The 142,894-nt window shown below is 46.4% G+C and overlaps 4 protein-coding genes across 5 annotated transcripts; 2 read left to right on the top strand and 2 right to left on the bottom strand.

The window, feature by feature from the left end:
- Positions 1-40,730: 40,730 nt before the first annotated feature.
- Chchd4 (coiled-coil-helix-coiled-coil-helix domain containing 4) lies at positions 40,731-48,806 on the bottom strand. Its single transcript, XM_038319947.1, has 3 exons — positions 48,601-48,806; positions 44,390-44,488; positions 40,731-41,756 (listed from the first exon to the last, which is right to left on the bottom strand). The coding sequence occupies exons 1-3, from the start codon at positions 48,620-48,622 to the stop codon at positions 41,461-41,463; spliced, it is 417 nt and encodes a 138-aa protein (XP_038175875.1). The 5' UTR covers positions 48,623-48,806; the 3' UTR covers positions 40,731-41,460.
- A 190-nt stretch (positions 48,807-48,996) lies between these two features.
- On the top strand, positions 48,997-66,236 carry Tmem43 (transmembrane protein 43). Its single transcript, XM_038320735.2, has 12 exons — positions 48,997-49,183; positions 52,703-52,852; positions 53,718-53,852; positions 54,250-54,344; positions 55,113-55,162; positions 55,437-55,506; positions 56,647-56,717; positions 57,895-58,016; positions 58,232-58,306; positions 59,886-59,987; positions 62,462-62,579; positions 64,372-66,236. The coding sequence occupies exons 1-12, from the start codon at positions 49,172-49,174 to the stop codon at positions 64,572-64,574; spliced, it is 1,203 nt and encodes a 400-aa protein (XP_038176663.1). The 5' UTR covers positions 48,997-49,171; the 3' UTR covers positions 64,575-66,236.
- Positions 66,237-67,118: 882 nt separating this feature from the next.
- Xpc (XPC complex subunit, DNA damage recognition and repair factor) lies at positions 67,119-92,097 on the bottom strand. The gene is made up of 16 exons (XM_038317797.1): positions 91,929-92,097; positions 86,901-87,111; positions 84,886-84,992; positions 83,147-83,267; positions 81,627-81,711; positions 80,881-81,038; positions 80,376-80,496; positions 78,934-79,023; positions 77,265-78,122; positions 75,566-75,726; positions 74,058-74,139; positions 70,699-70,833; positions 70,451-70,620; positions 69,886-69,979; positions 69,027-69,116; positions 67,119-68,119 (listed from the first exon to the last, which is right to left on the bottom strand). The coding sequence occupies exons 1-16, from the start codon at positions 92,020-92,022 to the stop codon at positions 67,904-67,906; spliced, it is 2,793 nt and encodes a 930-aa protein (XP_038173725.1). The 5' UTR covers positions 92,023-92,097; the 3' UTR covers positions 67,119-67,903.
- Positions 92,098-92,155: 58 nt separating this feature from the next.
- Lsm3 (LSM3 homolog, U6 small nuclear RNA and mRNA degradation associated) lies at positions 92,156-101,327 on the top strand. 2 transcript variants are annotated; one of them, XM_038317796.2, is made up of 4 exons: positions 92,156-92,306; positions 94,726-94,833; positions 97,415-97,510; positions 100,955-101,327. In XM_038317796.2, the coding sequence occupies exons 1-4, from the start codon at positions 92,286-92,288 to the stop codon at positions 101,033-101,035; spliced, it is 306 nt and encodes a 101-aa protein (XP_038173724.1). In that variant the 5' UTR covers positions 92,156-92,285; the 3' UTR covers positions 101,036-101,327. The 2 variants fall into 2 exon arrangements, with proteins under 2 accessions (XP_038173724.1, XP_038173723.1); XM_038317795.2 differs by having other exon boundaries at positions 92,179-92,306; positions 94,723-94,833.
- The last annotated feature ends 41,567 nt before the right edge of the window (positions 101,328-142,894 follow it).

Genomic DNA, 142,894 nt, shown 5'->3' with positions numbered 1-142,894 from the left:
TCTACAGTCCCTTCTCTGATGTTCTATTCTACCACAATGAAAACATTTGGTATTTTGATATCTCCTCATACCTTTAGAAATTGCTTTTCCTACCCAAGCCTCAGTATTATAATCAAATGTTTCAACATTCATTGTATGCAGGATCTATTCATCCACTGGTGCTTATATAACCTTTAAAGATCCATGTATCCTTTTGCATTCTAACCTGACATTTTCAAAAGCCAGTGATTCAATAAGTACTAGTCTAGCTTCTAGGTCTGTTACTTCTATTTGTACAGGCTTAGTTAATCTTTGTAAAAAGTCACTAAAGTGATCTCTTTGGCCTTGTTTAACCATAGTATATGATTCAATTATTTTTCCTAGTTCTTAAATCCAGTCACAAGCATTTAAGGCTGTTGTGTGGCATAGGGACAAGATGTGTTCATCATAAAAAGTTTGATCCTGTGGATCAGCATAAATGCCCTCGCCAAGAATTTTGTCTTGGAACACCTCAAATCCTTTTGTTCTTCTCTGTTGTTTAAATTTTTTCCTCTTCTCACAAATAGCATTTTCACAGTAGTTGTGGCCCAGCTTCCAGGACCACTGAAACTAATTTAAGTCAGTCATGTGAGGCATAGCCTTATTGCTTGAAGCCCCCATTTTTACCATCTCCCTAACAAATAGTGAGTGCAAGCCATAAGATACCACCACTTGCTTAATTTCCTTTAGATAATTCATACCTATGGATTTCCATTTACATTCTTTGAATTCTTTTAGGTATTTAGTAATGGATGGTTTGTCAGAGGAGATTACAAGATAGGTAGCCAGAACCCTTGGTAAGTCATCTCTGACTCTGACATGTACTGATGAGGCTAAATCCTGTCCTCATACCTCCACCCTCTGCTCATCAGTTCTGATAATTTCCTCAATCATTTCAAATCTTTTTACCACACTCTTTCATAAAGCCTGAATCTCTCAACCTATGAATTTTTCTAATGGTTATATTGACTCAAATAACCTCTGGTCCTCATTCTACACGTATGATTCCAAGGTATGAAAGTTTTCTATTAATGAAAACTTCTTTTCCTTGGATATTATTTGGATGAGATGCAGAGTGCCTTCCTGGAGAAATATTCTATGTCCTAACTTATCATACCTTTTTAATAGATTTTGATTGTCAAATTCAACAGTATGAATTGTTTCAGATAATTTTTCAGCACCCTTTGACATGGATTGATTTTTTTCTGTTAATTTAATATTATCCTTTTTGAATCTATTATAAGCTAAGGGACAACTATTGATCTCAAATATTTTATATTTGTAAGGATTGATACAATTTTAAGATAATTTTTTTTACAAAATACTGCATATATGTTTCTATTTTTGTTTAATGGATTTTTGTATACTGATAAAAATTTAAAGTTATTTCTGTTACACTATATATATATATATATATATATATATATATATATATATGTTTCTACTCTTATCTAAAGGATTTTTGTAGATTGATACAAATTTCAAGTTGTATTTGTTACTACACATTATATATGTATTTCTCCTCTTGTTAAAGTTATTGTATATATGCAGTTCATTTAAAAATGTACAATAAAGTTCTAGTTTTGAAATCTATTATTATAAACTTTATAGAACAATCAATAAACATAGGTCAGTAGTTAGTCATTTATAATCATCAAATTTGTAGATATGTTAGGTATGTTTTCTAGGTTAAATAGATATATTTTAGATAGGTGATCTTCAAATACTTCAAAGACCTATAGAATATAGCATTTGAAATATTTTGTTAATTTCAAATTGAAAAAGACTTTCAAGGCAATGAGACACATCTCTTCCTGAAAGCACTGATTTACTTCAGAGAAGATAATGGGCATTGAAGAAGCTGTTTATGAAGTTTACTTTCATCGTGGCAAGGTTAGCCACTTGGCAAAGAAACGGTTCTTGCCTTTGACTGATTACAATGTCCTATGCAGATTGGATATGTAGGCAACACCAAAAAAACTGTAGAATTTTGCCAAAACAAAGCAGGACAGATTTTCAAAATTCCTACTTCACAGAAAAGTCTGTCAGATATTCTGCAGGATACATAGAAAAACAACCGATGAATTTGCCAAAACAAAGAAGGACAGTTTCTTCAAAATTCCTGCTTCAAAGAAGAGTCTGCCACACATTCTTCAGGACACACAGGAAAAAGACTGTTGAACTTTGCCAAAACAAGGTAGGACAGTCCTTAAAAATTACTGCTTTACAGAAGAAACTGATAGACATTCTGCAGGACAAAGAGGAAAGTAACTGAAAAGTTGCCAAAATAAGTGTGACAGTCTTTCAAATTTCCTGCTTCATTGAAAAATTTGTCAGATACTATGGGCCTCTGGGCTGAAGATGGCTGTGCCAACATTGCAAAAAAACTTTGGGTGCCTGGCCAGACAGTCAGATGTCTCTGTTATTTCTAGAGGTTTTGGAAGTTGCTTGCAATGCACTTTTTGTTCACTCAAATAATATTATATTAAGTAAATATTAATATTAAGTTAAAGACCAGATAGTTATAGTGGCAGTTTTCTTTAGTTACACTAGAGAGCAGATTAGGTATAAAAGTTTAGATTCAATAAGATAGGATAGATAATGGGGCATTTTCTTTTAATTTACCAGATTCAAATGAACTGAAATTCATTATATTGTGAATGTAATTTTTACTTGTTAATTGTTCTTATTGTGTACAGTCTTATCATCTTAGAGTTAAAACCTTTCATTTTTTGTTTAGACAAAAAGGGGGAAATGTTGTGGAATATTCTTTTAAGATGTGTTACTTTTATTTTTAAAAAGCTCTGAAACAGTTGGTTAAAGATGCAAAGATGTGTTTGATTAAATAAAACTCACCTGTGGTCTGTAGGCTGAGTAGAGAGGAGTCAGGTGGAGAAGGGTTTATAAGGAAAAAAGAGAAAAAGCACAAGGACTTCTTGAGAGATGTGAGGAGGTGAACTAAGTTAGCTGCTTGCTATTCAGGCTCTCTGGGAAACAGGATTCTACTTCAACCTTTGAATCTTGAGTTCTTCAGTGGGACTGAGATTTAGATATGCTCTCTTAATAGCTTTGAAAGAGTCGAAGCCTGAAGCAAAAGAATTTCCTCAGGCTGCAGCTCTTGAAGCCTTGCTGCTGCTGGTAGCAGTGGAATTGCAGTTGCTGACTAGGGTAGAGTAGCTTAAAAGGTAGAATCTATTAAAAAGAGGACAACAGACCTCTGTAGTGATGAGCTGCAGGCTGTGTTCCTGCCACCCAGCCCCCGGCTGCCTGGCTAGCTTATGCCCCAAAATAACAACACACAAATTGTATTCTTTTAAACACTGCTTGGCCCATTAGTTTCAGCCTCTTACTCACATCTTGACTAACCCTTATCTAATAATCTGTGTAACACCACGAGTGGTGTCTTACTGGGAACGATTCAGCATGTCTGACCTAGTGGCTGGCTTCATGGCGACTGACCCAGAGAGGAGAGGCATGACGATTGCCCGAGGCATCTGCCTTAATCCCAGCATCCTGTTCTGTCTACTCCACCTACCTAAATCCTGCCCTATCAAAAAGCCAAGGCAGTTTCTTTATTAACCAATGAGAGTCCTCCATCAGACCTCCATGTGCATGTCATGGCATGTGCACTTCTGTTGTGTGACAGACTTTTACTGAGAAAATGTGACACATGCTCAAATGGGGAACCTACAAAATACCAAAGTATGGATGTCACTAAAGTCCAACTTGGTGAACCAATGAGTTTTATTGGGGTTACTTACAGGAATATGGGTGAGAGGTTACTTACAGGAGCAGAAATGACTCAAAGACAGCTGTATCACCAAAGGCCACCCCATCTCAGGTGACAAAGCACAAAATCTGAGAACCTGGAGCACACAACACACCCCTCAGGCAGCTCAACATGTTGGAGAGTGTCCCTTCCAGGTGCCTCAGTTGGTTTGAACCTCTTTTAGGCAGTTCAGTTTGTCTAAGTCTTCTTTGCAGCTTAACTTGTCTGAGAGTAACTCTTAGAAGCCTTGACTGTTTACTTAGAGAAGAAGGGGTCTAGTTAAATCCAGTCAGCTTCAGAGACTTCCTGAATCAGTTTTTGAGTTGTTTGTTCTCTCTCTCTCTCTCTCTCTCTCTCTCTCTCTCTCTCTCTCTCTCTCTCTCTCTCTCTCTCTCTCCTCTCTCTCTCTCTCCTCTCCTCTCCACTCTCTCCTCTCTCTCTCTCCTCTCTCGTCTCTCTCTCTCTTCTCGCTCTCTCTCCTCTCTCGTCTCTTCTCTCCTGAATCTCGCTCTCTAGCTCGCTCTCTCTCTTTCTCTCTGTCTGTCTTTAGGATCTTCCCCCTAGGATGGAATGTTTTAATCTCCTAAGAAACTGCTACACCACAACTTGCACAAACCATATACATAATTGTCCTGGCTAGTTTTTTGTTAACTTGACACATGCTATCTGAAAGGAGGAACCCTCAATTGAGAAAAAGCCTCCATGAGATCTAGTTGTAACACATTTTTTTCTTTTCTGTGGTTTATTCGAGACAGGGTTTCTCTGTAGCTTTGGAGTCTGTTCTGGAAATTAGGTCTTGTAGACCAGGCTGGCCTTGAACTCACAGAGATCCACCTGCCACTACCTCCCGAGTGCTGGAATTAAAGGCATGCACCACCAACACACAGCAGGGCATTTTCTTAATTACCGGCTGAGAGTAGAAGGCCAAACCCATGGTGAATGGTTCCATTCAGGACTAGTGGTTCTGTGTTTATAAGGAAGTAGACTGAGTAAAACCATTGAAGTAAGACAGTAAGCAGCATTCCTCCATGCCTTCTGCAGCTCCTACTTCCAGGTTTGTAGGCCCATATTTCTACATTGAATGGTGGCCAGACTTCAGGTCATAGTTTGCACCTGCCACACAGGAGGTGGTTACCTCCCCAACAAAGGGTCAGGATATGCTAATGTTCTTCTGCTCCTTCTGTGTAATTTGGAGGATGCCTGAAAAGAGCTGGCATACAGAATAGGAAGATAGAAAGATGTGACAGAGCAGGCATAGGTAGATGAGTGGATGTGACCACAGCCATCCACCTGGTTACCTAGGAAACAAAATGCTATTGAATTTCCCCCTCAGTTTATGTTTTGGTATATAAGGCTGTTTGGATAATAAACACAGAGGAATTTTCAGGATGTGAACTCGGGATTTCATGAGGGATCACTGAAAATCTCCTTCTTGATAAAGCCATGTGAGTTGCCTCAATTATTCCCACCCCACGCCTTCCCTCTGGTCCAGAGAAATAATTTATGGTACGGGCTGGTACCAGACCATAACACAGGTTCCTGCCCTGTTTAGATTCCTGTCCTAAATTCCTTAATTCATTGATGAACAGTTTTGTGAAAGAATACAGTAAACCCTTTCCTCTCAAAGTATCTTTGGTTACAATGTTATATCACAACAATAGTAGATCTAAGACAATAATAATTATTATTATTATCATCATCATCACTATGCTTTTAAACAGGCAAAAGCAATGACAACAACTAAAGATCACACATCTTGCAAAATGCAGAGGTTTTAATCTGGGGAAACTGGATGTCCTCGTGTAGAAAATCAAAACTACATTATTATCTCTTATCCTGTATAAAAAACAACTCCAAGCCAGCCAAAGAAATTATTGGTAGCTGATGGAGGAGGGTCTTCTATCAATCTGTTGATTTCATTGGTTAATTAATAAAGAAAACTTCTTGGCCTGATAGGTTAGAACATAGGTGGGTGGAGTAGACAGAACAGAATGCTGGGAAGAAGGGAAGTGAGTCAGATGCAATGAAGCTCCGACCCAAGATGGTCGTAGGCTCGAATCTTTCTGGTAAGCCTCCCCTCGTGGTGCTACACACATTACTAAATATGGGCTAATCAAAATGTGAGAGTTAGTCAGTAAGAGGCTGAAGCTAATGGGCCAAGCAGTGTTTAAAGAAATACAGTTTGTGTGTTGTTATTTCGGGGCATAAGCTAGCCAGGCGGCCGGGAGCCGGACGGGATGAAAAACAGACCTGTCCGCAGCTCCTTACTACAGGTAGCCAGTGAAAGTTTGGGCCTGATAGAGGAGAGCACTCGGGAAACCCATTGAGATTTAGGCACAAGCATGGACTTTCCAAATTGATGTCTAATAGCTCAGGAAATAGTGGCAAGAATTGATGCATGATGGTGTGTTAAATTGAAAAGCTTCTGCATAGCAAAAGAACACCAAAAGCCAGAAGGTGACAGTGCAGAGGCAGGCAGATCTCTGAGTTTGAGGGCAACCTGGAATGGGTACCAGGACAACCAAGGGCTACACATAAAACCCCTGTCTGGAAAAAGACAAAAGCAGAACAAACAAAAGTCACACCAAAAGAAGCAAACATAGAACATTAAAGCACAGTGAGAAGAGGCCTTTCAGAATGGGAGAAATCTTCCAGCTATTCAAGGGCTAATATCCAGTTGTTACCCAAAGAGAGGAGTGGAACTGAGGACAACGTTCCTCTTCTGACAGGTTCTTTCTTCTTTCTTGGAGAGACAGAACACAGTAACAACTCTAGTGATGGTGAGTGGGTGTCTGCTTACGTCAATGTAAGGACTCTGAAAAGGGAATGTAGACTGCGATTCTCAATTCTGCTGCTCTCTAGTTTTGATTTGACAGTGTCTATCTTCTGTTGCTATAAGAAAATGCCAGAGGCTAGCACTTTTTAAAATATTTATTTATTTATTATGTATACAATATTCTGTCAGTGTGTGTGCCTGCAGGCCAGAAGAGGGCACTAGACCTCATTACAGATGGTTGTGAGCCACCATGTGGTTGCTGGGAATTGAACTCAGGACCTTTGGAAGAGCAGGCAGTGGTCTTAACCACTGAGCCATCTCTCCAGCCCCCAGAGGCAAGCACTTTATAAAGAAAAGATTTATTTAGCTCACAGTATAGAAGCCCAAGAATCTGATTCTGACTCCTATTTTACTTTGGTGATGCCCACTTGGATGTGTCTCATCATAGAGAATGATGTCATGGGATACACGTAAATAGGACAGAGTTCAGGGGAGCCAGAGTGATTCAGGGGCCAGACTTGTTCTTTTACATTAACCCTCTTTTAAGAATAACATTGATTCCTTCCGAGAACAAGGACCCTGTTACCCTAATCACCTTACACTAAGCTGCCACCTCAGGAAGTGCCCATAGTCTCTTAATACTGCCCCACTGAGGACAAAGCTTCCAGTCCGTGGACTTAGGGATCACACTCAAAACAACACAAACCATGGTGGGCACATGTAAGCAAACATCTCACCTTGATTTACTCAGATACCCCTTCCCTCCCTTTATCCTCTCTTCTTTTACTTTTTCTAGTGTATTTCCTGGGGGTTGGACTCAGGCCCTGGGCATGCTAAATGAACACTTTTTCACTGAGCCTCACCATCCTCTATCACTGTAGAATAGAAATGCTCATGGTTCCTGCCTGTAGGATGACTAAGACAGGGGACTTCACTGACATATCATATACTAGGAAGTTACCCTGTACACTATCTCTGATTTTGTGGGTTCTTGTCTCACTGAAGGACTTGGAAGTCACACAGGGTCAGAACACAGAGGGCAGTCAGACAAGACAGTTCTTGTAATTACTAAAATAGCCTAAAACCCAAGGAAAACTGAAGTTGGAGTTTTCTTTGTTATAAACAGAGGCTTTTCATCCCACCCGGTCCCACAGTCACTTTCAAAATAACCACTAGAGGCTTCTATTGATTATGAATATTAGAGTGATGCCTCATGTTTATTACTAACTAGCTCTTACAATTAAATTAACCCATATTTCTTATCTATACTTTACCATGTGGTACATGGCTTATTGTATTATTTTTATGTGTCTTGTTTCATTGGTGGCTGGCTGGTGTCTCCCAGACTCGGCCCTTCTTCACCTATATCTCTGCTTGGATATCCTGCCTGGCTCTATCTTGCCTTGCAATAGACCAAAGCAGCTTTATTTAACAACCAATGAGAACAACACATATTCCCAGAAGACAGGATTCTACAGCACTTTAGACCACGAATGAGCTTCCAAATAAAGACACAGAAGTATATTATTAATGCTCAGCCATAGATTAGGCTTGTGCCACTAGCTCTTTTAACTTAATTTAATCTGTTCTATTCATTTATGTTTTGCCTCAGGGATTTTTACCTTTTATTCATTCTGGAGATCCTACTTTCCTGCCTCCTCCATGTCTGGTTGCGTGCACCTAGTGTCTCTTTTTCTTTCTTTTTTTTTTTCATGGTTTATTTTTTTTTATATATTTAAAAATTTCCATCTCCTTCCCTCCTCCTCCCACCACCCTCCCCTCCTTCTCCCCCTTCCCTCCCCTCCCCTCCACCCATACCTCCCCTCCTTCCTTCTCAAGGCCAAGGAGCCATCAGGGTTCCCCACTCTATGCTAAGACCAATGTCCTCCCAACTCCCCCCAGGTCCAGGAAGGTGATCGATCAAGCTGAGAAGGCTCCCACAGAGCCCGTCCATGCAGAAGAATCAGAGCCCAGAGCCATTGTCCTTTGCTTCTCAGTCAGCCCCTGCTGTTGGCCACATTCAGAGAGACGGGTTTGGTCGCATGATCCATCAGTCCCATTCCAACTGGAGTTGGTGATCTCCCATTAGTTCTGTCCCACCGTCTCCATGAGTGAACGCACCCCTCTCGTTCCTGACTTTCTCCCTCAAGTTCTCGCTCCTTCTGCTCCTCATCAGGACCTTGGGATCTCAGTCCAGTGCTCCAATGTGGGGCTCAGTCACCTTCCCCATCTGTCGCCAGCTGGAGGTTCCCTCACGGTCCTGACTTTCTTTCTCATGTTCTCTCTCCTTCTGCTCCTCATCAGGACCTTGGGAGCTCAGTCCGGTGCTCCAATGTGGGGCTCTGTCATTTTCTTCATCTATCGTCAGGTGGAGGTTCTATGGTGATATGCAAGAAATTCATCAGTATGGCTATAGGAACTGGCCTTTTCAGGCTCCCTCTCCCCAGCTGCCCAAGGAACTAACTGGGGGCATCTCCCTGGAAACCTGGGAACCCCTCTAGGGTCAAGTCTCTTGACAACCCTCAGGTAGCTCCTTAAATTAAGATATATGCTTCCCTGCTCCCATATCCACCCTTCCTATATCCCAAGCACCCCATTCCTCCGAGCTCCCCCCGTTCTCCCCTTCACACTATTCTCTCCCCATCTTCCCTTGGCCCAGTCTTGCCCAACCCTCAAGTTCCCAATTTTGCCTGGCGATCGTGTCTACTTCCAATATCCAGGAGGATTACTATATCTTTTTTTGGGAGTTCACCTTCTTATTATCTTCTCAAGGATCCCAAATTTATAGGCTCGATGTCCTTTAAATATGGCTAGAAACCGAATATGAGTGAGTACATCCCATGTTCATCTTTTTGGGTCTGGGTTACCTCACTCAGAATAGTGTTTTCTATTTCCATCCATTTGCCTGCAAAATTCAAGATGTCATTGTTTTTTACCGCTGAGTAGTATTCTAGCATGTATATATTCCACAGTTTCTTCATCCATTCTTCCACTGAAGGGCATCTAGGTTGTTTCCAGGATCTGGCTATTACAAATAATGCTGCTATGAACATAGATGAGCATATGCTTTTGTTGTATGATTGGGCATCTCTTGGGTAGATTCCCAATAGTGGAATTGCTGGGTCCTGGGGTAGGCTGATCCCGAATTTCCTGAGAAACCGCCACACTGCTTTCCAAAGTGGTTGCACAAGTTTGCATTCCCACCAGCAATGGATGAGTGTACCCCTTACCCCACAACCTCTCCAGCAAAGGTTATTATTGGTGTTTTGGATTTTAGCCAATCTGACAGGTGTAAGATGATATCTCAAAGTTGTTTTGATTTGCATTTCCCTGATAGCTAGGGAGGTTGAGCATGACCTTAAGTGTCTTTTGGCCATTCGAACTTCTTCTGTTGAGAATTCTCTGTTCAGTTCAGCGCCCCATTTTTTAATTGGGTTAATTGGCATTTTACCGTCTAGTCTCTTGAGTTCCTTATATATTTTAGAGATCAGACCTTTGTCAGTTGCAGGGTTGGTGAAGATCTTTTCCCAGTCAGTAGGCTGCCTTTTTGTCTTAGTGACAATGTCCTTTGCTTTACAGAAGCTGCTCAACTTCAGGAGGTCCCATTTATTCAATGTTGCCCTTAAAGTCTGTGCAGCTGGGGTTATGCGTAGGAAACGGTTCCCTGTGCCCATTTGTTGTAGAGTACTTCCCACTTTCTCCTCTATCAAGCTCAATGTGTTCAAATTAATATTGAGGTCTTTAATCCATTTGGACTTGAGTTTTGTGCATGGTGATAGATATGGATCTACTTTCATTCTTCTACAGGTTGACATCCAGTTATGCCAGCACCATTTGTTGAAGATGCCCTCTTTCTTCCATTGTGTACTTTTGACTCCTTTATCAAAAATCAGGTGTTCATAGGTTTGTGGTTTAAGATCCGGGTCTTCTATACGATTCCATTGGTCAACCTCTCTGTTTTTATGCCAATACCAAGCCGTTTTCAATACTGTAGCTTTGTAATAGAGTTTGAAGTCAGGGATGGTAATGCCTCCAGAAGAACCTTTATTGTATAAGATTGTTTTGGCTATCCTGGGTTTCTTGTTTTTCCATATAAAGTTGATTATTGTCCTCTCAATCTCTGTGAAGAATTTTAATGGGACCTTGATTGGGATTGCATTGAATCTATAGATTGCTTTTGGTAGAATTGCCATTTTTACTATGTTGATCCTCCCAATCCACGAGCAGGGGAGATCCTTCCATTTTCTGGTATCCTCTTCAATTTCTTTCTTCAAAGACTTAAAGTTCTTGTCAAATAAATCCTTCACTTCCTTGGTTAGAGATACTCCCAGATATCTTATGCTATTTGTGGCTATTGTGAAAGGTGATACTTCTCTGATTTCCCTCTCTGCTTCCTTATCCTTTGTGTATAGGAGGGCGACTGATTTTTTGGAGTTGATCTTGTAACCTGCCACGTTACCGAAGGAGTTTATCAGCTGTAGGAGTTCTTTGGTGGAGTTTTTGGGGTCGCTTATGTATACTATCATATCATCTGCAAATAATGAAAGTTTAACTTCTTCCTTTCCAAATTGAATCCCCTTGATTCCCTTATGTTGTCTTATTGCTATTGCTAGAACTTCAAGCACTATATTGAAGAGATAAGGAGAGAGTGGACAGCCTTGTCGTGTTCCTGAATTTAGTGGGATAGCCTTGAGTTTCTCTCCGTTTAATTTGATGTTAGCTGTCGGCTTGCTGTAAATAGCTTTTATTATATTTAGGAATGACCCTTGTATCCCTAATCTCTCCAAGACCTTTATCATAAAAGGGTGCTGAATTATGTCAAATGCTTTTTCAGCATCTAATGAGATGACCATATGGTTTTTTTCCTTCAGTTTGTTTATATGATGGATTACATTGATAGATTTTCGTATGTTGAACCAGCCCTGCATCTCTGGGATGAAGCCTACTTGATCGTAATGGATAATTTTTCTAATGTGTTCTTGGATTCGGTTTGCCAGTATTTTATTGAGAATTTTTGCGTCAATGTTCATGAGTGAGATTGGCCTGTAATTCTCTTTCTTGGTTGAGTCTTTGTGTGGTTTAGGTATCAGGGTAACTGTAGCTTCATAGAAGGAATTTGGCAGTGACTCTTGTGTTTCTATATTATGAAATACCTTAAGGAGTATAGGTATTAGGTCTTCTTGGAAGTTCTGGTAGAATTCCGCATTGAAACCATCTGGTCCTGGACTCTTTTTGGTAGGGAGGTTTCTGATAACAGTTTCTAATTCTTCGCGACTAACAGGACGATTTAGAGCATATACCTGGCCCTGGTTTAACTTTGGTATATGGTATTTATCTAAAAAACTGTCCATTTCTTTTACATTTTCCAATTTTGTGGCATACAGGCTTTTGTAGGAAGATCTAATGATTTTCTGAATTTCCTCTGTGTCTGTGGTTATGTCCCCCTTTTCATTTCTGATCTTATTAATTTGCGTGTTCTCCCTCTGCCGTTTGATTAGTTTGGCTAAGGGTTTGTCAATCTTGTTGATTTTCTCCAAGAACCAGCTTCTTGTTTCATTGATTCTTTGGATTGTTTTCTGTGTTTCTATTTTGTTGATTTCTGCCCTCAATTTGATTATTTCCAGTCTTCTACTTCTCCTAGGTGAGTCTGCTTCTTTTTTTTCCAGAGCTTTCAGGTGTGCTGTTAAGTCACCAATGAGTGCTTTCTCCGTTTTCTTTAAGTGGGCACTTAGTGCTATGAACTTTCCTCTTAGCACTGCTTTCATTGTGTCCCATAGGTTTGAGTATGTTGTGTCTTTGTTTTCATTAAATTCAAGAAAGACTTTAATTTCTTTCTTTATTTCTTCCTTGACCCAGGTGTGGGTCAGTAGTTGACTGTTCAGTTTCCATGAGTTTGTGGGCTTTCTGGGGGTAGCATTGTTGTTGAATTCTAATTTTAATCCATGGTGATCCGATAAGACACAGGTGGTTACTAATATTTTTTTGTAACTGTGGAAGTTTGCTTTGTTACCAAGTATATGGTCAATTTTCGAAAAGGTTCCATGAGCCGCAGAGAAGGTATATTCTTTCCTATTTGGGTGGAATGTTCTATAGATGTCTGTTAAGTCCATCTGGTTCATTACCTCCATTAAGTCTTTCAATTCTCTGTTAGGTTTCTGTCTGATTGACCTGTCCATTGGTGAGAGAGGAGTGTTGAAGTCTCCAACTATTAGTGTGTGTGGTTTGATGGCTGCCTTGAGTTCTAGAAGTGTTTCTTTTACATAAGTGGGAGCTTTTATATTAGGGGCATAGATATTCAGGATTGAGACTTCATTCTGATGGATTTTTCCTGTTATGAGTATAAAGTGTCCCTTTCCATCTCTTCTGATTGATTTTAGTTTGAAGTCAACTTTGTTGGAAATTAGAATGGCCACACCCGCTTGTTTCTTAGGGCCATTTGCTTGATAAACCTTTTCCCAACCCTTTACTCTGAGTAGATGTCTGTCTTTGTGGTTGAGGTGTGTTTCTTGTAAACAGCAAAATGTTGGATTCTGTTTTCGTATCCAGTCTCTTAGCCTGTGCCTTTTTATAGGTGAATTGAGTCCATTGATATTAAGTGATATTAATGACCAGTGGTTGTTAACTTCAGTCATTTTTAGTAGTAGAATTTGTGTGTTTCCCTTCTTCTAGTTGTGCTGGTGAAGGGTCGCTAGATGCCTGAGTTATTGTGGGCGTTGTTGGACTCCTTGGTTTGTGATTTTCCTTCTATTACTTTCTGCAAGGCTGGATTTGAGGCTGTGTATTGTTTAAATCTGTTTTTGTCCTGGAATATCTTGTTTTCTCCATCAATGGTGAATGCAAGGTTTGCTGGGTATAATAGTCTAGGCTTGCATCCATGTTCCCTTAGTGTCTGTAGCACATCTATCCAAGCTCTTCTGGCTTTCATGGTTTCCATTGAGAAATCAGGTGTAATTCTGATAGGTTTCCCTTTATATGTTACTTGACCTTTTTCCTTTGCAGCTCTTAATATCTGTTCTTTATTCTGTATGTTTTGTGTTTTGATTATTATATGGCGTGGGGATGCTTTCTTTTGATCCAGTCTATTTGGTGTTCTGTAGACTTCTTGTACCTTCATAGGAACATCCTTCTTTAGGTTGGGGAAGTTTTCTTCTATAATTTTGTTGAATATGTTTTCTGGGCCTTTGAGTTGTAATTCTTCTCCTTCTTCTACCCCAATTATTCTTAGGTTTGGTCTTTTCATGGTGTCCCAGATTTCCTGAATGTTTTGTGTTAAGAATTTGTTAGATTTGTTTAGTTCTTTAATCTGTGAGTTTATTTCCTCTATAGTATCTTCAGAGTCCGAGATTCTTTCTTCCATCTCTTGTATTTGGTTGGAAATACTTGTCTCTGAAGTTTCTGTTCGTTTACTCAGAGTTTCCATTTCCAGTCGTCCCTCAGATTGTGTTTTCTTCAATACCTCCATTTCATTTATCAGGTCTTGTACTGTTTCCCTTACCTGTTTGATTGCTTTTTCTTGTTTTTCTTGTTTTTCTTGGGTATCTTTGAGAGATTTATTTATTTCGTCTACCTTTTTGTTTGTCATCTCCATTTCTTTATGGCAGTTTTTTACCTCCTGTTTAAGGTCCTCTATTATTTTCATAAAGTACTGTTTAAGGTCGGTTTCTTCTATATCTTCTGGGGTAGGGTGTTCAATTCTTGTTGTTTCGGGATGTCTAGCTTGTGGTGATGTCATGTTGCCTTTCATGTTGTTGGAGGAGCTCCTGCTTTGGCGCCTGCCCATCTCTTCCTTCAAAGGGAGCCCGGAGGCGTTTGGTGTCCTAGACCAATCTTTGCTGTGACTGAAACTGGTTGGATCTCCCCAGTGCCAGGGGAGGACCTATTCCTTGCGACGCAATCTGAAGAAGCCCGTACTCCCTTGCAGGAATCCTCAGACCTGCCTGGAGGCCCGAGTCTGACCCCTTTGGGTGGATGGCCTTAGAACAGGAGCAGGACACCTGAGAACACTAGGGAAAGCTTGGGAAACACAGGGACGGGAGAAACAGACACAAGCCTGCAGAGGGAAGTGGGGGTAGGGGGTCTGTGCTCTCTTCCAGGGCAGGTTGCCCCAGGGTCCGCATTCACTCACCAGTTCAGATGGAATGTCAGTGCACAGGATCAGGGATTCCAGGCAGCCCAGGGTCGCAGCCCAGACAAAAGGGCCAAGGTGGGGGCAGGGCGGGATGGAATACCACACAGCGAACCTGGCAGCACAATCTGAAGGAGCCCGCACCCCTCCGCAGGAATCCTCAGACCTGCCTGGAGGCCAGAGTCTGACCCCTTTGGGTGGATGGCCTTAAAACTGGAGCAGGACACCCCAAAGAATGATGGATCCTCTGGCAGACTGTCAGGTCCCCTTGCAGGCCAAGCAGCTCTCAGACAAAGACCTACCTTGCCCCGGGCCGTCAAAAGAAGGAGGGGACCTCCCACCGGTCTGGGTGCACTCAATTCCAGGTCCCCAGAGCCCAAACAGGCTGAGCTGTGGGATTTTGTGGCCCCAAAGATGGGAGGATGAGGCAGGGGGGAGGGGGGGAGGATTCTGGGTGCAAGCTGGGAAGGGACAGGAAGAGAGAGGCGGTATCCGGGGAGAATAACCCCTGCAGGAAGAGCAGGAAGTGTGCTGGTGGCAGGGGGAGTTGTGGAGTGTAGGTGGTCCCTCTCCGGGCAGCTGCCGTGGTTCGGGCACTCACTCCTCACTCACCCCAAAGATTGATGGATCCTCTGGCAGACTGTCAGGTCCCCTTGCAGGCCAAGCAGCTCTCAGACAAAGGCCTACCTTGCCCCGGGCAGTCAAATGAAGGAGGGAACCTCCCACCGGCCTGGGTGCACTCAATTCCAGGTCCCCAGGGCCCAAACAGGCTGAGCTGTGGGATTTAGTGGCCCCAAAGACGGGAGGATGAGGCAGGGGGAGGGGGGGATTCTGGGTGCAAGCTGGGAAGGGACAGGGAGAGAGAGGCGGTATCCAGGGAGAACAACCCCTGCAGGAAGAGCAGGAAGTGTGCTGGAGGCAGGGGGAGTTGTGGAGTATAGATGGTCCCTCTCCGGGCAGCTGCCGTGGTTCGGGCACTCACTCCTCACTCACCCCAAAGAATGATGGATCCTCTGGCAGACTGTCAGGTCCCCTTGCAGGCCAAGCAGCTCTCAGACAAAGGCCTACCTTGCCCCGGGGCCGTCAAATGAAGGAGGGGACCTCCCACCGGTCTGGGTGCACTCAATTCCAGGTCCCCAGAGCCCAAACAGGCTGAGCTGTGGGATTTAGTGGCCCCAAAGACGGGAGGATGAGGCAGGGGGAGGGGGGAGGATTCTGGGTGCAAGCTGGGAAGGGACAGGAAGAGAGAGGCGGTATCCGGGGAGAATAACCCGTGCAGGAAGAGCAGGAAGTGTGCTGGAGGCAGGGGGAGTTGTGGAGTATAGATGGTCCCTCTCCGGGCAGCTGCCGTGGTTCGGGCACTCACTCCTCACTCACCCCAAAGAATGATGGATCCTCTGGCAGACTGTCAGGTCCCCTTGCAGGCCAAGCAGCTCTCAGACAAAGGCCTACCTTGCCCCGGGCAGTCAAATGAAGGAGGGGACCTCCCACCGGTCTGGGTGCACTCAATTCCAGGTCCCCAGAGCCCAAACAGGCTGAGCTGTGGGATTTTGTGGCCCCAAAGACGGGAGGATGAGGCAGGGGGAGGGGGGGAGGATTCTGGGTGCAAGCTGGGAAGGGACAGGAAGAGAGAGGCGGTATCCGGGGAGAATAACCCCTGCAGGAAGAGCTCTTTTTCTTTCTTTCGTGAGCCAAAATTCCTTTTCCTACTTACTCTCTTTGTCCAGAAGTTCTGCATATACCTCCTCCCTCACTATTGCCCATACAGCTTTTTATTAGACTTAGGCAGGCAAGGGCAACACATCTTTATACAGTTAAACAAATATTCTGCAACATTTCCTCTTTTATCTAAATTTTAAAAAAAAGGTTTTAATTTTAACATAGTAAGTTATATACAATAAAAACAATTATTAAGTAAGAATTACACTTATAATATCTAGTTCATTTGAATTTGGTGAATTCAAAGAAAATGCTTCACTACCTAACGCATCTTGGTGAGTTCGTAGTTGTATACCTAATTTAATTTCTATCCTAACTTGTATTACCAACCAAAAATTATTTTTTACACCTCAAAATATTTCCTTAGATAAACAATCTAAGCTTTTATGTTTCTTAAACTTACAAACTTTACATCTCTTATGTAAATTTGTTTTTAGAATTTGGTAACAAGGAAAACTATAACTATCTCATCTTCAAATCCCATCAGAGACTCAAGAAAGATATAACACTATGTGAGTAAACAGGAAGTGCAGAGCAAGCAACTTCCAAAACAGCAGGAAAGACAAAGCTATCTGGATATCTAGAAAGTCATCCAAGATTCTTCTGCAACATTAGGACATCCATCTTTGGCCTTCAGGCCTAGAATATCTTACCAACTTTTTTGTGAAGCAGGAATTTTGAAGGACCATCCCACCTAATCTAGGCAAAGTTCAGCAGTTTTTTTTTTCCTTTGTGTCCTGCTTGTCCAATTTGGACAGTATACTCTCAGCAGTTGAGGAGTGTCAGTTTCTGGCCCACATGGCTATGTTTGCCACAGTGAAAGCAAACTCCATATGGAGGTTCTTCAATGCCCATCATCTTTTTATGAAGTAGATTGATGCTTTCATGACATCTCTCACTGTCATGAAAAGCCTTAGATCATTAAGTGTTTTAAATGCTATATTCTATAGACCTCTGAAGCATTTGAAGATCACCTATCTATCTAAAATATGTCTCTTTAATCTTGAAAACATATCTAATATGACTACAAGTTTGTTATAGATGGCTAAATACTAACCCTCATTTCTTAATTATCCTAAACAATTTGTAATAAGAGCTTTCAAGAACTAGAACTTTAAATTGCATTTTTAGATGGGTTTCTTAGGTACAATACCTTAAATAAGAGTAAAAACATATATACCAAATAGCAAAATAACCTTAAATTTGTATATTACACAAAAATCCATACTAATGTAGAATATTTGAGATCAATAGTTGCCTTTTTATCCTACATCCCTATATCCCAACTAAATGATAACAAATATCCATAACGCAGCAAATAACCAAAAATTACCCATCCCACCTCTTGTGAATATGGACATTGTGTACTCTAGACGGCTTCCTATTGTCTGAAGGTAATGGAATTCCCAGTGGACCCTGAGAAAGTTGAGGTAATTGTCAAATCCTAAGAAAACTAGTTACATTTGTTGTCCAGACTCTGTTTAAAGGGAAAGTACAAGGCTTATCCAAAGTCCTGGCAAGAATTGTCTATGATGCTGGACCATCTCAGCTAGCAACCTTGAATCTGTTCTGAATGCAGTTCTACTCTGTGGAAACTGCAACAGAGGCATTCTGAAAGACTAGATTATCTGGGCCCCCATTTTCATTGGTAGCTGGTCCCCTTGGTCTAAAAACATGCAAATTTTAAAAGGTAATATACATATCTGCATTAACACAAGTATGAACTTAGCATTGTACACAAGCCAGACAAAGATGATTTTTTTAAAATTTTTTGTTTGAACAGGTAAAAAAAATGTCTGCCAGCTTTAAGTTTGTGTGGACTGTATAACCAAAATGCTATCCATGCCTTATGAAAGGATGGCGTGTATGAAGTCACAAGGACTCTGTGACCAACAGGATTTATCATGTCTCACCCAACGTGGTCACTAAATCCACTTAAAAACCTTGCCCGCTTGGTATCGGAAAGAAAGTACTCTGAGACCATGCCAATGGCTCACTGCTCCCTGCCTGCACCTGGGCAGATGGCGGAATCAGGCTTAGGCGAGCGGGACAGTGTTTGCGGATTCCTGCCGCCATAGAGAGAGAGGTGTTTTCAGACTGCGCAGTGCTCTGCATGTCAGATTTGGCTGTAACTTGGATGAAAAGAGTTTTTGTGCTGCACGCTCAGTCTCAGAGTTAAAGTGCTGAGTGCGGCTCCTACCTGGCGGCCCCAGAGCTAGTAGAAAATGGTACATCCTCCATTTTGAAATTGGAGAGAGGTGGAGCCAACATCCAGAGCAGCCCGCAGCTCTGCAGCTCAGAGCTGCAACCGATTCAGAGTCACAAGCGGCTCAGCTATGTTGGACTGGGCGTGGCAAGCCTGCAGTACCTGTTTTTGACCTAGGAATGTCACAGCTTAGATTCTTAAGTGTGTAGTGATTTAAAAGCACAAAACAAAAGTGCTCCTGGATAGTAAAAAAATTACAGATTCATAATAGGAAAGATTCAGACATAGAAGGCCTTTAACTGGGTCACAATGTTGGATAAATGTACGTAGGCTTGAGAGCGAAAGAGAAGAAAAAATATAGAAAATAAAGTTAATGCCTTTAAAAAAAAAGGGTAAAGTCTTTAAAGAGACAGAGTACAGATAGTTATAGATTAAAAGAAGTAAAGTGATAGAGTAAAAATAAGCCACGTAAAAATGGAAAATTCACAGAGAGTCTGGATTATGTATTTTGTTGTGTTTTCTTTGATTTTTTTGACTGTAAAGGAGCTAAATACAGAGAGACATTTCATTATATGGGCTGCCAGTCTAGACCAAAATGGACATCTTAATGGTATGACTTCAGGATTTGGATTTAAGAACATGATGCTTTGGAAAAGAGTTTCTTCTTTTGTTTTCACAGAGGACGAGACTCTGTGGATTGCTTCTATCCCAATATGGTATGATAGACCACGCCCTCCTGAAAGGTTGCTGTGAACACCCTCAAAAAATTACTTCGCTCAACTGCCGACTGGGATGAACCTAGCAGACAGGTTATACCATGAAAGTCCTAAATAACAGCGCCCCCATTCAGCAGGAAGCAGTTTGGAGAGAAAAAACTGTGCCCATTTTCCCAAATATTGCTTATAAATGTTCTTTTACATTTAAAGGGGGAGATGATATAGATATGAATTTGCATTGGTATAGATTTTAAGGTCAATTTTGTTATATGTATATGTATTTCTGATCTTGATTAAGCTATTGTGATTGTAGTTCATTTTAAAAACTGTAATGTATAATTAGGAAATATAGGTTGTTAATGGATAATCATTGATAATAGTTAAGCTTGTAGTCATGTTATTAGATTTTCTAGATATGTAGAGATATATTTCAGTTAGATAGACATTCTTCATATCTTTCAAAGACTGCAGAATATGGCATTTAATGTTTTAATAACTTAGGGTTTTTCATGACAATGAGACACGTCTGCTCCTGGCAGCACCAATCTACTTCGAGAGGAAGATGGGCATCGAAGAGGCTACTTATGGAGTTTGTTAGCCATTTGGGCAAGAAACTGCTCTTGCCTGGACTGTTGCATAGACTGGACACAAAGAACCCGCAGAGAGAGGACTGCTGAACTTGCCTAAAGGTGAGATGGTCTTTCGGGGTTCCTGATTCATGAAAGAGTCTTCGAGACATTCTGCAGGACACAGCAGAAAGTGACTGAACTGTCTTTGAAATTTCCTGCTTCATGGAAATGTCTGCTGGACACTATGGGCCTGAAGGCCGAAGATGGATGCCCCAACGGTACAGAGGAACTTTGGGTGACTGTCCAGGCAGCCAGTTGTCTCTGTCATTTCTAGAGTTTGAAAGTTGCATATGACTTGTTTACTTAGGTAATAATATATCCTTCTGGAGTCTTTGATGGAGTTGAAGAATAAATAGATAGTTATAGATTTCCTTAGTTATGATAAAAGATAAAATAGATTTAAATATTGTAACTGTAATACTTGCTTGATAACTGTTATATGTAATTTTGCTATGTTAAAGTTGAAGCCTTTCTTTTTTGTTTAAACAGAAAAAGGGGAAGTGATGGAGGAGTGTCTATGTGTTACTTTCATTATTAATAAAGAAAACTGCCTTGGCCCTTTAAGAACAGAAAATTAGGTAGGTGGAGTAGACAGAACAGAATTGTGGGAACAAGGAAGTAGAGTTGGAGAAACGCTTCAGGCAGTCGCGATAGTGAGTCTCCATGCTGCTCCTCTCCGAGATGGACGCAGGTTAAGATCTCTCCTGGTAAGCCACACCTCGTGGTGCTACCCAGATTACTAAATATGGGTTAAAGGAAGATGTGAGAGTTAACCAATAAGAGACTGAAACTATGGGCCAGGCAGTGTTTTAAAAGAATACAGTTTCCGTGTAATTATTTCGGATAAAGCTAGCCGGTTGCTGGGAACTGGGCGGCGGGAACGCAGCCCGCCGCTTCCAACTACACCCCTTGGTCTAAAAACATGCAAATTTTAAAAGGTAACATACATATCTGCATTAACACAAGTATGAACTTAGCATTGTACACAAGCCAGACAAAGATGATTTTTTTTTAAATTTTTTGTTTGAACAGGTAAAAAAATGTCTGCCAGCTTTAAGTTTGTGTGGACTATATAACCAAAATGCTATCCATGCCTTATGAAAGGATGGCGTGTATGAAGTCACAAGGACTCTGTGACCAACAGGATTTATCATGTCTCACCAACTCTCAGAGCTGTTCCCTTGTCAAGAGATCAGCATACACATTACTTGTCCTATAGTTTTCCTAGGTTTATGTCTGTAGCCAAGATTTTCAGAAGGTCACCCCAATCAAATCTGGTCTCTATTAATTTGGGAGGAATCCACAGCCTTTCGTTTCCTGTTGAAACAAAGGCATAAGCTCTTCCCAAATGCAATATTTTTTTCTGAATTGCATTTTAAAGATATCCCTAAAGTATCTAGGCTGGTTTAATTCAGTAGTTGTTTTTATATTCCCATGTCTCTCAATAGCTATTGTTCATTCATCAGCATGCAAAAATTCAAAGTCAGCAAAGCACCATACAGGATCCAGACTTCCTGTGTATTTCCCATCTTTACTTGGTTTATTCTTTCTATATTACTTTCAAATTTCTTTAAAGACTTTACTTACTCTCTCTTTAATAAGTTTTAAATGGTTTATTGTTTCCTATGACTGTCTATACCCATTTTCTTTTCTTTCTTAAGCACCTAGGCACACTGTAACTGTTTTAAAGTTGTTTTTATTTTGTACCTATTTTAATGTGCACCTGTACCATTCTCTGACTGCATGAGTCAAACCTTAAGTTCCTAAGTGGCAGGAAGACCCCCCACTATGAGGCTCTAGCAGTTGACTCTGTCCCCTCCATGGGTCCATGAGAGCTGATCCTTAAGCCTATGGGCATGGCCTAGAACTGCATTTAACCGGGAACTGCATCTAACCGACCCAGCTCTAGGAAACTGATGCCTGTACTCTGGCAGGTGTTTTGACTTAGCTTGCTGTTCCTACTTAGTGTGGCAGCTGCTCAAGTGATCTGCTGCACAGCGGTGCCTTTTAAAGGAGCTCTATCTTCCCCATCCCCCTTTTTCAGTGTTCTCAAACCCTATGTGGAAATTTGGGCCCCACATTGGGGGCCACTTGTAGTTGAAATTATCTTTGGACCACCAACCAGCTCCCAAATAAAGACACAGAGACACATTATTAATTATGAATGCTTGGTCTTAGTCTAGGCTTGTCCCACTAGCTCTTTTAACTTAATTAAACTTGTTTCTATTAATTTAACTTGTCTCAGAAGTTTTTACCGTTCTTTGTTTCTTAGGTCCTACTTTATTGCTTCCTCCGTGTCTGGCTGACTGGCCCCTGGAATCTCACAGGCATCTCTTTTCCTTTCTTCCTCAAGAATAAATACCTCATCCTATCTTCTCTCCCTGCCCAGAAGCCCTGCATACACCTCCTCCCTTGCTATTGACCATTCAGTTTCTCATTAGACAAATCAGGTGCCTTAGGCAGGCAAGGTAAAGCAGCAACATATGTTTACATAGTTAAACAAATGTTCCACAACAGAAAACCTCTGGCTAAGGCCCTTCTAGTAACTCCTGGAGTACAGGCAGAACCTGTGAGACTCATGCTAGTGACATGCAGAAATCAAGAGTTCACTGTGTTCAGAAATTATCAGACATGAAAGAGAACCAGCAGTATTAATGAGTTGGCATTTCAGTTAGAGCCTTTTATCAAAAGCACCTTTTATCATAGCACTTTATGGTAGTGCCCATAAAGAGCCTGCCTGTAGAAATTCATGGGGTTCTAGCTTCTTCCACAGACAAGAATAACATTAAAATGTAAAGCATGAAGAAAATTGACCAAAACAAAGAGCTATACTGACAATATGCACCAAGTGTTAGGATTGGAGGAGGCCATGTTGGGATCTAGCATTTCTAATCATCACTGTCCTAGTCATTCTTTTCTGGTATATGTGTGTGCCCTGACCCGCAGTTAAGTCAACAGAGACCCTAGAGGGGGAAAAGGACAAGAGACACAAGAGAAGGAGGCAAGAACAGATTCTGATCAAGGGAATAAACAAGGTAAATATAGGGTAATGAAAATGAGAAAGTTCTTCATGTGTATATGGGTAACTAGGCAATTTACTAGCAAACTAACCATGGTCTAATGGTCAGGCAGAAAGTCCCTAACTGCAACAAGCAGAAAAGTCAGGATGTTTAGAACACAGGAATAATGGAGCAATAACTCCTTGCAGAGTTAGTATTTGACAGATCAGAACAGCAGGAGAAGCCAAGTGCAATAGAGTAGAAGCAGTAAGTCTCCTGTGTGTGTGTGTGTGTGTGTGTGTGTGTGTGTGTGTGCGCGCGTGCGCGCACCCATGTGGAACTTTAAGTCTGTAACATGAATTCTGACTGGTTTTAATAATAAAAACCAGAGTCAGATATAAGGGGGTAAAATCTGAAAAAATCAGAGAAGCAGAGCATCCAGCCACTAGTATTTACATCTTCTGAATCCTCAGACTGAATGGCTGATCCTGTCTTTACACTGGCTGGCCTCTATGACTAACTAGTGTGGCCAGTTCTGCACTCAGATTTTCAAGCAAGCTTTATTTGTTAAAACATAAACAAAAGATCACATTAGTCCTTCCAAACAGTATTAGCAATAGGTTCACAACAGTAGCCCAGGTGACCCAAAGCCCCTAACTTTGGTTTGTGTCACTGTGATTATATGTGCTCAAAATTTTCCATGTACCATGGGTCTTCTGGCAACTTTTTGGCTACGGATGTATTCAAATTTTTCATCTGCTTTTTCTGTTGTTGCCTTCTTGTGGAGTGTTAAGGGTTCTTTATGTTTTCTGTATAAATAATCATAGATATTGTTTGCAAATAGTCTCTCCCATATTGTTCAGGGATTTAAAAATTTTAATACACTGTAACATCTTTTTCTTGCATGGATTGTTCTTTTGTAGTTGAATCTACAACCTCCTTGGAAGCCAAGGTCACCTAGATTCTCCTTCATGTCATCATTTTAGAAGTTCTGAAGTCTGTTTTAATTTCAGACCTGTGAATGTTAAAAGTTAAAATTTATTTTTGTGAACATTTGCATGTCAGCGCATCTATATTCATTTTTTAGGTAATGTTGTCTCTTCCAGAGCTGGAGTCTGATAAATGTCTTCTTTCTCTATCAGTAGCTACTGTTCCATTGACAATGACCAACCCTCTTTGTAGGCAGAGCTTTTTTGTCTGGTTACTGGCTCCCCAGTAGCCACATAGAGAGTTATAATTATGAATGCTCAGCTGATAGCTTAGGCTAGTTTTCAGATAGCTATTATAACTTAAACTAATCCATTTCTATTCATCTTTGTGCTTCTCTGAGGTTCACTTACCTCCTCTGTGTATTTCTTATGCTTCTTTTTCAACATCTGGCTGGAGACTCCTGAGGCCCTGCCTTTATTTTTCCTAGTGTTCTCTCCACCCTGAAAAATCCTGCCTATCTATCAAACAGACAACTCTTTTAACTAATAAGAGTAATACATATTTACAGCATACAAAATATTATTACACAGTATATCTCCCTTTTACCCAATTAAAAATGAAGGTTTGAACTCTAACATAGTAAAATTATATGCAACAATAATAGTTACAAGTAAGAATTGTAGTTGCAATATATAGTCTATTTGTATTTGACAAATTTAGAGAAAATATTCTATTTTTTATTTCTTTGAGTCTAAAGTTTTATACATAATTTAACTTTTGTCATAAGTAGATTAAGTCTAATTATATAGTCTTTAACTCCAACAAAGAAAACACAAGGGTGTAATGATACTTAACCACAGAGACATCTGGCTGCCTGGACAATTACTCAAAGTTATTCTGTAACATTGGAGCATCCAACTGTGGCCTACAGTCATAGGATATCTGACAGACTTTTTTGAGAAGCTGGAAAATTTGAAGGACTGTACTGCCTTGTTTTGGTAAAGTTTGGCAGTCACTTTTATGCATTCTGTTGATCCAGTTCAGACAATATACTGCTAGCATTTGAGACAAGGGCACTTTCTTTATCTAAATGGCTAGCTTTTGCCATAAAGAAAGCAAACTCCATTTCTTTAATGCCCATCATCTTCTTTTGAAGTAAACTGGTGCTGTCAAGAGTAGATGTGTCTTACTGTCATCAAAGGCCTTAAGTTATTAAACATAGGGGCTGGAGAGATGGCTCAGAGGTTAAGAGCATTGCCTGCTCTTCCAAAGGTCCTGAGTTCAATTCCCGGCAACCACATGGTGGCTCACAGCCACCTGTAAAGAGGTCTGGTGCCCTCTTCTGGCCTGCAGACATACACACAGACAGAACATTGTATACATAATAAATAAATAAATATATAAAAAAGTTATTAAACATACTAAATACAATATTCTGTGGGTTTTAAGTGTTTGAAGACTATTTATGTATCTAAATGTATCTATTTAACATTTAAAACATACCTAATATGACTTCAAGTTTGATTATTATAAATGACTAACTACTAGCATGTATTCTTTTAATATAATACTACTATCACAGTTTAAAACCAAATTTGAAGCAAGGATTAATTAAATACTGGCCAGATGGATGGACTCTGGCCAGATCCATACCCAGATTCTTGGGAAATGGCCCAGAATCGGTTTATAACTGTTTAAAAAGGTAAACTCATAATTTGTTGCATTTCCCATTGGATTTAATCAGGGGTAAGCACACATCCTGATGTATTTCCTGCCTGTGAACCTCCTGCCTGAAGAAGCAGAACAAACTCCCCTTTCAAAAATAACTTCATTTTAGACAGGACCTAACTAGGGGAGTTGAAAGCAACCCAGGAAAATCATAAACATTCCCAAGGAACTGTTCCTTCCCTGATCAAAATGGCCCACCAGGGTATCCAAACAACATCTGCTTGCTTGCTTCAAACATTCTTGTAGGTGTCTAGTTAACTGTTGCTTTGAAATTCTTGTCTGCGGAGTCACTGTTTTAAAATTCCCCTATACCCCAACCAAGGAATTCAAAAGTTGTATACCTTACCCAATTTCAAAACGCCTAGGCTTGTGCCACCCTGCTTGCAGTTTTTTTTCCCTTTAAAAATCCATTCCCAGGGCTGGAGAGATGGCTCAGTGGTTAAGAGCATTGACTGCTCTTCCAGAGGTCCTAAGTTCAATTCCCAGCAATCATATGGTGGCTCACAACTACCAGTAATAAGATCTGGTGCCAACTTCTGTCTGCAGGGACACATGCAGGCAGACCATTGTATACATAACAAAATAAAAAAAAAACATTATCCTGAGAGCTCAGAACCATTCTCCCCACCTGCTGTGTTGGAGTGTCAGATTGTGGTCTGAGTTAGCTGACTTGTAATCAATAAGCCCCAGTGTGCTTGTATTGGATGCGGTTCTGTTGGGGGTCTTTGGGTATACTGCATGATGTGGGCATAACATTGCCCGTATGTGATCAAGCACATTGGTGCAGATGGGTCAAGCAAACTTGTTTAGGAGAATAAAAAACATATGGCTTGTTTTCTCTCATAAACAATAGCCTCTGAAAAAAATAAAAAAATAAAAAAAAATTAAAAAGAACAATAGCCTCTGGTATTTCAGAACTATCTGTCCATGGGCAAGAGAATTGCAACTCAGAGGCATTTTTGTTTCATGAACATCTTAGGCAAGGTAATTAAATCTTAAAATGTAAGTCTGGCTCTCACACCTATTGGGAACTCACAGGAATAACCAGGAGTCTCATAGGACAGGAGAGACATCACTCACAATAAAATAGATTTCAGTTGATTACAACTTGGGACCAGTCTTAAAGAATGGGTGTGTGCCACAGGGAGTCAGGGTCTATGTGTATGTGCCATGTTTTGTATTTCCATTTATTCAATGATGGAAAACCATTCTGAGCCCAGGACTTGGACAAGTGCTGCACATGGTTATGCAAGCATTTTTATTTCTTCCAGCAATCCTTGGTGGGATATGAAAGGACACAGATCTGCAGGTGGAGTTTACAGGAGAAGCTGCAGCCATATCACTCCATGCATTTTCCCACCTAAAGGATGTTTTCTGTGTAGTCCAATGAGGAAACTGTCTTCTTAGGTTATTGTTGTTGGTTGTTTTACTCTTTTGACTATTGTGGGGTGATGTGGGATTCCCCTCTGTATGCTGTGAATACCATTGGTTAATAAAGAAACTGTCTTTGGCCTGCGCAGGGAATAGAGATAGGCAGGGAAAACTAAACTGAATGCTGGCAGAAAGAAAGGTGGAGTCAGCAAGAAGCCATGGAGCCACTGCTGGAGACAGATGCGCTGAAACTTGGCTGGTAGTCTTCGACCTCATGGTGATGCACAGATTAAGGGAGATGAGTTAAATTAAGATGTAAGAATTAGCCAATAAGAAGCTAGAGCTAATAGGTCAAGCAGTGTTTCAAATAATATAGTTTCTGTGTAAATTATTACAGGGCTGAGCTGCTGAGAACACACTAACAGTTCCTTGCAACAGTGGGGTCCATCACCCAGCTTCCAAGTAAATCACACATGGAGAAATCTATTATTACTTATAAATCTCCAGCCTTAGAATGGCTTGTTTCTAGCCAACTTTTCTTAAATTATCTTTACAGTGTATAAGAGCATTATCCCACAGCATTTCCCCTTTTTTTCTTTTCAAAACAAGAACTCGGACTCTAATCTCCTTTGTTTAGCTTTTTTCCTGACTATTATCCATAACAACTTGTAACTAACACTCTAAGCAAAGACAAACATCCATAATCCATTTTTTGGGAATGTGGGCATGATTTTCTAGGCTACTTCCTGCTGATTAGGGGCACTGATAATCTTATGGGGACCCAAAGAAAAATTAGGATTATGGTCAAGTCCCGACTAGAGTATTCTGGGAGGCTGGATCATCTCAGCCATCAGTCTTGAGGCTGTTCTGGATGTTGAACTCAGGGGAAACAACAACAGTGGTGCTCTAAAATGTTGGATCATCTGAACCTCCCACTGGAGATTTTTCAGAGGGTCTTCCTTGATCAAACCCTATTTTTCTTAACCCAGAATAAAACCACAACCTCTCATTTCCTGTGGAAAAAAAAAGCAAAACCTCTTCCCCAAAGTAACATATCTTTTGATTTAAATTTTGAAGTCAAGGCATTTTTATTTTATTTATTTATTTATTTATTCATTCATTCATTCATTCATTCATTCATTACTTTTTGGTTTTTCGAGACAGGGTTTTGCTGTAGTTTCTAGAGCCTGTCCTGGAACTAGCTCTTGTAGACCAGGCTGGCCTCGAACTCAGAGATCCGCCTGCCTCTGCCTCCTGAGTGCTGGGATTAAAGGCGTGCGCCACCACCGCCTGGCTTGTCAAGGCATTTTTAAAATATGTAGCTTAGATTAATCCAGCAACATTTATAATCAAATGTCTTTCAGCAGCTGTTGCTCCTTCCTCAGTCATCAAACAATTCAAAGAAAACACAATAACATACAGTATCCAGATTTTCTGTGTGAATCCCTAGTACTGAGATTAAATGTGTAAACCATCTTCACTTGGATTTGTTTCTGCAGTGATCTTGTGTAGCCCAGGGTGGCCTTAAACTCACAGAGACCCATCTGTCTCCCAAATTCTGGGATTAAAAGTGTGTGATTGCTTGGCCTCTAGAGGCTTAGTTTGACCTTCTGATCTTCAGGCAAGCTTTATTTATTAAAGAAAAAAAAACAAGTGAAATATCACTACATACCTATCCTTTCTTCTGCCTTGCTATTGGCTGTTCAAATTTTTATTAGACCAGACAGGCAAAGAATCACAGCTTCACAGAGCTAAACAAATGCAACATAAAGAATGCAACACATCTTTGCATCATTAAAACAAATGTTCCACAGCATAAACAAATATAACAAATCTTATAATAATATTCAACAACAGGGTACTTTTAATTTTGAGACCTGTATAATTAGTTCATTTGTGTCATGTGAAATACTAGTTTCAGCTTTCTGTTTGTTTTTCTTTCTTCCTCTCTTCCTTCCTTTCTTCCTTTCTTTTTTCTTTTCTGTTTTTTTTTTTTTTCGAGACAGTGTTTCTCTGTCCTGGAACTAGCTCTTGTAGACTAGGCTGGCCTCGAACTCACAAAGATCTGCCTGCCTCTGCCTCCTGAGTGTTGGGATTAAAGGCATATGCCACCATGCCCGGCTTCTGTTTGTTTTTCAATAAAGCAACTTAACTAGCTAGAGCAAAAAGTACTTATTATTACTTATTTAAAATGTTATGTGTTCATATACTTATCAGGGAAGGTATGTTTTAATTGCACATTAATTAAATACATTACTTTCCTTTTATCTTTAGAGATAAAATAGATCGGTTGTTGGTATAAGTATATTAAAAATCTTGAGAAATTTTAAAGAATATTAAATTCTTGAAATGTGAGTGGAATTCATATGATACTTGATGTTATGGTAGACTCTCAGTCACAAGGCATGTGCCAGTGTTTATTCAGAAAAAATTTTTAAGTTTACTATCAAAATTACAAGTGAATGGCATTAGCTCTTAAACAAACTAAAAGATGTATCATAAATGTAAAATCAATTAATCTGTTTTTGAGTTCACACTTATCCACATTTACTTGGTTGATACAGTATAATGTGGGGCAGTGAGATGGCTCAGAGGTTAATAGCACTGGCTGCTCTTCCAATAGTCATGAGTTCAATTCCCAGCAGCCACATAGTGGCTCACAACCATCTATAATGAGATCTAGTGTCCTTTTCTGGCTCACAGGTATACATGCAGGTAGAACACTGTATACATAAATAGATACAGTATAATGCATCTCTCTTTCTCTCTCTCTCTCTCTCTCTCTCTCTCTCTCTCTCTCTCACACACACACACACACACACACACACACACACACACAAACACACACACACCGCTGAATGATGTGTCTGAGTTCATTGAGACTCAATGCTGGGGAAGGCTAGAATTCTACACTAGTACATAATGCTTCCACTTTAAGTCACCACCAACAATTGTAGAAGTTTTACAAGGCACTTGACACAAGTAGTAGTTGGCAGTATTTTCTGTAAAACCTGGTAATCTTTAATGCACATAAAAGCTTAGGCACTAAAAGGACCCAGCAATGGGTACACACACCAGCCATGACTGGGAAACCATGGGGCAGATGATGCAAGTGATAGTAAAAATCTCTTCCAGTGTTTCTCGGGCATTTACTATGTGGTTCTTTGCTTCAAAGCTAAGAAAAACCAACAGACTGTTATTGGTATTTTAAAAAGCCCCAGTCATCTTCCACATCCTCGGGTTCCTTCCTGAACACAGGCCAAGAGCAGTTGACATGCTTATTCTTACTGGGCTGAGACAAATTCTCAACTTAATTTCCATCTCTGTAATAGTTAGTGGTCGACAAATTTTTACTATGTTTACTGGACATTTGAACCCCATCTCTTGAAAACTGTATTCTCATATCCGTGGCCCATCACTTGACTTCTAGTTTCTAGTTATTCATTTTATGAGTCTCTGTATATTCTAGACATTAATCCTGTCATCTTCAGCGAGCAAGGCTCTGTAGTGTCCTGTTCCACAGCGCTCCAAATGCGCCCTCCTACGTTGTCCAGCCTGTAATGACGTCTTCCACCCCCCCCCCCCGCCACCTCCCCCCACCCCGCCGCCCTAGTTTCTTCCTTCAAACTCTGCAGGAGGCCGCATAGCAGCTACTTCTAAAACAAGAGACCCCGGAACCCAATACAAACTACTAACTTGAGCGCCTAGGCAGAAGTACCGCCCCTCTGACAAGGGTGGCGCGTGCGCAGTGGACAGAGTTGCGGGCCTGGCTGGGCGGAGCCTCGAGTGCTGTCGCACCGATGGCGCAGTCCTATTGCGTCATCGGGAGTCGCGGGTCAGTGCGTCATCATACTGCGTCCCTGACTGGCCTTGGTTCCTGTGCGTCGCTGTTGGAGCCGCCCCGTTTCGTTTCGTCCCAGACTCTTCTCGTGGCTTTGCCCACTGGTGTGCCACCAAAGTCTGCCTAGGATCTGGAGAAGGGAACGGCCTAAAAATGAGTATGTGTGGAAAGTAACTTCCAAGCACCTCACATCATGGTAATAAGTATCAAACGGAAAGGGAAAGCTCGCAGGTATGTTTCTGCCATGGCAGAAGCAGCGCTCCACAGGCTTCAGAAACAGACTCCCCTCGTTCGTCTTCCTTCAGGTTCAGAGGGCTTGGTTTCAGGCCTCCTTCGGTGTCCGTATCAGTAGCACGTGGTGAGACTCACGTACGCACTGGCAAGTCTAGTCCTTGCTGCTTGTCACTAATCCCGAGGCTATCCGCAGATTCCTCGTCAGCTATTTGGTTTTCTCACAGTACACAGGGCACCGTTACTAACGGCGCTGTGAGACTTCTCGGATGACTGTGGGGGTGTACTAAAATGGAAAACTATAGCAGTCACTGTGTGAGTGCAGGGAAGAGCTCCCCATCTCCGCAACTGTGCCCCGAAGCCGCTGTTTCTCCTGTCAGGAGGAGGGGAGGAGCTGTCCTGTCTGGGTGGGGGGCGGGGGCCGAGGTCCATGGGATACCAGACCAGCCTGAGTTCACCCTGGCTGGGCAGTCCACACCACACGTCTTTTGTATCCCATGAAGTGTACTTTGTCTCCTCTATCACATGATCCTGTTCATCCCAGGAAGCAGCCATAAGGGTCGGGAACATGAAGCCTCTGTTTCAGTGAGATTCTCATCAGTGCTTGGCCACATGCATGGCCTGGAGAGTGATGTGGCTTCCAGTCTGTTCCTAGTTGTGGTCAGCTGTAAGGAGTCACATGTGCCCTGAGTCCCTGTGGCCTGATGGGCTCTAGCCATCCTTTCATTTTCGGGCATAGTGGTGTGGCTTTGGGCCCGTGACTGTTGAGCAAGGACAGCTCACAATCTGTCAGACTCAGGAGCCCTTTCTCTCCTTGATCCCTCTCATTACACAGGCAGCACCTGGGTACCTCACGGCCTCTGGATGTCCATCCACAGTCCCTCTTTGCAAAGTCCCCACAGTCACACCTGGGGTCCTGCTTCAGGTTTCTGCCCAAGGCCTCTAGCTCCCGTGTGACTGGGCCTGTGATGAAGTAGAACATCGTGGTGTCCGGTACGGTATGCAGAGTGCCTCATCTTAAGGTGGCCAGGAAGCAGAGAGCAGGAAGGACAAAGGACCAGGATCAAAGCACAGCCATAGGAGTCACACCCGATTGACTTAATTCCAGCAAGTAGACCTACCTTTAACCGTCCTGCCACTTAACAACCATTCGACATACCACCCTTAACAGAGGTATAGCTAGGGCTCACAGGCATCCCAGGAGCTATGCATGTAACCCGACACATCTGTACATGTCAACATGGGAATACCCCTGGAAAACAGATCATGCCAGACACAGGTGTGTGAGTTTCTAAAGTTCCTGGTATCTGTCAATCCTCACAGCCCAGGGCAGTGATGTGGGTCATCAGAAGGTACTGGGAGCAGGCAACCAGAAAGGTCACAAGTTCAAGTACAGTCTGGGCTAGAGTGAGACACTGATTCAAAAAAGCAACCCGCAAGGACTGGGGACACAGCCCAACAGTAGAGTTATGCCTCCCATAGGCCAGGCCCTAGCATCAATTGCCAGTCACACATACCACCCTGCCCCCTCCCCCAACACAAGTGTAGGGGAGTGTGAGTGTAACAGAGATACATAGACTGCTTTGGGAGAGGAGCAGAAGCTAGACAAAGACTCTCTAAGGAGTCAAACACAAGCTATGGCGGCTCACATAGCCACTGAGAGGCAATGCAGGCACTCACTAGGGCCACTCGTACCATTCCCCTGTGGGCTTCAGTTCTGTGCCTCAGCCTGAGTGGGCTCCCCTCCATTTTCTGGGGGAGATGTGTGTTCATAAGTTCAATTGCAGTCTGTGATCATCATGAATTCAGCCCATGCTCAGCACTAGGCCCTGGAAGGTAAACATGAACCCTGGAGATCCAGCTCATCAGAGAACACCACCTGCATGAAGCCCTTCGCATCCCCCAGTCCCCTCCAGCCTCACCTGGCAGTGTTGTAATGCATCCATGACCTCTACACCTTGTGTGATAACACCCTGGACCAAAGCAGAAAGAGGCTCAGAAAATGGGACAGAAAGGGGACTGAAGAAAGAAGAGGATCACCTGAGTGTTAAGTCACCAGTGTGAGATGTTATTCTCCATCGGGCACCCTCTGTCCAGAACCTACATTCCTCTGGACTTTTCCCAAGAGCCTGAGAGCAAATAACACCACAGGCTCACTGAGGCCATGCTTGATTGTTATTGCAACTTTCCTTTTTCGGAACCTTAGTAGATAATACTAGAGCTGTTAGTGCGACCATCACATCAAGGACAGGAATCGTCTGTGACCCCTGAGCAATAACAGGTGTGCAGGGTGGGAAGAGAGGCCCCCACTTAGGTTTGGAGGAAGCGGGCTGTAGTGTGAAGCGGCGGGCTGTGTCCCGCCACCCGGCTAGCTTTACCCAAAATAATTACACGGAAACTGTATTCTTTTAAAACACTGCCTGGTGTAGTGTGAAGCGGCGGGGCTGCGTCCCGCCACCCGCCGCCGGCTAGCTTTACACCCGAAATAATTACACGGAAACTGTATTCTTTTAAAACACTGCCTGGCCCATAGTTTCAGCCTCTTATTAGTTAATTCTCACATCTTCCTTTAACCCATATTTAGTAATCTGGGTAGCACCACGAGTTGTGGCTTACCAGGAGAGATCTTAACCTGCGTCCATCTCGGAGAGGAGCAGCATGGAGACTCCTATGGAGACTGCCTGAAGCGTCTCCCCAACTCTACTTCCTTGTTCCCACAATTCTGTTCTGTCTACTCCACCTAATTTTCTGTCTCTTAAAGGGCCAAGGCAGTTTTCTTTATTAATTAACCAATGAAAGAAACATAGACAGATAACTCTCCTCCATCAGCGGGCTGTGGGATACAAAGACAGAGATGGAGGCAGAGCGAGTGCCCCGAGGAGGCTCCAGGACTGGAGGAGGCTGGGAGAGTCCACACCAGAATGAGCCCTGCATCTCCTCTTCCTGCCACATGCTGCTGCTCTGCCTCCAGAGCAGATTCCCGGGCACAGCTGGACTTCCACCAGGAAAACCTTCTTCTCTGTACCAGCCAACCAAACTCCTCCAGGCTCTGACCTTGCAGGGTCTTCAGTCAATGCCTGCTTGTCCAAAACCCTCTCCTACTGCCTCAGCTGACTTACGTCCTCGGGGCCGCCTGTTGGCATGGATGTGCCCTGAATTTTGGAGATATCTTCAGAGGCTAAGTCTAAGATCTAGCAGGGTCTTAGGCTCTTGTCTCTGATTCTCCCCATAAATAGAGCTGGCAGCTGTCTCCCACAGCCATGCTGAGCTAGAATAGCCACCATAAGTGGGGCATCGGTCCCAAACACCTGTCACCTGGTCACTCTGAGATGCTGCAGCTGTTGAGAGCCATGGAAGCTCAGCTTCCAGTGTGGTCAGGTTGGTGGATGTATCAAAATGGATCCAAATAGATCAAAAACAGAGAAGGGGCAGCATTGGGAGAAGGAACAACACTTCAATGCACAGATGAGGCTTTCCCAAGCTTTGTGTTACATTGGTTTCCAGGACACATACATGCATGTATGCATGTGCACACACACCTCACTCTGTCTTTGTGGACAGGACGGCAGGGGCTGTCATGCAGAGGTATCCTGCAGGGCTGTAGCTGGGAGCTTACATTCTCATTCTTGTGAACTCAGCCTTGATACACATGGGCTAGCCTGGCCTGTAATTATCTGGGGGTGACAGTCATCTCATGCTTTACTGAAGACCACCTCCCCAGCATGAAACCTGAAGGACAGACAAGCAGGGCAAGGCATGGCAGGGCACAGCAGGGAAAGGCGGTCTGATCTACCAGGAGAGGCCCAGCCTTCTTGGCCCCAGGAAACTCTGGGCATTCTAGCTCAGTGTCTCACACTCAGTGCTGGGAAAGGCCAGGGTGGGGTCATATTTCTCTGTGACTAGCCGGACTTAGCTTCACTGACCTGCCTCAGTGCCCACACTTGCCCCAAGACCTCAGAGTTGTGCACATGAGCACATAGTAGCCTATACTTCCAGCCTGGCTCACTGCTCTGGTGGTCTCAGTCCATGCCAGGCTGAACTCACCCTACAGCTCATCATCCTCAAGGCTGGGGGGGGGGGGCTGTCCCTCACCACTTAAAAGCAGACAAACATGAGAGAATCCCCTAGTGACTTTGAGACCCACAGAACTTACTCCTCACCATGTGATAGCTGCCAAGCGGACTCCTTGGATCCTGACCTTTGTCTGTCTTGACCACCACTTCTCTCGGCCTGGATCTGGTTTCTATCCTCTGTTAACATGTACTCCAAAGTCTACATGACCTTGAGATGGCAAACACGTTAAATCACACACCCCATGCAGGTGCACAATTGTCAGTTGAAAAGCACAGCACAGATGAGGTCAATGCTTAGACACTTGACAATGCCTCACCTCCCGGCTTTGGGTGTCTTTCCCTTCTCCTCCCCTTTGATTGGAGCCTCTTTGTTCCTGGAGACCTGACCTATCATCACACTGTCAGGCTGGACACCGGACATGGACACTGGTTGGATGATAGAGCTGCAGAGGGTGAGCTGCACCCTTGATGGTCAGAGTCCCCAGTTCTTCCCTGAGAAGCGAGCTGTTTTCTGGAGATGTGTCCTGAGAGCCCACAGGGCTTTCTGGCTCAGCACCGCAGGTACTCATGGAGCGGATGCAGAGGGCAGCAGCAGCAGCATGCTGGCAGGTTGCCCTGAAATAAGAGATGGCCCTCTCCAGCAGGGAGCTCTGGGGAGCAGCAGACATGATGGCCCTCTTGCCTCTCTCCACTCTTAACTGTCCACCATTGGAAAACTGACATTTACAGGGAAGGTGTGAAGGGCAGGCTTGTTGGCTCTCGGGTTCAGGAGGAGCAGAGAGGTGGGAAGATCTGCAGGGATCATGCAGGTGTAGCACCTGGCTGCACGGGTTTCACTTGGTTCTCTTGGCTGTCCTCTCAAGGGCTCTGGTGTTGTAATATCAGATATGTAGTCATTGTTTCATTGAAGGTTTATGCTTTTAAAGATTCCAGGACCTCATAAGGGTCATACCCCAAATCTGCCATGATTATGATAATGGAGTCTGGGAGACTGGGGAACTCTTGCAAGGAAAACTCAAGAGAAGGTACCTCACTTTGAGTAAGCCATGGGTGCTGCATGATGCAGTCTATAGTGGCCCTCTTGCTGGGGTCCAGGGTAACTGACCAATTACGTTTAACACATTTGCAGAAAGATGGGGTGAAGTATTTCTCACACAGGATCTTCTGCTTTATCCCGGGATTGGTAGGTGCTTGAAAAGGGAGGCACCCTGTGGTCATAAAGTAGGACTCCCAGGTTCCACATCTCAGCTGCGGGCCCATCATATCTTTTCCCTACAGGCGCTCTGGGGCACAGAATGGGAGGCTGAAGAACAACTGCAGCTTCTGCCCAGGGCTGACCTGAATGCCCAACCCAGTCACTGAGTTTGATGCTGCCCTTGCCATCCACATGCATCACATGCACCACACTTTTTGAATGACAGTGATGCACAGTGCTCCTAATATGCTGGGAAATTTGTCGTCCCTCCTCCCCCGGCAGATGTCCATCCTCCTGGACCCTGTCCCGCTTCTGTGTGCCCTGTTACAAGGTAGGTGTTGACAGTGGTGTTGATTATCTGATAAAGCTGAATGACATTGGATGGCTGAGGGATTTCATGTCAATTTCTGATGTGACAATGGAGGAGCTCCTCAGCAGGACTTTCAGCACCACCAGGGTCTGGGTGAGGAGGTGGCAGGCGGGCTTCACCTCACCAAAGCTGCCTTGGCAGATGGTGTTCAAGATCTTGTAACCATTTCTGAGGGGTGCCTCATCAGAGGCCATGACCTTGAGAGCCAACACCACCATTATCACACCAACTAACAATGCTAGGTTAAAAATTAAAATCAGTTCTCAGAGGGAAACATGATTCTAATTCCCACATTAGAAAGGCAGAGTGGGCAGTGATCTTGCAACTGCCCAGCCTGCTGCACCTGCTGCGTGTCCAGGAAACAGGTTGTCCTAAAATAAACACATCTCAAGTAGACAACTTAATGATGCTCCTCGAGACCACAGAAAACCGAAACAAACCAAACACCAAAACAGTAGACTGAAAAAAAAGAAAACAGCAGAGTAGAAATGAAGTAAATGGGATGTAAAAGGATAGGAAAGTTTGTAGAGAGTTAGCTGAGAGCAGAGCTGAGCTGAAAGCCTGAACCCAGCTCAGAGAACATGAATACAATACAAGAAAGGCTACCACCGATGGTTTGCAAGTCAGACAAGGAGCTGGAGGTTGAAACACACAGACACAGAGAGGGTGTGTGTGTGTGTGTCATCCTTGAAACAAAAATGCTAATTTTATTGTGTTCCAGGACAGCTTATATAGGACTTTCCTTGACTAATGGCCACACCCTAGCTCTCAGGATTTTCAGCTGCAAGTCCAGCAAAAACCCCTCCCCTGCCATCAGGAACTCATGAGGGTCTCGTACTCAGAGCAGCTAGGGAAACAAGTTGTTCACTCCGGCAGGCAAGGGTCACAGAAAATTCAGGGTCTGAGGGTATGCAGTCCCCACAACACTACAGTATTACAGCCTATACCACTGACATCCACAGCATAAGTGAGAATATTTTTGAAAACCTACATTCCAACATACTGGGAAAATGTGGAAGAAAAGGTCTCTAGACACACATGGCCCACCAACATCAAACCAAGAAGAGGAAAACACATATCAAGTACAAGCAACAAGATCAAAACAGTGATTAAATAATCTCCCAAAAAGAAAACTGCAGGCCCAGATGGATTCACTGAGGATCTGTAGACCTTTAACCAAAGGACCACATCAACATCCAACCATTCCTTAAAGCAGAAATGGAAGAAGCTCACCCTACACAGCTGGGATGATCCTGACGTCAGAGCTGGTTACAGACACAAGCAAGGAGAAACTATAAGCCAATTTCTAGGACAAATGTAGATGTGAAAATCCTCTATAAGAATCCTTAATACTCTACACCAAATTAATACTCTACACATTAATTACAAATTAACTCTACAAATTAATACTCTACACATTAAGGTGGCCCATACTTCATGACCAAGATGAGTTCACCAAGTAACACAAGGGTAAAGATGTTGCAACATACACAAATTGTTCACACACACACAGAGAGAGAGAGAGAGAGAGAGAGAGAGAGAGAGAGAGGAGAGGAAAGGGAGACAATGCAAACAAGGACAAGAATGACACTTTTTTTTTTTTTGGTTTTTTCAAGACAGGGTTTCTCTGCAGCTTTAGAGCCTGTCCTGGAGCTAGCTCTTGTAGATCAGGCTGGCCTTGAACTCACAGAGATCCGCCTGCCTCTGCCTCCCGAGTGCTGGGATTAAAGGCGTGCACCACCACGGCCTGGCTGACACACTTATTCTTAAATATGAATGACTGTTATTTTCAGGAAAATGACTGGAATTAGAAATCATGTGTTATGTAAAATCTTGATCTAAAACCTATACAGGCCTGGTCAGGTGACTCAGGCAGTAAATGTGCCTGCCACCAAGCCTGACCTAAGTCCCATCCCTGGAACCCACAGTGGAAGGATAGAACTGACTTCTAAAAGTTGTCCTCCTCAGCCTGGTGATGGTGGTGCACGTCTTTAATCCCAGCACTCAGGAGTCAGAGACAGGCAGATCTCTTTGAGTTCGAGGCCAGTCTGGTCTACAAGAGCTAGTTCCAGGACAGGCTACAAAGCTACAAAGCAACCCTGTCTCAAACAAACAAACAAAAAAACATAAAATCTCCACAAGTGTGCGGTAGTATATGCACAGACACACCACACACACACACCTCCAATAAGTACCTGTATACTGAGCCTTAAACCCCTAACCAACAAGCCAAGAAATAAGCTATGTCAGTGCCCAGCAGATGACCAGTGTCAAATTCAACAAATCACCAACTTCCAAGTCCACAACGCAACAGCTGTGCAAACTGCACAACCCATGCTTCTTATGGACAGAGACCTTGCATTGCTCAAAATGGCTGCATGTAATGTCAGAGTAAGGTGCTACTGATGTACAGACTTGCCTGCCATTACTCATTGGTGGGTTCAAGAAACCTAAATTCCCATATAGTGTGACACATGGCATCTGTTAGAGCAACTAGGCAGGAGTGGTGCACACACCTAAAAGCGGAAAAGAATGATGGGTACTACATAGTACTGGAGACTCTCAACAAATAATTACTATTTATATCTGTAATTATGTGTCTGTGTATGTTCACATACCTGTGGAGGTCTGAAGAGGGCGTTTGATTCTCTAGAACTGATTCCCTAGCAAGTGATTGTTTTTGTTCTTTTTTCTCTGTGTAGCTGTAGCTGTCATGGAACTCATTTTGTAACCAAACTGGCCTCCAACTCAGAGATCCGCCTGCTTTTCCCTCTGGGGTGCTGGGATTAAAGGTGTGCACCACCACCACCTGGCTGACAAGTGTAAGCCATCTGGCATTGGTGCTAGGAATGGATTCTGTAACAAAGTAGGCAAACAAACCTTGAGCAAGCCAGTAAGGAGCACTCCTCATGGTCTCTGTATCAGCTCCTGCCTGAATTCCTGTCTTGGAGTCCTTTGATGATGAACTGTGATGTTGAAGCCTAAGCACAATAACCCTTTCCTCTCCAAGTTCTTTTGGTCATGGTGTTTCATCACAGCACAGCAATCCTAAGACAGGTGTTTCACTTGCATGTATGTCTATATACCACATGAATGCAGTACTCACAGGTCAGGTGTTGGATCCCTGGGACTGGAGCTACGGAGGGTTGTGAGCCACCATGTAGGCTGAGAACTGAACCTCTGTCATCTAGAAGAGCACCAAGTGCTCTTAACCACTGAATCATCTCTCCAGCCCCCACTTCTCAAAGTTCTGTGCTTTTAAGCTTTACAATGGTGGCACGGCGGCATCCTGGTACTCAGGGTGGAATATGGGCTGGACCACACTTCTCACAAAAAGCTATGGCAGTGGGGGAAGCAATGCCACTGACTGGGGGCTCTGGGGGCTTGGTGAATGTCCCTCAGATTTTGAGATTAAATTACAAAAATGCTGTCTGTGCCTTTTATCTTATTCTTTCTTGCTCCAAGGTTAAGTCCATATGGTAAGGAACTCAGAGCCAGGGAAGAACTGAAACCTCAATCACTGGAGTCCTGCTAACAGTGGCTCTAGTTTGTGAGGAGCTGGCCAAGGCTGGGGATGACTCCAGTGAGGGAAGACCTAGGAAATCCTCAACACTGAACATGTTAAGTAGCCTTGGCTGTCCCCAAACTCCCTGTAAGTATCAGGCTGACCTTGTATTCTCAGAGAACCACCTACCACTAACTCCTCTGAAATTAAGGAATGTGCCACCATTAGACTGGTTTTACTAGTATCTCTGAAGAGGACTTTCAATGGAATTCATTTTTCCTAATTTATTATTTTCTTTACAGAAAATTATTTGTAGCTCAGTATGCCATTCAGTAAGCTAAGGCAGGAAGATCAAGGCCATCTTGGTCAACTTAGTGAGACTTTGTCTCAAAATTACAAAAGACTGGGGTTGGGATGAGCCTTCCTGGCAAGCCCGCCCCCCCCCCCCCAAAAAATCTTCACACATGTTCACTCTCCACCATCACAAGAGAGCTAGCAACTTTCTAACTAGAAAAAGCCACATTCTAAATCAGACAAATTTTCTTCTTTTTAATTGAGTACTTCATTCAGATGTTTCCTCTGCTGGCTTCTGTTATGGAAGCAGCTAGGTCCCCACATCACAACTGACTTGACCAAGTGAACATGGGCCCCAAACCAGGGCTTTTGGAACAGCAAAACAATAAAGCGAAACCCAAGCCCCTCCTTTCACTCAGGAAGGACTGGGAGTCACTGGGTCCAACCCCACCCTACAACTGTAGACACCTCGGAGTCTGGACTGCACAGAAACTTGGGAGCTAGGAACAAGGTAGCAGTCCCATGTACTGTAACTCAAGCATCTGACCAATAGGAATGGACCTACTCTTGAAGGCGTTTTGGCATCTACTTAATTTCCCAAAGAGGTGTAAAATATACCAAAAGGAATACAACGGGTCAGAATAAGTCAGCTTTCTCACGATGAACTTTCCTGAGTAACAACTTTTGATTGTTGAGAAGCCACAGCACAGTATTTCAAAGTGACAAAATCCGGGGCAATCAGAGTACATCCAGCAGTGGCTTAACGCTCAAGGACAGGTTTGCACAGGACATAGGTGTACACACCACTTTTCTTCAGTGTATATGGCAAGTAGCCAAGACCCCTCATCATTAAAATAAGTTATTTTGTACATTACAGTGCACAGAGGAAAGGAACTTTCACAGAGGTGACCAAAAGGCATTGTACAGAAAGTCTCATGGTGAGTGGCAGCCAGGGCCTGCGGCCTTCAGGAGCTTGAGCCCTGCTCTTCGGCTGCAGAGGCCTTAGCAGCTGTTTCCTCCACCTCCTCAACTGGCTTTGCCTTCTCTTCCTCCTCCTCGTCTTGGGGATAGAGGTCTGGGTATTTCTGCATGCACTCCTGCATGGCCCGAAACTGGTCTATACAGTCTGATCCCTTGATTTCCTCTTTGCTGTAGTGGAAGCAGGAAAAGGCAGACTTGAACTGTTCCCCACAGGGGCCGCTGGCCATTCCCCCAAGGCACGGGCAATTCCAGTTAATATCTCCATTGGGCAGTATCAGTCCTGGAAGAGGAAGATGAACAAGGTGAGAGATGCCCTCTGTGATCTTGAACAAGCGAAGCATGTTTGTTTGGCCCTTATTCTGTGGAAGGCTTCCCCATGACCTTCTTCTGGTCTATCGTCTAAGCCACCTCCCAGAACTAGAATCAGAACTCTGAGAGTTAAATACCAGGAATCTCCTAAGCCAAAGCAAGTACTGATCCAAGCCCTGCTCCCCACGCAGTCCCCGACCATGCCTCTGCTCAGCACAGCCCAGAGAGTGGTGTAAACATATGGCTGCAAAAAGTTCTTAAAATCTGTTGTACAGCACAAAACAAGTGCTGTTAGACTAGTTAGTTAGGCTCTATTCTTCCTACACAAATCAAACATTAGGGTGGGGTATAGCAGAGCTTGCCACTCACAGCCTGCAAAAAATAAACTTTTTTTTGGTGTTTTTTTTAAGACAGGGTTTCTCTGTGTATCTTTGGAACCTGTTCTGGAACTCACTCTGTAGACCAGTCTGGCCTCGAACTCACAGAGGTCTGCCTGCCTCTGCCTCCCGGGTGCTGAGATTAAAGGCATGTGCACCACCATTGTCCTACTAAATCAAACTTCTAAGTTAAGTGATGTACTATGAATGAGCTAGAAAGTCAAGCTGTAGGTGGGCGTTTAGTAAAAGCTACATTGGCTTCTTCCTTTTGAATTTGTCTTTTTCTATGAACTTTATTCACATCTAAATAGAATTTTCTAGTTTTCAAAGATGGTTCAAGATGACATTTCTACTTTCAGCTTTGTGATAGTTATAAAAGAGTTCTCCTATGAGCCTACTGAAGCGGAGAATGCTGACAATCGAGCACTTGCCACTAGTACTGAGGATCCTTGGCACTGAAAAGAAAAAAAGGAAAAGAAAAGAAAAAAAGGCCTATATAAACTGAAATGCCACATGATCCTTTACTCCAGTGGCATGCCCAGGCGCGGCTGCAGACCTAGTGTCCGAAGTCCTGGGTTGAATCCTGCCTCTCAACACCAGCTCTGAGAGCCTATCAGCAAATCTGCTCCAGCTGTTTGGGGACAGCAGGAAATGTCGCTGGTGCTCCTCAGCAGGTGCCTCATCAGCAACAATACAGTTACAGAGTAAGTTCCTCTACATGACGCTGCATGGCACCCTAAGTAGTCCTTCTGACACTGTCTGCAGGTTTCTGGGCTTCAGAGTCAAGTCAGGAAGGTAGCAGGGCCCATCAGATCCCCAGAGACTTCCACCCAACTTCCACCCCACTACTTGCAACCTCTGAGGGATTCTCAATACTGAACATAATGCTGGCACTGCAGGTTCCAACACGCTAACCCACAGAGAACAGCTTTCAAAGAATTAAGACTGACATTTAAAAGCCATAGCCCAGACGCTATCTATGGTGGCACATACCTGTGACCCCAGCCTGAGCTACTGTTTGGGACAGGGTCCTAGCTGTACTGGAACCTACTCTGTAGAACAGACTGGCTGGCCTTGAAATCTCAAGTGCTCTTGTAGAGGACCTAGGTTCCATTTCCAGCACACAACAACCTGTAACTCCAGTCCCAGGGGTTCTAACACCTTTTCCTGGCATTGGCAGGCACTGGATGCATGTATGAGCAAAACACCCATACACATAAAATTAAAAAACAAAACAAAACAAAACCCACAACTCAGGTCTTGTGATATGAACTGGACATAGAACACACATCTACAAGATGGCAGCTTTAGCAATTACAGCATAGAAGTGCATTCAAACACAAGCAGACAGTCTGTCTGCACACACCTCCAGAGTTCTACGACATATGTGCAGCTAACAAGGACTCAAGGTAAACAAAGGATCAGAACTGACGTGAGTCTGTACTTCCTCATTAAGAAAGACTGACTTCAGCAGTCGCTATCAGAGCACTAAAACTGCGACATCTGACTTGCAAATATCCCCAACACAGTGCTAGGTACTCGCCCTTACTTGGCAATAGGCTAACAGGTGAGGGTCCCGCCCACAAGCATCTGCTTTAGATCAAGTCTGAAAGTCCTAACCACACGCCCGTCCTCCAGGACTGCCTGCTTTAAGCTCAAACTCACTCACCAACAACTCTCAACTGAAGTAAGTACCTGTTCCAGTGCTGAAGTGAGTTGTGTTGACGCTATATGGACAGGGAATGCTGCATTCACCTACCCCACAGACCGGAGTACCTATGAGTCTAGCCCAAAGCATGACATCCTGTGTCCAAGGGGCTACCGTTACATTAGGAGATGAGCCCAGGAGTATGTTACAGTTCTGAGCAGCTTTGCTGAGCCCTCTTGATTTAACAGGGGAGAAGGACCAGATGCCTGGCTGCTGCTCTCCTGCCTGCACGTTAGTTGATACACATGGCAGGGCTCACCCCAGTCAGCTGACAGAGCAGAGATCCCTGTCAACCATAACTTCAGTCACTCTCAATCTCATCAGTACAAACACGTACAACAGAGACAGAATGTTTTAGTAAGAAACTGCTGCCTGCTGCCTTGGCACAGTCCCAACCCCTGGAAGAGAGACACAGCAACCAGAGTCGGACATTTGTCCCCGCCCAAGGGAGACAAAGTGGGAAAGCGGTGCTTAACATCAAGCCTCCCCTGGAGTGTCTGTGGGACCCTCATCTCTCACCGTGCTCTTCATAGGGATCATTGGGGTCATCAGCCACCAGCTCCGCACTGCTAGGAGTTTCATGGTCTTCTTTGGTCACAAATATGATCCGATCCTTCCCTAGGGTTTAGAGCAGGAGAGTGAGTTCAAGATTAGTCTGGGCTGCATAGAGACCCTGTTTCAAAAAGTAAAATCAAGTAAATTTTTAAAAAGGAAGAGAACAAAGGGCTAGAATAGCTTTCCTGAACACCCTGTGGCTTACCCTCTGACAGATTCTGGCCATCAGTTATCTGCCTCCCCATCACAGCGGCCACATGTCAGGCATTTACATTGTGGTGGGACCGTTCCTCAGCACCCACACTGCACAGGGTATTATCTGTTTCCATGGTGGCCCCTTGGGGGCAGACTTTGGACTGGTTCAATTCTGGATCCTGTGTGGCATCCAGCCCTCTACCCACCACTCCTTCAGGGAAGAGCAGTGCCCTCTGCTCACAATGGTGACTTACATAGGCTGGAACCTCCAAAGTCCCTCACTCCCAAACCTTTGCAGCACCCACACTGTCCTCCCAGACACACATTACCGACCTTTGACCTGAGCACTGAGCATAACAATAAGGGCAATAGAGACCCATCAGCCCCAGTCCCAAACTGAGGAGGAGGAGGAGGAGGTGGAAGGAAAGGTCAACGCCCAAAATTCCTAACCCTCCCAGTTTAAGTGCCCGAACAACCCTGAGCCTTCTGACAGCTCACCCTGACCCAGGGGACCTGGGGTCCTCACCCAGAGGGTACATTGAGTAAACCTGCCCTTCCTGAGTAGCCCCGAGGGAGGTAGCTACTGTGAAAGCTGAGGTCAGGCTGCAGACAGGTGGCTCTCTTAAAGCTGCCAGCACTGTGTCTACTTCTCCCACTATTTTGGAAAGTTCTGGTTCAGGCACGTGAAGGAAGAGTAAGGCAAAGAGTGGAGCCCACACTTGGGCTGGAATACCCAAGGAAAAGGCCCAGAGAAGGCACACGAGGGCAAATGTCAGAGAGGCCACCTCAGTGAAAAAGACAGTTTAGGAACAGGTCTCACACAGGCAGACACAGAAAATGGGCAGGTCTCCACACACAGGGCTAGTCCCACTACCCACCTGCGCTCTCTGCCAGAGGCAGTCTTGGCCTCGGCACCCAACAACTAACACAGCCAGACTGCTCTTCCCACTGCTGGAGAAAGCATCTGAGCAAGGCCACTAGGCCATGCTAGAGTGACTAATGAATGACCCTGGAAACTGGCCAGTTTCCAGAACCCCCAAAAGCAATTTGTATAACTGCTGAGTTCTAAGCAAAAGCAGCTGACAGTTGTGACCTCAGCTGAGTGCAATCAAACTCTCTGGCACATGCACATGGCCTTAGGCTCCCAGACAAACACCCAGTCAGGTTGGGATGAAGCAGTTTAGGGCTCCTTTACATCTGAGTTGTTAGCCCTCACATCAAAGCAAAGGTAGGTATCCTTTATTCTCCTTTCTTGAAATAGAAAGCAGGTAAAACACATGCAACAAAATAAAAGGGAAAAGCATTTTCCATAAACCTTCAACACTTTCTGCTTGGTATCAGGACTTGGGGATGGGGTCATGTATCAAGTGAAGAGGACTAATTGGAGGTAGGGGTTGTCTACAGAAAGAAAAATAAATAACTCAAGTGTTGGGATTCCATCTGGGGCTAGGATAAAGAATTTAAAAGGGACTGGGGCCAAAGCTCAAGTGGTAGGATGCTTGCTGAGTAAGGCACAAAAGGCCATATTGACCCCTACCTTATTAAATAAAGGGGGCAGAGCAGACCACACCAATCCCAAAGGTAGAGGCGTGAGAGGCTGGAGCTCAAGGCCAAGTGAAGCTGGAAGGCAAAAGGTGGCTCTAGGAATTGGGTGTGTTCTCACTGGGTCTGAGGTTTTGAGGAAACAGCCTCTGAAATGGTCTTCAAAGCCTGGCAACCCCTGCAGAGCCCTTAGCACACTGACTCAGCACTTTCCCTATTACTGGGCACTTAGCAATTATCCATCCATCTGGGAATGCTTTAATGTCAACCTCTTCTCATTCTATAGACACAGAAATTGTCACCCTCCTCACCATTACATACCCAATGGCTGAAACTTCACTCTGCAATAAAATCTTTGCTGAATGAAGAGAAGTGGGCAGGCAAACACTGGCAGCACAAGCGAGTGAGGCTTTACCCACACTGTAGGACTCCCTGAATATCAACCTAAGTTCTTCAGTCTGGAGACTGATAGGTGTATGGACCTTTGACATATATGTGTCCAGGCGATCATTTGCTTAGAGGACAGGCATGTACCTGGGGTCCTTCAATTAAATCCTGAGCACCCACTATATTTCAGGCCTTCTGCTATGTCTCAGGTTGGTGGGAGAAGACAGAAATCTCAGCGTTTATGAGACACAAAGACCTGGTGACATTTGGGCTGGTTCCTAAAGGACAAGAACTGGCAATGTGCGGAGCTGGAGGGAGAAAGTGCCTGACAAAGGCATAGCCAGAGGAGTTGAGGAGCAAGAGAGCAACCATGAGGCTGCAAGAAAAACACAGTATGGTCACCTTAAGCCTTACACAGTATTTTTATCTTTTGTTGTTTTTGAGACAGAATCTCACTACGTAACCCTGGTAAGGAGGAGCACACACCTTTAATCCTAGTATTTAGGAGGAAGAGGAGGATCTGAGTTTGTAGAACACAGTGAGACTGTTTCAAAAACAAACAAATAAACAAACAAAAAAACTAAAGCCAAGCAGTGGTGGTGCCCGCCTTTAATCCCAGCACTCGGAAGAGGCAGGCGAATCTCTGTGCGTTCAAGGCCAACCTGGTCTACAAGAGTTAGTATCAGGACAGCGTCCAAAACTACCGAGAAACCCTGCCTCAAAAAACCAAACAAACAACAAACAAAAAAACTAACTAAAAACAAATACCACACAATGGTTATCTTTTGAACCAGGAAGACGGGTTCAATCCCACAGTAGCAGCAAATGGACCCAACCTCCTTCCTGGAGAAGCTAAGGCCAGTAAACCCTTCAAGAGGTAGCAGTGTTTACCTGCTTAGCCTCCTTTCCGCAAAGACTCGACATCAACCTGCCAACTGGTTGTTTTAGAGGAAACAAAAATCTTCACAAGACTCTCCTGTCTAACAGTGCTGGGAGACGGGGTTTTTGGATAAGGGACACCAAGGGCTAACCAACAGACAATAGTCCTCAGAAAAATGTCAGTTAATTTTGATGCCAGGAAGGGGGTGTTCTAGGGTAGGAGGGAAAGGCTGTACTGTGTGGACTGCGCCTTTTAACTAGATACACGGCCTTGGGTGGATTAGTTCCCCCTTTACCCTCAGATTCCCCAGACTTACAGTGAAGAAGTAAGGACCTACTCATCCTAAAATTCTGGGTGACCCAAGTCTCTCTGTAGCTCTGTATTCCAAGAAATTCTCCAGCTCATTCCTGCCCTGGGCACGTGCTAGGTGAATACCTAGCATGAACGAAGGCCGACCTCTCAATTTACGAGACTGGAAACTAGGGCCTGGAGGGGTTGGCTGGCAGCTCAGACACAAGGAGCCAGTTAGTGCCAGGAGGCCATGGCACAGACTAGTCCGGAGTCTTCTGGGCTGCTGCCTACAGGTAACAACAGGGAGGGAAGTCAGTGGTCCTCAGCGTGGCTAGAGGCGGAAGAAAGGAAGGCTCCGACTGGCACTGCAGCTCCAGGACCTGTGGGCTCTAGGGCCGAGTAACCCGTCTCAGTTTACCGTTTGATTAAAAATGTGGACAATAACAGAACCTGACTTAGAAAGCTCGCGAAGTGTAGTCTCAAGAGTTCCTGGTTAAAACCATAACACCTGGTATACAGGAGGAGCTCAATAAACGTTCCTGCCAGTGGCACTTTCCGGGATAGTTAAAAAAGCCTATGCGGGATACAAACACGTGGGTAGTGCTAAGGACGAGGGTGATTAATTCATAAGAGTCCCCGATTGCCAGCCAGATACAACGTGCTCCGCACTCGTAGGGCCCACGTGAGGTCTCCGAGGCCCGGGTTTGAGTTTCACGGTGACCTTGAACCAGCCTCGATCCTCACGGAGCCTCTACTTTCTCATCTGGAAACCGCCGCGTGAGGCCCACGAAGAACCCACGGCTGCCCTGTGGAAACCACCCGACCGCATGTCTTTCGCAGGCCCGCGCCGGACCGGTCTCCATGGCAGCGCCCGACCTACCTTCTTGCCGGCAGTAGGACATGGTTATTCCCGACGCTCGCAGCTCTCCGAGGCAGCCTGCGCGACCGTAGCGGATACACCTTCAGACTGTGACCTCCCTTCTCCTCTCCTCACGCCTGGCGGGCGGCACTTGAAGCCCGCGCGGACCCGCCCCCTCCAGGCCTGCCCGCCGCGCGCCTGCCTCCGAGCCTTCGAAACACCAGCGCCTCTCCTCCGCCGAAAACTACATTGCCTAGCAGCCCGTGCGAGGCAGGTACTACATTTCCCAGAAATCTCGCAACGCGCGCGCGCATCAGTGAAGCAATGGGTGTGTTGCACTTTGTGGCGAAAGTGTCCGACAGCGGACTACATTTCCCAGCAGGCCGCGAGATGCGCACGCGCAGACAACTTGCGGGACGCAGATAACTACCCGCGGGGCGGTAACTCTTGTCCTGAGTCCTGCCAGGTCTCGGATTCCATGCGGAGTCTTGCAGATCTGTAGCAGACAGGAGGTCACCGTATTCTGCATCCCGGTCGTCAGAACAACTCCTAGCAGAGCAGTGCGAGACCACGGAGGCGAGCTGGGCCCACCATGGCCGCGAACGTGAGTAACTCCTGGTCCCCGGGCCACACCATCATCCGGGCCGCTTCTTCCTCGGGTCCACGCTGTGTCCTTAGGCGATGCGACCCCAGTGGGTGAGGCGGCCTTGATCTCCCTGCTCTTGTCCATCTGTCTACTCACCCTCAGGCCGCGCATTTGTGGGACGCTCTCCTCCGTCGAGTCGCTCGTGCATGCTGCTCTTTCGACTTCTAGTTACTTTCTGGGCCCCCGGGGGTATGAAACTTGGGGACTAGAAGGACCACAGGGAAAGTGTCCGTCGGTGGGCGTATTGGCAAGGCGATCCCGCCCAGGTGGATCTGTCCAGCAAAGGCCGCTCTGACCTCCTCGCTCTAGGGGGTGTGTCTGCCGGGTTGTGATACCACTGTAGCTGGACGAACCTGGCTGGATCACCAGGAGAGGGAGGCTTTTCTCTACCTCCTGGTCCCTACCGCACTTATTTGGTAAGAGACCCTGGCTGAGGATAGTCTCCCTTATATCCGCTCCCCCCTCCCCCCAGGTCTCTGGTTTCTTCCTACAGCAACTAGTCTTTAGGAACTATAGTAGTGAACGCTAACATTCATTCAAGGAGCTGAGCAGCATCACTTTACTAGGGGACTGGGTGTGGGAGAAGCTGGTGACTCACCACTGCCTCTGGCGAAAGCGCCTCTGAAGCCAGTTCAGGAACACTGCCAACCCCAGGCACACCCTCCCTCCTTGGTAGAGTGTCATGCTGCCCTCCTCTGGCCCGTTCTGCCCTCTTCCCAGGCTTCTCCTCTGTCCCGCAAACTTCTTCTTGGCCTCCTACATCTCCTGAGAGACCAGAGTTTGTGTCACCCAAGCAGTGACTGCTTGGCACATTGTCCCACTCTGGAAGGGGCGAAGAGCCAGAGGTTAGGAAAGCTGCACTGGAGCCAGAGGAGAAGGCAGCCTGTAGACCAGTCTAACAGGAGCAGGTGGACCCTGCTGGGACTATCATCATCATCATCATCATCATCATCATCATCATCATATGTTGCACTTCCCCAGCAGAAGACACCTGCTCGGGGGCTCTAAGCCAGCTTATGCTGCAGCACCAGCTTGGGAAGGTGACAAGGGCAGGCTTTGGAGTCAAGCCTAGAGGCAAATCAAGATTCTTCCACTCTTAACTTCCCAGGGTTCACTCTCTCATGGGATCAGTTATTTTGAAGTTTAGGGAAGATTGCTAGGTACCAAGCCTGTACATGGGAGGTACTTAACCCATGAAAAAGTCACTCTTACAGGCTCGTACAGTAGAGACCATCTTGGGTATGTGTGTTGGGGTCTGACTCCCACACCAACAAATAGAAACAACAAGATATCTATAGTAGCCATGTCTTTTTCCATCCATTTTTACATTATTTTCCTGGGAAGATGTGAACAAACATCCATTAGATCAGACAGGATGACCATAGGCCAAAGGAACAAGTCTACCAACTCCATCTTGGTGAACCAAGGAGGTTATTGGGTGTACTTGCAGGAGCATAGGTAACCCCCAAACAGCTATATCACCAAAGTCCCACATCAACATGGGTGACCACCCCTGGAAAGCTGTATAGATGGAGTGTCGTCCCCTTTGCTCCCAATCCCCCTTCCGTTAGCCTTCTGCCTCCTGTATACTCCAGCAGTACTACATACTGCTGGGGGTGAGATATAGAAGGAGAGTGGCTGGACTCTCACCTGAGGGTATAAAGACCCTCTTCCACTCTTCCAGGAAGCATGCCCGACCATGTGAGGGACTCATGTCGATAATCAAAACTGTTCTTATTTCAAGATGGCAATGGCTGTTCATGCCTAGGGGACAGAGTACCAGAATATCCATACTGTAGCTGAACCACCAGGCAGGGTAAGCAAGAAAATCTTAAGACAGTGGGTGGAGCAGAGGCACCTGAATTCAGCATAACAACTGCCCTGTCAGGTAGGTATTATTACCAGCAAGTGAGGAACCAGGACCAGAGAGGTGGAGTGTGTTACCAGGCTCACACAGCAACAAAGCTGGAATTCCAACCCTGGTGTGCCAATTTCCAGGCCCAGTGTATTTCCACCTATTGCTTCATTGCTTATTGAGTCTGAGCCCAGTGTGCTGGAAGTGGGTACATAAGTGTGCATATACACATACATATACATACACCCATATGTGCCATTTCCCATCTTACCTCTCCCCCAGCTGGAAGAACGTCTTCCTGCCCTCCCTTCCTTCCTGGGCTTAGGAAGAGCTGGAGGAACACAGGTCTCCTTTTTCTGCTTCCACTTGTTCAATTCACATTACAGTTAAGCGATAAGGAAGACAGTCTAGGGCAGAGGGATCTGCCTGGATTTGAACATTCACTCACTACTTATAAGCTATTGATCTGAGCAGATAGCCTAAGCAGTGATCTTGATTTCCTCATCTGTGAAATGGAGTAGTGGTAGTCTCTTCTCCCTTGAACTGGCTTATGACTGGCCTGACTGATGGTCACCTTCTTGTCTGCAGCGATTGTCTCCACTGAGTTTCTGATGGTATCATTCTGGCTTCCGTGGGTGTCCTCAGCAGGCCTGAGGCAGCCCTGGAGAGCAGCCAGAAGTGGCATCACCTATGATCACAGACTTGGACCCAAATCCATCCTCTGATCCTGGGCAGGAAGGGACCTGGCTCTCTGAAGTGCCTGCCTGGTGACCACTTTGTATCTCTGTGACTTTCATCCACACCCACAGTCTGGGTGGCAGCCTCAGTTTCAGTGATGGAGAAATCTGATAATGTCCCTATAGTTGTAACTCCCATAGGAGCCAACTAGGCCCCAGCAGTGAGCCGCCACCCCAAGCACTGGAGTTTAACCTCCACTTTACCTGTGAAGAAATGGAGGGTCCACAGCTAGTGGGGTAGCAGAGGCAGGACTCAGGCTCGGTCTCTGCATTTGGTGATAAGCACTAGACATACTTCTGACAACAGCAAGCTGGGCAAATCCTGCACCACTGACCTGTGGCTCTGGGCCTACCGGGTGTTGCCTGGGCATGCCCATCTGCTTTGTCTTTCTACTAGCCCTGCACAGCTGGGGCAGACAGGATGCCACTCCACACCATTGCTTCACAGTCCCCTACTGAGGGCGCCTTTTTCCTGAGGTCTGCCTCTATGCCCGCTCCTCCAAATAGCTTGTCTTGATGCCCTAGCTGGAAGGTGCAGCCAGCACTGGGCCCACCTCTCACTGAATTTTCAGCATAGCCACCTGGTAGTTCTTAGAACTGTGACCCCACTGTCCGAAAGGCCACCTACCGCTCTTCCAACCTCACAGAACAGCACAGTCCTCAGGAAGCCCAGCCATTACTTCTCAAATTTAATTAAAAATAATACTTATAGCTGCTTTATAAAACAGATTGTTGGTGTCTTTAGCATTTGCTTGCCTTGTGCTGAACTTATGGCCCAGAAATTCTATGCCAAAGTAAAATTGTCCCTCAGTGTCTGTGGGGAATAGAGGTTCTTCTGGGAAGAATAATTTTGGACACTCATCAAATTTTCAATTTTCCCCTCAGTATTCCAGTATCGGCAGTAGGAAAGAGCATGTCAAGGTGACATCTGACCCCCAGCCAGGCTTCCTGGAGCGGCTGAGTGAGACTTCCGGTGGGATGTTCGTGGGGCTTGTGACCTTCTTGCTCTCCTTCTACTTAATTTTCACCAATGAGGTAAGGTGCAGGGTGAGGATCCAATGATTGACCTCTGAAATAAAAGGCCTAGGTTTACAGGAGGGAGAGGGCTGCTGAGTTAATCAGAATTCTTTCTGCTGTGACACACCTCAGTGTAAGCCAGAGGGGCAGTGAGTCAATTCGCACACCTGAGAACCTGTTTCAGGCATGGCTGAAGCATTCAACGTCCAGGCACTCATGCCGGATTGCTGGAATTCTGCTTCTTTGTGGTGACATTTTATGTGGGGGGACAGCCCCTTCCCTTGGAGCAATTTCAGTCCCCCATCCAAGCAGCTTAGCATCTGTGAGACTCGGGGAACCAGAACCATGTCTTTTGAAGTCAGTTTAGCAGAAGTTACAGCTATCTCTCAGGTTCTTAGCGTAGGTCTTGGTTCTCTGAACCAACACCAGACTCAGTTTCACCTGACTACATGGCCTTGGAGGGCAGGGAAAAGCTGTAATCATGAAAAGCTGGAAAAGGTGCCCCTGCCACCCTAGGTTCTCCCAGAGGCTCCAGGCACCTTTGGGTGAGACAGATGAAGTGTGTCAGTTAAGCTGAAAGCACACCTGGTCGGCAAGTCCTGGATCACATGATTTGGACAGTGCTTCAGATTGGCTTTTGTAAACCACATGGATTGGAAGCTTGGAGAGTGGGAGGCAGAGGCAAGTGGAGGCACAGGACTAGTCCAGGGCAGGAAGACACAGAGCTATTCCCAACTTTGGGGTCTGCCTGGGTTCTAGTCTTGAGTCTCCAGTTGCTAGACCTCAACAGCTCTGCTTGCTGAGGCCCATCCCTCTCTCTACCCACATCAAGGTGTCAAGCAGCACCTGAGCTGTTGAAATCCCTTCTTCTGCCCTCTGACAGGGTCGTGCACTGAAGACAGCCACCTTACTTGCAGAGGGCCTGTCACTTGTGGTGTCCCCAGACAGCATCCACAGTGTAGCTCCAGAGAATGAAGGGAGGCTGGTGCACATCATCGGGTCCCTGCGGACGTCCAAGGTAGGCTGGTGATTGGGTGGCAGCTGCCGACTGCAGTAGCTCAGAGTTGGACCTCAGAGAGACCCACGTGGGTGTGATTGTGCCCTCTGTGACTGTGTGGTCAAGTCATTTCTCAGTCCCAGTGTCCCCTATGCTAATGACAACATTCTCACAGTCATGTGATGACAACAGCTCAAATTACAGTTTGCGCACAGTATGATGATTGGAGCTGGGCTGTTGTCTGAGCTCAGGGTCATGGGCGTTGTGCTGAGAGCTGAGGCTGGCAGCTTCATGCTGGTCTCCGTCTTCACTTCCAGTCCTGCCTGTCTTTATCCCTCTTGCAGTTGGGCTCCTCTGGACTGGGGACTCTGGATTGCCATACATCTGGCCTTTACACTTTGCTTGATTCTCTTTGAAGCTCTTGTCTGACCCAAACTATGGGGTCCATCTTCCAGCTGTGAAATTGCGGCGGCATGTGGAGATGTACCAGTGGGTGGAGACAGAAGAGTCCAGGTGAGGAGCCAGGCATCGGGGGAGCGGAGAGCATGAGGGCGTGAGGGGCTCAGTGCCAAGATAAAGGGCGGTGGCTTTTATGAAGAGGCCATTTAACCAAATTCAAAGTGTAGGGTCTGCTTATCAGAAAAGTGTCAGACCCCAGCATTAGTGCATGGGGACCTTTCATTCGGAGGTGACAACAGTCTAGCGCAGAGTGGGCCAAAGCAGAAAGGGAGCTGCTCAGCTTACTTCCCTGGACATTCCAGGGTGCACTGCCCAAGGCATGACAGTCCAGGCTCAAATGGTGTCACTAGGAATTAGTGTGGCCTTCCACTGCCAGTCCCTGCTCAGCTTTTCCTGCACTGGGTCATCTCACAGAAGGCACAAGCCACTTCTCAGTTAACTCACGTCCTGGTCACTCAGAACCAGACTCGGCCCCATCTGAACTACATGGCCTGTGAGGGGTAGGGAGTAATCAAGGAATACTCAAGAACATTCCCCTGCCACCCTAGGTTCTCCCAGAGGCGGCAGCTGGATATCTCTTTGAACCCAAAGCTAGCCATCTTTGGGTGAGCCAGCTGGAGTCTGTAGCTAAGCTGAGAAGCCATGTCCCTCCAGGCAGGCCTTCTACAGATAGTGGCTGCTCCATGGTGGCTGGGGACTGTCTGTTCCTGAGCCCAGCAGGCTTCCACTCCCTGTGGAGCTGGGCCGTGAGGCCACTTCAGACACTTAGCAGATGGCCCCGGGCGCCTGAGCTGACGTCTGCTGTCTGTGCTTTCTCTGCAGTGAGTACACGGAGGACGGCCAGGTGAAGAAGGAGACCAAGTACTCCTACAGTGAGTCCCAGACCCTCCAGGCCCCTGCACATCCCCAGGACATGTGACTTCCACCCTAGCCCAGGCTGGCAGTGGTGGGCACCACAGTGGGGCTGTGGGCAGGTGTGGAAAGCCTCAGCACCAGGCAAAGTTCCTGAGTGCCAGTCCTCAGGGTCCTGCATGCCCACCATCCAGGGAGTCCTGAGCAGCTACCTTGGTCCCCAAGGGTCATGGTAAGAGGATGCTGAGACCACTCTTAGCTGGTGTGAATTGCCCCTTCATTCTTTTCATGCAGATACGGAGTGGAGATCAGAAATTGTCAACAGCAAAAACTTTGACCGAGAGATTGGCCATAAAAACCCCAGGTGAGAGCTTGATCTGGGCCCACCCAAGTACAGTCTTGCTTACCCTTGCAGGCTGCAGCCTCAGTTTCTAATCTGAGTGATGGGTTGATGAACACACAAGATGCAGTTTTAACACCAAGCTCTGTGTTGGCATCAGGCACACAGATGAAGACCTGGTCTTTGCTGACCCTCAAGTTAGCACTGGCCTGGTGAAGGACTGAGAGGTTCCCCTGTGTCACAAAGTGCCTTGTTACTGTTAGCCAGGTTGGGGGCTCTAGGGGGAAGTGAAAGGATTCCTCAGGGGGAAGTCACTCTGTGGTGGGTGAGGATGATGAAGTAGCACTTGGGCATGGCTAGATCCTGTGAAGCCATGGTCCAGGTTGAGCCAGGAAGATGGAGACTGCCCAGGCTGGAAGTGGTATGTGGTCCAGAAAGGCTCCATTTCATGGAAAATTGTAGCAGCTTTCTCGGACCACCAGCCCCCAAATCATGACCCAGAGATTTAGTTATGAATGCCCGGCCTTATCTTGTGCTTGTCCCACTAGCTCTTATAACTTAATTTAACCTGTTCCTCTTCTTCTATGTTTTACCTTTCTTTCATTCTGTAGGTCCTACTTTCACTACTTCCTCTGTGTCTGGTTGGCTAGCAGCCTCTCTTCTCTCTTCCTCTCCCCCCTCCATCCCTCTCCTGCCTAACTATTGGCTGTTCAGCTTTTTATTAGACCAGGCAAGCGTCTTAGGCAGGCAAGGTAAAAACAGCAACACATCTTTACATAATTAAACAAAGGCAGCATAAACAAATGTAACACACCTTCACATAGTGAAAGTAGTATTCCACAACATAGACAAATATAACACATCTTTACCTAGTTAGAGTAGTATTCCACAACATAAACAAATATAACACATCTTTACCTAGTTAGAGTAATATTCCACAACAGCTAATAGGCTGGGACGGGTTAGGTAAGAGAGTATGCAGCTCTGGGTGATGAGACAGAGTGGGGGTTTCCCAGAGAGGGAACAGGAGCCTGGCGTCATGTGCCTAGACTTACAGGATCCCCTTCCTGGGTAGGGACTGTCCCCAGCATACGACAACCCAAAGGTGAGCAAACAGCTCCCTCCCTGGTGCCCCATTGTTGACTGTCCCCTTCTCTCTTGCAGTGCCATGGCAGTGGAGTCTTTCACAGCAACAGCCCCCTTTGTCCAAATTGGCAGGTTTTTCCTCTCAGCAGGTGAGTCTCGGGCCTTTGTAGAGGTGCCCACCCAAAGGCCTTTCTATCCCCTTGGCCTCTTCTAGGTCTGGAGCCCTAGTATTAAGCAGACCCACAGCTTATGGTAGTCGGTATCAGGGTCCAGTGGGCTCCCTTCTCAGAATTATACTCTGAACTGGGACAGAGTGAGGTGAGCCCTCAAGAGTAGAACCCCCACTCTTGGCAGTTCCTCTGAAGCCTGGATTGTTCTAGAAATTACCCCAGGTGCTACACCCTTTTAACACTTCTGTGCATGTCTGTTCCAAGCAGACATTGCACCAGAGACCTGCCTCAGGCAGCCCTCCCTCCCTCTGACCTCTGGTTCCACTTATGAGCCCTGCAAGCATATAGCTCTCCCACAGGGAGGTACATCACAGCCTCCTCTGTAACTGTGAGGAAAAACCCTAAAGATTTAAGGTGGTATCAAGAGTCATATAATGCTTGGGTTCCCCTGGGCCTATCCTGGGAAGGTGACAGAGGAGATGCTTGAGACCCAGATAGGCAGTCTTAGCCTGGCTGTCCCAGTAGCTTTGTCACTCAGCGGGTGCCTGTGGTGGAGGGAGGTCTGGCCTAGATGTGGGTGAGAGTGTGTTCCGAGGAGGGATGGCAGAAAGCCACTCACAGCTGTGACTAGGCTGACTTAGCAGGACAGGACATGGAAAAGCCTTCCTGGAAGAGTTAGTGAATGAGTTGGGCACAGGGCTGTTCTGGAGATAGAGTTGGGAAAGGGGGCATTGCAGCTGGTGTGGTGACACATGCCTATCGCCCTGGCACTCAGGGCGCCGAGGTAGGATTAATAAGTTTGAGACTGATTTGGGCTTCATAGTGAAACCCTGTCAGGGAACAAAAAACAAACCATGTATGACAGTCATCCCATGTATGGCCTTGTCATCCCAGCTCTTGAGGAGTGAAGGCAGTAAAATCCAGAGGTCAAGGTCACCGTTACCTCTTAGTGAGTTTGAGACCACAATGGGCTATATAAGACCCACTACCTTAAAAAAAAATCCACTGCATTTGGGAGATGGGCAAAAGCCAGAGGGCATAGGCTGGTACTGGCCTTGCTGTCTGAGAGCACCAAGGACAGAGTGTCAGGTTACAGGGTTAGCAGAGCAGGATTCTCAGTGGAGTCCATGGTTTCTGAGCATCCTGATTCCCTCAGGCCTCATTGACAAGATTGACAACTTCAAGCCCCTGAGCCTGTCCAAGCTGGAGGACCCCCATGTGGACATCATTCGCCGAGGAGACTTCTTCTACCACAGTGAAAACCCTAAGTACCCGGAGGTACATGGACATGAGGGCTGCTCAGATAGCAGAGGACAAGGCTTTTGAGTAGCACTGAGAGTGTGTGCAACAGCTGAACCCAGGCTGCCCTTGGCCAGGCAGACTGGAGATGGGCAGGCCTCCTAGGGAACGGGCCAGTCTGGGTGAAAGAGTCAGAACAGCCAGGTGTTGGATCACCATTCACTAACTCTCTCCCTCTTCTCTTCCACCCTCAGGTTGGTGATGTCCGCGTCTCCTTTTCTTATGCAGGACTGAGCAGTGATGACCCTAACCTGGGCCCAGCTCATGTGGTAATCTGCTTCCCTGGGGCTGCCCCCAGTCATGATTCCCTGGGTCCTAACTGCATTGCTTCTCATTTGCACAAGCAGCAGGCATGCTCTTAGGCAGTTTCAGAGGCCTGTGTTTTCCACAGTGGTTCCTGGACCCCAGGCTGGGAGCCACAGTCCTAATGGTGCTTGTCCAATTATGGCAGCCCTTTCTCCCAGCCACAGTATGTGGTCTTGGTTCTTTATAGTACACAATCAGAATGCCACCCCAGGGCCTGACCTCGGAGGCAGATAGAAGACTCTTAGGGCTCAGGAAGCCATGGTGGAGAAAGCACAGATGATCCAGGCCTGGTCTGGTTGCTTGGTATGCATATGCATTGTCATTCATCTGGAGTCCACTGTGACCACCAGTCCTATCCATAGTGGCTCTTGGTCCAGAAGGACAGCAGGGCCTTTCCCTGCTTCGGCCGGGGTTCAGGTCCAAAGAGGATATGTGGAGGCTGGGGGTTGGGGACGGACACCATCTGAGGTGAGTCAGGATGGCTGCCAGCAGTGTTTAATGAAAAAAGAATACACGTTTTATACTCTGTAGTTGCACATAACACAAAATGGAGAAAGGGGGCCTGTGAGTTGGGGTGTGACTTGAGATCAGGGGTTGAGGACCTTGACAATAGGGCCACAAGTTCTGCTTGCGAGTGATAAGAAGAGTAACTTCCTTTGTAGCAAGCAGGAACTTTCTTCAAGCTCCTGAGGGAATGGGGACCCCTATCCAAATGTCTGATGTTGGGAAAAGGACTTCTGGACTAGATACTCCCACTAAATTTAATTTCATTTCATTCCTAGGGGATAGGTACTGAGCTGTTCCCTGTTTGTGTCCCTTCGTGTCTTGGTCTTACTCTGTGGGCCTGCTCTCCTCACAGCTCCCCAAAGGGAAGCCCTGCTGTCTTACTCTTTCCCCGTTACACCGCACCATTCTGAGTCCTCCGCACTTACTAACTGAACTCTTGCCCCAACGGCCTCAGGCTCTGGATCTGAACTGTAGGCATTCATCCTTGGGGTCAGGCGTGTAGTAAATCTCTAACTTTTCTGCACTTGGTGAAATTAGGAGGGCACAATGGGATTCCTGGTTCCAAGATGGTGGGGATTTTATTTTCCAAAGAATTACTTTGTTTAGAGAGGCTACCATTGTGCACATTTTCATCCTTTACCAAAGCCCGCACAACATTTCCCAAAGGAAAGGCATTGACAGTGAGAATCATTAAAAATGAGAGTAAACCAGTGCTGGAGAAGTGTGGTCTGCCAGACGAAATGCTGGGACTTTGTCAAGCAGCAATGTCCCATGTGGTCCACACCATCTCCCTGTGTAGGTCTGCCCCAACCCCTGCTCTGCCCCAACATGGGCTTCGTACTGAGTGCCTCCCTAGAGCTTGGATTGAAGCAGCTTGGCCAGAGCACCAGGCGCTGTGCCCCATAGAAACAAGGAGAGAAGCCCCAGGTCTCCTCACCTCCTGACTGGTGTGGAGTCTGAGGGGTGGGCTGTGGGTCTCACCCTGTGCCTCTGTCCCTCGCTCCACTTAGCTCTGATACTGACTTTCCTGATCAGGTTACTGTGATTGCCCGGCAGCGAGGTGACCAGCTAATCCCATACTCCACCAAGTCTGGGGACACCTTGCTGCTCCTGCACCATGGAGACTTCTCAGCTGAGGTGAGTTGCTGCTGCCTTGCCTTTGTGTTGGGGACAGGCACATCCTGCCCTTCTTCTCGGTGCTATTTAAAAAGCCCCCAACACTAGCGGTCTGGCCAATGCAGGATGAAGAAAAGGAAACAGCACAGCAGCCTCCTGTGAGCGAGGCACTGAGGACTGACACTGCCCTCTCAGGCTGTCTTGTGGGTAGGAGTGTGAGCAGCCATGCCCCAGCAAGATGGGTTTCTAATAGACAGTCAGTTTCTGTGGCCAGGGCCTCTGACAAGTCATTTTTGTGCAGGCTCTCAAAATGAACAGGCCCACCCTAGAATAATCAAGTCGGACAGGAAAGAGTTCACTTTCCAGTGGGTACCAGAAGTGGGGACAGTGGCTGCAAGATTGCTATAAGACAGAGGCCACTCTGAGATGCCTCTTCGTCCTTCAGGGGCATCGATGGAGGGTTTGGAGCTGCAGTATCAGAGCCATGTGAGTGAGGTGATCATCCACACACAGGTCCCAAAGTCCCCTGGGTGTGCCTTTCCCAGTGCTGAGAAGGAGGAATGCTGGTTGCTCAGCTCTGCCCCTTTAGACTAGAGCATTGTCAATTCTAGCTCTTGCTAGTAAATCCAGTGGGTCCCTGCTGGGGCCTCCCTGTGTGTCTTAAGCAGGTCTGTGGGTTTCAATCCAGAACAGCAAGAAAAAGCCAAGGGTGCAGCAGGCACAGAGCATAGCTGTGGCCCTTCTGCTGCTATTACTGCGTCCTCAGCTGCCCTTTTCCAGCTACCACCAGTGGGTCATAGTGTTTGGACCCCACCTGCTCCTTTACCTGGCCAAGATAGGGTGTGGTCAGTCTGTTGTTGGGGAGCCTGGTTACCAGGCTCAGGGTGGGGCTGCCACCTCCCAGCCTGGGCTATGAGTCATCCTAGGAACCGCTCTAAAATTAGGAAGCCCTTTTCTCTCTCTCAGGGCTTTGCCCAACCCCTGGTTTCCAGCCTTCTCAGGCAGTCTCAGGTCTCTGGAGGACTCCAGAGGGTGGTGGGTGGGATGTGTGGCTGAGGAGGCCCGGGAGGGAAGGTTTGACTAGACAGGCAAGCAGGCAACCACACAGAGCTGAGAAGAAAGCTGGGCTCCAAAGTCAGGACACGGGGACTCCAGGGTCTGAAGAGTTCAGGGGCCCAGACCACGGCATGACTCACAAGCTCCCTGTCCAGCTCCTGCCTAGTTCTGGCTCTGCCTCTCACAGCCACAGACCTTGAACAAGTCTTACCCTCCCTGAGCCTGTTTCCTCTTCTGTTGTAATGAAACATTTTAGAAAACACCACCATTGTCATCCCCATCTCATGTGGTAGCTATTCACGTGGTCCACACCTGCTCACTAAACACAGGCATATCAGAATGGCTTTCCTGTTAACTATCTATGGTGAAGCCGTGGGGTTGTGTCACAACCTCACCAAGCCCCAGCTTCCTGTCTCGGGAAAACAGAGAAGAAGATTCTGATTAAGTTATTTTAAGTCAGATCAGTGTGCTTGTAAACCACAGGACAGTGGCAGCTAAATCCTGAGACAGGCGTCCATCTTTGTGTGTTAGAGATTGCACAAGAGTACTGTTCAATCAGAGCCTGGGAAAGGCTCTCAGGGAAACCACATCTTAGCCAAGACTGCAAGAAAGTGCAGAGCTGCTGGGCAACTGTGGGCAGACAGTCTGCACGCGACAGTACACAAGGCAGTTGCTGTGCGAGGAAGAAGGGAGGCCAGCAAACCGCGGGCTAATGTAAGAACCCCGTGAGGAACAGTGATGGTGTGGATCACCGTAAACAGCTGGCAGAACTTGTATGGTGAGGGGCGAACAGACCACACCTGAGTCTGATTTTGACTTGTGCAGGTGGGCGGGCTGTGGGATTATGTGCTGCCATGGAGAAGACAGACTCAGGTTGGGGTGGGTCTGAGTCAGTGCTCAGCATGCCAGGAGGCTGGACAATGTTAGGAGGCAGTGTAGCCCTAAAGCAGTGCTGGGCATGTAGTGTTATGTTTGAGTACAGGCACATGGGATGTGGGGTGCATGGGGTCCTGGGCAGAGTAGGCGAAGCAGACAGAGAATATCAGTATTTACAGGCCAGAAGGAAAACCAGGGACAGCAATGGGGTACAAAGGTGCAGCCTACAGAGTAGGAGGGAACAGTCAGTCAGGGGGCCTGAAACTGCAAGCAGTGTCCTGGAGTTGCGGGCTACTGCTTCACCCAGGACTAGCATGTGCTTTAAACTGTCGACCCAGAAGGGTGGGAGGTGCCCCATATGGACAGCTGCAGTGGGAAGGATGGCAAAACCATGTACTAAGGCCATAGATCTCTTATTCATATTCTTGAGCCAGACAGGCAGACTTAGACATGAGTTTTGCCCATCTCCCTGTGCTCTGTAAGGAACAACGCGCCGCCCCCAGGACCCACACTGTTGGTTGGTGACTCTGTGGATCCTGACACTGTGCCACCTTGTTGTACAGGAGGTGTTTCGTAGAGAACAGAAGAGCAATTCCATGAAGACGTGGGGCCTGCGGGCGGCTGGATGGATGGCCATGTTTATGGGCCTCAACCTCATGACTCGGATCCTCTACACCCTGGGTAAGTGAGAAAGGTGCAGGAGCCATCCTTCCCTCTTGAGGTCCTGTGTTCACCACACTGCATTGGTCAGTTGGGATCCCTTTCAGCTGGGATCCTTGAGAAAGACATCAAACATCTGGCCTGTCTCTGTGTCATGTCTGTCTGTCCGTCCATCCGTGCCCCTCCCCCCCATGGTAGTTTTAAGATGAATAGCAGAGAAAGGCAAGGCAGGTGTGATAGGCAGGAATCTTCACACCTGCTGAGGGATGGGAGGCTGGTCCAGTTTGGCCTGCTCTGCTCATTCCTTACTCCATGACTGGACAGTTATGGGGAGGAGGCTTGCCAGCCTATGCTGTGAACTGGATCTACACCTGAAATCCCTCAAGTCAGAGTCATGGGTACCCTTCCCTGGCCTTCCTTTTCTTGCCCTTAGGAGTTTCCTATATGGAAACATCCTCCAGAGCCAGGCCAGGTTTGTAGCAGCTAGCACATCTGGAGCCTGGGGAGGGGCTGCTCACTTGCCCTAAGTCTGGCATAAGAGAGTCCGAGTTTAAGTGTCCCAGTTTGATTCAGGACCTGGTGCCCAAGACGTGAAGTATGCTGCAGCGCACAATGCCTGTCTGTGCTCTATGCACTACCATACAGTTCGCGAGCTTGGGGCAAGGGTCTGGAGATTGAAACACACAAAGACACACAGACAGAGAGACAGAGAAACGGACCTCTAGTCACTGGTAAGAAGCCCTTTATTCAATAGCACCACGGAGGCTTATATACCCAACACAGTCAGGTGGGCCAACAGGTGAAAACCTTATCCTCTGATTCTCAAGACAAGGCAACACATGCTCGTGAAGCAGAGCTGGTAAACAACTTTGACACAGCTCAAATCAGAAGGAAAGTAAAGATGTCTAGCTAGCAGGGAAGAGCAGCTGGAGGCCAGGACTCCAAATGGTCCCAACAGTGTGCCAGACTGACATACTCAGCAGAATGAGAGCCTGCTCAGGGAGACTTGGTAGTCAGGTCTCTGCCCCAGTGTTTCCTCGTCCAGCCTTCTTGTGCCAGCAGAAGCCCTTCCCCCACATAGGTCTAGGACTGGGGAGAGGTGTGACAGGAGCACATCCCAGATTGGCAGCAAGTATTGGGGATTGAGGGGGATTTCCTCATTTACAGACAGAAAACTAAAGTCATTCCCTCAGACTTTCCCTAGACAGCTGAGGTGTGCTCATAAATACCAGCCACATTGTTGGCATGTCAAAGAACGATCAGAATTTATACAGAATTATGTTGGCCATGCGACTGAGGACAGGTCAGTTCCTCTGAGTCTTGGTCCCCACCATGTTTGAGAAGCCCTGTCTGTGATTCTGGTTCTTCCATTGAAGGCATGCTGGTAGGTAGGACAGATGTAGTGTGGAGGGAGGGATAAGGGGAGCTATGGCAGGGCCTATGTAGTCCTCTCTGTCCATCAGTCAAAGTGGCCTGCTGAACGCCAGGCGCTTCCTCTGCAGGCTTGGCACAGCAGCTCAGAGCTCAGGCTCCAAGCAATGTAGAGTATCAGCATTGGCTCTGCGGGAGAGAGGGTTTTGGTGACTTCAACATGCACTTTGAAGGGCCAAGGCACCCACACTTGGGACTGGGCTGAGCAGGAATAAAGCGGTGGATGTCAGCTTGCTGAGCTTCACCTCCCCTGGATATCCTAGGCGAGTGTGAGGCTGTTTGGCTCTACCTTGTTGATTCCTCCCTTGAATGGCTGAGGGGAGTGGTCTAGGGCACAGATCACAGTATCCTCAGGGACTCATGACCTTCTCTTTCCCCACAGTGGACTGGTTTCCTGTCTTCCGAGACCTGGTCAACATTGGCCTGAAAGCCTTTGCCTTCTGTGTAGCCACCTCACTGACCTTGCTGACTGTGGCTGCTGGCTGGCTCTTCTACAGACCGCTGTGGGCTGCTCTAATCGGCAGCCTGGCCCTGGTACCAATAATCATTGCACGGACCCGGGTGCCAGCTAAAAAGCTAGAGTGAAGCCTCAGAGGCCAGGTCCTGTCACCTCTGCCCAACTCCAGCTGAAACAGGCATCTGCATGCCCCATTCTTCAAGGGGCCAGTATCTAACCTGCATATAGGGTTTGGTATTCACCAGCTCACATCTTCTCCGCCCCACTTCTTACCAAAATGCAGCTTTGGTGGGCAGAAGCACCCTGAGGATGGTGACCCAACGAGTACTGTCCTGCTTTTAATGCCTTCCCTTCTCAGGGCTTTATTCCACTCAGCTGTCAGCTGACCTGCCGGTGAAGGACTCAGCCTTCTCACTGCCTGTCCCTCGTCACTGAAACTAAATGCCAGGACTGCCACAACCTCCGGCATTACTGAAACCCCAGAATGCAGCCATCACCCACTCCTTCTGACCACATCTCATCAGTAGGACATACCATACCCAGGCCTGGAGAAGAAAGTGTACTCCAAACCAAGTCTCTGGGTAGACCCTGATGTGGCCTAAAGAAACACCTAAGTTCTATCTTGTCCCAAAGGTCACTGTCACTGTGGCTGGACAGTGTTCTGGTATAAGCCCTGACCTCTGGTTCTGTTACTCCACTTCTTCACGTGTTCTTTCTATCCCAAGAAAGAGCCAAGACTTGAAAACACACACACACACACACACACACACACACACATCTATGAATGGCTCCCACTTGACAGTTGCTCTCACTGAGATTAACTCAGGAACGGTGTTTAGGTGGGTGTGGCTTGACTGGTTTTAGTTCCCAAAGCCACAAGGAAGCTTTAACTTTGTGATGCTTCTGAATCAGTGTTAGCAGATTTGTTCATGCTAGGTCGGGTCTGTGGAGGAAGCCCCCCTTTGTCCTCTGCAGTCACAGATATCTTGCTCACTTGAAGGTGATTTTGAGTTTGTGGTCAGTGTTACAGGAAAAGGCTGAGTCTTTCCTACTAAGAGGGCTCATTCACTGTGACCTCCAGCCAACTGAAGCCAAGAATCAGAACCAAGGCTTGCTGGAGGAAACCCAGCCTTTTTCCTAGGAATGCTTTTGACCTTGACACTCCAGCCTCAAGTAGTTGCAGCTCAGTGGTTCTTTTTGCATTTAATGCCCATCGTTTTCTTCATCCCAAATAAAATTCACCCATACCAATGGACATAATTAATTTCTAAGTCTTCTCTTTACTATTACATCTTTGAAGGGATGCTTAGCCCTGATGTTGTCACAGATCCTTGATTTATCCTGTATCTCAATCCTATTTGCAAACTGCCCTAGTGGTTGCTGTAGCCAAAAGTGTTTGGTAGCTGACTAAGGTGTCAGAACCCCTGACCCTAGTAATATCTGACAAGTCCCTCTCATGTCTTGTGGTATCTGTGCTTTCAGCTGGGGTTCTTGGTAAAAGTGCAGCCAGAGATGCCTTGCTGGGTTTAGGATGGAACAATATTCACTACTATTTAGTGCATGAGGATGCAATCTCATCTAAACTCCAAAAGATGGTTTGGGAAAACACGGTACAATCAGTGATAGCTAAATATGCAATCCTCGGGATTCAGTCTGTAACTTTTTCTTATATGGGTTTTTTCTGCTAGCTTAAAGGTGTTAAGAGCAAATTATGGAAGAATAATTTAATGTCTTTGGAAAACTGAGGTTTGTATTAAAATTTGAAATAAATTTCTACCTATCTTGGTATAGGATCTTGCCAGTAGTCTGTTTTGGGGGGAGATTTTGTTTCATTCTTTAAAGAAAAACTGCCATTAGACTGTTTCAACCGACTCAGCTATTCATTGCTACAGGTGATTTCAGTTCTTTCAAAAGAGCAGCTCAATATTCCAAGCCTTTAAGCCTACTTTGTCTGGGCTTTATTTAAAATAAATGACTCATGCTTCACCAACTTTGAGAATGTGCTAGAAGCAGCACTGGGTTTGAGCGTCACACAGATCAAGTCTGCCCTACTGGCTCATGGTGTTGGGCCAATCTGTTGTATCTGTAAAATGGGGACAGAGCCTGTCACCATACACGGCTGTAATGAGTGAATAAGCTGAAGGCCAAGCGCCCAGTACACCGCACCTCTTGTTTCCTCCTGTCTGAGGCACTGCCATGCCGATTACCTCGCAGGAAAACTTTCCAAACCTAACGTGTCAATGCCATCCCGCCTTCGCATAGCTGACCCCTGCCAGAATAGGTTACATCTCCAGAAACATGACTATGCCTAACCAAAACCCCCCAAATGAAATCCTGGTTAGGAAGCCTGTCAGGCTCTGGTGCAGGAAGTGTGAGAATACGGTTTCCATGGTGACCCTAGTCTGTTTCCCTACCAGAGTTTCCAATATGAGTCATAGCCCAAGTGTTTTGTTTGTTTGCCTTGGTAAGAGTGACTCAACATTTTAAAGACTCAAAGATGAAGTAATATTCAATACAGTCACACACACAAAGCTTTCTCGGTGTGTAAAAGGGGTTCCCAGCCTCCATGAAAACAATCCTGAACTTTCTCCAAGTCTCACCACACACACACCAGTCTCTGTTACCTAGATCCTCTTAGCTGGTTAAAACCTGAAAGAAAATGCGCAGCCAAGGACGTTTAGGTAAATGCTTTATTTTCTGTAAAGATTTTATTAAAAGGGCTTTTTCTCCTGAGTAGATGACATATACCAGCTAAGTAAATGTATCCAGAACCGAATAAAATGTAGTCTAACTAATCTTTTACTAACGTTTTCATATTCTCCCTTTGCTTTCCCTTTCTTGATTTTAGCTCGTTGTTCTAGTCTTCTGCTACTGTAAAATCAATCCCAAAATGCCTTGACAAGAGATGGCCTGCCCCTCTGACAAAAGAGCACCAGGCAGTACTGGAAACCTGACTCGGGAAAAGTAAGCATAAAAAGTAAATGCCCTGGGCCTGCAGGAGAGGAGAGCAGAGCATCCCAGGTGTGAACGGCATTAGAGAAGGAGGGTATGTCCTCAATGCTCCCATACCCAGAATTTCCCAGTGATTTCTATTTAAAAAGCAAATGTAAAAAAACAGCCAAGGCATGGTGCCATATGCCTGTAGTATCAGCCCCCAGTTTAAGGCAGGGGGATTTTGAATTTGAAGCCAGCTAGGGCAACAGATAAGACTCTCTAAAACAAACTCACATTTCCAAAGATGGGAATACGAAGGTCCAGGGTCAGAAAGGATCCCCCAGGAAAGTGTTCCAGACCCCAGAGTGGGTTCTAGGCAGCTTCCAGCACCTCATGGGGATCTGGCTGGGCTGGCATCAGACCGATCTGCAGCATAACTTCCACTTGGCCTATAGTCCCCAGGCCATCCGCTGTCTGCCTTTCTCAGCAGACAAGAATTGCCACCTGGCCTGGTGAACACTCGCTACAGCTTCTCGAATGGGAAGAGATGGGAAGCCTCTGCCGCCCGCCTCTTCCGGGTCATCTTACGGTACTCAGGCTTCGGCTCTTCTTTAGCCTCTCGGTTTTGTGGCCAGGAGGCAGCCAGAACTCTGGCTGTTTCTGCTTGTGAGCTGGTCCCTTCCTCTTCATCAGAAGAGAGTCCACCGCCCGCATTTCCATGGGGAACTACTGCCTCACTCTGGGGGGAAGACAGTGGAGGGGCCACAGTTAATTGTTAGCCGACTTTAAAAGGCAGCAGAGTTCCCCAGAAGAATCCAGTCTTAAGTCTGGGCCCCTTGAAAGACAGGCTGTGTGTGGCGCTGGGAGGGCCCAGGCTGCCTTACTGGCCTTCCCCAGCCTAGGAGCTCACCTGAGCCTGGGACTTAAGTGAGAACCGCAGGTGGAAAGAGGGTGCCCAGGCGGTGGCAAACAGGTGCTGCCGTGCGTGTCACCTCACCCTGACACGCATGCTATTTCCAACCACTCAGTGCTTAGGCCCAACCTTCAGCACTACGGGATCTGAGGGGGTACCCGGAGGCTGGCTAGGTTAGCAGGGGAGGGGTCCTGGATAGAAAGGGAAGGCAGCGTGTGGGTGGCCAGGAGCCAGATGAAGGGTCCATAACAGGACTCAAGTGAACACATGACTAAAGTGTCTTCAGCAGGCAAACAGGCAATGGGAAGGGAGGCAGATCAGAAAGGAAAGAACATTTAGAGCACGGCCTGATGAGTGTCCTTAGTACCCATCAGACAACTGCTCTAGGTTCTGCCTGTACAGAGATGAGAGCCCTCCCCCAACCCAGCACTGCAGACAAGGACTGCAGGTGTGTCGTGTGCAGGCCCGAAGCTGACACGGTACTAGGAATCCTGGAAGCCAACAAGTGCAGACGTAGAAGGCCCAACACACCTGAACTGCCTGCATGGAACTCTGTAGCCAACTAGACCCAGCACAGACGTCCAAGTCAACAGGACACAGGACAGGGCAGGAGTAGTTAGAGGAGACAGGCAGGCTTCCTAATATAAAGCCACCTATACTGTGATGTCACAGAATGTGGGCCTGTGACTGAGTGGTAACCAGACTGCTTTGCCTACAAAGGCCCCGCACTGACCTTGGCCCCGTATCGGAGTTGCAGCCTCTCTCTGATGAGCAGTCCTCTGACCAGCAGCTTCCAGTTCCCCAGTGCCCGCTTCTCCTTTTTCTGCAGCAGAAATAAAGGGAGGAAAGGTGAAGCCATGGCACCATCAGAGAAATGTTAAGGCAGAGCCTGACGCCCTGACATCGTCTATACAATTCAGCTTGCAAAGTCTTCCTGCCTGGGGAGATGCCCAGTGGTTAAAACACTTGCTGCACAAATGTAAGAACAGAGTCTGGGTCCTTAGAACTCACATAAATGCTGTGTGCATGGGCAGGCCTGCCTGTAACTCCAGCTCAGAGGGTGGACACAGGATCCCCAGAGCAAACAGAGCAAACTGTCTGCTGTCAGTGAGCTAATTCTTCCTTAGTGAGTAAGGTGGAAGAATGACCAAGGAGGATTCCAGATATTAACTTGGGGCCCCCACACACAGCACGCAGATACACACGTGCACACACCATACACACACGATAAAAGGTAAACAGGGTCTCCCATCACAACAAGTCTTGCTTCCAAACCAACAAGTCAGATTTAGTAAGTAAAGTCTTTTATAATCATCACTGACTGGAAGGCAGCGATCAGGTCTAGGACCTGGGCCTTCCAAGTCAGGGCTCATAGTCCCTGAGCAGTCAGGTAGGGGTCAGGACAGTGGACATGGAGTGTGGGAGGAGCTGTTTCACCCAGCATGCACCCCGAGGAGGCCCTCCACTAAGTCAGAGCAGCAGAAGAGCTAACACGGACTTTCCCACCTTCTTCCAGGATGCACGAGTGGCCTGCGCAGGCACCCCCGCTGGACCTTGCCGCTCTCCTCCAAGGCCCTACCCACACCACTCACCTCCTTCTCCTTCTTTTCAATGATGGCCTGTTCATTCTCCCAAGCAGTCAGCAGCACGTCTCGGAATTCCTCACAGACAACGTAGCCATCAGTTCTGTAGAGACAGTAACAGATGAGCTCCCTCAGCTGCCACCTCCTCTGCCCTTCCTCCTCCCTTGTCCAGAAGCCAGTGGCCCTTTCTGAGCACTTGGGGCCCTGATGGACATTCCTGGCCAGCCAGTGACAAATGCCACCCATGCAGGAGCAGGCTTGTGGGAACCTGTACCTCTTCCTCCACAGCCCCTGCCTAAGTGCTAGAGAGTCCTCAACCCTAGTCCCCACTTCACACAGGAGAGCTCAGGACCTAAGGAGGCTGATCATAGTTTGGTCCCCAGCCTAGAACCAGCACTAGGGGGCAGTGCTTCAGTCTACAGTACCAGGACACTCATGGCACTGGGTCTGCTGCTTCCTGTTAGAAGCTGGGACTGATTAGAGAATAATGTTGACTTTACACCCAGAGCCAAATCTGGAAAACAAGTGCCACCAGCCTCAGCCTCCCACCTGCCACCGAAGGCCCCTCACGCACACTGGATGGCAGTAGCCTCCGTGGAAATCGAAGCCAGTGATGGCCTGCACGCAGTCGATGCCCAGCTTGCGGGCCACACGGTGCAGGTTGGGCAGGTGCATCTGGACACAGCCGATAGGCATCATGCTGGGCAGGAAGAGATACACGTTCCCAAACTCATTCCGAGGCACCTGCAGAGATGGGCATGCCAGGAAGTAGCTGGATGGAAAACAGAGCAGCCTATTCTGAACCCCCAGAGCTGTCCTTACCTTCCCATCTACGGCCACAGGGGGCTGATACTCCTCTGTCTGCCAGTGACCATAAAGGGCCAAGTCATTGTAGTCATGCAGCTGGGGTTCCGAAAGCCGGGCTTTCCGGGCACGGTTGGAGAAGCCTTTCACCATCTACTCCAGAGGAAACAGCCAGGCGGTAAGAAAGGCTTTCTGCTCTGGGCACTCGGTCCACACCAGGCACTGAGTGCTGTCAATCTGAGAGAAGTGGGCCTTCACTAGCCAGTTCCTGCGGGGCACTACATGTTCTCAGGGCTGCCTCTTTCCTTCAGGGAGGGGAGGCTGAAACAGAAGTTCACTCTGTAGCCCAGGCTGGTCTCCAGCTCCTGATCCTCCTGCCTCAGCCTGAGTCTAGGATTACAGGAGTGCTATCATGCCTGACTCCGTGCTCAAGAGGTGGGCCCACTCACTTGTCTCTCAGTTTCCCAGATGTGCAACACAGACACAAGCGATACGCCTAAAGCACTGACTTCCATTACAGTGAAAAAGTGGCCTTAGAGATGAAGCAACTTTAGGTACCATGTCGTATAGGTGACAAGAGCCAGGATCTAGCCCAGAAAACTCCGGGATCTCTGCAGAGTGGTCAACAGCTGTCTACCCTAGTGTCACCTGTGGGAAGCAGTGCCTATTCAGGACCCCCAGTGCACAACAACGCCTAGCAGCCAGGACCTAGATTCTTCCTAGGGAGTAAGGGGTGAAAGGAGAGGAGTGGCAAACAAGTTACATCACAGACAAGAGCAGCACAGGCAATGGGCCTGGGCACAGAGGCTGTTCTAGTGTAGGGGTCATGTCAGCAAGCTTTGCTGTAAAGGGTTACATGTGGCCTCTCTCATCCTTTAATTCTTTTCCTTTTAAAAACCTTTGAGAAAACTGGCAGGGCACTGGTAGTGCACGCCTTTAATCCCCACACTCAGGAGGCAGAGGCAGGTGAATCTGAGTTTGAGGCCAGCCTGGTCTACAGAGCAAGCTCCAGAACAGTTCATGCTACACAAAGAAACCCTGTCTAGGAAAACAACAACAACAACAACAAAAATCCAAAACAAAACAAAACAAAAAAACACCTTTGAGAAAACCACTCTTTAGATGAAGTGCCCACCAACGGGAACACTCAGGTTTGGTATGGTCCAAGCGACCTTGTACACCCCGTGCAAGCCTAATCCTCTAGGCATAACCTCTCAGCCACTCAGCAGACTTTTGGTTCTCACAGTCTCCTAAAGTAGCTGTTTGCTCTGGTTAGGTTTTACTTTAACTTGACATGACTTAGAGTCAACTTTAGAATTACCTTGATCAGACTCCCCCTTGGCCATCTGAGATTGTCTTGATTGATGACTGATGTGAGAGGGCACAGCCTACTGTGTGTGCACCATACCTGGACAGGCGGGTCTGGCTATTTATGTAAGAAAGCTAGCCGAGCAAGCGAGCAGAGCTCCTCCATGGCTCCTGCCTTGTTCCCTTGATGACGGACTGTGGTATGGAAATGCAGGCCAAATAAGCCGTTCCCTCCCGCAACCTGCTTTTGATCATGGCATTTACCACAGCATCAGAAAGCACTCTAGGCCACTGTTCATCTAGCAGTGTCCAGTGAGGTCAGTGGGCATCTCTTATGTGCCATGACGGCAATGGTTGCACAGATGGGGAAGAAACAGAGCAGGCTGACAGAGCTCAGGCTGTGTGGGAGGTGTGGGGAACCCAGGGTAGAATGGGAGCAGACCACAGCAAAGCTGATCAGAACACAGCTGGAGGGAAGGGGACTGAGGACCCCAGCACAGAGAGAACAGCTTCATCTGGAGTCTGAGTATGGTCTAAAACGGAGGAGGCAGGTGCTACAGCATCAATCATGCACCACGTGAGGCCACTGACTGAAGTGATGGGCAGCTAGGGCAGGTTTGTCACAAAGGTCACTGTGTCAACAGAGCAGTAACACAGGGAATGCATTTGATCGAGGAAGACGACTTGACTGTTGTTAAGAAAGAGACACCGAGACAGGAGTCAGGATGATGAAGATCAGGGCAAAGATACTGGAAGTTACACACAGAATTACAAATAAGGACTATATAAAATTTAAGTATCTCGAGCTGGGCAGTGGTGGTGCATTCCTTTAATCCCAGCACTCAGGAGGCAGAGGCAGGCAAATCTCTGTGAGTTTGAGGCTAGCCTGGTCTACAAAAGTTAGTTCCAGGACAGGTTCCAAAGGTACAGAGAAACCCTGTCTTAAAACAACAACAACAACAAAACAAAAAACCCCAAAAAACTATCTCAGATATTTTTATATATTTATATATTTAAAACATATTGAAATGCTATTTTCAATATATTTAAATACTTTTTGTGGTTTTTATATGGATACTAAAAATTGTAATAGCCCTGGCTGTCCTGGAATTCACTTTGTAGACCAGGGTGGCCTCGAACTCATAGAAATCCATCTGCCTCTATCTCCCAGGTTCTGCGGTTAAAGACGTGTGCCATCATGCCCAGCTTTGACTACTAAAAACTGTAAGTGTGTGACTTTTACTGTAATTCCACTGGATAGCACTAGTCTGGGAAGGAGAAGGCCAAAGGCAGATCCCAGCAGGCCTCTGGGTCCAGCAGACCAGCTCCATGCACTCAAGTCACTGCTGGCAGCAGCCACTATTGAAACCTGCCACCCCTTCCTACCAAGCTGAGGGCTCTGATCCACCAGGGCTCTGCTGTCACCTGACAAAGAGCAGTAAATGGGCATATAATGGCCACTGTGCTCTGCCATTGTGATTGAGCCAATGCCTAGAGAAATGGCTGTAACACCTTGCTGAGTGCATGGCCCTCACAGACAACTGACCTGAAGATGTCATACAGTCAGAGCCAAGGGTTAAAAGCAGGGCCTGTGAGTCCTACTGGCAAGTCATATCCTGTCTGATCTAACTTTTTCATTTGTAAAACTGGCATTGTGGTATTGATTCCTAGGGTCACTGAAATGCACCAGATCACATATAAGCAAAATGCTTGGTAAACTGTCATGCAGGGCAACCAGGCTAATAGGTTCTCCATGAAGCAGAGCTTGTAACTTAAAAGTAACCCAGCAACCCAGTACTAACCTGCTGGCCTTCTAGTTCATAGCATGAGTCTCCGAGCTACTTTCTGGCCTAAAGTTCTTACTTGGAAAACCTATTCCCTATATAATATGCCTTATTAATAAATAATTTAATTTCCTCAAACCCTGCTCAAGGCAGAGAAAAGGCTATTTCTGGCGGCCTCTCTGGCTAGGCACACCTATCCAGCAGCGCTTCCTCACTACCTCTCCTCCCAGCTCTTGCTGCCAGCAAAGTCTCTCTCCCTGCCCCCTGCAGGCAGCTCACTGTTACCTTGTAGGGCACTTCTCCAAGCCGCACCACTCTTGCTTGCTTCAGCCATGTGTCCTTGGAGTGCAGAGTATGCACACAATCCCTAAGGGAAGACAAAGCATACTCAGTGCACACTGTATGGATGAAAGACCTCTGGGCCTCACCTGAGCCTGTATGTAGTTGATGTGGGCGCAGCCCTGCTAATTCTCCTCCCAGGCTTTACCTCTCGCCTGGAGCAGGCCCTTCCTGCACCACACAGCGCAAAAAGCCTCACCCCCAGACTGCCTGTGCCCACCTGCGACCCTTACCCAGCTGGAGCTTTCTTCCTGAGGCTTTGTACCTAGCTCTTTGGCTGCCCATTTCCCAGGACTGCCATCCGAAGCCTATGGTTCAAGCTCTCTCTGTGGCCTGTAGGATGAGGTTAAAGCCAGCACGAACAGGTGGCGGCACTCACCAAGGAGTAACTGCTGAGGGCTGGGGACACTGAATGTTGTGGTCAACTCAGAAGAGGACTGTAAGAAACTGCCTGAAGGAGCGAACAGACTGTGGTGGAGGAAGATGCATATGCAAGCAACAGATGACTCAGGGCCTGTGCTCAGGGCAGAGTCGCCCTGGTTTCACCACTCCGAGCTCAGTCGTATCACGGGCCTGCAGTCCTCCACTGCCAAGCCTTCTTCAACAGACATGCCCAGCACCTCCTCAGCTTGCAGGAGTCTGCAGAGCCCAACCCACAGCCTGAGCTTTGTCCGTGTGCTCTCTACTGCTCTTTATCAAAGCTGCAGCCAGTGCAGCCCAGCACAGCATGGGGCTCAACTCGGGCCTGCTGCAGTCCCCACCTTCCTGAGCCTCAGCAGCCTTGTGATCAGCCGGGACAAGCAGCTCATCCTCTACCTCACGGGGCTGCTGCTGAGGTAGCATTTCTCTGTTAGGGTAGAGGCTCCGCCCTGCACTCCCCCTGGAGTCAGGTCATCTTTGAACACCCAAAGGACTTCAGACAGGGAGAGAAGCAGCAGGCAGAGGGGCTGATGGGTAGGTGCCCCGTAGATACTCCTAAAAAACATAGCCAGGAAGTGCACACAGCACTCTCAGATTGAATGGCAGCCTCCAACCATTGGAATGGCTATTACCAGTAACTTCTGGTAAGGGCAGTGACTGGCACCACTGCGTACTGCTGGGGGGAAGGTGAATGCTGTGGCCACCGAGGAAACAGATCAGTCACCCCCTCCCCCCCAAATTCCTGTAGTATGCAAAGCACGGACTCAACTGACGGACAGCAGCATCGCTCCCAACAGCCAAAAGGAGGGGCCTGAACATCTACTGACACAAATAAACAAAATGTGGCCTCTCGGGCAGGGAACACACTCAGTTTTAGGGAAGGAGAAGCCAGCAAGATGACAGGGCTCAAAGCAGGACCTGTTCCCCATCAGAGGACTCCCCCTCAGACTGGGTCTCTGCATTTAATAGGAGGAGCCTACGCAACAGGTGCTAGTCCCAGGCCACCAGGAGGCCAAGGAGGATGCTTCACACACCTGGAGTAGACAGCTTCTCCACGGCAATACCCAAGGACTGCAGCTGTCTCAGGGTAGATGGCCTGGAATTTCAAGAGGTGACGCTTCAGGGCATATAGAGGGTGGTTCTTATATGTGCCAATGGAAGTGGGCAAAGGCTCGTCCAGGTGCTTTGCCTGAAACTGCAAAGGCCAGAAGGACAGTGGTGAGCATGCTCCTAGAAAAGGAAGAGGGTATGAATGGGCTGCTATAAATGAACCCATTCTGACAACAAACGTTCCAGACCCATCAGTGACTTGGTGACATTGCCAGGCACAGTGGCCGTAATGTGTACCAGCATCAGAAAGGGATCTGTCTCCAATCCATAGACACCTTAAGCCTTAGCATACCAAGCCCACACTACCATAAGGCCTGACATCAGTGACATCATCATTTTATATCAAAAGCAGGCTCGAAAGTTTTACAGCAACCACCGTGCAGCTTTTCTGAGATCCACACAAGTCTTGTACTTCACTAAGAATTCTGGTTATTAGTAGGAAATTCCACTGCTTTGAAGCAAATGCTGTTTCCCAAAAGCTGGCTTAAGCTTTCTCTTGGCATCCCTTCAAAACACTAAGGAGCTCCTACAGACTGGCACTGCTTAAGTTTCTGCCCTCAAGGATGGACAGTGATAAGGGCATATAAACCAAATAAACCCTTTTCGCCCCATGTTGGTTTTGATCAGTGTTTTATCATGACAACAGAAAGCAAACTAGAACAACCATGGAGCAACTACGGTGGAGACAGCTGACTGGACATCCTGACACTTCAGTTAGGTACAATGCTACCTGCAGGATTCCCACTTAGCCTGTCGCCACTAAACAGGCAACTAACTCCACATGGGCTGCCGTGCACCCCCTAAGGCACCGAATGCTGCACAACCCCATGCTCTTCCTATCCTGAGTGGATGCAAATTAACCTCTGGTCAACGTGGGCGAGTTCTCATGCAGAAATGCAGAGTTCCACCCAACACGGGACTGCTGTACACAAGCGACCCTTTCCTTGCTGCCAGGCTTCATTCTTGACACAGCTGTGTTACATTTTAGAAGTCTCTACTTCTGCCTTGCCTGACTTCTTGGTTGGCTAAAGAGCGTTCTGTGTTCCAGGTCCCTCCCTTCCCAGGAGACATGTTCTATTTGTGTGAGGTGTATCTGTGAGCTATGCATGCACATGGAAGAGGTGTGGCCACTCCGGGATGAATTATTCTCTCTCCCTCATGGGACCACAGAGCCTGTAAAGTACCTTCAACCTCCAAACTACTAACAAGGTAGTAACAAGGTAGACGTCACACAGCCCTGGGTTCAAAGCCTAGCACTTGACCACCTGGCTCTTGAAGCCTTTTACCAATAAAACTATGGCAACACTATCACAGCAGCGTGAGCGTGGAGAGCAAGTCACAAGCAGCTTTCCTCCACTATTCTTGTCTCTACTCCTGCTTGAGTTCCTGCATTCAAGAGAGACTATGATACAGACTGTGATGGGGATGTGCAAGTCAAATGTTGGTGTGATAATTAAATATAATCAAATAGAAAAGTACATATTTCTATGACTAATATAAATGTATTCAGAAATATTTAACTAAACCACACTAAAATATCAATGTACTGCTGGGCGTAGTTATGAGCAGAAAAGGGCAGTTTGATTGCTGCCCAGTGTTGAGCCTGGGCGGCCAGTGTCTTACCTCCTGGTCTTCCTTCTTCTCCCTCTCCGTAAGTGGGCTCTGATAGGGTCTCAAGGTCTCTGTCCACCACTCAGCATCAACCCGGCACTTGCGGGTTGACGTCATCCAGGCTGGGTCATACCTCTGAGTGACGTCTCGGACCCAGCCATCACTGTCAATGCCTACAACATAGGTCATGGGTTTGGTGGCATATCTGTAACAGGTCAAAGGCTGGTCCACCACACCGTGCACACAGTCCACACACACCCACTTTGCCTGTGGCTCACAGAACACCTCCAGCCACTGGTCTACACCAGCAGCTTTCCTGTCTCCTGTCTCTTCACCACCACTGGAAACCTTCTTGCCTCTCTTACTGCCTGAAGAGCTTGAAGATGCTGCTGGAAAGCTTGGTGGCCCACGCTGTGTCTTGGAGGCACTCTTAGACCTGGCCTTTGACCTCTGAGGAACTGGGGCCCTCTTCTGCTTCCGCGGGCCGGGCTCACTATCCTCATCAGAGGAATGCTGGTCTTCTCCGCTGGAGAGTTCGAAATCAGAACTACTGCCTGCCTCTTCACTCCCACTCTCTTTGTAAGACACCTTGGCAGTCACCCGCCGTGCCCGGGCACGCGCACGGCCCTGGGTTTTCTGCTTGGCTTCCTCTCCCTTGCTGCAGGAGGGCTTTCTCTGCCGCCTGCTGCCCGCAGTGGCCTTGCTTCTCTTCCCTCTGGCATCCGCCCTGTCACTGTCCTCAGAAAAGGTTTCCTCTTGTTTGATTCTTTTGCTGGTCTTGGGTGTGTTGCGGCTTTCTGGAACTTTACTGGAAGTTTCTGAAGAGCCTCCAGGACTCTCTAACGATGTCTCCGCGGACAAGTTCTTCCCCTGAAACAGTAACAAACCTTGGTACTCCTGGGCATCATGCTGTAGTGTGTCTGTAAGTCCAGTACTTCCGAGGTGGAGGCAGGATGATCAGGAGTTCAAAGTCATCCTCAACTACAGTGAGTCTGAGGCAAAAATGAGCTACATGAGACTTTCTCTCAAAAAACAGAGCGGGGAAGAGAAAAGGAGGGAGAGATACATTAATTTTGCCATTCTCTGTCTTATTTGTTCCATAATTTAGCTAACTCATGATAATCAGTCTCAGGCTCAGATGACTTGACATCCCAGTTGGGCAGCACTGACATCCTTCCTCGTGTATTTCAAAAGGCAGAGTCCTTCACCCATCAGCCCTCCACTCTGCTAATGAGGATGGGTGACTCTCCACTCAGTTCACATGCTAGAAACATGAGCTGGGAAACCAGTCCTCTCCCGGAAGACTCAGTGCACACCAAGCTCAGGCTGCTAAACACCCACTTGTGTGTCCATCTCCTCTAATACAGGGGAGCACAAAGCAGGCTCAAAGGAGTCCAGGCTGTACGAATATCAGCTCTTAACACTATGACATCGTTAGGCTGGCAAGGCAGCTCAGTGGGAAAGGCAGCTGTTGCCAAAACTGACAACCCGAGTTCAATCCCCGGGACTCCACACGGTGGAAGAAAAGGACAACTTCCACAAGTTGTCCTCTGACCTCCACAAGTATCATGATACACACACAAACATAAGGTAAATATAATAAAAAATGATACTGGCCAATTTTCTTTAAAATGCGTGATTTCCTCACTCTTCCTTTCTCTAGATGCCCCAAGGGCCTCACCTTTGCTACAGATGGCTTCAGTGGAATGGGCTGGAGAGACAACACCAGTCGGGTGAGCAGCTGCAGCGCCCGAAGAATCAGAAGAAATATCTATGGTGAGAAGAGAGGATATATTTGACTGGACAGTGTAATGAAGCTAACCCAATGCGCTCTGCTGCTTGGACAGGAGACGGTGGAAACCACGCCAGTCGGGGACACTGTTGTAAATGACACTGCAGAGACTCAGCTCACAGGAAAAGTCACTATTTTCCTAAGAAGGATTGCCTGTAAATATAAAGACTATCTCTATACTTGATAGCACCTATCACTGCTACAGCTTGTCAGTCTCTTCCTGCTTACCCATCTTTTGATTGGCCTATAGTCAACAAGTGTTATAAGTGTAATTAAAATAAAATGAAATAGTCAGGGAAGGAAACACGCTAATACAAATGTCGCTAGGTCACACATTTGCTTACTGTGTTCTGCCCTCCACACTGAATCTTTTACCTGGAGGCCACAGCTCTGAGTTATTGACCTGTGAGGTTGGGAGCTGCTCCCTCAGAGATAAGCCTTGTGGTGGCAGCGACAGCGCATTGCAGCGAGGTCTCCCCAGATCCTCACGCTGGTCCCCGACCTCTCTCATCAGTAACTACCACACCTGGTGAGAGTCCCACGTGAAAACCAGAAATAAGAAAGAAGGCCGTCTCAGATGCCATGTGACCATGGGAAAGCTATTACCCGTGACTTCCTCCATCTGGATTTTTAAAAAGCAACGTGTAAAGCAGCAGTCATGTGGTGGTTGCACACATCCCTAATCCCAATACTCAGAAGGTTGAGGCAGAAGTCAACCTTCTGGGCCAGCTTGAACTACATAAGAGACCCTATCTGAACCAAGCAAGAGCTGAAGGAAGCAGCTCATTGGCAGAGCAAGCATGCCACCCTCAAGTACCTGGCTGTAATCCCTGGCATCTCCCTACAAAATTGTGAAGATCACCAAAGACAGACAAAGACCAAGAAACCATCACAATCTGGAAGAAATTAAGGGACTCAACAACTCAGTGCAGTGGGTGTCCTGGAACAGAAAAGGCAAAGCCAGGCATTGTCTATGGTCTGGCTGGCAGCACTGCACCCAAGGCAGCTTCTCAGTTCCTTGGAAATAAGACTGGAATGAATTAGCTTCTGCCACTAGCTGAGGTGTCCCCACACAGGCTGTTTAGCCTGAGGCAATGCCTGCTTCTCCTTCCCCATAACTCTAAGAAGCTGATGAGAGAAGATAATGACAATAACAGTACCTGGCATATTAAGTTCTTCAAAGCCAAATCTCGGGAGGTCTAAAGAAGCCAGGTATTTGGCCAGACATGCAAATGCAAAGTCCAGTCTCTGTGCAGAAAATAGGCATCCTCCAAGGATGACACCATATTTCATTCCCGTTAATGAGCAGTGCCACTAGAGGAACCACTTACATAGACCAACTCCTCATCATCCCTCGCGGAGTAAATGGCAATTCTCCTCCCCAAGGTTGTCTGCAGGCTGTCCTGCTCACTGGCTGAAAGGTCCGCATTGACTGTGAAGGTTCCAATGAACCTGGGGAGACCAAGTACTCCTTTATATAGCGCCAAGGTGAAGAAAAAGTTCTAGTCTTTTACAGCCAACAAAACCAACAGCAAGTGATTCTTACTCACCTACCTGCACTGGCTCTTCTCAGACCAGCTAGCTAAAGCTGGCCACCAATGAAGACCCAACTCAGTTGCCACCTACGTGGGCACCCTTTCCAGACTGCCCACCTGAGGGAAGCACCCCGTTTCCTACATTCCCCTGCCTCAGAACTCCTCATACACAGTGCATATGGTTCCCAATGCTTCCTTCTCCTCAATGTTATGCTCCCTTCTGATGCTAATTGGCCACTACAGAACTGGCCTGAACCAGCCCAAGAGAAACCCAGCTCAGGAGAACAGTAGATGGCCTTACCATTTCACCAGGTTTGAGAGGAAGATGGTGTCCCTGTGTTGAAGTGGCACCTTGGTAAAGCGAGTTGGGATGATAGAGAGGCCAATGGCCAGCAGATCTGGCTCACGGCAGATGTTATTTCGATAGAAGCCACTGGCCAGCAGGCACAGCAGGTGAACCTGTGGAGGGGGTGGAAGGAGCATGCGTGGAGGGAGAACTGAAGAAAGCAGGGATATTGCTGCCAAGTGCAGATGTTTTGTGGACAGGAAAACACTGGCTGTGCTTCTATACACAGCAAGTACAAAGGCTGGCATCAGCCATATCCCATGGCTTTGTGTCTCACTCCCTCAAAGAATTCATCGGTTCACAATAATAACTTTTCCTCTCAGCAGCACAGGCACACTACAGGACCTCCAGGTGAAGCATCACGCCACCTGGGTCTGCTGCGGTGAGGACAGCAGGGAACGTGGGTGGGACACAGACTGCTCAGAGCAGCTACTGGAGGCCAGGCATGACTCTCCCTGTTTTCCACTCACCCTCCGCTGCTGGGCACCCCACTGTAACTCCCGCCCTGCAACCTCACCCTTCACCAACCTACTGCAATGACAGTAACGCTGTCTACTCTCTCCCACGTCCACACAAACTCTCCACCTCCTGCCCTCAGTGCATCTTTCTTCCCCACTTCCTGTAAGCCTGGCCTTCAGGGTGGCACCTAACTTCACACAGGCCTGTCACCTCTGGACCTTCCTGGTCCTCCTTGCCATCACCTTGTGCATGTTCTCCTGAACTTCCTTATTGAAGCGCTTCAGCATCCTCCGCAGGTACGTCTCAAGCTCCATCTTTATCTTCTCACTGAAACACAGTGAGAGACCCAGGACTGAAGCTGGAAACCACAACCCCTCACCATGGCACGGGAGTTGCTCGCCCCGTTCCCTATACAAGGCTGTGCCACTCAGCCAAATCAGCAAGCGGCCACCATCTACTCCTTCGCTATGGGGAGAGAAGTCCTCAGTGAGTGCTGTCCTGAGTGAATGTGTGCTGTTGACATGGTCACGGCCCCAGACTCATGGGAAAATGGCAAAGCCACCCCTTGCCCATGAGACTCAAAGAAATGGCAAAGGCTTCACTTTCCTTGGGTGTCACATAACATCCTTGTTCCTATGGATGTTAATAATGTAAGCAGAGAATGTCCACCATCGCTCCCCACCATGTTTACAGCCTGAAGACAGCTCCCCTACAGAGACTGCTCCTACTGAGATGACCTAAACCTGCTCCCTTGACCCAGCTGTACACGATAAACCCTGCCACCTTGTTTATTTCTATGTAATAACCCTGCCTCCCTGTTCAACTCTACGTAATAGACACTGAGCTTTTGGAGGATTGAGCTTTCTCTGTTCAGGATCCTAGACCACCTGACCAGCTTTCTGTCCATGTGTCTGTCTTTTCTTCATTTCTTTCTTGCCCCAGTCTGGTCTGTCCCTGGAGTCATCCTGGATACAACACTTCCCACCTGCAAACTGCTCACAGGACCCTAGGCAGCCCCAGGATGTGGCATTTCCCATCTGTAAACCCACTCTTGGACACTGTACAGCCCATCTACCAACCCCTCCCAGCATCCTATGCCTTACCCACAGGTCTCAAGTTCCCTTCCTTCAGAATCCTAACTGACTTTCTCCTTAAACGACCACACTGACACTAAATTAAAGAAGGCATTTACATGACTGTTCTGCAAAATCTTTCACCCGGGGCCCACTGATCTGCAGGAAAATCTTGCACTTCCTGAAAGACACAATGTCTCCCTCCTCCCTGCTTAGTAACATGAGTGGACCTCAGTAGTTAGCTTGTATGCTCCATTTTCCTAGGTCATCAGAGGCTACAGAGGAACTGTGCACCCTATGAAAGGTGGGTGCTCCTTCCACGGTGGGCACCATCTCAGTCTTGTAGTGGTATGTGGTAGGGACGGTTTGAGTACCATGTCAGCCAGTAGGGGATTCAGGTCTTGGATCCTTCACTCACTGGTTAAGTGGCTCCTGGACTGTCATTTAAACTCTCTGAGGCTCTCATTTATGAACCTGCTCAAAGGGTCAGGTAAACTGAGAGACAAACAAAATGCTCAGTCCTTGCCACGCACCTCCACCTCCCACCCAGACACCCAGGTGTCTCCTTTAAGTCCTTCAGGCAAACCCAAGCTCTCCCCTGTGGCTTCAGACCACTCTTGACATGCCAAGGCTTTCTCCACGTCTGCTGTCTACTTTCAGGACAAGAGCAAAGAAGAAGGCCCGCCTACCTTTTCTTACGTGCCTTCACCTGCTCCGGTGTCTCAATCTCTATCTCCACTGCCTTCACAGGCAGGACAGACTGTGAGGTGGCAGAATTTTCTCCCGTGTCCAGCACAGGCTCAGCAAGTTCTATCAACAGTAATTTTAAAAGTTAATAACAATAACTGGGACTGGAGAGATGGCTCAGTGGTTTAGAGCACTGACTATAGAGGACCCAGGTTCAATTGCCAGCACCCACATGGTAGCACAAACCATCTGTAATTCCAGTTCCAGGGGATTCAACACCCTCTTCTGGTCTCCACGGGCAGCAGGCACATCGTGTACAGACATATATGCAGGCAAAACACTTATACACATAAGTTAAAGTAAATAATAGCTAATAAATGGAACAATATCAGGGTTCTGCTGGGAAAAAAAATGGAATATACAGGTAAGCCCCCGAGACGCCCAATTTTTTATCTGATAAAACTAGAATATTCTAAAAAGAGGCCAGAACTTTTCAAAGCAGGCATTACTCTACAAAGCCAAAGAGGAAAGAAGGAAAAAGAAAGTGTTAAGTATTGTGGCATGTATCTATAATCCAGCACTCAGCAGGCTGAGACCATAGGTCCTACGTCCCAGGTCAGCCTGGACTGCACAGCCAGTTCAATAGTAGAGACCTTACCTGAAAACAACAAGGGCCAGGGGCTGGCAAGATGGCATGCATCCTAATGACCTGACTTTGGGCTGGATCCCACAAGGTAGTGGAAAAGAAATCATGAGAGTTGTTCTCTGAGCTACACACACACCTCACACTCACACATTCACACACAGACACAGACACACACAGACACACACTTAAAAACAAAAACAAAAAAAGGGATAGGAGTTACAGTTCTGTGGCAGAACACATTCCTAGTATTCCTAAAGGTTTAATCTCCAGCACCAGAAGTAATTAATAAAGGTAGTACATGGTAAGGGGACTTTAGATTTAAAAAAAAAAAAAAAACAAAAACAAAAAACTACAAATGATTTCTAATCTGGACCTAGAAAAAAAAAACAAACAACAGAGCTATAAAGGGTTTTTATAACAACTGAGGGTTGTTTTCAGTTTTTTGGGTGTGATGAGGTTTCTCTGCCAGATAAGACAGTGCTATCTTCTTGGGAAAAGAATGCTACAGGATTTCTGAAACTCATTTTCAAATAGTTACAGAGAGAAAGACACGTTAAATATAAAGGACCAGTTTTGCAGACTACTCTCATTTCTTTGCAAATCTGAGCCTTGTCCAAATAAAATGCTGAGGGCGCAGGCATGGCCCACAGAAGGTAGCAGGGCCTAACATTAGCTACCACTCTCATGGTGTGGACTTGGGACTCAGGCACCCGCAGACTTCCTCCTCAAATTTTGCAGCCTGACTGGGCACCATTCATAGTTGCAAACAGTTTACAGAATGCTGCCAGTAAAGAAACATGCCTCGGACAAGCAAAGAGCTTGCCCTCACAGCTATGCGGGGTCAGGATTGTGCAACTCTTCCCAGCTGCAGGCTTCCTCTAGCATTGTCTCTGTTTAGTTTCCTTATCAAAGCCACTAGAGGAAAAAAAAACACAAGCTTCCTTGCTAACCCAAGGAATTTTGTCACTTAGAAGAAGTCCCGATTGCAACTATATTTCTTATCATTGTTTCAAAGAAAAACAAGATCGCAGCATGTGACTGGCTCCAAATAGCAAAGGGACTCCAACAGTTTGGAAAACAAGATAGACACGGTACCTTCCACCTCCTCCCAGTCATCCTCACTGTCGTCATCATCGCTGTCTCTGTCCACCACCTCTCTCTTTGGCTGTTTCTTCGCCTTCTTGCGGTCACCTGGAGACTCCCTGTGTACGGATCAAAGGTGTAAAGGCTCACGTATCCTAGTGTCACACCCAGGATACGCAGAATCTATAGGATTTCTTCTGTTGACTGCTGCAGTCATATCCACGAAGATGATGGACAGCCAGCTCTCAGAGTCCTAAGCTATGAGGTGGGAAGAGCTCAAGTATAAGGTTACTCTGCTGCAAAGCAAAAAGCTTTGTTTTTAAAACAAATCCAGAACTTATTAACTCACAATCCATGTGGGGAAAAAATGCTGTGCCTTGAAATGGTAAGGGCAAAATTAAAGCCACAGTCACAGGAGTCTCAGAAAGCTGAGGTAACTGTACACACATGCACATAGCTAGAGGCCAGAAGAGAGCTTCATATCAGCCGAGCGGCCTGTGAACGAACTCAGAGAATGCTTTTCTATTGTTATGTAGCCCAAGGACGCTGAAGCTGGCACAACTCAAACAGGATAAGTAAGGTGTGATCACACATGGACCCATAACCAGGATCAGACTGGGCAGCTGCTAGTAGGGGAAACCAATGCAGATAAGCAGCTAGCTAGACAGCAGCACACAAGGTAAACAGTTGCTAGAATGTTGACATATTTCTGCAGATTCATGCATAAATCCCGCCTGCAGCTCTGGGTTACTTTTGGCTTGTATAAACATTATGAAACTTGGTATCAAGAGGAAAACCAGCCAAGATTTTAGCACAGGCATTTAAAATGACCTCAATCTTGAGCTCCAATAACATTTTTGGGTTTGTTTGTTACTTTTTCTCAATGTCATAGCAACAAAATTTCTCCCATGCCAAAGATTAGAAATACTTCTAAACTATAGGCTGGACCAGTCAACCCTCAGGTAAGAGTATTTCTTGGTAGCTCTTGACCTATCTTTGTGTGGATATCCCCAGAGATGTAATTCAACACCTGAGGGGGGCAACCAGGAAGCATATGAACCATGGAGAATCTGCCTGCTTCCCCTTGCTCTTCCGCTGGCCTACTACTGCCCTCTGCTGGAATGTAATCCCATCATGGACAGCAGGTTGGATTGATTTAGAAGCAAAGGAACCCTTCCCAGTTTTCCTCTATTCATCTGCCCTTCCTTCAGCTTGCTGAGGCTGGATAATGAACTAGTCTCATGTTCACTGTCCCTCATACCGAATAAGAATATTCACCTACCACAAAGGCACTCAGCATCTGGCAAACTACAGGCCCAGCCCCAGATGCCACAGGCCCTATGAACACAAATGAAGCTCACAGTTCTAGCTGAGACCAGAGAGGTCACACGGCATTGTTCTAACTGTCATCTGGCAGACATACCACACTCTTCAGCAGCAGCAGGACACGGGAGCGGAAAAGACCAAGTACTTGTGGAAACTAGAGCTGATGGCCTCAGACAAGCATCAGAAGGGACAAAAGGACTCCAGGTAGAGGGGAACAAGAGCACAAGACAGGGGACAGGGCCTGGAAGCGCGGCTCAGCGGTTAGTGCTTGCTTACAACACAGGAGGCCTCAGGTCTGATCACCCAAACAATGAAGAAATAAAATAAACAAAACTAAGGGCAGCAGGGGACAAGAATGTACCCAGTGAAGGTTCTAAGTCCAGTTGGGTAGCAGTTGCCAGTGCCAAACACCGGGATGGCAGGAAGTCTCTTGCCTCTCTGTTGAGTATCTGTGAAGTTGAAAGAGAGCACTGGGCCAAGAATCAGGAACCCTGAACTCTGTTCCTGAGTGTGCTATTAGTTAGCACTCTGTGAGGTGCCACTGAACTCACCAGGAAACTGAGATCTCCAGCTCTTGCTGGTCTGGCTCTCTCTGGAAATGCTTAAAGAGCCTCCTTCCTCCCACATTCCCTCAGAGAGCGAAGAACAGCTGCCATTATCCTCGACTCTCTGACAGGACCGTCCCATGCTTGCTATCTCACCTGAAATCGTCCCGGTCGTCTCCATCGCTGAGGGCTTCCTCCTTCGGAGCCTTGAGATTCTTAGATTTAGCAGTGGCTTTGGTCGCTTTCTTTTTTGCAGGACCTTTTCCGGGGTCTCCTGAATCTCTGCAGCCTCTCTTCCTCTTTCCTTGGGAAACTCTGGAGACAAGGCACTTCTTTGGGGGTTTCTGTTTCTCATCTTCAAAGTCATCTAGGGAACAACACAGAAAGGCACAGGGGCTGCTTCTGTGTTTCGGGAAAGTGGAGGATGTAAAGGGAATAGAATTCGATGATGCTTATTGTTTCTCTTTCCGTGACAAAACACCACTGCCAAAGCAACTCGGGGAGGAAAGGGTTTATTGGGCTACACTTCCACCAGCACTGTGCGTCACTGAAGGAAGTCAGGACAGGAACTCAAACAGGGCAGAAACCTGGAGGCCCAGGAGCTAAAGCAGAGGCTGTGGAGTGGTGCTGCTTTCTGGCTTGCTCCCCATGGCTTGATCAGCCCGCTTTCTTATGGAAGGACCACTGGCCAGGGAAGGGACCACCCACAATGGTGCCCTCCCACACCAATCATTAATTAAGAAAATTCCTTACAGCTGTCTACAACTGGATCTAACGGAGGCATGTTTTTAAATCGAGGTTCCCTCCTCTCTGATGACGTTAGCTTGCATCAATCTGACATAAAACCATCCAGCACACTTATAGTTATCAAATTTTCCTTCAATTCTGAATATCCTGGGGAACATGGTGGTATTTACCTGTGATCCAAGCTCTAAGAGAATGAAGAAGGAGATTGCCAAAAGTCATAGGCCAGCCTGGGCAACAAGGCAAGAACCTGTCTCAAAAAATAAACCAACCAAACCAAACCAAAATACCCTGAATATCCCACCATGAAATGATTAACTCACCCTATGAAATGTAACTTTTTGTTGTTGTTGCTAAGGCGGGTGTGGTGAGCCCACAAGTATACAGTAAATGTGCAGCAGACAGATCTATTGGACTATCCACGAGAAGTGTATACGCACTCTCTACTTGGATTAACCTGTTTTTGTACAGCTATGGGGACATCTGTCCTTTGGATAAGCCACTGTCAATTCTCTAAAAATCTTGTGAAATCATGGCATTTCTCCCTTTTCTAGTCTCCCAGCAGTGTATAAACCTGACTTTTCCTGTAGGGCAATTGGATACCTCCCCACACACCTTGAATCCATGGTGTGGAAAGGATTCAGTCAAGTCCTTGTTCTCACAGCCAAAAACTACATAAAAATATTTCCCCACAAACTTTCTTTATTGGCAGTAGTCACTGATAAGGAGCTTCAAACAGGAGGTAATATGCCTGTTCTAACAGCAGACTCAAGAAGATGTAATCTATGGGGCTTCTGCTCTGACTTAACAGGCTACTAATATTCTGTATTTACCCTTTACCTTGGTTTTAACTAACATAGGATCATAACCCAGGAAATTAACTGTTTGTATTATACAGGAAAAATGCCCGAGTTGCTAAAACTAGCTTCAGAGAGAAAAAATTCTCCCCTGGGCACCCTGCTGCAGTCAAAAGCAGGATCCCCAGAAGAGATTCCTTTTAACTCAACCAGCTAGATGCTTATGCAAATCAAGGCCACAGGTTAGTCGCAGGGAATGTCAGTGCCATGCCAAGGCGCCCCCCCCCCGCCCCCCCCCAGATATAAGGTGCCTCCTCACCAGATCCACCTGTACCGCCTTTGGGATTGTTAACTTGTCTGAAACTGAAAGCTTTGTGCAGATCACCTCTTTTTTACCTCTTTTAACCCTTATGCCTGATGCCCCTACGCTTCTTCTTTTCACTTTCATTGTCCCCTAAGGAATAAAGAAATATGCAGGAAAAACATGCCTAAGTTGGTTAGTTCATTGTACCCCTCAGATCCCGCTCCCAAGCCAGTCTTCACTTATTATAGAAGTCCAATTCTGAACCCTGAGAGAGCGCTGAGGCTGGTACTCAGTAGCTCTCTCTCGATAGGCAGGGTCTTGGCATAGAGCGTTGACTGGCCTCGAACCTATACAAACCAGTCTGGCCTCAAGCTCACAGAGACCCGCCTGCCTCTGCCTCCTGAGTGCTCTGACTGAAGGTGCACCACCATGCCTGGTTTAATTAAATCGTTTTTAAGACAAAGGAAAAAAGACATAGCAATGATGTTCGCCATGAAATGTTGTTTTGGCTGAGTGTGAAAAAGCACAGACAGCAAGGAAATGGACCACTATTCTGCATTAGTAATTCCTAGAGGGCAGGAACAGGTGGCTTTTCCGTATTCTCTGCTGTTTATGTTTTGCATGATGCAGAGGAGTAGGGAAGTCTCTCAACACACCTCCAGAATAGTTTCCAAAATTAAAAGTTATCTAGCAGACCCAATCAGTCTCCTTGAGCTCAATGTCATTTAAGAATTACCACTGAGGCAGTCGAACGGTGGTGGCTCACACCTTTAAACCCAGCACTTGGAAGGCAGAGGCAGGTGGATCTCTGTGAGTTTGAGGCCAGCCTGGTCTACAAGAACTAGTTCCAGGACAGGCTCCAAAGCAACAGAAAAACCCTGTCTCAAAAAACAAAAAACAAAAAAAAAAGAAGAAGAAGAAGAAGAAGAAGAAGAAGAAGAAGAAGAAGAAGAAGAAGAAGAAGAAGAAGAAGAAGAAGAAAGAAAGAATTACCACTGTGGCTTCCTTATCAAGCTACTGAGACTTGACTTCCCAAGTCATTTAGGATGAATTCAAATTCTTTGGTTTTGTCTTCAGGCTGAGTTCCCTGTCCTGCAATCACCTCAATATTCACCACTCACATCTTCACACTGTGTCTAGCCGAGAGTCTTTAAGCATCCTGTTTTACATAGGACGCCCCCCTCACCACTACCGGACTTCCTGTGAAGAGCTCAAAATTACAAACAGTAACCGACTACAGTATTTGGATTCCAATACTGCCTCTTCCCCAGACCCGTGGCAGTCTGATTAGAGCAACTATATTTACTCATCACCACGTGGATTTACTTTTCTTGTTTTTCTTTCTCTCTGTTTAAATCTTGTTATGTTGACCTTATTTGCCTCCCCCAAAGAGTATCAGCATCCTAACAGCAGGGCCCTTGCCTGCTTCTTTTACTAGTATACTCCCAGTACTTAAAGCAGTGGCTGGAAATCACTGAATACATAGAGAAACTAATGAATTTCCCAATGAAGACATTAACACAGAGAAAAAGAAAACATGACGAGGAGCCTGTTCAGCAGCAAGATGGGAGACGATGTTCTTCATTCCCAACCATCAAAAGGAGCCAAGCCCCACTTCATTTGCATGCACAGGCGTGCTCCTCAAATGTTCTGTTCTGTGTAGAAACTACCTGACTGACGGACACCACATAGCAGATACTCAAGAAATGTCCTAAACGAGTACATGAACAAGGTGAAGCTTAAGAGTGGAGTAAGCAAACTCCTCTGAAGTTTAGGAAATATTATTTCCTAGTAGACAATGAATTTATAATGCCTACCTAATCGATGACAGTGTTGGAGGAGCCACGGGGTGGGTGTGGGGGGCCACTAAACTAGCCAAATTTTCTTATTTGGCTATTTTAGAAGGTCTAGCCACCCTTTCTCTAGCAGCATGCATTGGCATATTTAAAAATGTTTTTGCAGGACAAAAGATATGGCTCAGCAGTTAAAAGCACTTGATGCCCCTCCAAGAGAAGTCATGAATTTCCAACATCCAAAGGGGAGCGCACAACCTTTTGTAACTCCAGTTCTGGGGGATCCAACACCCTCATCGACCTAGCCTCTGCAGGCACAGGCCACACATGGTGCATAGACATGTATGCAAGCAAACACCCATATGCATAAAAAAATAATAAAGTAATTTTTTTTCAGGGATGAAAACAAAAGGAAGAACAAAATAGGATATGGAGGGAAATGAGCCTTGCTTTATGATGCTCATATTTTACTCAAGCAATCAGAAATGAAGATCACTGAGATCTCATTCTCTAGAACGAGAGGCTGACAGGGCAGTAACTGCTTCTGTGGTAGAAGGTACCTAGACAGCCACTACTTTAAGATGATCATGGAGTGTCTCAGACCTCAAGTAGAGAAGAAATTAGCCCCAGTAACTGTTGTGAAGAACATTCTACGCTAAAGAAACACCAAAGGCCAAGCCTCCAGAAAATAAACAGTATATCTGAAGAAGAGAAAGGTGGTCAGTAAAAGCCAGGCATGGTGGCATCCGTAAACCCTGTGATCAACAGGTTGAGAGGGAGAGATCCAGAACTCCAGGTCAGACTGCTGTTTAAAATAAACGGGAGGAAGTCAAAATTAGAGTATCTGGAGAGAAGACATGCTAAGTGAGGTAGATGCTATACATGGAGGACACAAGTCCATGAAGGTTTTCAGTAAAAAGAACGAGGCACATGATGTTCTTGTTCTACATCATCGGGCTGCAGTAAGGAGACCTGATGCAGAGGGGAGGCCAGAAAAGAGGCAACTTCACCCACTCAACAGAAGCACAACATGGACAGGATATCCAGCTGTGAAATAAAAAGATTGGGTACAGATTTCGGTGATTCCGAAGCGGAAATGAACTTGCTGACGAACTGAAGTTAAGAAACGGGGTGGGTAAGGGTGATACACTGAGATGGGACAACTGGGGAAAGGATATGTTTAAGGGAGAAACTGTAGTTTTTGCTTTGTTCAAGACCAAGGTAAGAAGCGCATCCCAAACCTGGGGCCGGACTTACAGTGGATGCAACTTGGAAAGAGATTCTCGCACTACAAGGTCTCCCTCGATCCTAGTTTTGGTATCTCTACGGCACCGGGAAACTGCGAAGCTTTCCTGCTCGGCCCTCAACACTTGCTAAGAGACTGGACTTGGCCCTAGGGGGTTACGGTAGGGTGAGGGCTGACTGCAGAGGCCCTGGGGCGCCATGCATCCGGCCCTGGAGACCTAGCTGCAGACGCAGATCCGCCCCGTCGCCCGCCCTAGGCTCCGCCACCATCGTTTTGCATGCCGCAGACTCGGTCTCTCACCCGCCTCGCTCTCCTCGCGCCGGGCTGCTTTGTTGTCCTCGGCTTCCCGGCCGCGCCTCCGCCGCCTTCCACCTGCAGGGCGCTTTCGAGCCATGCTGCCCGGCAGCGTCACTCCGGACTCCCGCGTTGGGCTGCAGTGAGTCTCTGCGTGCTCATCCCGCCCCGAGGCGGGCCATGTCTGGCCGCGCCCCCTAACGAGGGTTGGGGCACGCCCTCCGAAGAAGATCCCGCCCCCCCATGTAAACTACGGTGGCGCAAAGGGACAAAAATAATACACGTCTACTTCCAGTGAGTGGAAGCCTTGCGTTTCTGAGCGCCTGATCTCGCGAGAGGCGGAAAGGGCGCAGCGTTTGAAACATGGCGGACGACGTAGATCAGGTAAGTTTCTTGAGGCACTCGTGGAAGAAGCGCTTTCCCTTCCCGGCTCGGTTCGCTTTTTCCACGCCCACCGAGAAGTGGACCGTTGCTTTTCTTCCTCGAGTAAGCGCGGCTTTCCGTAGCCGCGCCTGCAACTTAAACTTTGCAGGCCCAGAGCTTTTTCAACCCGCCTTTCTGCCCATCACGCTCGTCGTCGGCTTGTATGTGCAAAATGCAGACGGCTCTCGATGCCCAACAGAAAGCGTGATGTAGTGGTGGACACCAGCTTAGTAATTGCACAGACAGTGGAGTGTGTTATGAGGGAGGTCAGATAAAAGGTGCAGTTAGTTTACGAGGTAGAGAAACTGGTAGAGATGTAGTAGTATGAAGAAAACAAGCCAAGATCGGGTACACAGGACAACAGACGCGCCTACAGGCCTCTTCACCTACTCTTTCCTACTCCTTAGGTGTCTGCGGAGTTCCCCGACCACAGGAATGACTTGCACTCCCACACACGAACACACCCCACACTCCCCCCACCCCTACTGTTTCTCTTCACACACAGCATGCTATTTTAAACATATATTTCTTTACTTAATGTGATTCTTCCACAGCTAGAATGTAAGTTCTTTAATAGGGATGGGTGTGTGTGTGCTGGAGAGATGGTTTAGGGGTTAAGAGCACTTGTTGACCCTGGTTGGGTACCAGCATCCCCAATGCATCTTAACTCCAGTTGCTGGGGATCCAGTGCCCCCTTCTGGCCTCTGCTCCAAAGCACTGTGTGCATGTGGCGCACATACATACAGGCAAAAATCTCACATATAAGATAAAAATGAAGCTTTAAAAAAAGGTTTTTCTGTGTGCATTTTTTCCTTAGGTTTAGAACAGTGCTGGGAGCACTCAGCGGGTCTTTGTTGAGGGAATAAACCCAATGTTCAGGGGAAGCTTCTTTAAAAAGGCAGTATTGAAAGCTGCAGGGTGAAAACGATTGACAGTGGGCGTTCTAGACTGAAGAGGGCTGTCATGGGGATGCTTTCATTGGTTTACTATGTATTTATATGCCTTTCTCCATACTAGAATGAGCTTCACTGGGGGGGGGGGGTGCTGTGACTTGTGGAGCGTTGTAATCCAGTGGTTGGTTGTCTTTGGTTCTTAACAAAAGCCTGCTGAACTAAGGGGAAAGGGGGGAGGAAAGAAAGTACCACTTAAGGTCTAGGGTGCGTGTGTAGGGGAGGTGGGGTTGCTTATTTCATCCAGCCTCTTACAGCCTCACAGCCTACCATCTTCAGTCAACTCTCACTGGCCCCAGGTACTCACTGGAGAAGCTTATTGAATAGTTTTAGTAACTCGTAATGGCTGGAACCATCTTTTCCATGTAGCTGACTCCAAGTCATCCGGGTTCTAACCTTTGGAACTTGTCCCGGCCCTTCTTGAAGAGTAATTCTGAGCTATTATTCCTTTGAAATGACTGACCAAGAAGAATAGCATTCTTAAATCATGAAAAAAGCAAGAGATTATGTTAAGTATAAGAATTGCAGGTGCTGGAGTGGACTGGTGAGGCAGCGGGTAAACGTGCTTGCAGTTTATGAGCCTGACAGACTGAGTTGGGTCCCTGGAACCCACAGAGGAGGGCTAGAACTTTAGACTTGAATGCCATAACACACACGCACACTTAAAAAATCCAGAAGGGATTCACACCTTTAATCCCAACATTTGGGAGGATGAGACAGGAGACTGCTGCACGTCAAAGCCTGTCATGGGTATCATGTCTCTTTAAAAAAAAAAAAAAAGTAATGAAGGTCGTCATTTATAAGTATTTCTTTTTTACATAAGACCTTTAAGTCCTCTGCGGGAAAGATGTGGCCTCCCCAGTTTGCAGATGAGGAGTCTGAAACAAGATATGACATGATTTTTAATCCCTGTTCAGAAGAGCCAGATCAGAGCCTGGAGTTGAACACAGGCTGCCTGACTCCAAGTCAATTCTTTCAGCTCTGTACTATACTACTTGCTAGATAGGTTCATCTTGTCACCCTGTTGGCGCCCTAAACTCAACCTGCTCTGTATTGGCTTTAAACTCTGTCAGATCTTTTCATTAGTATGTGAATAGGTCTTGCAGGTGCGTCTTTCAGTGATTAAATTAATAAAAGATAAAACTAAGGTCCTTAAGTAGGACTCTAATACTTTGGATTTTGAGGAAGTTCAGTCATGATCATTTTGCTGTTTAACTCCTTCCCACGTAGTACTTTGACCCTTTGTTACATAGCATTGAGGCACCATTCTAAGCTTCCATATGTCATTTAAACCTGATAGTAATATTGGAGCAAATTAGTCTAAGGCATAGATGGGCTAAGTGACTTGCCTTGGTTACACTGCTCCCAGTGATTGAAACACCACTCTGCCTCTGGCCGTCCCTTACTGAGCCCTCTTCTTCCGTCAGCAGCAGACCACCAACACTGTTGAGGAGCCCCTGGATCTCATCAGGCTCAGTTTGGATGAGCGAATTTATGTGAAGATGAGAAACGACAGAGAACTTCGAGGCAGATTACATGTAAGTCTGTTAAATTATCTCAAAACCAGATGTTTCCCTGTCATCCCTTCCTACCTCCTTACAGATTTAAGAACTGCAGCACATGCATAGTTTTGAATTATGCAGTTTCTTTTGGGAGTTGGAAAATCTTAACAATATGAATATCCTTTATTCATTTTTAAAATATGTTTTCCTTAGCCAGAATGTTATGAGGGAATATGTGCATGCATGTGTGCATGTGTATCCATGCTTATAGAGACCAGAACTGGGCATCAGGTCCCCTGGAGCTGGAGTTACAGATATGACATGGGTGATATGCAAGCCAGACTCGGGTCCTTTGCAAGAATAGCCAGTGCTCTTAACATGAGCATCCCTCCAGCCTATAGAACACTTACCTCCTTCAATTTTTTCTTCTTACTTATGAACAAACTTATTTGTCCATTTTGTTTTAGACAAGGTCTTGCCATGCAGCCCAACTAGCTTTAAACTCAAGATCCTCCTGCGTCCATCTCCTTAGAGCTACGATTAAAGACATTCTTGACTACCATTCTTGGCTTTGTTCTCTGTTTTTAAAGGTTATTGGACAGGGTGTTATTTTTTTAGTTATTGACATATAAAACCATTTTGTTATGAAAATTTTTTTAACCAATTAGAGATACAGTAAGAGTGCTTGCCTAGCTTGGGGCAAATCCCCTAGCACTACAAAAGGTGTTAAACAGCATAGAAATCTGTAGAATTAAAAGTGAAATCCTATTCGCTATGAATGACTACTGTCCAAAGTTGATTACATAGTCTTCCAGATCTTCTCTGCATGTGTATATACTGTTTGTGTTTAATGGGGGTCTAGTAAGGTATGTGGCATGTGCCCATAATTCTAGTACTGAAGTCTAGTAATTCTAGATGACTGAGACAAGAAGATCATTTGTTTGAGGCCAGTATAGACTACATAGTGAAAACCTGTCTAGAAAGGCTGTATATACATATTTTTAACGCCTTTTCCACATGATTTTTTTTTTTTTGATGGAATGATTACACAGCTGCTGACTGCACAGGATTCTATGTAAGGCAGCAGTCACATTTTTCTTTTATTCCCCAGCTATAAAACTTTATTAGGCACTTTTGTATATTATTGCTTATGCACACTTAGGATTTCTGAAGATTTGGTCCTGTTAAGTGACATCATTGTGACTCTATTTTGTCTCAACTTGTCACTTCCTTAGGGCTATTGGTTTACAGCACAGAATTGAACAAGCCTTCTTAGACCAGGCTTAGAAACAGCCCTGTGCTGCCAGTGACAGAGCCGCTAGGCAGCTGCCCTTCGTCCTCACTCTCAGAAACTGTGAGAGTTCCTTCCCTGAGACCTGAGGACAAAGAACCTCGGGCTGGGAAGGAAATCGGGTCACTAATCTACAAGCTTCCTTCAGAAACAGTGGTGTCCATGTGATGAGAAAAGTGGAATGGAGCTAAATTACATGGGTCTTTGGCACATGGAATGACACCCCAGGCCAGACCAGTCACCTTTAACTTGGAGGCATCTTGAGCTCTTACTTCTGTACTAAATGGCCCACCTTTCTGTTTGCTTCCTGCCCTCAGCGAACATCTTGCTCATTTGTGTAGCTGTCAAGCAGTTCCTTCCCAACATGGCTGTTAGGCTATTTTTACCTTGGTATGGGCAGGCAAACCACTTAATACTTCGTTAGAAGAACATGTAAGTGGGTTCTGAACAGGCCCTAGGAGGTCTGTCATTTAGTAAAAGGAATGAATTTGGGAGTTTGCACTGAATACTGTGCTCCCAGTCCTTCCTGGATGAGCCAACTGAGCCCAAAGCACATTAAGATCTGGACAGGTTATAAATGGGCAAAGGAGAGGTGGGAGAGATGGTCGCTGTGTAAAGTGTAAGGCCTGGAATTCAGATCCTCAACACCTGTGGAAACATCAGGTGGGTATGGTGGCTTACCTGTAACCCCAGCCTCCGGAGGTAAAGATAGGATCCCTGAGCAAGCTGGCTAGCTAGCTCATCAGCAAGCTCTGTGTTCAAGTGAAAGACACGACATGGGTACATAAGGTAGAGAGCAACTGAGGAAGACATTCAGTGGCAGTCTCTGGCGTTCACACACATGTGAACATACACATACACATGTACACCACACTCAAGCGTGTCCACAAAAATAGGCCAATTTTTGCTCTACCTGTATCATTTTTGTCAGGGTCACTGACATTGTTCTTGCTTGAGAACAACTGCCCTCACATGTTGATGAACTTTATGTTGCTTACTATCCTTGAAGGAAGTCTGGCAAACAAAGAATTTGCTATTTTTCATAATAAACTGTTGTGAATGGTAAGACTTCCTTGGTTAACAAGTAAAGTAAGTACTTAAGTAATTTCAAGTTATTTTGAGTGGATTCATTTTTGATCATAAACAGTATTGTCACTCGGAATGGCTTCTGATGACACGACAAACTAGCACAGAGAGACTTATTTGCATGTAGAAGTTTGGGGTATAAGTATTAAATATGTTGCTTATAATATGTTGCATATAATAAAATACGTTGCATCTTTTGAGTCCTGTTCCTTTTTCTCAAATCTCACCCTCCCACTTCAGGCTTATGATCAACATTTAAATATGATCCTGGGAGATGTGGAAGAAACTGTGACAACAATAGAGATTGATGAAGAGACGTATGAGGAGATATATAAAGTAAGTCCTGCAGGTCTTCTCTTGACAGTGTCAGATCTCATCGTGCAGCAACTTAACACGTATTTGTGAGAACATATTATGTTTTGGCACCTACTTAGGGACTGTTGATAGAGTATAGTAAGTAAAGCAAGGGTTTTAGAGTCACACAATCTTTTTTTAACACTGATCTTAAAGACAGCTTTATTGCCAAAGCCCTTTCCTACACAGGTGACAGCTCACAAGCTGCGAACTTGGAACATGCTGCACAACTTACAGGCAGCTCAGTGTGTTAGAGAGTGTCCTTTCCAGTCAACTGAGTTGGTCTGAGCATTGCTCAGAGTACTGGGATTAAAAGCTTGTGCCACCACCACCTCCAGCTCACGAATAAATTGTTTCTTTTCTCTCTTTTGTAAAATTCGTTTTATGATGCTGGATTGTGGTGGTGGTACTGGCACACCTTTAATCCAAGCAGTCAAGAGGGAAAGGCAGGCAGATCTCTGCGAGTTTGAGGACAGCCTGGTCTACAGAGCAAGTTCTAGGACAGCCAGGGCTACAAAGAGAAACCCTAACTCTGGAGAAAGAAAGTTTTTTTTTTTTTTTATGTGTGTATGGATATCTGCATATATGTCTGTGTAGTACATGCATGCCTGGTCTCTGAGGAGGCCAGAAGAGGGCATCAGATCCCTTGGAACTGTTCATGCATTTGTGAGCCACCGTGTGAGTGCTGGGTATTGGACCTGGGTTATCTGTGGAAGAGCAGCCAACTCTCTAAACTACTGAGCCATCTCTTTATCCCCTACAATAGTTGTTATAATGTGTAGTGTGTGTGTCTACTAAAGACACAGGCAAGACAGACTGTCTACAGTCATTTCATGCAGCAGTGTGGAGAACAGTGCCTTGCTGTCTTGTATGTTGTCATTACCTTTGAAATGGGAAGCCAAATAACAGCCTCCCCTTGGACCATTGTTTGTTTTGCCCTCTCTCAGTTGACATACCTAGTGAATAACAACATTCCCAAAACAGGAAGGACTACGGACTGCTGGGATTCCCTGAGGTTTTTCCCACAGCATGCATCATTAACTCGTGAGTGACTGGATTGATACCAGCTTGCCAATAGGAAGGCAAAAAAAGTCAACCCTGTTCCCGCTCCACCGTAGATTTGTTGATTGGTAAAGCTCTGTTACTCACCTCCAGCCCACTTTCCCTGCTGTCCATCATGCTTCCCACCTCCTCTCACCAAACAGCCCACGGTGTAGCACCTGCTGGCTTCGTGTGGTGCTGCTGTGCTCTTTGTAGCAGAACCTTCCTGCTCCTCGTCTTGAAGCACCAGTTCTCACATAATTACACACCTGCTAGAAATTGAGGAGACAGCATCTCTATCAGACCACCCTGATTAATCCTCACCTGGGCTTCAGCAGGCTGCGTGGTCTTTGCCTAAGGACAAGGTATTTTTACCAGGCCTTGTCCGTCTTTTTTCTTTTGTTTTTTTGTTTTGTTTTGTTTGTACTTATATGGTTGGGCTTAAAAGCACCTGGCATAGTTTGTTTTTGTCTGCCTGATAACTAGCCAGTTCTTGCCTGATCTCATCCTTGTACTTTCCTGCTGAATGCATCTGTTACACCATGGCACTGTCACGGCACCAATTTTATAATTTTTTTTAAATAATGCTGCAAGATCCCCAGCGGCAGTAGGCAGCAGATATGCTGTAGGTCCCAAATGGTGGTAGTGGGCCATGTGGCAGCAGACAGCAGACCCTGGGAACAGCCAGTCCCAGGCAGAGACGACTGCTGGTCCCAGAGTGGTGGCCCAAAGTGGCCCGAGCAGTGGTGGCAGGCCATGTGGCGGCAGGCAGCAGGCTCTGGGAGCAGCCAGTCCCAGGCAGAGACGGCTGCCGATCCACTTATTAACACTCGGCTTTTTCCAGCCTTTGTCCTCAGAGTCTGTAGGTTTGGGAGGCCTTTTGGCTGCTCCCAAGTTCTGCCTAAATTTTGCCAGGCCAAACGGTGACTCCAGGTTGTGCCATGTTTGCTGACTGCCCAAATCATGATCACTAAGCCTTGATGGTTGCATTCCGTTTGTGCTCACAGGAATGCGTAGAAGCAGGTGTGATGGCTGGGCACAGTGGAGTCTGAGTCCCGGGCATTCTTTCAGGTGCTAACTTGGGGACATAGACTTCTGCCTTCCTGTTCTTGAGATCTCAGTGTTCAGGGTTCATCCATTGGTAAAACAATGATTACCCATTGGCATTCAGAGGAAGTTACCCTTGAAGCCCATGCTAAAATCCAGTTGTAGCTGAGGATGTAACTCAGTAGTAAAGCATTTACTTAGAATGTTCAAGAGTAACTGGCGGTGGTGGCGTACGCCTTTAATCCCAGCACCCTGGAAGCAGAGGCAAGTGAATCTCTGTAAGTTTTAGGCCAGCCTGGTCTTCAGAGCATGTTCCAGGACAGCCAGAGCTACACAGAGACCCTGTCTTGAAAAACAACAACAGCAAAGTATGTACAAGAGTTCAATTCCCAGCACCCACTCCCCCCAAATCAACCCAGAACCAGATAAAGTGGCATACTCCTATAGTCACAGCATCTGGACTGGAGAGATGGCTCAGAGGCCAGGAGCACTTGCTTCTTCACAGTCTTTCTCCATAACACAGGCTGTCTTGGAAATGGACCATGTAATCAAGTTGGACTTGAACTTGAACCATTGGTGATCTGCCTGCCTCAACGTTCTCCATCCTGGTATTACAGTCATGAGCCACAACGTCTGACTTGTTTTTATTTTACATTTATTCATCTATTTCCTAATTTTTAAAAAAGATTTATTTATTTTTTATTTATTTAGTTAGTTATTATGTACACAGTATTCTACCTGCATGTACGCTGCAGGCCAGAAGCTAATTACGGATGGTTGTGAGCCACCATGTGGTTGCTGGGAATTGAACTCAGGGCCTCTGGAAGAGCAGCCAGTGCTCTTAACCACTCTGAGCCATGTCTCCAGCCCCTATTTCCTATTTCCTAATTTTTATTTATATCTGTGTGAATTCATGTGTGTCATGTACATATAGGAGCTATAAGAGGGCACCATACACATAAAGTAAAAATAAATCTCTAAAAAAGTAATAGGGCTAAAGAGATGGCTCAGCTGTTAAAGGCTAGGCTCATAACCAAAAATATAAAAAAAGTAATAATCCCAGCACTCAAAGTTGAAGTGTGAGGATTAGAAGTTTCAGAATAACATCGAGTGAGACCCCCTCATCCTCCCCCCCCCCAAAAAAAAACCCAGAATAATGCTCTACTTTGTGTCCAGGTCTGGTTTGCAAAGGAACCCTGGAAGATTCTAGCAGTACGTGGGAAGAGGAGAGTGGGTCTGAGTGTATAGCCCTCTTCTCTGCTGCAGTCATCCCGGGAACAGGAGTGCTCAGACTGTTTGACCTTATTGTTTGTTTTTCTCTCCTGTTGTCTCTTGCAGTCAACAAAACGGAACATCCCCATGCTCTTTGTCCGGGGAGATGGTGTTGTTCTAGTTGCCCCTCCATTGAGAGTCGGCTGAGACAGAAGAGGATCCTGTGTAGGAAATGGAGACTTTGCCTCTTGAAATGTGCAGAACACTCACAGAGAGAAGCTCACATGCATTCTGATATCAGAAGTGACCCAAGGATCCCTCCACCCTCAAGGAAGTTCATTTCCGAGTAACTTACAGCCTCTCAGCTAAACCCCATGTTCCTTTTCTCCAGCCTCCTATCAGTGTCGCCAGCCTCCTCGCTCTTCAGGAGTTGTTTGCCCATTGTTCTTGCAGTTACTTTCAGGTTGTTTTCTTTAAATTAAATTTGATGTCCCTTTTATATTTTTATTTTTTTAATGTGTCTTGTGGATTCTCGAGCTTTTACTTGGTATGTGCAGCATCCTCTCCCATGTCCAGGGCGCCAAGTTTAACATGAGAAAGGAAAGTTTGGCCATTCTGGCCTCTGCCTTCATCTAAGGAAGAGCTGCTCCAGCAGATCCGGGACAAGGAGGTCATTGCGGCCTCTCCTATCTCGGGGCCGCAAGAGCTCAACCCTGTTGAGAACCAGGCCAGAGGGGAGGGGGCGAGTGACCTCAGACCTGCCAGGAGGACACAGTACATAACTTGTGTGACTGAAGAAATTATCTTCCACTCATGGATCACAGGCTGCCAGTGACAAGGACCTGACGAGGCTGAAAGCAAAGTTACTTCCCTTCTGGCTTCAGCCAGCCAGCACTTCACGTGAAATCACAAAAACACTTAGAGTCAACACCTGCTCTAAGTAGTTACCCCACCGCGAAATGTAGCCGATTGAGCTAGGGCCGTGGCTCTCTTGGGTTGGCTATTTGTCCTGTATGCATCAGGTCCTTAGTCCCCAGCACCACACAAAAAAAGTATAGACAGTCTGCACTGTGGAGGCCGTGTCTGTAAATATGTTCAATGAGTTTGCTAATCTGCTGTCAGTTGCAATTTGCTCATGTGCTCTGAGCCAAAGTCATGTTGAAGAGGCTTTATTTCCGTTGTTTATCGTACCTGTCCCTACAAGTTAGAGAAGAGAAAAACAAGTGTGGCTGAGCTGATGGGACTTTGGTCTTCAGTGACTAGGCAGGGCAGAACCCTCTTGACAACCCCCACACTGTCCTTGGGTTTAGCTGTGCTAGGTGATGTCCTGTTCTCTGGGAAACACAGGGCATGGGATTTGGGCTGTGCCAAGTGGTGGTTCCTTGGGATCCCCCTTCCTGAGTAGTAGACAGCTTAACCAAATGCTAACAGCAATGGCCATAACTAACTAGCTGAACAACGTGCCTCAGGCAAAACCACTCTAACGTAGTCCTCTCAAGCCCTGCAGTCTTAAAAGGAGCAAACTGGAGCACTTAGGTCACCCTAATGCTGGTGTGTGGCTGCAGGGTGGCCTCGTCTGACATCAGCTGAGCTTGCGTGGGTGTATGGCAGAGGCCCCAGCTACAGGTACTAAACCAGTGTCCAGGGTCTACCGCAGCTGTGGCGTGTCTGCCCTCCTGGCCTCTTGTTCTACCTCAGGCATGCAGTGTTGTGTGATACTTCTTCAGGTCTCTGCTTGGCCAGCTCCCTGATAGACTGCACTAGAACTTTGTGAAAACTTATTTTACACACGTTTCTGAAACCTAGGAATGCTAAAGTTTGACTACACCCAACACAAACATCAGCTCATCTGATAATGGCAAGAAAGCAAATTATAGAATAACTGCCTGTGTTATCAAGTTGAGGGGCAAGAGGTAGTATGAGGTTGGCGGTCCCTTCAGGTCTAGGACTCGGTCCTGTGCTTTGACAGCTCAAGCAGAGCGCTGCCACTGTCCCTCACACCAGGGCTACCTCTACTGGTCTACTGTATGGCAAAGGGCTCCGAGCAACTATGCCATAGACTTAAGCACTCAGCTGGATATCCTATGCTTGTTTCGGTAACAGTCTGTCATGGTTACGACGGGGATGGTCCTCCACAGGCTCAGGTATTCGAATACTTGATCCCCCGTTGGTGCTGCTGTTTGGGGAGGCTGTAGAACCTTTACTGGGTAATTGATCGAGAGATGGCATTAAGGTTTGCTTCCTGAACTACCCAGATGTGAACCAGCAGCTTCATGCTCCTGCTATCACAGATGAACCACTCCCACCCATCACAATGCCTTCCTAACCCTCAAAGTGTCAGTCAAAGTAAACCCTCCTGGAAGTTGCTTCCTGTCAAATATGTGGACTCATCAGATGCCTCCATTCCTGGGTTGGTCATTTTATGTTAGGAACAGTGGTTGCTTCTCACAAGGACAGAAAATACAGGGCCATCACTGGAAACCAAAACAGACATTGCTAGGGGCAAAGAAGGCCTGCTTCATAGATAACACTTGGCTGTAAGTTACTGAAAAGTAATTGGGCATTAGTAGTGACAGGTTTCTTGGACACACCTCAGGCACCGTGGTGTTAAGCTATTGCTGTGGAATCTCATTGGAGGCTCTAGAGTCTCTTGGGCAATCAAGGTGGGCAGAGCTTAGGCTTGTTCATTATGGACTGGGCCCCATGGCAGCAGCAGGAGCCTGTAGTGAGGGTTGGGTGGAGTGCCTGTAGAGTCCTGCTGTAGCCTGGGTGGGGTTGCTAAGCTGGGGTAGGTTCTGGCTTCCTCTGCTTCTGGGAAGGATAGGATACTTAAGAGTTGAACATAGTCCCACCAGACAAGTGACTACTTGTAAATTCACAACCCCAGGCTTGAGGCCTGGCCAACAACTTGTCTTCCAGCAATGCCGAATGGGTGAAGATTAAATGACACCAGTACTATGTGACTGGCATTGCAGACAGAAAGGACCAATGGAACTTTGGAGAGACAAGACACTATCCCCCAGTACTGGAGTCTCCTCAGCTCAGCAAGGCTTACACCTCCCTTTCATCCCTCAGCCATCTTCTGCTACCATGTGCCTGGGACTACCAGGAGGAGCCAGCTGCAGGCACCTTGCCAGGCTCCGGTTTACATGGAAAACACCAAGAATGAGGACTACAAGGCCCAGTATTTTCAGCTCCTGTAGGCCTGTTGCTCCACTCTCACCGAGCATGTCGGTTCTTATTTTCTTGGCTGATGCTGAGGTTTCATGGGTGTGAACACAGCAAGCCCCACTGTGGTTTCTGATATTGATTACCCCTGAGGGTATTCTTTTCTTGGTGTTCTTCCCACCCACTTACCCTGCTGTGGAGATCCAGGGCAAGGTGTTGACAGGAGCCCCCAGCTGTCCTTTGTAGGTTTGGAAAGTCCCCATAGAGGATCTTGCAGTGTCATGGAGTCAGATAACTGAGCTTCAATGCATGGCTGTGCCACGTGCCAGCTATGCAGATGGAGCACCCTAGGGTCAGTTGTAAAACAAGCAGCTACATGAGCAGCCCAAGACAACCCTGGAATTTTCCAGGTCAGGCACCACTCCCAGGTTGGAAGCAGCACTGAGGCACAGTGGGCTGAGGTCACGTCTTTATCTGTCTTAGTCTAGTTCTCCTCTCTTGTCTCCCTGAGTAGTTTTCAGGAGAATCTGACTTTGAACTCATTGGATTTATTCAGGCTCAGGGCTTCCCAAGTGCATGTGAGGATCTAAGGTCAGATACCAGCACCCTCGGGAAAAGGCAGGAGTGGTGGCACATGCCTGAAAAGGCAGCCCTGGAAAGATCCCAGAGCTTGCTGGCCAGCTAGTCTTGCTGAATCAGTAAGCCCCAGGTTCAGTGAGAGACCCTGTCTCAATAAATGAGGTGGAGAATGATAAAACACCAATCGCTGGCCTCCCTAAGTGTACACACATGCATGTGCATACACACGAACACACATGGACACACATGAACACATACTCCACACCAGAGAGGAAAAGAAATGTCTACCATGTGCCAGAATCTGTCGGAGGACCTACAGGACCAACTAAGGGCCTAAGGTAAGTGCTATGAAGGAAGTGGGGGAATGAGGTAGGAGAAAACAGCATTCTCAGGGAACCTGTCTTGGTGGGGGGGTGTAGGCTCTGTGGGGATTTGGCAGAGTAGTGGGAATGGGAATTTTTTTCCTGGCTGAAGGTCAGCAAGGGGGCCAACGGGCAAGACAACTCTTGAGTAAGGTTGAGCACTCAGAGATTAAGTGAGAAAGCCGGGTGTCACTCAGTACTCCCACCTCACAGGGGGATACCAAGACCTGGGGAGTCAAACAGACCTGCCTAGGTCACAGCACCAACTAATCGAGTTCTGAGATGGAATCGGGCACCATGTGGCTCAGCTACAACAGAGCTGTTCATACAGCTGAACAGCCCCTGAAGTCAATAGTCATAGGTCTGGGGGCTGTGATCCCTTCAGGTCACATGCCATCACCTCCTGTTCCCCTCTGGGGGAAGGATTCTGAGTAAGCAGCTGCCATTCAGGTTAATGGCGACCTGGTCTTCCGTCTGTACCCACAATGGATTAAATGAACGGTGGAGAGAGCAGAGGTGGGGTAGCAAGCCTTTCAGGCCTTGCTCTGTCACCAACATGCTTTGTGGACTTAGCTGAGTCTCTTCCCCTTCCTGGGGTTCACTTGCTCAAATGAGGGGAAACACAGAGAATGCTCCTAAGAGATTTCACCTAAACTTACATGTCTTTTTTTTTAACCCCCAATAAAATGTATTTTTTTATTGGGCACATAAAAACTGAACATTAGAGTGTGGCATTGTGGTGCACACCTGCAATCTCAGCACCCAGTGTACTGAGGCAGAAGGATCACAAGTTCCAGGCCAGTCAGGGGCTGTGAATCAAGATGTCTCAAAAGACACGAGCATAAAATACACATGTAGAAATGAATGGGTTCTCTGTGGGCCCAAAATGTGTTTGCATTGGGTGGGGTCTAAATCAGTATAAATGTTTATCTCCACGAACATGTACTTAAAATAATTACACTTACATAGTTTGTTTGTGATGCAAACTTAAAATCTCTTCTTGTAGATTTTGAAATACACAGCCATCACCTCAGCCTTCTGCCTTCCTGTTCCTCTGTCGCTACTGTCCAACTCTAAGTTCCCAGGATCAGCCAAATGCGCAAAGCATGTTTCAACACCAGGGGGTGCTACACTCTTACCCATTCAGCTTCAACTGTCTTGGTTCATTGTCAACATACTAGACTGCAAACTCTGCCATTTATTTCCTTAAATCCAAACAGTATGTGAAACTCCAACAGCACCCAGAAGCACAGGACAGACAACACATGCACCACAGGCCCCAGAGGACAGTTTTCAGGCAAAAGATACTAACAGTGGCTCCTACATGCTGAGCTGCAGCCATCCACAAGAACACATGCAGGCTAGGCAAGATGGATTTCACCAACACACTGGTCCTGGATGTAGCCGGGTGGTTGAACTGAGCTTTTGTGAGGGTTCGAGGCCAGACTCTGCCACCCCCACTTAGTAGATCCTTGGTTCTGCTCTCAGCCTTAGTGTCCTCATTTGGGCTGTGTCCTCTCAGCTTAGGCTCTTAGTGCTCTTAGGAGCACTCTGTTATTGATTCAACAAGTTTGGAGAGGTTGAAAGGCACTTGAGAGCCATCATTTGTGGGTTACAAGGTAGGGACACAGATGAGGCATGGAGAAGCCTTGCTTTTGTAACTAGCTGAACACTAGACTCAGTCACTCCAATCCTGTTTCTGTCTCCATAAGACAGGAGCTAGCCAAGTGCTCTGCCACTGAGCTGCACTCCAGCCCTCATCAATATCTTTTGTTCTTCTTCCTTTATGGCTTTACCAGGCTGAGAATTGCTAGAAACTAGGTTAGATCAAAGGTAGTTGTGCTTAGGGTATGGGGATTGGATGAGTGGGTAGGTGGGGTTCTCTTTTACAGGGTCCCCCACTCTTCTCCCCTTGGTTCATAACAATGATTTTCTCAGCTCAGCTCTCAGGCATGAGAGAGATGAGCAGGACCAGCTCTATGAACAAGGTCACCCAACAGCATCACAAGATGATGACATCACCGTCAGCTCTGGCTCCCCAGAGCTCGGATATCCAAGGGAAAGGGCAGGTCGTCCTCACAGCAGAGAGACAGAGCTGGTGCCAGGCCTCTGCCAACTATCAGGGCCTGGGAGTGTTGCTGAAAGTTACCCAGGAGTCGCTCATACCTGCCTCTGCCAGGCCAGTGCTCTCGCAGCTCAGCACAGTAGAGTCTCACCGACAGGAATCCCCACTCCCACCTTTTCCTAGAAGAAAAGGTTAGCAACTGCTAGAATCAAAATAGATAAGAATAGAATCATGTGGCAAGCCTCAGGTTTAATTCAAGCACACTCGACTGCATGATGCCCTGTGGAGGACAGCTGAGGAGCAAAACTTTCAAGTTACTGTCACTTTGTTGGAACTGCCATGGCAGGAGGCCTCAAGCCAACCAGCTTTTCTCTCTGGGTGGATGTTTCTGCCATGCTGCATGTCAAATGATCATTTCTCTAGATGCTGCCCTGCTTTATAGGTGAACCAAATGCAGAACCTCACACAGTAATCTTTCTATTAAAGCAAATAGTTGTCCCAAACTTTGTGCTATTCCATGTGCTCTGGGGCATGTACCCTCATACTCATGCATGTATAACACACACACACACACACACACACACACACACACACACCAAGCATAAGAAAAGACATATCATCTTACTAATGTGTAAGAGTACAGTTTGGTCACAGTAAGCATTCACACTGTTATGAATGATGAAGATGTCCCCTATCTGCCAAGCCCCTACTGCATAACACAGTCCTTTATTACTCTGGCTGAGCTTCTTATTCAAAGGTTTCGTATCCATGGACAGTACTCAAAATATAAGGGGGAGGCTGGGGAGCACTTTCATCCCTCCTCCCATCCGCAAATCTTTGGGGAGATGGTGCTAAGATTGGTAAGTGGAAAGAAGAGCTGTAGCGGCGGTCGGAGGAGTTTGGAAATAACCAAAAATAGTCCTTTTAGAATAAATCAATTTTAATAAAAGGAGAAATAAGGGAACTTACAGAGCCAAGGGTCCAGCGAAGCAGAGGGTAACGCGGGGGACAAAAACAGGGGGCTCCTTCCGGGACCCGGTCCTTTTTAAAGGTACCTTACTCCCCTGGGGCAGCCACGCCCCTGAACGCAGGGATTGGGCCAGCTGCCCCAACATCTCCCCCTTTTGTCTAAATAAGGCAGATTCAGAAACCAAATACAACTATATACAATGGGAACAGATCATATAAAATTACAAGAAGTAAACAATATTAGGCGAGGAACATATAACAAAAAATTTTACTAATCATTCTACTTTAGGAAGTCTAAATAATGTAGAAGGTAGCTACAATTATCTAATCTTCAACCCCATCAAAGATCTGAGAAGGAAAGTAATATTACTAAAGCAACCAGGAAGCACAAACGAGAAACTTCCAAAATGTGCAACAGAAGACAGAGACAATTGACTACCTGGGCAACCACACGAAATCTTGATAGCAATGTTGAGGCAACCAACTTTGGCTGAGGCCTGATAAAACCTGACATACCATTATACAACGGCAAGGAACCTTTAGTAGAACTATCCTTATCCTGTCTTGGCAAGATAAGACAATTCCGTTTTATCCACTTATGGATATTTCGTAGCTTAGTCAGTAATGGAGGTATGGGCTTTTCTTTGCCCAAAGGCCAGTTCTGCCAAGAAGAAGACAAACTCCCAGTGGAGTGTCTTTGGTGCTCAACGTTCTCTCGGGAGTAGAGCATTGTTGCCAGGAGTGATTGTGTCTCATAATTACAAAACTCTAGGTTAGATTAAAGGCCATGTTCTACAGCTCTTCAAAGAGGTTGAAGATTATGCTATCTATACTAAATACAACCTCTATGTGTCTAAAAAACCTGATTATCCTAAATATAAATATGACAAACATATAATTCTCAACACTTATCTAACTGTATGACTAATAGAATAAAGAACTGTGCAATAAATGAAGACAATGATTTCCAAATGTAAACAGGGTCATTACATAAATAATATCTGAGGTAGAAATGTACATTGCAATATAGTAAACAATGTCATTACATAAATAATATCAGAGGTAGAGATGTACATTGCAATATGGTATACAATGTCAATATAACAATTGTTTTAAACAGAGGTAGTATCATACTCTCATACAATGTTCAATATATCAATATACAAGAATCAACACTCATATAGTTTTCAAAAAACAATAACTCACAAAAATCAATTATTCCTTCAGATCACCAGTTAATCCCTCCCCCCTTTTTTGATATAAATATATATATACATAACTTATACCCCTGAGTCCATATAAAGCCTTCCACAACCCTTCAACCCTATACCAGCCACCAATTAGTGTCCCTAAACCTGAGGGTAAACTTTGTTGGGAGGGGGGGCGTCGTCATCTAAGATTGCTTCCAGCTGACATAGGGGCAACTTTTCTTCTCAGGGGGTCCTGTGAAAGCAAATGATGGTAAAATACCCAGGGTAACATTTCATTTAGGAAAAATGTGTCTAGCCTCTGAATATTTTGAGGAAATCCGGCCAGAATGTTGTCAAAAATGTGCACTATTCAAAAGTGTTCTGTGCAGTTGATACCAAAAAACAGGCCAAATATTAGCGCTACAAAAACATGACGTCATAATAACCAGTTGGAGTTGATGTTGTGGGGCCCCGTCTTCATCCTGGAAACTGCAAAGATTACTGAAGAAAAAATTTGTCGTTTGTTGCGAGAAAGATAAGCATTATCTACAAAGACACATACAGACATATACGTGCATATCTTCAATGAAAAATGCATTAAAGACAAACATAGATATGAGGGGAGGCAAAGAAGGCAAATATATTGGTACCATTATCAACATTATTGTTATTATTATTCTGTCTCATAACATGATTCCTAACCTGAGACAGAAACTCTGAGAAATCTTTTATAAACAAGCTTGGAATTGGAGAGGGACTGGGCCAGAGTCCAACTCCAAGAAACCAGCTCTAAATAACTATAAAGAAATGCATATTGACACACATTCAAAAAATTGTTTTTTATACTCACGGAGCTTACCCAGTGTTAATGTTGATCCTTGATGGGTTGCAACTGGTTTCCATCCATCAGTATTCAAGATATCCAGGGTCCCTCAGATCCTTTGAAGGTGAGCGTCTTCCTGTGGAGATAAGAAAAGAACCCTGCCCCCGAACTATAGGTCTCTTACCATCAGTATGTTCACCATCCTTGTGCATGAATTGTTATTTTTCTTTTCCAAGGGGCTTCTCCTCTTCAAACCGAACCTTTATTAACTTTGATGGTATCCACGATTTTTCTTCTCCTGTGGAGACAAGAGCAAAACCCCTTCTCCAACGCAGCACATCCCCTGGCTTCCATTGTGAGGTCAGCACATCCTTGAAATAAACTGGTTGATTTAATTCAGCAGACTTTTCCATTATCCAATGTCTTTCTGCAGCCGTTGTCCCCTTCTCATTAGCGTCGAGAAAATTCAAGGTTAGTAAAGCATTATGTAATCTATTTCTGGGGGTATTTTCCACCCCCTTTTGTTTGTTCAACATATCCTTTATAGTCCTATTTGATCTTTCAATGACTGCTTGACCTGTAGGATTGTAGGGTATACCTGTAACATGCTTAATGTTGTAATAAGCAAAAAACCGTTTCATTTTCCTAGAGACATAAGCTGGACCATTATCCGTCTTTATTTGTGCAGGTATACCCATGATGGCCATAACTTCCAACAAGTGAGTGATTACTGAATCGGCCTTTTCTGAGCTTAAAGCAGTTGCCCATTGGAATCCTGAATAAGTGTCAATGGTATGGTGTACATATTTTAATTTTCCAAATTCTGCGAAGTAGAACACATCCATCTGCCAGATTTCATTCCTTTTAGTGCCCTTTGGGTTAGTCCCTGCAGGCAGTGGTGCTTGGTTATAGAAAGAGCAAGTAGGGTATTTCTTTACAATCTCCTTAGCTTGTTGCCATGTAATAGAAAACTCTTTCTTCAAGCCTTTGCTATTGACATGATGCTTTTCATGAAATTCGGAAGCCTGCAGCACACTACCAATCAATAACTGATCAATATCTGCATTACCTCGTGCTAAAGGACCTGGCAGACCCGTATGGGATTGGATGTGTGTTATATACATAGGGCAAAGTCTGTTCCTGATCATTTCTTGTACCTGGATAAACAATGAGGTTAGTTCAGTATCATCAGGTATGAATTCAGCAGTTTCAATATGTAAGATAACTCTTTCTGCATATTGTGAATCAGTAATAATGTTAAGAGGTTCCTTAAAATCCCTTAGCACCATAAGAATGGCAAATAACTCTGCCTTTTGGACAGAATCGTAAGGACTTTGTTCCACCTTACTCAAGTCTTCTGATTTGTAGCCTGCCTTCCCTGACTTATTAGCATCAGTATAAAACGTGCGGGCTCCAGTTATTGGAGCATCACGGACAATTCGAGGAAGAATCCAAAAAGTTCTTTTTATAAAGTTAAGCCTTTTGTTTTTTGGATAGTTGTTATTAATTTCTCCTAAAAAGTTAGCACAAGCTCTTTGCCATGGTTCATTATCTTCCCACAATTTTCGTATCTCATCAGCAGTGAAAGGCACTATGATTTCTGCTAGGTCTATACCTGCTAGTTGACAAAGTCTCAATTTGCCTTTTATGATTAGTTCAGAAACCTTTTCCACATAGGTTTTTAATTTCTTACTTGGCTTATGAGGTAGAAAGATCCACTCTAAGATAATATCATCTCTTTGCATTAAAATTCCTGTAGGAGAAATTTTTGAAGGCAATATGACGAGAATACAACTGAGTTCTGGATTCACCCTATCCACATGTGCTTCCTGCAATCTTTCTTCAACCATTGTCAGTTCTTTTTCTGCTTCAGCTGTTAATTCTCTGGGACTGTTTAGGTCTCTTTCCCCATCTAAGGTTTTGTTTAAGTGAATTATCATATCAGGTGTTATCCCAACAGCCAGTCGAAGGCTGGAAATGTCTCCCAACAACCTTTGAAAGTCATTAAGAGTTTGCAGTTGATCCCTCCTAATTTGTGCCTTTTGTGTCCTAATTTTTTGCAAGCCTATTCTATAACCTAGATAATCGACAGAATCTCCTCTCTGAATTTTTTCGGGAGCAATCTGTAATCCCCATTTAGGTAGAACTATTTTCACCTCTTCAAACAGTCTCTCTAAGGTATCCACGTTTGAATCAGACAATAAAATGTCATCTACATAATGGTAGACAATGGATTTGGGAAACATCTTGCGTATTATTTGTAATGGTTGATTCACAAAGTATTGGCACAGGGTGGGAGAGTTCAACATGCCCTGTGGGAGGACGGTCCACTGGTATCTCTTGGTAGGTTGAGAGTTATTATAAGTAGGCACTGTGAAGGCAAACTTTTCTCTATCTTTTTCTTGTAAAAGTATGGTGAAGAAACAGTCCTTCAAATCAATAACTATGAGAGGCCATCCTTTTGGTAATAAAGAAGGCAGAGGAAGTCCAGATTGCAGAGAGCCCATAGGTTGAATAATCCTGTTTATAGCTCTGAGATCCATCACCATTCTCCATTTACCAGATTTTTTCTTAACCACAAATACAGGAGAATTCCAAGGGCTGGTAGATTCTTCTATATGTTTAGCATCCAATTGCTCTTGTACTAGCTGTTCTAAAGCTTGCAACTTTTCCTCAGATAAAGGCCATTGTTTTGTCCATATCGGTTTCTCAGTCAACCATTTTAGAGGTAGGGCCGTTGGTGATTCTGGAGGGGCATCCATTGGTTTGTGTTCTTGTACAGCCCGAATAGCTGGTTTTTGCCATCTGTAATACCTTTTGATGTTTTCCTCAGAAATATATGCTCTAGAGGCAGCAGGAATGTTAATTTGAGTATTCCATTGCTGCAATAGGTCACGACCCCATAAATTTACTGCAATATTAGCTACATATGGCCTTAATTTTCCTATTTGTCCTTCTGGTCCTATGCATTTAACCCATCTCGTGCTTTGTCTTACTCGAGATAGGGTCCCAATTTCCAAGAGCCGAACATTTACATACTGTAGAGGTCAATACGGATGCCAAGATTCTGGAGTAATGATACTAACATCCGCTCCTGTGTCCAGCAGGCCAGTAATGAAAATGCCATTTACACACACTCTTAACTTCGGTCTTTGATCACTTATAGAAGTTTGCCAAAATACACGTAATTCATCTTTCTGGCTATTTTTGCTTCTAACAGCAGACATGGGGATTTCTAATTGTCCTGACAAGGCATGTTCTCCGTTGTAACGGGAAATGACTGGACCACATTCGCCATGGGGGCCTGCGAGAGGACCCCCATGGCGTTTCCCGCTTGCAGCGGATTTCCTTGCCTATCTCTTGACAATCTGCATTCACTGTCCCAGTGTCTACCTTTCCCACATCTCCTACATAAACCTGAAGGCTGAGGCCTCCTATTCCTGTTATTCCTGGAAAAGGCATTATTATTATTATTTCTGTAAATCCTTTGTCTGCAATTCCATTTCATATGTCCCATTCTGCCACAATTAAAACATTTGGTATTTTGATGTCTCCTTTTACCGTTGGCAATGGCTTCTTCTACCCAGGTCTCCGTGTGAAACTCAGCCGATTCAATATTCATTGTATGTAAGACCCATTCCTCCAGAGGTGCTGATCTGATCTTTAGAGGCGTCAAAACCCTTTTGCACTCTACATTGGCATTCTCATAAGCCAAGGACTCAATTATTACCTGCCTTGCTTCTGGGTCAGATATCCCTATTTGTACAGCTTTAGTTAGTCTATGTAAAAAGTCAACAAATGGTTCTCTCGGACCCTGTTTAACTCTGATATATGATTCCATTCTCTGTCTTGGGTCTTGAACCCTGTCCCAAGCCTTCAAGGCTGCGGTAGTACATATGGATAAAGTGTGTTCATCATAATTAGCTTGTTCTAGAGGATCAGAATAAAGTCCTTCACCCATAATTTGATCTAGGGTGATGTCAACTCCCTTTGATCTTTCCTGCTGTTCTAAAAGCCTAGCCTCTAGTCTGAACATACACTTCCAGGTCAATTGAGATCCGCTCTGTAGAACTGCCGAGACTAGGTCCAACCAGTCCCTTGGTGTTGGGTTCATGGTTATGGACCAAGATGCTAAAGCATCTCCTTAACAAAGGAGCTATGTATCCCAAAATTCATAACAGCTTGTTTAATTTCTTTCAGATCATTCATACGGATGGGTTCCCATGTATATTCCTTGGTGACCTTAGGGTTTTTAGAACCAGTCACCTTTTCAGTGGTTATCACTGGGAAAATAGGCAGAGTTCTGTTAAAGCTATCCTGGAGAGTTCTATTTATCGATGGGGTTAGGACTTTCTTTTGTACTATTTGCTCCTGTTCATGAGAGTCCATAATTTCCTCAATCTTTTCAAATCTATTTACCATTGCCTTCTGCAATGCCTCAATCTCTTGCCCAGTATTATGTTCCAAGGCTTTCATAGAGGATTCAAAGGTATGAAGTTTGTCCAACACCGATAATGTCTCATCCTTGAACAGAATTTTTATGGCATGAATGGTGCCATCTTGTATCGAAATTCTGTCCAGTAATCTTTCATAGCCCTTTGATAAAGTCTTGTTAATACATTCAATAGTTCGAATCTTCTCAGATAATGCTTCAGTTCCTACCGACAGGGATTGCAACTTATGATTCAAATCAGCTGTTCCTGCCTCCATATCTTGCATTTTCCTCTCAAGTGATAAAGTCATCTCAGAGAAAGATCTGTTATTCCTTTCCTCACGAGATTCAAACTTCTCCTCGAAAGCTTCAAACCGTTTACAAAACTCTTGCATATTTTTCTCAATTGACAAAGCCATCTCAGAGGAAACTCTACTATTCCTTTCCTCGAGAGCTGCAATCGTCTTTTCAAGCTGTTTATTGGTGTTTTCCAAACCAGTTATGTCCTTGTTTAGTTTTTTAACTCCTGCCTGTAAGGACTCTATCACTTTTCTATCTTCCAACCACGTTGTAATGAAAAAAATAAAAATAAAGAAGATACCAAGCCCTGTAAATATCCAGCCAAAGGAAACCACATCTGTATCGCTCAAAAATTCAGTCATCGTGTAATTAAATAAATTATAGAATCCTTTAATAGTGATATTATCAGACATTTTCAATCTGAATGCTTAATTTCAAATGAAAAATTACCTGTAATTACCGTTGTCTGCCAATAGATGGCACAGTGCACCTAGGTTCACGTGTTTTTGGGAAACCAAAGATGGCGTCCTGGACCAGGGCACGCAGAGCTCACAGCGGCTGGAGAAACGGCTACAGGGAGGCTCGGGCAGGATGATCCGCTAGCTTAAAATCAACGTTGAATCTCTGCAAAAGCTGCACAAACAGCTGGCGGGCGAGCGGGCAGCCGGGGCTGAGCACGTTGGTGGCTACGGGGACATGCCGGAGCCAAGGGAAGGGGGGAGGGGAAATACAATCTCAGCTCGGTTGATTTCCCACACTAAGATGCAGGCAGCTCAAAGAAAAGGAAAAAGAAAAGGAAAAAACTGCCACGGAGGAACTCCCGCGTGGCTATGGGGATGCGCGGAGCGGCAGGAGGGCAGGAGCTATGGCGCCAAATGAGGCCAGGGGGGTTGCATGGAAATAAAAAAAAATGCGTAGCCCGGCTCAATCTGCTGAATTAGAATTGAGCCGGTTCAGCCCGCCTGCGAATTGCGAGTAGAAATCTGCCGACTGCAGCAGACTGTGGGGTAAGAGTGGTCCCCAGCAGCTACTGCCCCCAGGGTTCTGCCCCACGTGGAGGGCGCCAAGTGTAGCGGCGGTCGGAGGAGTTTGGAAATAACCAAAAATAGTCCTTTTAGAATAAATCAATTTTAATAAAAGGAGAAATAAGGGAACTTACAGAGCCAAGGGTCTAGAGAAGCAGAGGGTAATGTGGGGGACAAAAACAGGGGGCTCCTTCCGGGACCGGTCCTTTTTAAAGGTACCTTACTCCCCTGGGGCAGCCACGCCCCTGAACGCAGGGATTGGGCCAGCTGCCCCAACAAAGAGCAGCTTTGGATTGACTGCAGTGAAGACACTCCTGTCGGATGGTCCAGCTCACAGGCTACCCCCAGGCTCCCCACCCCACTGGAGCAGCGTCCGGATTCATGGTGCATCTCACCCAGTTCCTACCCCACCTGCCTTTCTCTCTCTCCTCTCCTCCTTCAGTTCGAATGTACTGGCTGCTATGTAGTTCCTCACAAAGGCCTTCCTGATGCCCTTTCCGCTGAATCCCACCTCCTCAAATCATCTTCAGTCATGCTGAGCAACAGCACCACTTGCCATGCTCATAAAGCTCTCACTGGCCAGAATATCCTACACCAACTAAATCATAGTTTCTGGTGTCTTCTGGGTTGGTATTTAAACACAAACCAAAAGAAGTCAAACATCCCCCTAAGAAGTTTAATACGTAGCCACTTTTGAGAGCCGATGTCCTGGGTGAGTGTTTCTCAAAATGCATTCCCAGGTCAGCAGCAGCAGCAGTACCTGGGGATGTATTAGAAACACTTGATTAGGTGGTAGAGTGCTTGCCGAGCATGCCTGAGGGCCTTAGAACAATAGCAAAAGAAGCTCTCCCTATCCCAAGGCTACCAGATGAGCAAGTGTGGTATAGGGCCAGGAGTACGCATATGAACATGTCCTGGGGTGTTATGCACACCATGTTCTAAGAAGTGCTGGCTTCCGTCCTTAGTGCTCAGGATGTCTCAGGGAGCATGAGCATCAGAATGCCCTGAAGCTTGTCAGAGTCTAGATCCCCAGTCCGTAAACATGACCTGTCAGATCAGAACCTGTGCTTCAACAGTCCTCGGTGACTCACATGTGATAGGAATTAAGAAGTCTCCCAGCCCTGTCCCGAGCGACTCAGAAGCCAGGAAAAAAAAAAAAAACTGGGAGAAAAGCTTGGCCTACCTGGGTCTCACATCTTAATTATCTTTGCACACCAAAAGGATCAGGCTTGCTAGAGAAAAAGGCTCAGACCAGGGCTGAGGCAAGGAAAGAACCAGGCAGGCCCAGGTGTTCCTCAAACATCTTACTATGTCAGACAGCTGGGAAATGGCCCTGGGGATGTAGTTCAGTAAGTAAAGTGCATGTCCCTTCAAGCACTAAGACTTAAACTGGATCCCTTGTACCCACTCTAAAAAGCTGGGTATGGTGGCATGCGCTCATAATCCTAGTGGTGGGTAAATAAAGACAGGTGGATCCAGCGCTCACTGGTGAGCCAGCATAGCCTCCTTGGCCTGTGAGGAAATGTCTCAAAAATAGGTGGGCAGGCGGTGCCTGGGGGTACCACCTGAGGCTGTCCTCTGGCCTCTCCACACTCACGCACATCTGTGCCTGTATACATGCACACACAAACACACAAAGCAAGGAAACACTTCAGGAATGAGGGTGATGTCAGAGAGACACAGAAGCCAATTAAAACTTTTATTTTATTTTTAATTATGCATGTATATGTGTATGCATTTGTATGTAGAGTGTCCACAGAGACCAGAAGAGAGCATTGAGCACCCCGGAACTGGAGTTACAGATGTTTGTGAGCTGCCACGTGACTGCTGGGAACCAAACCCCAGTCCTCTAGAAAAGTAGCCAGTGCTCTTCACTGCTGAGCCATCTCTCCAGGCCCAGAAGTCAGTTTTAAGGGTTCTCATTGGTCTGATTTGAGAAGAATCTGATCGTAGTGATAGAAACTATTAATAAGGTATAAGTCTGATATGGGGTTCCCTTGTGTATGCTATGAATATGTTTTATTACTATTGATTAATAAAGAAGCTGCTTCGGCCTATAGCAGGGCAGAATATAGCTAGTCTGGAAGAGACATAAGAGAGAGAGTAGGTGAAGCCAAAGAGACATCATGTAGCTGCCGAAGCAGAAAGATGCTCAGGGAACTTACTGGTATGCCACAGCCTTGTGGTGATACACAGAATAATAGAAATGGGTTCATTTAAGTTAATAAGAAGCCTGGGCTGACAGGCCAAACAGTGTTGTAACTAATATAGTGATTATTCGGGTGATTATTCGGGTCTGGGCAGCTGGGACACAAATAAAAGCAGTCTCCAATTACACAAGTCTGTGATTCTGTAGTTATCTGATGATTATAGAAATAAGTGTGAATGGAAGAAAAGCCTCTTCCCACAGTAAAGCACCAACTTCCAGAATGTAGCTTTGATGTAGTGAGCTGTAGTGCCCCCAAAACCCATGTGGGTGAAGGCTCCACTGGGCAGCAGCAGGACCTTTAGGAGGCAAGGCCCAAAGGAAAGAGCCTAGTAAACTGAGGGCGTGGTGCTGGGACCTGGCACATCCTTCCACCTCTGCTTTCCTTCCACCACGAGGCAAACAGGTTATCTGTGCCACAGAGATCTTATCTTATGAGAGATCCAAAGCCATGGAACCAAGTGACCATGGACTATTACTTCTGAAGCCATGAGCTAAAATTAACCTCTCTTCTCAGATATTTTGTCACAGGACAGAAAGCTGACTAACCTACAAGTAGTAAGGAGAAGCAAAGATAAAAGAAATTGCCCATGAATGGAAAAATGAATTAGGCTCAAATATGTGTATGGTAAAAATGCCACCTCTTCTCCCAACAAATGGCATAGTCATTACCAAAAGGAAACATCAATTTCAAACAAAGACCACACAAAGTTATCACCAGGTGCCTCCCCCCACCTCCCACCAAAAGTCCATGTCACTTTTTCCTTTCAAAACAGGCATGATGTCATCTGAATCCTCAGAAACTGTTATCAAACCCAAGTGGGAAGGCGTCACAAGAGGGACAGATGTGCTGTGTGACTCTGGACCTGGAAAAGGTGTAGTTTTAAAAGGCAGTTGTTGAGGCAATTGACAAAGGTGGCATGGGTTGTAGAACAGATACGGACTGTGGTTATGAAAGGGAGGGTTCTTACTCCCAGGAGACACACAGTGAAGTATGGGGGTGAGTAGTATGTTTGCACTATGTACTTATAGGGGTTCTGAGAAAAGGGGTGTACTTGATAGAGGAACAAGAACAAGGCAAAACACAAACACATGGTGAACGTAGAGAAGATGTCTGCCTTGCTTTCCCTGGTGCTGTGATTGATTCTGGCTCATGGTATCAGGTTCCAGTCCTTCACTGTAGGAGGCAGCTAGTCACATCATAGCCACAATCAGGAATTATCGAGCTCCCAGTGTGCTCAGCTCACTTTCTCCAATTTATACAGCCTGGCATCTCAACCCAGGGAATGGTGCCACCCACAGTGGGCAGGTCTTCCCACTTGGATGAACCTAATCAAGATAATCTCTTGCAGCATGCCCAGACACTGCTTCTCAGGTGATTCTAGATCTCGAGTTGACGACTGAGAAGAACCATCACCTAGTTCTGTAAGCCTGTAATTATAACAAAATGCATTCTCTTCTTGCCAAAACAAAAGAGAGCAAACACCAAAGACAGACCTTGGAGAAACAGAGGCTTGGAGTGCTAACTTTAAACTTTTGTCTGGCTCTGTTTGCAACCACCTGGGTCTCTACCCTGTGCCACCTCCACAGAGAGGTCCTACCTGGTCGCTCATCCAACCCAGCACTGTCTATTTTCTTTTCACATGTATTTAACTCTCTCTCTCTCTCTCTCTCTCTCTCTCTCTCTCTCTCTCTCTCTCTCTCTCTCTCTCTCTCTCTCTCTCTCCCTCCCTCCCTCCCTCCCTCCCTCCCTCCTCTCTCTCTCTGTCTCTCTCTCTCTCTCTCTGTCTCTCTCTCTCTCTCTCTGTGTGTGTGTGTGTGTGTGTGTGTGTGTGTGTGTGTACAACTCATAGGAGCCAGTCTTCTCTTTCCACCATGTGTGCTCCAGGGATCAAGGCCAGGTCCTCAGGCTTGGCGGCAAGCACCTTTATCACTAAGCCATGTCGCCAGCCCACATCACCTGTTTTCTTTTTCTCCCAGCACTCTATGCTGTAAACCATTCCTGTTTATATATAGCCGTCTCCTTGTTTAGGGTCTCCTCCGCCAGAATGTAAACTTCCTAAGCGTGGAGAATGTTTCTGTCTGATGCGTCCTTCAGACCGCAGGCGCCTCGTGGGTACATGTGAAACAGATGAATGAAGAACCCGCTTCCCCTTCTGCAGGACAAATAGCTCTGGGTCCAACAGTCAGGCTCCTTCCTGGTCTGACAATGATGTGAGGAATCTGAGGACATGGGTGCTTCAGTGGAGCCCCAGGGACCTCTCCATGCTGCCCAGACCTGACTTCTGCACTCAGTAGATCATCCTGCCTCAGCCTCCGAGCACATACAGGCAAATGCCACCATGCTCAACTTGGGCTTCAGCTTTAATTATTTCTTTCTTGTGTAATTCTCACCCTGATTCTATATACAACCCTGCTGACAACATTGAATTCAGTTCATTTGATGAGCTGATAACGACTGAGTGCTTGTTACCTGCTGGGCACCAAGAACCCAGTGTCTGGCCCCAAAGGAGCGTGCCAGGTTAGCAGGGGCTTGGCTGAGAAAAAGTAAGATTCAGAATAGTTGTCCAACTGATCAATGGCTCACAGCAAATACACAGTTGAGCTGGGAAGTTAGCTCCCCAGCTCTCTGCTCTGCAAGTGACATGGTACCCCAAAGACTAGAGGCTTTGGAGCAGAGCACTGCTCCAGTCCCAGGTTCCCCTTCCGAGCGTCCACACCCACCAGCATCTTGCGATCTCAGCCTTTATCCTCCACATATCCTTCCAGCAGGGAGACAGAATGTGCCTGATCTCAGCCCTTTCTGGTTGTTTCTCATTATTCCATGACCTCTAGATCCTACTTCCTTAAGATAAGGTAGGGGCAGCTCTGCTTCAGTGGGCAAAGGTCAAGTTCAACTCAAGAAGTAATCTAAGTTGGAAAGGCGATCAAATAACCTTGTCAGGAAAACAACAACAAAGAAAAGCAAAGTAACAAAACAAAAACCCACTTCAAAAAAAGGTCTCCTGAAGACACTGAGCATGAAGAATGGAAGCGATGTAAGGGAACAGGACATTTCTTTAAAAGATGTTTTATTTCTCTTCAGTTCATTGGTCCTGTCCCTCCCTGGAAGCTTGAAAGCTGTCTCTGCCAACTAATCCCTACACTCATTACCAGCCCCCACCCCCTTCTAGAATCTTCAGCCTCCAAAGAAAGGACCACAGTTAGCAAGACAAATGTTTGTCTTGGAAGATCAGTTACCACAGTGGGAGGTCTGAGATTCCTGGGGTTTAGTGCACGCCTTGCCTTGGACTTGCTGGGTGACCTTCGGGCTCTCAGTACAGGGGTATCCGAGACTGCACAAGGAGCCATGTCCTGAGATTGCCCCGAGTTTCCCCGCTAGAAAGTCGAAGAGGGTACTTGGCCAAGGATATGATTTATCTGTGCCCATAAATGCTTCTCTCCCTCCTTCTGGAAGCCAGCTAATTATGTTAAGAATTGAAAATGCATTCTCTGTGGGCATCTGAAGGACAGTCTTTACAGGAATGTGTGGTAGTGGGTGTGTGAATAAAAGAGACGCATTAACAAAGTGTTGTTATTCTAGAGAAATAAAATGCCATAACTCCATTTCTTTTAATGGCCACGGAGCTGAGGAGAGGGAGAGAACACAGCATTATGTTGGAAGTACTGCTGGCAGATGGCTCCCCAGGGGAGCAGCTGTTCTGGTGGCATCAAACGCCAGTGTTTCCCAAGTGAGCCAGGATAGTGGCGAACAGGAAGATCCACCTTCCACTGCGTTTCCTGACCTAAGACTGTGAAGGAGTAAACTGACAGGAGACTCTGTGAAGTTCAAGTAGGTAAGATCCTCCAACCTTGGCTCAGAGATCCTAATCTCATGATGCCACACGCTCTGTGGAGGACACCATGCCCCTCTGCTGTAGTGCACAAGGGCAAAGGACCTGGGCTGCTGGAAATTCAGACTTTGAGATTCAGACCACAGGAAGAAAGCCTAACGCTCGTTTGCGCTCTCTCTCTCTCTCTCTCTCTCTCTCTCTCTCTCACACACACACACACACACACACACACACACACACACACACACACACACACACACACAAAAACTGGACTGGACTGAAGACCACAGAGATGTTTCAGTCCAGTTTCTGCTGTTATTCCAGGACGCCACAGACTGGGTAATTTATAAACCAAAAATTTGTCTCCAGGTTCCAAAGTGGGAAATTCCAAATCATGGAGGCAGCATCTAGTAAAGGGATTCTCACTGCATTATCACATTATCGCAAGGTGGACTGACAGTGAGCATGCCCGAGATAGAAGAGTAAGAGAACCCACCTCTAACAGGTCCATCCCGTAAGAACTAGCCCACTCTCATTATTTCATCACCAGTCTCAAATCCTCTTGTGGTGGTAACTATTACCATGAGTGAGTTTTTGATAGACACTCAGACCATAGCAGAAGGGTACCCTCTAGGCATTTGAGTAAAATATTAAATATTTGAGTAAAAAAATAGCACAGCGGGGCTGTGTGTACCAATGACTCCAAAATCTGAAAGGAACTCTGGCTATAGCCTTCAGCCCCAGGAGGCCCCATGACAGATGAATAATGGGTGAACCCAGTATGAGAAACCCAGAGAGGGCGAGCACAGTTGTCGATGCTGGGACGGTGAGCTGGTGTAGTAACATCTGCAATCCCAGCACTCAGGAGGCTGCTGAGGCAGGAGATTTCCATGAGTGTGAGGCTATCCTGGGCTGCAGAGTAAGACCCTGTCTCAAAAAATCAAAAAAACAAAACAAAAATGAGAGAGAGAGAGAGAGAGAGAGAGAATTTATAAAGTCGTCATCTGTGGGATTTTTCATAGTCACCAAAATATGACAGTACACAGTACAGAAGGTGCCGTGCATGGGCGTCAATCACATTTTTTTTTTTTATGATTGGACATGAGAGTTGCCAAGGAACTCGTTTTCTTTCCTGGCACTTGCAAGGAGATGATGGTTGGTTCATTTTGCTCTTTGCCTTTCCCAGGGGCAGTGTGTACCACATCAGCAAGCATTAGTTTCTGTGTCTGTTTCTCTCTCTGAGTTCGAGGCTTTTTTGATGTTGTAACAGTGTCTGAGATGCTTTATTATAGGCTATTTGCACTTTGGTGCTGTCAGACAAGAAACCTACAGAGTTTTTTGGTTTTTTTTTGGGGGGGGGGTGGGGGTGAGGGGAGAGGGTGGCGGAGTCACAGCCAGCCCAGGCATACTGCAAGACCAGGCTAGGGCAGGCCCGTTACAACGCAGGACTGCCCAGTGTGGCTCAGGTTCATTGACTGGCCTGTTGACTGGAGCTCTGCTGTCTTGTCCACATGGCGACTCTCACCTCCAGCAAGTGGCCTTCTATAAACTGCAACTGAACTCCATCTAAACTTTATTGACCGTGACTACTCTCTTGCTCAGCATCCTGGATGCACTTTTTGAATCTTAAGTCAAAGAAATACTTTCTCAGAGTTGGGGAGATGGTTCAGTGGTTAAGAGCACTTGCTGTTCTTGCAGAGGATCCAAGTTTGGTTCCCAGCCCCCACACGGAGGCACCCAAGTGTCTGTAATGTCAGTTCCAAGGAACCTGAGACTTCCTTCTGTCCTTGGGCATGGTATGCACATGACATCTGTATATACACGTGTACAAACCCTCATATACATAAACTAACAGAAACTAAATATGAACAAACAAACAACAACAACAAAAGCCAATATCTTGTGAATGAAAATTTCTTATGGGCCGGAGAAATGGTTCAGTGGTTAAGAGCACTTATTGCTCTTTGAAAGGACCCAAGTTTGGTTTCCATAACCAATGTCAGACAGCTCATAACAACCTTCAATTCCAACTCCAGGGGATCCAGTGCCCTCTTCTGGCCTCTGAGGATGGACACACACACACACACACACACACACACACACACACACACACACACGAAAGAACTCCTCCAATTTGATAAGGATTCTACAGATCCTGAACCTAATATTCCCCAAAGCCTATTTTGCATGCACTTCCCAAGACACTGTATCCTGCAAGTTTCATTTGTCAGGGAAGTATGGGGACTGCAGTGTGCTATGACTTCCTACTTGAGTTGTGCCCACAGGAACTAATCACCCAAGGCCCACAATGAGGGAGTCACTTTTGCCTTTTAAAATTTTTTTTCTAAAGAATATATGCCTACTGGAGAATTACTTGGGAAAAGCCACTCTACTGAGACTCTACCTCTATATCCCAAGACATGGTGAGTGACTCTCGGAGACGGGAGGGGAGGACCTGAAGTTGTTCGTAGTTAATGGGGCCAACCCAGGCTTGGAAGTTCCGAGCTCTGGGTTCACTGTTCTTATCAGCAGCCCTTCCCTGCTAAGGCTGGCAAAGAGCTATTAGAGATAGCCAGGCAATAAAGTGCCTAACAACCGAGGTTTTACTGTACTAGACAAACTGATTCTGAAGTTTATTGTACTGAAAAGATAACTATGAAGCAATTGGCTTTGGTTCCTCCCAGGTGAACCTCCCTTTCCACTAGGGAAGAGAAGGCACAACTGTGGCTTCCTTCCTGCAAGGCATCTTTGAGGAGCGGGCGGGGGGAAAGGTGGGTGTGTGGGAGAAACATAGTCAAGGTGCAGCCTCGAGTACAAACCCAGCTCCACCAGGAGCTCTTGACAACCAACTTGGTCTCATAGAATGCTACTGTTCCCGTGCTTGAAAAGGGGACGATAAATGCAATATATATCCCTGACATTGCATCCTTCAAGGGTTTCTGTAATGATTCATTTGTGGGGAACACTAGGGAGCAAATACAGTGCTGTCTGGCTTAGAGAGAAGCTTTCCAGTGATGGGGTGAGGCTCGTTCTCACAGCCCTGGGCAGGTCTGAGCAGGTAGCCCAGGGTCGATCAGCAAACAGCAAGAGGAGAGGTGACAGCCTGGGCAAAGATAGCTCACAAGATGCTTCTGGAGGCTCCACTGAGAAGGTGAGGGGCTGTGCTTGTGTGTGTGCGTGCCTGCTTGCAAGCACTGAGGAAGACATAACTTTAATGAGAATTAAGGCCAAGAGCAGGTATAGAAATGAGCAGATTATTTCTTTTTCTTTCTCCCCCCACCTCTTGGAGCAGGTCCTGGAACTCGATCTGTAGACCAGGCTGGTCTCGAACTCACAGAGATGCACCTGCCTCTGCCTCCCAAGTGCTGGGATTAAAAGTGTGTGCCACCACAACCAGCTGAACAGATTATTTTAACCAGGATTTTTCATTACCAATAAAAACGACAACAAGTCTCTCTCCCTTCCTCCTTCCTTTCCTCTCTCCCTTCCTCCCTCCCTCCCTCCCTCTCTTTCTTTCTCTCTCTCCTATCTATCTATCTATCTATCTATCTATCTATCTATCTATCTATCATCTATCTATTATCTATCTATCTAAGGCAGAGTCTCATTATGTAACTCTGATTGTCCTGAAATTTTCTATATAGACCAGACTTGGTCAGTAACTCACAGAGATCCACCTACCTCTCAAGTGCTGGAATTAAAGGCATGCATCACCCACTACTCTCCACCCCCAACCAATAAAAAAAAAGTCATGTTCTCACTTCAGGTGTGTCTGGGCGCATCTAGGCCGCATCTTGGTGCCCAGGTACCTTGCTCCTCCTCAAGGAGCTCACACTGTTGCTGACACCCCCCTGTGACAGGTTTTCTACCCCTAGTGGCAAAATAGCTGCAAAAGCACCAACGGGGCATCCTGCAGCTTAGCCACAGCTCTTTCCCTGAGTGGCTCTAGGTTGACTGGCCACCAGAGATGAATTTACAAGCAGTTTTGAACCACCTACCATGGGTCCTGGGAACTGAACTCAGGTCTTAGATCCTCTGCAACCATTGAGCTATCTCTCTAGTCCTCTCTCCGCCACCCCACCCCTATTTTTTTTCCTTTTTACACAAAAGTCTTTTGTAGCCTAGGCTGGTCTCAAACATGCTGTGCCGCTGAGAAATAACTTTTGATTATCCTGCCTCCAGCTCTGAAGAGTTGGGACTACAGGCATGTACCGTGCCATTGTTCTTTTAAGACAGTATCTCAAGTACTGAAGGCTGTCTCTGGACTCCCTGCGTAGCCTGAAAGGATCTTGAATGCATGGTCCTCTGCCTTCCACCTCCCAAGTGTTGGTACTGAAGGCATTCACCACACCCAGCTTATTCTTAGCTCATTTGTTGGAGTTGGGGTTTTTTGTTTGTTTTAGTTTTTTACATATTCCAAACCATCAATCCCTTACATAGAATGTGAGTTGCCTATGACGTCTCCTTAAATATAGCTTATCTTTTTTGATTTTTTGTTTTGTTTTGTTTTTTCTTTCCTTCCTTCCTTCCTTCCTTCCTTCCTTCCTTCCTTCCTTCCTTTCTTTCTTTTTTTTTTTTTGATGCACAAAGGCTTTAATGATGAAGTCCAGCTTGCCTACATTTCTTTCATTGTCTGCACTTTGTTGTGGTATCAGAAGCTACAGCCGAACCCAGGAGGGCGCCTCTCTTTAATTGTGTGAGATTTTCAGTTTCAGCCCTTAAGCTGAGGTATCTGGTGCCTGTTGAATGCAGTCCCTAATACTGCGTGATGCATGGACACAGCGTCATTCTTTCACATGAACTCATCCCACTGCCTATTACAGACTGTTCTTCAGTTAACAAGTTGTGACCAGGGTTGAAGAGCTGGCTCAGTGCTGAAGAGCAGAGGACCTGGGTTCATTTCCCAGCACCCACACAGTGGCTCACAACCATCTTTAATTCCAATTCCAAGGGATCCAATGCCCTTTTCTACCTCCCCAGGCACCAGGCATGCATGTGATACATACAGGAAAACATTCATACAGATAAATAAAAATTAACAAAATGTTTAAAGAAAACAAAAGTCTTAACATCCTTACTGAAAACCAGTTAACCCCAGATGTCTGGCTTTGTTGCTGGTCCCTTGATTCTGGTCCCTTGACTTACACCCACCCTTACACCAGTCACATGCTGTTGTGATTACTGTAATAATGCATTCAGTTTTGACATTTGGAAATGCAAGCCCTCCAGCCTCATTTGTCCTTTTCAACAATGCTCTTGCTACTCAGAGTCTCTTGTAATTCCACATGATTTTTAGGATCCAGTCATCTGCTTTTGCAAAAACAGGTCCTTGATAGGGACTGTCCTTGATGGCTTTGGGGAGTACTATCACTTTGGGGGTACTTTTAAATTCCTTTTCCTTGCCTAACTGCCCAGGGTGGGATTTGTGGTACAATGCTGAATGGAAGCAATGAAGGAAAACATCCTTGGGGCATGACCTCATGGGGGCAGGTCAGTTTCTCACAACTGCACATCACACTGACTCTGGACCGTTCTTCTGCACAACGTATCATGTTTGAAGAATTTCTCTTTCATAACTAGTCTGTCAAGTGCCTTTGTTTTTTTAATATGAAAAGGAAGTATGCCGTGTCAAGCCCTTTTTCTCAAAAATGTAAATGGTCACAGTTTCAGTTTTTTTATTTCAGTTTAAATCTATCTTCAAATATTAATTAAAATAAATGTGACTATATTAACATCAGGTAGCTCAGAGAAACTATAGGGAAAGGGAAATTCCCAGAGTCAGGAAGGGTTATTGTGAATGAACGGAACGATGATGCTGTAAAACACAGGCTACCTGGGGTTTACATCCTCTGTTCACATGGTCTGTTATAGTGACTAACTTTTGTGTGCTGAGCCATCCTTGTATTCCTAAAGGAAATCCTCCCTGGTTATGATCCCTTCATGAATACTTTGTGGAAGACGTTACCACAGTTTTTACCCGAGGACACTAGTCTGCAGTATCCTTGTGCTGTCTGAACCTGGCTTTGGTATTATATCAATCCCTGCCTTAGAGAAGTACCACCCTCAGCTTTTTAATGCAAGCTGATTTACAGTCTCATATACCAAGCCCAGATGTCTTGCTTTCCTCACGACTTAAAAAAAAAAAAGACATATTTTAGGTGGGTGCGGTAGCATATACCTTTGATCCCAGGACTTGAGAGGCAGAGGCAGGCAGATCTGTCTATAAAGCAAGTTCCAGGACAAGCAGAGCTGTTATACAAAGAAACCCTGTCTCAAGAAATGAAAAAATAGACTTACTTTAATGCTTAATCATGTATATGTGTGCATGTCTGTGTGTGGTGTGTGCACGAATGCAGATGTTCACAGAGGCCAGAAGAGGACATTGGATCCCTGGAGCTGGAGTTACTGGTGATTGTGAGCTGTCAGACGTGGGTGCTGAGAAACAAATTCTGGTCCTCTGCAAAGCCGTACGTCTTAAGCCCTGCGCTATCTTCAGTTCCCCTACGTGCATTTTTTTAAAAGATGCATTTCACTAAGTAGACCACCCTCGCCTTTTTCGAATCTCAGAACCCTTGCTCCAGTCTCAGTCTCCCAAATGCTGAGATGAAAGGGCTGCACCATCTCCGTGGCTCCACTGGGGCCATTACTACTGATGCCTCCTCTGTGTGCCTTGCACTTTAATTCCTTGCAGACTCCTATTTTTTTGTTAAAAAACAACTCTCTCTCTCTCTCTCTCTCTCTCTCTCTCTCTCTCTCTGTGTGTGTGTGTGTGTGTGTGTGTGTGTGTACAGGTCTCTCTATGGAGCTCTGATTAGCTTGGAACTCATTTTATATATATATTATATATATATGCTGGCGTGAAACTCACAGAGATATCCCTGTCTCTGTCTCCCAAATGCTGGAGTTAAAGGACTGCCACCATGACTGGCTGAACAAAAAAAAAATTTTTTTTAAGATTCTACTATTACAACTCTGAAAATCATATCTGTCCCCTCTCCAGGGTTGCTCATTGCTGCTTGCTGTGACCATTCTGTTGCTTTTGCTGTTCCCCTTTTCTGAATTAATCTTGTGCACATCGTGTTCTTTAATATGTGCAGCCTCTGAGGAGCTCATTCTGCTAGCCTGGCAGGCAGTCAGAGATTGGGTTTTTTTTAAATTTAATTTTTTGTGTGTGGATGTTTGCCTGCATGTATGTCTGTGCACCACATCCATGCAGTGTCCATGGAGGTCAGAAGAGGCTATCAGATCCCCTGGAACTGGAGTTACAGATGGTTGTGAGCTGCCATCAAACCCAGCTCTACTACAGGAACAGCCAGTGCTTTTAACCACTGAGCCATCTCTCTCCAGCCCACAGCCACTTAAACACTTTGCCCGGAACCAAAAAAAAAAAAAAAAAAAAAAACCATGTTTGCAAGTGAACTATATACATGCTGGGACCTGCCTTTAATTCTTAGCCAGATATTTTACAACTCTACCTTCGTCTTTACTTCCTGTTTATGGAGCGCCACAAGGTCAGCCAGAAGTGAGAATGTTTGTTGAGACTTCATGAGCCCTGAGAATGCAGATGAGTCTCCATATACCCGAGATGAGCCTTCATCCCTCCATGTGTGTCAATCCCCCACCTTTCTTCCGAGAAGTTTGCTCTGTCTATCGCTGGCTCCAGGCATTTTCTGCAGCCCTATAGCAGCAACTAATGTTTGCCTTTGCCTTTCAGTGGTTTTTAAGAAAAAAAAAGGGGGGGGGGCGGCATCTGGAATGCTGACTCAGCATCAGCCTGGAGAAAGCTCAACAGTGAGCCTGTGCCTGGAGGGAAGGTCAGAGCAGAAAACCAGGAAGGGTTCTCTGACCGACAGGTTCTTCCCCTGCACATCAGGCTCCTGCACCAGGGATGCCAGTGATTGGCGGCTGCGGGAATTCAGTTATAGGGTTAAGAGTCTATAGTTCTCATTTTTCAGTTGTGCTTGATTAGGTCTTCTCGTGACTCTTATGACCTTTGAGCTTTCCAGTTCTAATGAAGTTGAGGCGTGGTATGCACGTCACAGCTGGCGCGGGACTGGGAAGAAGCCAGGAGAGAGAGAAGAGGTGGGCCTGTCATCACTCATGGCAGGAGTTCCCGGGACCTCAGGCTCTGGGCTAGTGGTCTCCATGTCCCTGCATGGCTCATGGGGTGTGCGTGAGGGGGATATGAAGTGTGTGGGGGGTAGCGGGGAATGAGGGTGGTGGAGGAGGCGGGGTAGTGGGGAATACAGAACCTAAGCTTAACCTTGTTAGGTTAGGCCTGTTCTGCTGACATAGCCGTGGGGACATGGAGTCTTAACATCATGAGGAAATCAGTTGGTGTGGGATGGCAGAGTCAGAAAAGAACATGCTCAAAATTCAAGGGTCATCTAGATGGTTCCCTGGCCAGTGATGGTAAGGACAGACGGTGACATAACTGTCCTCCAACCAGAGAGAAGTGACTGGGAGCTCAGGCCTGCACAGATAAAAGCTAGCTACTCCTCCAGAGCAGCAGCCACCATGAGCAGCGCGAGGAACAGAAGTTCAACCGTGAACACCGGGAATTGCCGGGAATACTCAGAACCAACTGCAGCGAGTGGCAACCAGGTCCCTGGAACATTCTTGTTTTAAGGCCGGGTCTCATGCAGCCAGGGCTGGCCTTAAACTCTTGATCCTTCCTCCTCTACTCCCCAAATCCTGAGATTCCTAGTGTGCCCCACCACATCAGTACTCCAAAAGTACTGACTGTGAGCCCCAACCTCCTAGAAGAATCTGTAGCAGGAGAGAGTGAAAGTAACACGGGGGGGGGCTTCAGTGTCCACCCCTCCCATACCCGCTAGGTAGGTCTCAGCCCACCCTGTCTACCAGTAACTCCTTACCAGACAGCCTCCTCTGGCTGCTGGGACCTGCTTTCCACACAAGTATGGCAGGCTAAAATGCCAGGTGAACACCCATCCCAATAGCAGCCCTCACTGCCCACCTTGAGGGGAATACCAGGGTGTTCCACACTGGCTCCCGCAGCTCACTGAGGTAACTTGTGTGTTCACACATGTTTCCTCTGCTCCTTCTCTTCTTTATCTCAGCCCTATTCATCTACAAGTATGTCTTGGCATGAAAGAAACCATGCAGTGAAATCCTTGGCTGGAAGTCTGCCTTCTTAGGCAGCCTAGGCTGAAGTGCTTGGTGTCTCTTCTCTCTTCCTCCGACGGTTCTCCATCCATCTCAACCATAGGGAGTGGGCAGTTGTAGGGCCACACTCTGAAACAGCTAGTCTCCTTTCTGTAAGTCTGCAGCTCTCTGGGGTTCCTGACCTCATCTTCCATCTCCCTCCTCGTAACCCAGAGGGCACTCTATATGAGCATTTTCTGGGCATATTCCTGGTGTATACTGGTTATCTTTCTGCCAATTAGGCTACAGAGAAATGTTGAGACAGGCCCCGAAAGTGTGTGGGGCCAATGGGTGGAGGTGTTGAAAGGCAGGAGGTGCGAACCCTGCCAAGAGCATGCAGAACTCAGGCCAGATCCTCAGTGCCTGATGGGATGGAGGGTGGGGGAGCATTTCCAGGGATGGAGAGGCTGCCCTCCTTTTATAATTCTAGCTTGTTCCTTGTGGTTTTTTGTTGTTTGGTTTTTTGTTGTTTGATTTTTTTATCCTTTTGATGGCAAATGTCTTAAAAAGAGCTACCATGGCTCCCTGTCTCTTGCTGCTGTTTCCCTGGTCTCACCTGCTTCCCCACCTATCACCGCACCAAAGCTTTCCCTAATGGTCAGAAAGTGATCCCAGGAGACTAAATCCATGCCAACATTGTTCTTCGGTGTTCCCTTCTTTCATTTTCCTTCCTTCTTAAGTTACACTGCACTGTAGATCCAACCAGGGCCTTGTGAATGCTGAGCTGGGAGACAGAGCCGAGTCCCCAGGACTCCAGTCGTTTCTTGATCTGTCAGCTCTCAGCTCCCTCCTTTCTGAAGCACTGTCTGCCCTTCCAAAGATGACTCCCCTGGGCTTGTCGGCCCTCACTCAGCATGCCTGTCCCCTTCATTCACATCTCCTCACTGCCCTAGTCTCTGGATATTTGGGGGTTTCCAGGCTCACTCCTGGTTACTCCTCTGACATCTGACACACTCATTCCCCTCGTGCAGAGGGCATTCTGTCTGCTTAGGTGCTTTCTGTTGTCTGACTGCTCCCAGATAAGCATCTCTCCTACACCTGAACCTTTTGCCTTGGGGCACCATAGATTCGTCTGGTTCAACCTGTCCCAAGGGCTGCTGTGACCTGCACATCTGAGACAACTTAAGTGGACATCGCCCCGTCTCTGAGGTTTTAACTGTGGTGTCAGTGTTCCTGCTCTAGGGCCTATGATGAGTCAGGAAATCACCGCCATGGGCGTGTGATGGAAGAGGTCAAGGCCCCTTGCAGTATGGCTCCTGATAAGCTAAGAGAGAAAGGAAGGGGCCAGGGTCCCAGTAACTCCCACAAGGGCACTTCCTCAAAGACCTACCTTCTTTCTACCAGGCCCTCTTATCCTAAAGTTTCCCCACCACACCCAGGAGCACCACAGAAAGCCGTAGTCCAGAGGGGTCGTATATGCCAGATATCTGGAAGTTCTGATTCTCTCTCACCCCACCTTCCCCTGCCATTTTCCCTGGCTCAGCAAATGAGAACTCTGTCCACAAGCTCAGGCAAAACTCATGATCTCCTCTGCCTCCCGTATCCAGTCCAACGGCATGGCAGGCAATGGTCTGCTTCTCCCTGTTCCCTCCTCATCTCTACCTCGCAGCCCATGTGACCTTTCAAAAGGTCAATCAGTTCTCCACAGATCACCTCACTTCTCTTTCTCTCCTCATCTATGGGCAAATTGTTGAATTCGCTCAAAAGACAAAACAGTTCACCTCATGTTCTACTCAGGAAACACTGCCATTTCCGTCATGTGTGCAGAGCAAATCCAAGGCCCCAGGGAGGATGTGCACGGCCCTGCATGACCATTCTGGACCCCTTTCCCCTTCCCCTCCTTCACCTCTCCTCTTTTCTCCTCAGCTCCAGTCCCCCTGGATTCTGAGAGGGTCCCTCCCTTAGTACACACCAAGCTCCTTGTACCTCTGGGTCTTTGCGTTGCTGCATCCCCTGCCCACGGTACTTCCTTGCAAATACCCTCAGCAAGTAGCTGGCTCCAAACACCTCTCTTGAGCTCTTTGATCCTGTACAATCCTGTGTCCTCAGAACGCTCCGGCATCTACCCCACATCTGATCTCCTATTCACTATTCCATTCTCCACCTCCCCATTCAGAACAAGAGCTCCATAAAAGTTGAACTAACTGTAGGTCTTCTGTGGTTCCGAAGACTGAAATAAGCCCGGCGGAAGGAATGAATGAGGGCATGCTCAAAGAAAGCTGATGAATGACATCTATGTTCACATCCACACGGGCCCCGGGGATATGTTCACGACTCCACCCAACAGTTGGAGGTTTGAACTGGTGTTCTGAAGCATGACTCCCCTCTGGGTCCTTCCTGGCCATTTCATGTGTGTTTGTGCAAATCAGTGAAGATCCTGTCCTGGTTTCATTCTGTGGCTGTGTTAAAGTGCTCTGACTGGAAAATGACTTACAAAAGGAAAGAGTTCATATTTAGCTTGTACTTCCAGATCACAGTCCATCATTGCTGGAAGTCAGGGCAGGAACTCAGGCAGGAACTTGAAGTGGAAACCCTGTAGGAACGCTGCCTACTATTGCTCTCAGGCTCAGGCTCAGCTAGCTTTCTTATGCAACCCAGGGCCACCTGCTCAGGAATGGTGCCACCCACAGTGGACTGGGTCATTGTGCATCAATTAAAAATCAAGGGCAGGGCGGTGGTGGCGCACGCCTTTAATCCCAGCACTCGGGAGGCAGAGGCAGGCGGATCTCTGTGAGTTCAAGACCAGCCTGGTCTACAAGAGCTAGTTCCAGGACAGGCTCCAAAGCCACAGAGAAACCCTGTCTCGAAAAACCAAAATAAATAAATAAATAAATAAATAAATAAATAAATAAATAAATAAAAATAAAAAAAAATAAAAATCAAGACAATCCCCCACAGACATGCCCATGGGCCAATCAGATCTGGGCAATCCTTCAAGCAAGATTCCCTGCTCATGTGATGCTAGGCTTTGTCAGACAGGACAAATCCCAAACACCCTTTCTTTCTTCATTAAGTCCAGGGTAGCTTGCAAAGGTTGTGGGGCCTTTCTCTTGCTTTATAGAAATCAGAGCTTCCACCATGTCTCCCTAAATAACTGCTGCCATGGTCTTCCTACATGACCCCACCATGGTCTCCCTGCATGACCCCACCATGGTCTCCCTGCATGACCCCACCATGGTCTCCCTGCGTGACCTTGGTCCAGTCTGAACCTCCCACAAGCCTCTATGCCACTTATAATCCTTTACTATCCTTCAGGCTAGGCATTCATTGTTTGTCTCCACATGGGATGACCACGCATTGACGCTTGACAAACGTGTCAGATAAGCAGTGCTATCTCAGGAGACGTCATCTTCACCTCCATTCCTTCACATGAAGCCCAGCACCAGTGTCCCTAGGCCTGCCCCCCTCATTGATAAAGTGTCCGGTAACTTCTCAATGAGCTCATGCACTGTAGCTCTGGTGATAATGGTCTATATCTGGCCTCTCTGGACAGCTGCCCATGTTCCAGTCATGGCTATGGCTATCAGTTATCTGTTGAGCATGAATGACCAGAGGCTGGAAAAGCACAAGGAGCTACGGTGGTGAAAAGTGGGAAAGATTAATTTCTGTCGAGGGCTGAGGCGCTGCTCACAGCAAGTGACAGGGGGAGGGCCTGGTGACAACTACCTTGGAGCCTATGCCACACATCAGCACTCTGTAGGAAACAGAAGACTGCAGGACTCTCAGGCTTGTTGACAACTTGTGCTTTCTGATAAAGTTGTCAGGAGAAAAAAAAACCAGAAAGGACAGTCCCGAGAAGTTGGGAGTTTCCTGTTCTTGGAAGTACTCTGGGAAAGGTGGTGAGTGATGGCTGAGAGGGCGTGGAAGAAGCTGCATATGCCCAGAGAAGAGACCATGTCCCCAGTCTCTCCAATGTCATTGTAACCTGGGACTGGTGTTTGCTCCCTACTTGAGGGGGTCAAGGGTCAAAAGTCAGGATCAATCTCTGTTTGAACATCAGTCAGATCACGGGAAATAGAAAAATAAAGCAAGTGACCCTTTTACAGGGGTTACCTAAAACCATCAGAAAATACAGATATTTACATTACAAATCCTAACAGTAGCAAAATTATAATCATGAAGCAGCAATGGAAATAATGTTATAGTTGGGAGGCGCCACAGCTTGAGGAGCTGTGTTAAAGAGTCATGGTGTTAGGAAGATTGAGAACCACTGTCTTAGAGAGAGATCAGAGATGTGAATGTCAGGGAATAATCGAAGCCAAAGATAATCAGAAAGTTGAAGAAATTCAGAGATGTGAGAGTTAGCAACAGAAGAAGGAACTAAAGCAAAAACAAGTCAAGATCAACTAGGATCAGAGGACACTGGTAGCCAAACATTCTTTTATAAATCTGAAAGGGTGTGATGCCTTGTTCCTTGGCCTGGTTTTATACATGACCAAATTTCTGGGTTTGACTGCACACTCCATAATCCTAGCACTAGGGAGGTAGAGGCAGAAGTTTCCTGCATTCAAGGTTAGCCTGGGCTACACAGTCAAACTCTGTCTCAAAGAGAGAAGAAGGTGACCAGAAGTGGGGTGCATGTGCTGTGCTTGATTGTTAACACTGCATGACTGAGCAGCAGTTAGCTTACTGCTGCTGTTTGGGGGGTTTGTTTGTATTGCTCTGCTTTGGGGTTTTGGTTTGGTTTTTTTTTTTTTGTTTTGTTTTGTTTTGTTTTTCGAGACAGGGTTTCTCTGTAGCTTTGGAGTCTGTCCCGGAACTTGCTCTGTAGACACAGCTGACCTCAAACTCACAGAGATCTGCCTGTTTCTGCCTCTTGAGTGCTGGTATTAATGGCGTCCGCCACCACCATCTGATTCTGCTTTAGTTGTTTGAGACAGGGCCTCACTATGTAGTCCTGGCTGTCTGGAACTCACTGTGTAGCACTGCCTGTCTTGGTCTCCCAGGGATTATAGGTGGACACCACCACACAGGGCTCGGCAGTAAGCATTTTATAAAAGGCCAGTTCAAAAAATTGTTCAAAAAAAATTCTGATGGGCGATGTTCCCTCCCACCTCGAATTAAAATATTTTTTGTTAATGCCCGTGGGAGAAATGGATTCTCTTGCAATCTCAAACACACACTTTATGTCTTGTCATTTAGAAGCATGGTATTGCTTTTAGCCTCTTGGATGTCAATTCTTAAGCCTTCTTTGAGATGAAGACAAAAGATACTTTTAAATCTTTCTTCTTCATATAGCTCAAGCGGTACGCATCTCAGACTCGTGTGAATTGTCCGTACCACCTCAGCTCTGTTGTAGGACGGTCAGCGGCTTTTAATCGTGGAGAAAGCAATATATGATACACAGTAGACAAGAAGTCCACGACTCTACGAGCTCTTGCTGCTGACAGTCCTGTGTCATCTCTTGCCCTCCTTTGTTTGCCATAGCTTCAGCCAGACCAGAAAGCACAGTAGAAGCTCCCAGCCCTGCGATTCTCACAATCTGGGCAGCTCCAGCCTGGCCGGTCTTTGACATCAATGGGCAACAATCAAGTTCTCTATTTCTACCCTGACCGTGTCACACGAGAAAGCCTGATCTGCGTGAGGTGAGAGAAGGAAACTGGACACCTTCCCAGACACTCGTGAGTCAGGTGTCTGCAGCCTCATTCTTTTGTTTGATGAGAATTCCTGGAACATCACCTTTTGTCTGGTACCAGTTCAAAAACACATCCATTGCCAAGTGGTGTCCTTTGGGGTCACACCAGTAGATCAACAGGCAACCTCCTCTTCAGGATGGGAGGGTGGTCTGGGGGCAGGAGGCAGAGGGTCCTCTTTGCATCATCTCTGGGGCAATGGTGGGAGCTGAAAGTTACTCTAAGAGCACTCAGTATAGAAATGGGCCAAGATCGAGGGTCATCGTTTTTAAAAGACACCTCTCTCAGCAACATGGCTTCTCTCTAGAGGAACTTAGAGGCTGTAGGGCTGGGTCTACCTTTGTTCCTGGGGTTCATCTTGAGGACAGTTTCTGGTCAGCTAACTAAGCGTCCTGTTTGTTCCTGTGCTCCCTCTCCCCTGCCTGGTGATTAGCTGTAGGGGATTGTTGACTCCATCATTGGTATGGTAATTTCCCACCTGCTTGGGCGGATTTCCTTGTGCAGCAGTGTGGTATATAAGGATTTCTCCAAAGTTAAATAAACGGCATTTGGCTGATCTCCTTTCAAATGACCCAGGTCTCTTTGTGTGTTTTTTTAATCTCCAGGCCCTTGCCCCACTCGCGTAAGGTACAGTGGCGCGCGAACTGTACCGAGGGGGTAACACAAAATCGGGTGTTACAAGAGGCCATTCTTCCTGTACTCAAACTCTGTGAGCCAGAGGCACCAGAGACAGTCTGCTGTCCTCCTGGACCTGGCGGCAGTGAAAAATATAAACAAAGGCACAGGAGTCCTTTCTGTGCCTTTCTGGTCCCTACAGTGGTAAGTGCCACACAGAAAATAAAACTGGGTGCCATGAACTCCTGACCAGAGAGAGAAGGCATGGTCACGTGTTCTCAGAAGTGGCAGGAATGGTCTTTCTGAGGAAATGGCATTTGTGCTGAGCCCCCAAAGAGTGGGAATGTATGAATCGTATGGAAAGAGAAGTAGGCACAAGGGGCCTGCTGTTCTTAAGAAGGAGCCTGTGCACAGGGCTTGGGAAGGAATGAACTGGGCGTGGGGCTGGGGAACCCTAAAACAAGAGTAAAGAGGCGAGCGAGGTCAAGCCTACAGGCCACCCTGTCCACACTCAGGAGTTCCAGTTTCACACGGAGGGAGTGAGAAACCACACAGAGTTTAAGCAGAGAGGCCAGTGAAGAAGCCAACAGAAATACATGCCGTGGACCCTCTCCAGCCCCACACGTTCCTGTAAATAGATGTGCCCAGCCATTTACATGTTATCTGCAGTTGCTTGCACACCACGAGAGCACTGCTGCACACTTGCACCAAAGCCCACATTCTCCGTGCAGCTTCAGCCTTTCCATTCTTCCTGGCCCTTTATAAGAAACTTTTTTGGTTCCTTATCTAAATGGTGTCTTCTGAAATCGACTGTGCCTGCTGTTTGGGGTCATGTCATGTCACAACATCGTGGAGGAGAGCAATCGGGTCACTGAAGAACAAGACATTGGGAACAGTTCAGAGCATCAGTGCCTGCTGGGGATGCTCTCCCAGCATCAGAGGGATGGAGGCTGGGCTGGGCCTGTCAGGCTCACTTCTCTGGGTCTGTACTCACTGCTTTTCATGTCGGAGGCTGCCCAGGCGGCTAGGCTCTGCTTCACTCTATCAGCTTGAGGAGAAGAATTTAACTGCTGTTCACAGAACCCCCGCCCAAACCATCCCTGCCTGCCCAGTATCCACGGCACCTCATCACCAATTTGGGGCTTGGGAGCTGACATGGGCCAAGCAGCTGTTTCCCATTACCTGTCTGTCCCACATGCCCACACCACTCCCAGCAGGGAGCAGGAGGCTCTAAGAGAATCGGATCCTGTTTCCAAATCCCAGGGCAGACTGGTTTTGTTTTGTTTCTTAAGAAAAAACATTAAATAAGTAAAATAGTTGAACACTGTGTTAGAAAACTAACCCCAAACATCTGTGGGTTTTGTGCTATGGCAGCTTATTTTCATTCCATTGGTTCTAACTGATAAATACAGAATAATTGAATTAGTCTATTTTGGTAGGCGGGAAACCACTGGTGTTATGTAAAGAAGTGGTGAGAGCAGAGACACAAGGAGTTGGGGTGACACTGCAGCTATCTGAGCAGCTCACCAGAGTGAGGGGGCCAGAACGACTTCAAACTTACTTTCATAAGCATTAATACAGTGGTTACCACTGTGTGCCGTTAAACAAGGGCCCTGCCCTCCAGGGGCTAATGATCTGCTAACAGCAAATACAACCATGACGCCAGGACAAGACAGTAAAGCCAGGCAAGCGCTGCAGGGATCTTTCACGCTCGTGCCATTCCTTTGACATGGGTACTGTCTTCCCAGTTTTAGACTGGGACATGAAGAGTAAACACAAAATTGAGGTTTGAAGCCATATGCATGTATCTTCAGATGGCAGAACCATGAATCCAGTCCTGGCAAAATCCAGGAAGGTAGGCTTTAGCCCCAGGACAAACTTGATCTCTCCTTGTTCTCTGGCTTTGGTCTCACTGTGAGATCTCTCCATTTTATAAGCCAAGATGCCACTACATTGTGGCACCAGTAGCATAGCACGTTGGGTCTTGGATTTTCAACCTGCAGAACTGTGAGCTTATAAAATAAAAAGTCAACATTAGACATGTTGTCACAAATACAGAAAATGAACACAGGCACAAGCAATGCTCTCTCTCTCTCTCTCTCTCTCTCTCTCTCTCTCTCTCTCTCTCTCTCCCTTGTCTCCTGAGTTTCCCTTATGAAACTCCTCTTAACAACACAAAGGAAATGGGAGGGGGCCACTGGAGAGATGGCTCAGTGGTTAAGAACACTCTGTGCTCTTGCAAAGGACCTAGGTTTAATTCCCAGCACCCATGAGGCCAATCATAACTATCTGTAACTCCAGTCCCAGGGAATTGGTTACCCTCTTTTGACCTTCCTGGGCACCAGGTGTGCAGGTGATGTACATACATGCAGGTAAAACACTTTCATACATAAATTTTTTTAAAAAAATGGAAGTCAGTAATGATAACCAGGTCTGTAATCCTAATATGCCCAATATGCGTAGGACAGGACTGGAGTAAGGGGGGCTGTGAGAGAACCAGGGGACTCCAGGATCAGGAATCAGTGGTGACTAAGATGTCGTGGGTGGCCGGTGATTCAAGCAGGATGACAGCCATGAGGCAGGCCAGGGCTGGCTGTGCATAGATGCTGAGTTTCTGAACCATGCTCCTGGGTTGGGGCCCACTTGGACAAGGTGCTGTTTGGAAAGGCCTGGCCAGCACTGTTACCCTCCCCAGCTTCTCCTGCTCCAGCCAGCTCCCTGGCTTCCTGTCTCCTCAGCTCCCTGGCTCCCCTGCTCCCCAGAAGCAGTGTTCCCATAACAAACTGGCTTCTGTCCTTATAGAGAGGCTGCCAGAAGAGAATAGTTCAGGACCAAACCTTGGCTTTACAAGGGTCTGGATTAGACAGAGCTGAAAAGGAGGAATGGCTTCTTCATCGTCCAGGTGGAAGAATGGTAGGACCAAGTGGGGACAATCATGAAACCCAGATGCTGGGCACAGGTGCTTGAATCCTAGCTCTGTCAATCACCAGTCTGTGTGACTTGGTCTGGCTCTTGCTCTTTGACTGACAGTATCAACTGTGTATGTTCAGAAAGTTTATTGAAAAGACTAGACAAGTCAAGCCAGGCATACTGTCACATGCTATAATCCCAGCACTTAGAAGGTGGAGGCAGGAGGATCAGGATTCAAAAGGATGAAGATTCAACATTGTGCCTAGCTACAGAGTGAGTTCAAGGCCAGTGTGGGTACCAGAGCAATAACAGTTCCTTGTAATTTGCCGTGTGGTCATCATTTGCACCAGAATGAGAATGGCCAGACACACATGTTGCATCCAAGGATAGGTATGTCCATCACAGGAACCATGTCTTAGCTTCAGGGTTTTCCTCTTCCACCAGGGACTCAAGACACTCAAGCTTGCAATTCCAAAAACTCTTGATAGAAAAATATGAATATCCTTTTGGGGAAGCGCACCTATATCATGGAAATCTGTTGGGTGTTTTTACTTTTACTTTCTATTTATTAATTAGTTGATTGTGTGGGGGGGGGTAACATATGAGTGCAGTGCCAGGGGAGACCAAAAGAGGATATCAGATATGCTGGAACTACGGTGCCAGCATCCTAACATGGGATAATAACAAGCATAATACACGCTCCTAACTGCGAAGCCGCCTCTCCGATCCCAACACAAGGTCTCACTGTGTAGTCCTGGCTGGCCTTGGACTTGCTGCGTAGATCAGGCTGGTCCCTTATAGAGATCCACCTGCCTCTTCCTCCCCAAAGCTGGGATCAAAGGTTCATACCACCACTCTCAGTTGAAAGAAGCCGTTTTATAAAACACTGCAAAAAGATTTTATTTTGAGAGGCTGGAGAAATGGCTCAGCGGAAAGAGGAGCTTGATGCTCTATGATTTCAAATCCCAGACCCATGTTGAGTGGTTCACAGCTGTCTGTAGCTTCAGCTCCAAAGGATTGAACAGCTGGTCTCTAAGGACGGACACACACACACACACACACACACACACACACACACACACACCCCACATATAAAGGCGATCCCCCAAACAAGATGACTTTGAAAGTCTAATGCTAATACACATTCCCAACAGCTGGTCCCGCCTGGTCCCAGTCTGAACGTATCTTGAGAAAACCAAGGGAACAGGTCTTTCTGTCTCAGACAGGTTGTGTTCCATTAGTTGTGGATAATTGGCTAGGAAGTGACGGTAAGTCATAGCGGTGACTGAGGAGAAAAGATGCGGGGTTTTGGAGATCTGTGTGTTTATGGGATGGATGTTCTGGCAGGAAAGCTTTGCTCGTCCACCTTGAGGGAATCCACCTTGAGTAGTGTCTGCCTGTGTGTCTGCTGTTCACAGCTTCACGGTGATCTCACTCTCGGATTTACGAGAGCAAGCACTGACGTGGATGCCTGGAGTACACCTACGCAGTCTGAAGATTTTGTAAATCGTTAGTCGGGCTCTTGAGAAAATAGCCTGTGTTCAATGATGACATTTTAAGATTTATTACTATTATATTTAATTATGTATCTCTGTGTGGGAATGTGCACATGAGAGCAGGTGCCTGTGGGGCCAGAAGACGATGTAGGATCTCCTGGAGCTGAAATTACAGGCAGTTGTGAGCTACCTGACATGGGTGCTGGGAACTGGACTTGGATCCTGTGCAAGAGTAGCCAGTGCTCTTAACCCCTGAGCCTCTCTAAAGCCCTTAACGCTGATATTTAAGGGACAGCTGCATTGCTGTACGTGGTCTTCAATGAGCCAAGAGTTGTAAGCAAACCAATCTCAAATCTTCTTTCTTGGACTGTGGTGGTAGAGATGGAGCTGTTTAGGACCTGCAAATCTCATAGTTGTGTCTATGGTGGGAAACAGCCTCCCTCGAGAAACACAGAGGAAATCTGAATGCTAACAAAAATGGCTTATTAGTTAAGAGACAGAGTGCTAAAATAGACACTGGGAATAAGTTACTCACTTTCTACTCCTACTGGACCCATGGCCAGTGTCAACTAAAGGCCTATAACACTGCAGAGGTGGAAGACAGCCAGCGAAAGCAGGTACACTCAGAGAGGGGCAGTGTGTATCTGCCCGGTGATGGAGGACTCTCATTGGTTAATAAAGAAACTGCCTTGGCTTTTTGATAGGGCATGATTTAGATAGGTGGAGTAGACAGAACAGAATGCTGGGAAGAAAGGAAGTTAGGCAATCGCCATGCCTCTCCTCTCTGAGACAGTAGCCATGAAGCCAGCCACCAGGTCAGACATGCTGAATCTTTCCCAGTAAGCCACCACCTTGTGGTGCTACACACATTACTAAATATGGGTTAAAGCAAGATGTGACAATTAGCTAATAAGAGGCTGAAACTAATGGGCCAGGCAGTGTTTAAAAGGTGTGTTGATATTTCAGGTGTAAAGCTAGCCGTGCGGGAGCCGGACGGGACGAAAAGCAGACCTGCCAGCAGCTTGTCACTACAGCCTGGAGCAGTTTATATGAGGCACTGACACTCTGAGATAGGCAAACCGAGTCAAAGAAATGATGCGCAAATATTTCTAGGTGTGGCTTTAGCTATTCCCAATGTTTGCTGGTAATTGTCAGCTTGACAGAATCTGGACTCATTTGGGTCCTGGGCCATGCCTATGGTGGATCACTTTGATTGTGCTAATAGTGGTGGGAGACCCACCCACCGAGGGTGACCCCATTCCCTAGCTAGAACCCTGGACTCTGTGAGTGAAGAA

This window comes from Arvicola amphibius, chromosome 2 (genome assembly GCF_903992535.2).
Source record: "Arvicola amphibius chromosome 2, mArvAmp1.2, whole genome shotgun sequence".
NCBI classification, from domain to species: Eukaryota; Metazoa; Chordata; class Mammalia; order Rodentia; family Cricetidae; genus Arvicola; species Arvicola amphibius.
The sequence above is the reverse complement of the archived record's forward strand: the minus strand, read 5'-3'. Positions and strand labels throughout refer to the sequence as shown.

Bases quoted from the DNA above. Each gene is read 5' to 3' on its own strand.
- Xpc (XM_038317797.1), bottom strand. From the start codon at position 92,022: ATGGCTCGAAAGCGCCCTGCAGGTGGAAGGCGGCGGAGGCGCGGCCGG. The intron at 83,268-84,885 runs GTACCGTGTCTA...TACTGTTGATAG, and splicing joins TGACTGGGAGGAGGTGGAAG to AACTTGCTGAGCCTGTGCTG. The intron at 69,980-70,450 runs GTGCGTGAGGGG...CTGTCTCTACAG, and splicing joins GGAGGCTACTGCCATCCAGT to AACTGATGGCTACGTTGTCT.
- Lsm3 (XM_038317795.2), top strand. From the start codon at position 92,286: ATGGCGGACGACGTAGATCAG. The intron at 92,307-94,722 runs GTAAGTTTCTTG...TTCTTCCGTCAG, and splicing joins TGGCGGACGACGTAGATCAG to CAGCAGACCACCAACACTGT. The intron at 94,834-97,414 runs GTAAGTCTGTTA...CTCCCACTTCAG, and splicing joins AACTTCGAGGCAGATTACAT to GCTTATGATCAACATTTAAA.
- Chchd4 (XM_038319947.1), bottom strand. From the start codon at position 48,622: ATGTCCTACTGCCGGCAAGAAG. The intron at 44,489-48,600 runs GTAGGTCGGGCG...TCTAAACCCTAG, and splicing joins GTCCTACTGCCGGCAAGAAG to GGAAGGATCGGATCATATTT. The intron at 41,757-44,389 runs GTGAGAGATGAG...TTCCTCTTCCAG, and splicing joins TGATCCCTATGAAGAGCACG to GACTGATACTGCCCAATGGA.
- Tmem43 (XM_038320735.2), top strand. The intron at 55,163-55,436 runs GTGAGTCCCAGA...CTTTTCATGCAG, and splicing joins GGAGACCAAGTACTCCTACA to ATACGGAGTGGAGATCAGAA. The intron at 59,988-62,461 runs GTGAGTTGCTGC...CTTGTTGTACAG, and splicing joins ATGGAGACTTCTCAGCTGAG to GAGGTGTTTCGTAGAGAACA.